The sequence below is a fragment of the Astatotilapia calliptera genome, chromosome 2, assembly GCF_900246225.1.
Source record: "Astatotilapia calliptera chromosome 2, fAstCal1.2, whole genome shotgun sequence".
NCBI classification, from domain to species: domain Eukaryota; kingdom Metazoa; phylum Chordata; class Actinopteri; order Cichliformes; family Cichlidae; genus Astatotilapia; species Astatotilapia calliptera.
The window spans coordinates 26,691,243-26,834,144 of NC_039303.1; the positions used below are offsets into that span (position 1 = coordinate 26,691,243).

Consider the following 142,902-nt stretch of genomic DNA (forward strand, 5'->3'; position numbering starts at 1 on the left):
ATAATCTCATATATACATACTCAAATAGAGGAGCGTGAACTGATAGCGGTGGTCCATCTGGTGGTAAGTCAGATAAGATGCCGGAAAGTGAGTTTGTCTTGGGAGCTGGTTTTCTAGCAGAACTTTTGCAGTAGTCATAGGGAAGCTGGGGACAATGAGTCTGAATAGTCCTTAATTCCTCCCTCCATTTCTGAGACTGCTGTACCTAGCTGCACTTAGCTGTTCACACCTGGATGCGCATGGCCACACACGCTCCACATCTCCTCATCCGTAATCCAGTCGTGTTTTCAGGTATTCATCGTTTATCAGCAGAGTCGGGATTGTCAGCTACTCAATAAGTCGCTGTGACTCACCTCAGAGCAGAGCAGCGTCCTCAGTCTCTCCTGTAATCCTCTAATTCCTCGCTGGGTTGCTCCCCCTTTAATGAATGTTATGTATATGGAATTTGTTACATGTAGTTATTTATTTATTTTTTTTGTATTTGTCAAACGACTACTTCTATGTAGCTCTTATCAGCCTGAATAGAAAAACAAATGGGGCAGACTTACACATGTGGCCCCACAGTTCACTGTGGAAGCAAAGACTTGCAGTGACGCTGGATTTGAGTAATAAGACCTAAATGAGAAAAGAGAGTAATTCAGGCTGAAGTCATAAAACATTGAAAACAGGGAAGGATTATGATAATATGTGCTAATTTTGTGTTCATTCTTGTTCTGAAGACTGTAGTTCTCCAGTGTCACTCAGGACTGGTATGTGCAGCAATATGTGTCTTTGTTTTTATCTCCCCACTACTCACCCACTTTTCGATCCTTTTACCCACCCATACCCCACTCTCCTCGAGCTGTCGTTCTTCACCCCTGGCCCCAGATTAGCATATTATAATAAACTTATATACATATATTCAATTTGTACATATTTAGAAATGTATATTAGGTTGAACTACTTAGGCACTCAGAATTTATATGTATGTCTGATATGCTGCCGCGGTGCAATTAATGCAAACTGAAATCAAGCACAGCAAACACTATAATCTGATATGATCACCGTAATTATACTCACAATCAGGGTTTCCACAGTGTCTATAACACATGTGGAATATTAAAGTCGTTCACATTAAAGCAGCACACATTTCTGTTATTTTGCATGAAAGGTCACTGAGCTTAATCAAAAAGTTGTTTGTCTTCCATTAGCTGCATCTGAAAAAGAACAGCATGCACAATATGAAAGAGGAAAAGAACATTTTCATTAGGACATAAGTACAGACTGGATAACATAATTCGTCCCCCAGCTCTAAAAAGACTGAAAAGGAGGTCTTAAAATGCTGCATTTTTCTTTTACTTAAAAAAAACACTGCTACAAGGCTTCACAGTCTAATTAAATCCATCCAGGATGGAGAATCTATCCATCAGCCCATCACTATTCTTCCACAATTCAGGGAACCTGAACCCGCCGAACCCATTTTACAATTGCTATTTAACCCACATGCATGTTTTGGGGAGGAAGTCTGGAGAGACCACAGCCTGAGCTGTTTTTTCCCCAGCCAGACCAAGATAGCCAAGAGGTTTCCTAATTGATCCTGTCAGTAGTATATGCTTATCTCAGATTAATCCATGCTGGTGTAAGTACATGCAACTGCCTCAGTGAAACTGCGAATGGCTCATTAAATCAGTTATGGTTCCTTTGATCACTCCTTGGTTATTTGGATAACAATTCTGGAGCTAACATGCATATAAGGACTGACCTGCAGGTATCTATGACCAAAACCTATCTAAGGAATCCCTCCAGGGACATCTTATTCGAATGTCCACCCCATTAGCTTTCGATGGAACATCTTGTGCGTACCATGGTGATTGTGGGTAACACAGATTTAGGGTTCAATTCTGGAGAAGGAGCCTAAGAAATGCCTACCACATCCAAGAAAGGCACCCACTCCTGACCTTGGGGAACAGTGGAGAAAAATACTGACACAGGACTTTTTCAAGGCCCTGTAATTAGAATTAAATGACTTTACAAAACTGTTTTCCATTGAACATGACTTTTAAATTGCATTACAAAATCACTTCCACTTAAAAGTTACTTGTTATGTTATCGCATTATCTAGGAAAAACTCATTGGAGTACTTTATCTACCAAAAGTGGGTATCCCTTAGTGATCCACTGTCCAGAGAGCATGTAGCATGCAGTGCATCTACTTCTGAACGTATAAACCTGACCTTAAATGAATCTGACATGTTATTAGAGCCCAAAACAAGTGGATTACATTAGCAAAAAATGCTACATATTTCTGTTTAATGTAATGTAAGAGCAGCAGTTTATCAAATGTTAAAACACAGTTTTGCTGATTGATACAGTGTGAAGGATTACTTGTGTTTGGTAGAGTTTAAATGTGCAATCTGGATGTTTAATAGTAAATTGGGTTTGATAAATGTGGCAAACTGATTAAAAATGCTGTTTCCATTCATATTGTTACATGTGTATCACATTTACTTACTAAATGTCTGAACACAGAAAATTGAAATTAAATAGATGTAGAAATTTGCAAACCTTTTACAGGAAGTTTTCAAATAACTATGCATTCATTAATTCCATAGGAAATGGGAAATGTGCTTCATTAATTGATCATCACCAAGTACCTGTATAAAGGCAGAGGTTTTGGCAGTTTGCTTGTCTGGAGCATTCAGGTGTGTCTTAACACTGTGCTGCAAACTTCCTAGGAGTGGACATCCCAGCAAATTCACCCCAAGGTCAGACTGTGCCAGCTTCACAGGCCTCAGTTAACACGTTAAATCTTAAAGCTTATGACAATAGAATTACAAAAAGAATGAACGAGTATGTCTGAAGGGGTGACAAGAGGGGAAAAAATGGCAGCTCTGCTTAGGTTTGCAAACTTGCTCTGAAACAAACCATAGAACTTCTGCCATATTGGCCTTTGGACGGACTGAAGTGGACATGTTGGACAATAATGCACAGTCCCACATCTGGCAAAACCTAACCACAGATTATCAGCACAAACGCCTCTTACCAGCTGTCAAGCGTATTTAGTGGAGGGGTGATGATTTGAGCTTGTTTTGCAGCCACAGGAACCTGAGCATCTTGCAGGCACTGAGTCAGCCATCAATTCCTCTGTGAGCCAGACTGTTCTGGAGTCAAATGTGAGGTGATCTAAAGAAGATTGGGACAAAATGTCTCTGATGTGAGAGACAAAGTTACACAGACAATAATTAGTTCAAGTTATTGCCGCTTAAGGTGGTTCCACATCCAATCCAATTTGAACAGAGGCGGTGGTTTAAGACACCAACTGTCTGCCATCTATAATCCAGTTTTGAGTTCCCTCCCCAGACGCCTTAACACCGACTCACATCCTGGGCCATCTGACCTCAGAAATTCGCATGATAAGGTGGGGCCAGGTTTCACAATGAGCTCACCCAAAACCCTGGATCATCAGGGGGTCCTTTTGTCCCTCTGTGGGGGGACACTCCCACTAGGTGTAAATCTGGGACTCCCCACCATTTGACCTTAGAACTGAAGAAGCTTCTTGGATGAGAGGTGAAATGTCTTCAAGCAACTTAAAGAAGTCCAGACGCCTTTCTTTGCAAGCTCCTTTGACTACGATGACCTGGATGACTGAGAAGCTTCACAGACACATCCAACCATAGGGTGTACTTTATTTTTCACAGATTTGCAGAGTCCTGTGAAAACCTTGTTTACATTACTGTATATCTATTGGAAAATGTTCATTCAGACTCATGAGACGACCGCATTACAGCTGCATACACATGTGGAAAAGTATGTTTACATATTACAGACCTTTCACAAGTTACACTTAGCCATGTGCTTGCAGTACTCATGCATATCACTTTTATTTCCTGTCCTAAATAGTAAATTGCACATAATATGCTCTGCTAGAGAGGGTTAAAGTAAGGGGTGATTTTGGTGAAAGATATTCCCTGCCTTCATACACCTTTTGAATATAAAGTGATTACAAGCTGGGGCCATCGAAGTGTGCCAAACTGACTTGAGTTTCACTCTGGAATTTAATAATTTAATATTGGAATTTAGTACATTTCAAGATAAAAGGAAAATCGCACAAACAAAATACTCCGCTGCTACACCGTGTGCCCAGAATGTTTAATAGCGATGGCATACTAATCGCAGCTTATTTAAAAAGCGCACCTGACTCACCCAGCAGGACAAGGCGTCAAACTGTCACGAGAACAGTATGTTCAGACAGTTTTTGTTAAAGCCGTTCATGAAAAGGCTGCTTCTGTTTGTTCCGTTAAAGCGTGTTCATGCAGCTGGAGATCTTATATAAGGGATTGGAAGTTTGCACTGGGGTATTATGAATGTTTGCTGCCTTTGCATGGTGGAAATATGAACTAGTGCCATGTTCAATGGAATTAACTTTCTTCAGAGGTCTGGTGGGAATTTAAGGGCAAACTCAGTTCCCCACTTCAGATATGGATGATGACTCATCATATAATACCAGTCTGTGAATAATACCCAGGATTTTGACATTTACATGTGATGAGGAGCCTTGAAAGAGCCTTTCTAACCACTGAGTCTCATGTGGTGTTTTGCCAAGTAGTGATAATAGCAAAAGAGCATATTACACATTGTTTACAGTGATCTTTTTAAAGTTTTTACCAAGCCAAGATGACATTTTGTTTCATTCATTTATCCAATGTCCTCTTACTTTAAATAAATTATTAAAATAAATTACTTTTGAGCTAAATCTAAAAAGTTATGCTATTAAATAGTGTTTTTGCAAAGAGAACTATTATCAGTTTAAATTAGTAACATCACTAGGTCCTCATACTTCTGTTTTCAGAACTTTAATTGCCTCCGTCCATCTCTCTCACCTAACAGTACTGCCATTCTTGTTCTGCTTTAGTTAAATCACACCCATCCTTCAGAAGCTCCATTCGGTTCTAGTTAAATATCGTGTTGATTTCAAGATTCTGCTCCTCACCTTTAAGGCAATCCACAACCTCGTTTCGCAGGTTACCTTGCTGAACTGCCCATTTATCCTCTCAGATATTCTTCTACCCACCACCTCACCACCCTACGGCTGCCGTGGGGTCTGGAGCTTTCAGCTGCACCACTTCCTGAAGAGCAGTCTAAGAGTGATCAGTTTCAAGTGAATATCAAATAGTGCCTGTTTTTTGTAATGGTGATCCCAAATGGGACTGGGAAAAGAATGAAGTAGAACAAGATTAACGACAAAAAATGTGTGATGTTCTGCATGTGGCATGACAAATAGACACAGAGAGGATGGTAATATAAAATAAATGACTTTGTTTTGCATTATCTAAATGAGAGTTAAGTGTATGCTGGCATATTCGAAATGTGCTTAATCTAAGGAAAGAATCATATTTTACTCCATTTCTGGTCCCTAAACGCTTGAAGTGTGACGATGATGTGTACCCAAAAGGGGGGAAAAAAAGTAAGTGAGCACTTTTTGAATCGTAAAAAAATATTTTTAAAAGCCTGGTGTTGTGCTCCTCCCCCTGTGACTCCGAGAAACCTTGACTCAAAGCGGTTCCTCTCAGCTGCACATCACTGACTCCCTCTGGACGCTCCCACCACTCTGCTGTCACCACATGCTCTATTTCCCCTCCAAATGTGAATACTCTCCATCCCTCTGTCTTCTATATAGTTTAGGGACAGGTGTGTGTGTGGCTGCGTGTGTGTGTGTGTAGAGTGTACTCTGTTTATGCAGTTGTCTTGCAGTTCTGTGCTTGTCTGCTTGAATGAATAGATGTGTGTACTCAGTTAAATAGACTCTCATAGAATTCCATTAGTATCTATTTCAGTGTACGGTTTTACTGTTTCTGACATCTTTCCAAGTACTTGATGGTGTGTGTGTGTGTGTGTGTGTGTGTACAAGACTGGAGCTCTCTTGAGGGAAGCAGAGAGAACAGTGGGACTGAATGTCGGACATTTTGGATGGCTTCCAATCCGATACAGTGCAATACCTTGCTTCTTCCTCCCTCAGGCTTGGTTGACATTTAATTTCTCTATCCTGGTGTCCAATGCATAAAAGAAAAGGTCCTGCTGCAATTACAGCCAAGGTCAGTGCAATGGAGTGCAATGCACTGTGATGTTAAGATGTCGAATGAGCGCTTTTATAGCATAATTGTCCTACTCAGCGCCGGTGCACACACAAATACCCACGATAGCACGCAACAGGGAGAGGAAATCTTCATTTTTTATTAAAACAAAGACGTTATTATCGTCCCACAGTATTACAGCGCTGAAATCATAAATGTAGGAGCATTTTTTGTCTGTGTCAGTCAGGATCTGTGCATATTTAATTTAATCCATTTATAGCTATTTTAGTCATCTGGCGTGGAAACCATGCGTGTCATGAAATCTGCCTCCTGCTAATGGTTTTAACATAATGGTTTGGTTTTACTCTGTCAGCCAGATAGATATGTGGGCTTCCATGTGCATTAATGACCTGTCAGTCAAGGAGAAGCAGGGCAAAAGCAACCGCAGACAAACAAATATGTCCTGAACACACGTAAAAACAAAAAAAACAAAAGGTATGCCGTCACCTAGAAACAGTCATACACGGATCTGTGCAGTCATTTGTCCGTCAGTTTCTGGCATGGTCATTATTGTGGTGACTCTCAGTGTGCACGTATTGCTTTAACCCTGCCAAAGCCTTACTTACTAGCCTAGCTTAACACCAAGCCAATTGAAGTGACACCTTGTTATCATTTTTTTTTTTACCCCCACTTACTGCAGCTCTCAATCCTGCCAACCTTTTTTTCTCTCCTTCTATCTCCTTCTCCTTCCACCTAATACCTCGGCTCTCATCTCATTTAGTTCCTTCCCGGAGGCTCATTAAACAGCTTACTCTGGACAAATGCCTGGCCAGTGGAAGTACTTGTACCTGTGTTGGTGTAGTTGCGGCAAGCTACCACCAAGGGGTGATATTGTGCCGTAAAGAATTTGCTTTTTCAACCCTACTTTACTTTCAAGTGTTCCTCCTGAGCCCCCCCCACCCAAAAGTAAAATCATGTAGCCCAAACATGTGTGACCATGTAAGTGAAGAGGCTATGCAGGAAGAGTGAAATTAAACTGTACATACGGGAGAAAAGACTTAGAAGGATGGAGCAGATGGTAGACAGATGGAGGAGGGCGGGCAAAAACGAGAGACGTCGCAAGAGAGGAGAAAGGGCAGGATCGAGGGTGAATCAATCAGCGTCTTCCTGTGAGGCGTGACAGAGTCGCAGGCAGCTAGATGGATGCCCGTAGGCGTGCTCAGTGACTGGCAGAGCAGCTGGCTGTTCACTCTTTTTTTTTTTTTTCGTTGGATTCACCTGGACGCTCCATTGACACACGGCGCTGACACAGCACCGGCACCCACAAACGCAATCGCGCATTCACCCTCGGCTTATCGCACGCACACACACAAACATGTTTAAAATTCACAGTAAGCCCTGCCATTGTAAAAGCTGTTTACAATGGGATTAATATGGAAATGGAAGTTAATGCATCTGTAGCTTTTTCAGAACAGTTAACTCTGGAGCGGAGCCCTTTCGGTGAAACCTGGGTGAATAGGCTCTGGTGGATGTGACTCAGTGGACTGAATGGTGAGACTGAGAGAGACAGGTTGGTGAAGAAGTTGAATGCTGAGCAGGTCCTGCCTGAGGGCCAAGAGCCAATATCCGTCACCGTGGCATTAATTATATTCTCTGTTCATTAGAGCACACCCTGGGGACTGCTGTTATTAGACGCAGCCCAATTAGGCCTGCAGTGAGCTAACGATGCCGGGCTGAGGCAGAGGGGCAGTGAAATGCATAAGGAAACCTAGAGGGCTCCATCATCTCATATTTTTTTTCTTTTTTGTGAGGAGGGTAGAGACCAGATGGAAAAGGATGATGTAAGAGGAAATGTAATCTTACAGGACATATCCTCAAAGAAAAAACTGCATTTGCTGAAGTCTCTTTGAGTATATGAAACAAAAAATAAAGGCTTGTGTGAAATGCAGATATAAAAGAAGGCCTGTGTCACAGGATCAAGAGAGAGATGCTTTAGAGAACCAATTTCCTATGATGGCATTCAGAGTTTTACCTGAAATAAACCTTGTGATAGGTATATGTGATGGAATATGAGTGTGTGACAAAGATCTGTAAAGCCTTAGTTTGTTGGGCCACCACATCCCAACAAACTAAATGTGGGATACAATGCTGGGAAGTAGTCAGATGTATTGTATTTGAATGTAACTTTTCCAACTCTTTTGCTAAGTAAACACAATAAGAATAAAAGTTTTTAAATATGGTCTCATGCGAGTCTTTATGCCGTCCTGTATTCTCTGTTATCTCACTGTTATTTCACCTGCTGTTGCATCTAGTAACAGTCTTTGGGTTTCAGCAGGGATGCATCCAAAAATTGGTATACCTATTATTTTGAGTTATACTTGACAATTTTAGCCAATTATGACACATACTGTGTGTTGCTTCGCATTATATTTTCCCCCTCAGCGAAGTTGAAAAGTGAGTCTAGCAAAAAAGACAAAAACTCTGTTTGTTAGAATATACTGGCTGCTTCATTTTCTTTGTGGTAGTTTCCATCATATTTACCTATTTACTTAAGCTTAAGACTTTCTGTTAATGTGTAACATTCACTAATGGCCATAACGCGAGACAGGCTAACCTTCATTTGACTGTAAAGTTTCCCTTACATGCATTGATTAAAAGCCAGACTTAGGAAAGTGCATGTCCTGCAGAGACGGGGACCGCAGGACAAGGCGTAAAAATGCTGTACAGCCATCATTTAAAGAGGGACATCTGGTCGCTCATACTTGTACATCATTTTACACAACGTGACATCCGTGGCTCATGTGGTAGAGTGGATTTCATGCTAGTCACGCTGTTGGGAGTTTGATCCCCGGGCCTCTGACACGCGTGTCCTTTAGTGAAATGCTTACACCCCAGGTTAGTCCTGATGGCAGGTGAGCACTTTTCATGTGATGAATGATAACCTTACTGTAAAGTGAATTAGACCTGAGATAAGGCTTAAAGGGGCTGTATGAGGGTGTAAGTGCAGATTTACTTCAGAGATTTCAAGACTTTTATTACTTAAAGAAAGCTGCTTGGGAGAAGTCACTGTCCCATGAATGACACTGCCTATTGCTCATTTTTACAACCCCAGAAGGAGACAGTGGAAGTGAAATGGAGCCTGTGCATTGAGGAGTAATATGTCAACTTTATGATTTGGTGAAGGGCTTCCAAATGTAAATGGGAATTAGGAGATGAGAGGAACTTCACAGTCAGCATTGCAGCCTATCAAGCTTTTTTGCTATATATTCCATACACTGCTAAAAAGTTGGTGAAGATATATTCTTCTCATGTCAGCTTAATTAATTGTAGTAATTCTCTGATTATATTTTTAACTGTTAGAGCTCATTTAACAGCTCCAGATATCTATTTTTATTGCAGCTTAACATTTATTTTTATAGCACTTTGACTGGGATTTAAGCTGAGAGTAATATCCAAGTGACACACCAATATTTTTGGCAAAAAACACTTTGAGACCACAAACCTCCACCAAGGTAGCTCACTCTCTGGGCAGTGTTTAAGTATATAAAAGAATATTATTGTACAAGTTTATTTTTGTGTTCAGAAAAACTATGACTTATTCAGGAATATTGTAGATGTGTTGAAATTGTCATATTGCTATCATTTAAACGATTTTAACATGTTACTGTAAAAAGTCCTAAAAGTCCTTTGGGGTCAACTTAAAAGAAAGTAAAAGCTGTCAAATGTAGATATGAAATATAGTGTGATATAAAAAATCTACATATACCTACATCATTTCCTGAATGTTGCCAAAACAAACAAAGGTAGTAAATTTTTGGCATTTTCAAAGAGAAAGGCAATTTGACCATGTAGGGTTAGGGTCAGAGGTTCAAATTAATGTGATATTTGGAATCCACATATTTTGTCCCCTATGTGCTGCCTATTTGCTGTCATTACTAACAATGGCAGTAAAAAGCATAATTTTAAATAGCTCTATAAAACATTATTATCAAGATCAGTCTATTAACCTTGAGAGGTCAGAGGTCAAATGTGACATGATATTTGAAATCTGTATACGATACCTTCTGTATGTTGACAACACACACCACACTTGTAAGCATCGTGTCTGTCTTATAAGACTTTTTGTCCATTTTTGGCCAATAAGTCATTACGCTGACCTTGAAGACTCTGGTGGAAATGAGCCAAATCTTAATGGACTGTTAACATGAACCCACCCTACAGCCCTACACAGTTTGATCACAATCCGATTCAAAACTTTTCAAGCTATTGAGTTTACAGACAGAAAGGCACAAAGGGCAAACACTACCAAAAACAGGTGAAAATATGGTTTCTTATCTGTTTGTTGATGTTATTTCCTTTGCCTGCTTGAAAGGTAGGGTACCTTCAATGATAAGATTCCAAGTCAGACATGAATATAAGCAATGCTTTAGCTATGGAGCTTATATTCATTGTTTTGTGTAGTTTCTGTAATATGCGATGACTGAATGACTAAAGAAATGTCAAATGTCAAAAATCTCAACAGAAATCAGCAACACACCAGTGCTTTACTTAAGAGCTTAGTTTTGACAGCATGCAAAGCATCACTTTGATGACACCCATCTCTGCTGACAAATTCAGCAACCCACCTTTGCTAATCTAACGTGAAGGCAGATAAAACACAACTGGAGCTGCTGAACTGCGCTCATCATGGCACAAACACAACTTGGCATGACAGAGCGCTGTGGTGTTTCTGCTAACGGTCTTAAGCTTCTACAAATATGGAAATTCCCCAGCACGCCCCCTTGAGATTCTGCAGTATTAATGAGGAAATGCAGACAACAGCAAACAGGTGTTTGTGTTGTGTATTTATCCAGAAGACTCTTGTTTACTCTGTGCTCAGCAACACTGTAAAAAAACTGCAAATTGGGGCAGTAGTTTTGTATTTATTTGTAGTCCCACTTTGTATTTATAATGAAAGACGTGAAACTAAAGATACTGAAAACAGTATAGATTTCATGACTAGATCTTGGGAGAAAAATGCAAATAAAAATCATTTCTAAACAACACAGTCAGTTGTAGTGCAACATTTGCACTTTTGGTACAAAACTGATGGTGTGAGTTCATCTCTATGTGATGTTAAAACACAGCAGTACTTGAATACCGTATTGATCTTCTGTTGGTGAGCACCCTCGCTTCCTGTTCAGTATTATTTTTGCCTTTCAGGTTATTTTTCCATCTCTGTAATAATGACTGTAAATGTGAGCGTGCACTCAGCTGCCCCAGTTCAGGCAGTGTGCTGTTATGTCTGGAGGAGAGGTGAATTAATGTGTCAGCACTTCTTTGATGCAGGGCCTGTTTCGCTACAGCGTGTCTTTGGTTGATTAAACACATCGACTGGCCTGTCAGCGGGCTGGAGGGATGGCCCGCTGCAGGATTCTATGGAATCACTTCTCCACCATCTCTGAGCCTTAGAGTTGGAGGCTAAAAGTCAAAAGCAGCGCTGGGTGTGAAGTGATGTCAGCACAGTATATTTGAAAACACAAAATCATGTCTTCATCTCCACTGTTTTACCTCCTCTCGCTGTTGTGTAGTATTACTGACAGGGAACTTTTATCTTTTAATCTCCAGCTATTCCCCGCTTCACATCCTGCAGCGTTCTTCAAGGTCCAAGACTAAAGAACTGCTCTTCCATGGTAATAACAGTGCCTATTTGAATACTAAATAGATGCTCATATTCTGTAATTGCTTCTAGCTGCTCTCTATTACTGAATTAATCCTTTCAGACGGCCTTTTTTCTCTCTCTTATACCCCTAACCGTCTCGTCTCTAACTGTCGCTCTATCTCTGTCTGACTCTTTGGGGAGCTGATGCCATGATATCGATGACTGCCCGCCTGTAGTGCAACCATAGGCTGATTATGCACTTTCCCCTTCAATCTAATCCAGCTAATGATCCAGGGATTTCATATTTATTAGGCAGCATCCTATTATTTATCATTTCCCAGCACCCCGCATATATAGTGCTATTGGATTTGAGCAAATGAGAAGAAGGCAAAGGCAGAACTAACTGTCTGGAACCTGGGAAGCATAATGCCACCATTTACTATAACGGGTCCAAAGCAGGTATTTGTCTCAGAGTATCATTATCTCATTCTCCGCCAGGTTACCTTCAAAAGTGTTAATGCGATGAGACCCATGGATATACACAAAATGGCTGCTTTTACAGTTTCTTCCACATGACTGACTGAAGGTTGTTATCGATTTAACACATCTCGGTTTATTGAACTGGTTCAGTCCAGCCGGGCCTTAAGGGGACAACCTACCGATTTAAGAAAGTCAAAGTTAATCATCACAGTCGAGGGTTGTTTGGGTTCTCACAGATATTTTAGTTTTGGAGACTACAATTTGTACAGGTTTTGAGAGGCAAGGGGAATTAACCCAATACATCAGACCACTCTAGGACTACACCTCCTTAAAAATGTAATTAATGTTTGTTGTGCAGCACAACAAACTAGGATTGTGTAGTTCGTGAGGCTTGTGTAGGAACCATAAGTAAGCATGTAGTCTAGTGACTTTCTAGACCCTGTCTGTACTCTTACTGCAGCATTTTGGGTCAACTGAAGACTCTTCAGCGAGCCTTTAGAGCAACCTGATAGTAATGAATTTCAATAGTTGAGCCGAGAACACGTGAACTAGATTTTCAACTTCATTCTGAGAGTGATGTTTGTAATTTTAGCAACATTGCGCAACTGAATGAAGGCGGGCCTAATATGTTTGTTTAATGTGCGTGCTACAGGGCATATAAGGTGGCTGTGGCTCAGGCAGTAGAGCAGTTCACCTACTAATTGGAACATTGGCGGTCCAGTCCCCATGTGCTCCAGTCTGCATACTAACCCCAAGTTGTTCAGATGTGTCAATGTTAGATAGAAAGCACTTACACAGGAAAAGCATATAAAAAAGAAAGTGCTGGTGTGAATGGGTAAGGAGGCAAGTTGTATAAAAGCCATGTTGTATAGAAAATATAAGAACCTCTCTGTTTACGAATCCTGATCATAAATGACTCCAAGATTGCTCACAGTGTCACTGGAGGCAGAGGTAACGCCAAAGTAAGTATCTGATTAGACACCATGTGTCTTTCTCTAGACCAGGGGTGTCATTACATGCTCCATTTTTAGGACTTTACCACACAGCGTTTCCTGGTGTGTGATGCAGTGATCTGCTGTTAACTCACTGGTACATTTCTCCTCCTGCATCTTTACTAGATCCTACATCCTGCACAACACCAGCGCTCCATCTGTTGTCCCAGGGCAGTTTCATGTCGGTTACACTTTGAAATACGTTTTCAAAAATGTCTTTTCCTGTCGTTGTCCCGTGCATCGATTTAATTTCCAATATTTCCTCTTCATGGATGAAGATGGTCAGCTGTGCAATGTCCATCATGTATGTACTTTCATCCACAGCAAGAGAGTATGTAATTTAAGAACACACAACTGTGTTCTTAAATCAGGCTCACATTTGCCAAAATCTGCATTTTGTCTGGACACAAGATGCCGTACACCTTCATCGTGCAGCTCTTCAGAGTGGTACCGGGCTGATTTGGCTGTCTCCTCTGCTACAATAAAACTTGCTTTCACAACGGTTTCACTTTGTGATTTTGCTCTGGTGAAAATCTTCTGTTGAAATGTCAGATTCTTCTTTAGCTCTTCTACTCTCTGTAGTTTCTGCTCTGCATTTCAGTTTTTCAGCTTATGTTTTGACTCGTAGTGCCGTCTTAAATTAAATTCTTTAATTACAGCCACATTAGCTCCACAATGTTTGTAAACATATATTCAGCCTCCTGCGCTGGAGCTGAAAGGCTCTGTTTTCAGAATCAGCTTTTCTCTTTGCCATTGTGAGGGGCTAGGTAACAGAAGTTTGACTTAATTGATGCAGGAATGTTCCCAGGTAGCCTAGCGTTCGGCAAGGAGGCTGCAGCGCTGCATTATCTGTAGTTTGTGTGTTATTAGCGCTTCATATCGCCGGGCCATGCATAACAATAATAATAAATCTATATAAAATGATCTCGCAGGCCGGATATAAATGTACGCCGGGCCGGATGTGGCCCGCGGGCCTTGACTTTGACACATGTGCTCTAGACACATGTTTAAAACAGAGTGCCTAAATACAACAACTTCTTGCTTTTAGAAGAACTTTCAACAATATTAAGCTAGCTGGCAGCTCATGGTGAGCTGGGGCTAGGATGAGCTGAAGGAGGCTTGTACAGCAGAAAGCCTGGCGGGCACTTTGAGTTCAGTTAGCGGGATAAGCAGGGTTGGTAGTTGAATGGTGCGTTGACATGGAGCTACTGGGGAACAGGAAAAAACAAGAATTCCTAGGGAAGTCAAAAAGCAAAATACAGAATGATTATGAAGTAAAATTAGCACTGAACAATCAGGGCTTTATTCACCTTTTTTAGTCTTATATAAAGTAATGTGTTTTTTCTTAATCTCTTTATCATCTACCAATCTGGATTTCAGTCCACCACATAAAGATGCAGATAATAAATTATTTCAACAAGAAAAAAACTCTTCTTCTTTTTTCCACAAGCTCAGCATTATGAGTTTTAGAAATACTTTCTTTCTTTCTTTCTTTCTTTTTTTTTTTTTCTTTTACATTTCACCTCAGACTTGTTCTAAGCCAGTAAGGGGAAATGACCTTTTTTCACTTTCTCCTCCAGTGCATATGTTATGCAGACTGTTGCTGCATTCTGATGTGCCTGTCAGAGCACGCACACACACACACATACACACAAAGAAGAAACACGCAGTGGATTGCAGATAGATCTGATATTGTGTTTGCTTTCTGTACTCTCCTTATGTTAATTGACCCCATTGATTCTGTCAGGCCGATCCAGAGCCTACAGACTCTCTGCCTCCCCGCCCCCTTCAGCACACATTTCACCTCAGTTCATTTTCCGTTAGCCAACACGCACGTACACACAGAGCTTTTCGCATAATCAAGGTGTGGCTTATAAATACATATTTCACAGGTCGTGGAATTTCTATTTGCTTCTCTCCGGCCCCGTAATGACCACATGCTGTTTTGAAATAACTATAATGAGAATTTCTGTTTTCTCAGCAAGTATGTGCTGCTCTGTATGCTCATTCATACAGCTAAGCAATTGTAATACAATAAGGGGCTGGCCAAGATGTATGAAATGTCATATACAGTCACCTCACAGTGCTGTGAGATTGGCTAAGCAGAAGCAACAGCAGTATAGAGTTATGAGAGTACTTACTGTCTTGGCTCGGTCACATTATGGTCCAGTTATAAGCACGTGAGTGACAGTGACTGATTGTCCCAGCCGGGCTTATTATCGCCTGGTGTTAGATTCAAACTGTCTGAGTCAGATCAGCTGTGTTCTTTGACACCCCCCCGCTCCCCGTACAAGTATTACAGGGGAAGTACAGAATTAAAGCTCAAATTTGCATGAGATCATGATTGGAGTGTTTTATCACCATACTTTCTAAATGGCAGAGTATAGCAGAACGCGGTGGAGTGAAATGGGCCAAATGTACCTCGTGGTGCAGCAATTCATCTTTACAAAAGTCTATTTCTGCTAGATTCCTTCCCCTGACATCCTTTCAGGTACAACGTTTTGCATGTTCCATATAATCCTTCTTTCTCTCGGTGAATTCGGCTCTGCAGCTCTACCCTGCGCCTAGATTAGGGTGCTGGGAGATGTGGAAAATGAAATCTTTTGGAAGCAGCCTGCTGTGATATTGCAAAGTTCTGCTGCCCTCACACCTACGCACACCCTTTCACCTTTACAATATTTATTGTAAGCACACACTCGACACTTTCTAGCGCTGATGGATGTTGTGACTGAGGGCTGCCTTTCTCTCCAATCACAAGTCGGCATGATAGGCAGCTCGACTTCGGCTCCCAAGCATTTCTAATTAAACGAAAAGAGATCCAGGCAGCATTTCTCTGTAATTCTCAGATCGTGCTGTGATTGTGATTCACAGTGTAAGCAACCGAGGAACTCCGCACTGCCCTATCATTTTGACACCTGTTATAATTCCTGCAGCTGATAAATAGGGGTCAAGGCTACCTGGAATTGGTCTAGACTAGATATGTAAAGTGCTCTGTCGTGCTGGAGGAGAAAAAGAAAAGAGAGGACAGAGAGAGGACAAATGAAAGGAAAGAAAAGAGCATGGTGGAAGCTGAAACCGAGGGCTAAACTGCACAGGGATATAACGATAGACCTGCCTGTGCTACAGACTTAAATGAACCAGATTAGATTTACTCGCCAACACTATAATCTAGACTGTGAACGCAGGGCTTTAATGTATTATGTCATGGCCAGCCAGAGAAGAGCCATGTTCAGCGATTGTCTCTAATGAGCTCACCCATGTTGAAGTGCAAAATAGGCTGACATTAATTCTTAATGGGGGCATTAAAAGCTTAGTTAATGGAGAATAGTGAGCATTTGTGATTAACTGGCCAAATTAATAGCAAGTGTCACATTTAAACTTTGCTGAACTCTGTGTGCCGGCCTTTCTGTAGCGAGCAGGGCTTTGCGAATTGCATCAGAGTGTATTCTGGATCTGCAGTAAGAAAATCCCCAAGAGAAAACAAACAACTCGAAGGCTTTGCAGGGAGAGAATGGTGTCATTCGGCTTTTTGCCATGAAAAGTGTAGAAAGAAAAAACAACCCATAAGCAATCATTCATAGTCCACCTCTCAATACTGTCCAATTTTCCTGCTCTGTGTGTGGCTCAACAGGAAGTCTGTCAGGTTGTGCTGAGGAGATTGACACCTTTATAGTTCATTCTCACAAACTTTGACTCAAACAGGTGAAAATAGAGCTTTTTTTCTGTTACCGTTGGTGTTTTAAAATTTTAAATTCAACCTTCATTGTTCTGCAAAGTAGAGAGCACAAAACACACAAGAGCCAATTTCTCTCTGTCAGCTGTTAGACTGACAGAGAGCGATGTCCTGCCCACCCGATTCAAACCTCAAGCTTTATCTTTAACAACAACACTTGATTTCTTTCGTCTCTGACCCTGCAGCCGTTTGTTATTTTTTCACGTCTGTAACTCTTCAAAGGCCTGTGCGGACTGTTTAACGCAAGGTGCATCAATCTGTGTGATCGATATCCGTTCAGAATGACGGCGCCGGTTTGTGTTTGCTGATGCAACCCTCTGCAGGAGATTGTTACCCTGGCATTAGAGAAGAGTTTTTGAAAATCATAACAGAGGAAAATTTGGCTGGAGCTTTTAAACGTCGACTTCTTTCCCATTTGCGAGGTTTTCTTTTCACGTCTGCGTAATAAACGGGGAAAAGCTAGCATGCGATGCATCTGATGCCTAATTAAAAAGCCATTTGTATTATGACCCTAAACTGTTTCAAATCGGCATGCTAACATGTCTTTTTCTTTGATGAATCCAAATGATTTATGCCATATCCCCGTCTGCCGTTGCTTCTTTCGGTTTTAATGGGAAGCACATTAATCAGTGGTAATGCTTTCTGTGTTGCAAATGAAATTGATGTGACATTGTGTCGCCCATATGAAGTAACTTTGTTAGATAAAACTGTTTTTTGTGGCTCTGTAAAGAATTCACTCTCAATATTTAAGAGCTACCTTATGGTTGCATCACAAAGCCAGTAGACCAAACTCATTAATCATTGTTTTGGTTCATTTAATGAGTGTGCATCAGTGTGAGTGAATGCAGTATTCCAGGTTGAACTGGAACTGGCTCATAGTTCAGTCAAATAATGAATACCACACTGATAATCTTAAATTGAATTCAAATTGAATTAATTAAAATAATATTACTGTGAAAAAAATATAAGGAGGGGGGAAAGTAGTGTTGTGAGTGCTTTGATAAGGTAAGTTAAGGAAAAATTTATACAGGATAATAAAGATAAAATAATACAACGCAAAGTGGAACCACATACTAAGCAGTGCTCATGCTTGGCAAGATGAGATAAGATATACTTTTTGTTTTCCAATGTTTGGACATTTCTTTAACAGCAAACAAGATATTAAACACAACCTTGACAGTTTGCTCAGTAATTAAAATGCTATATAACAAAACAAATATTTAAATAAGGTAAGAAAAATGCAGACAAGAGGGGAGCTCAATAAATTGGAAAAAATAGATAAAGAACAACACAAAGGAGCTTAGTAATTAAAAAATATGTAAATAAAATAATTTAGAAAATAGTGAGGAGGGAACTAAAGACGGAACCCTGCCATAGCAATCACAGAAGTGATGTCAGGTCTCTCTTCTCCCTGGACTCTCCGATACCGCTCCTCCCACCTCCAACACAAAACCAAGAAAAATAAATAAATAACAGGCAGCCTGGGGGACGTCGTCCCAACGTGTCATTCCCCCTTCTATTGAACTGTGACAACACCAAATTGCCACATTTAAGCAGAAGTTCTCCTGGACTTTTAGCCTTTCCACTCCCCAGAGTCATGCTGCTGAGACATACACATCAGAGCTCATTTATTTTGATAGCTGGAGACTAAATGAGTGATTAAACAGGTGAAGCAATTGTTATGGTTATAAAGTGGATATTTTAGAGAGACATATTGCTAAAGAGCCCAATTCGTTCCAGTCCATTTTTAGAGCCAGACTTTTTTCTACAGGTTATAAAGAATTCAGCCCACACATACATGCATATAGAGGCCGCCGCATAGCAGGAGAACTATCCACTCCTCGGTCGTCCTCACTCTATGGGACACTCTCTGTTCCTCTCTACGATCTCTTGTTAGACTAAAAATCAATCCCATCGTGGAGTAGCAGCCCATTTGTCCTTGGCTTTGATAGTGGCGTGGGTCAATAAATGGCACCGCACCGCTTCTCCCTCGTTTGGCCTCCCAGCGAAACCTCTGCTTGGCACAGCAATACTCTGACTGGAGTTCATGATAGATGGCACAGACATGTGAATGGAATCACTGGAGCAAATCAGAGCTACTGGGCACCACTGACATATTTTCTTGCTCTCCCCCTTTTATATCAGGGTAACACATCAAATGCTAAAAGGGCTGCTTATACTGTAAACCACCCAAAAGCTGTTTGCAGGGGCTTTTGTTACCCTCTAGGAATACACGGGTTGCTACACAAGAGAATAACCAGCTCCCAGTTTGGATTCTGGAGACTGACACTCTGTACTCTCAGGATTAGGCTTAAAACTTTCCTTTTTAATAAGAAGTTCCTGTTAAAGGGGAGTTTTTCCTTTCTGCTGTCTCCAAGGGCTTGCTTAGCAAGTAGTATGATTTTTGCCGTTTCCTTCAATAATTATAGGGTCTTTACCTCCAAATGTGTGTATATATGTATACATATGTGTTAGGGGTGCAACGATACTCGTATCGATATTGAACCGTTCGATACAGTGCTTTCGGTTCGGTACGCATATGTATCGAACAATACAAAATGTGTAATTTATTTTATCAACTTTCCTTCTGACGATGCTGTCTGTGTTGAGCGCTCAGTGAATCTGCGTTCGACTACTCCGCCTAGGCTGCACTGTCGAGCGCAGATCCACTGAGCGTTCAACACAAACAGCAGAAGGAAGAGCGCAGGGCAAGCTAGCGAGACAGAAGTTAAGCTCTCCTGGCAACATGGCAAATTGAACCTCCCCCACCCTCATTCAGATCTGGCGTTTGGAATTATTTTGGTTTTCATGTGAGGTATGACCCTGAAGGTAAGCGCGTCATGGACTAAAGTAAAACAGTATGTTGGATGTGCCACGCAATGCTCAATTACATGGGTGGGAACTAGTGTGTTAGCGCAGTTAGCTCGTTGACGTGTTGGCCGTCTAGCCCCACGCAGGGGTAGCTCGTTAACGGAGATTTGCCGTGTTGTGGCGTTAACGTCATTTCAACGAGATTAACGCTGACAGCACTAGTGGGAACACAACGAATATGACTGCACATTTACGCCGACATCATCCTAGTGCAAAGACAAGTGGAAGCAGACAAAAACAACAAGCATGCTTGCTACAAACTTTACCCGAGTCATTTAGACAGCCGTTAGCACATGATTCTCCTTATGGGGACCTGATATGTTTAATATTGTGGCGAGCTCAGACAAGGAGGAGACGGAGGTATCGTTTGGTCTCGCTTCCCGTGAGCTAGCCAGGGAGCACAGCCGTTTATTGACATCTGCAGAAGAACACTGCCGCTAGCTAACTGCTCAGCGCGGCAACCGCACAGCAACAACAACAACACCACACAGGGCGCCCTCTGACCCCGGAAGGACACACCGTCGCAGCGAGAAGGCGTCACCCGTCACTATGGCAACATAAACAAAACATAACTGTACAAACAGAACCCCGAACAGCCCTGACCCGCTACAATATGCTGCTGAGAATATAGCCCAGAAGAAGCGTATAGTATAGCTTTTATTTTGGAAAGAGCCATTTCTCTGTAATAAACTCTCCTTTCCAAAGATGAGTGATTCCTCAATCAGATACAGGTGTTACCGCGCCAGATCCGCGGCCCCGAACCGTAGTAAGGAAACCTCTGGCAGTTACTTGAAGGTTCCGTAACTGACTCGTAGGCCAAAAAGTGATTGTCTGCCAAAAACTGATTTCCAATGTTTCCGTGTATTTTTTTATGTGTAATATCTTTACGTATGTTCGTAAATAGACTTCGGTGAACAGGGTTTACAAAGGGGTTATATATAGAAAGACATTTTTAATGTTAATGAGATTGTTTTTAACTGCAAAAATAAAGGTTATATAAAAGTCACTGCCAAAAACTGATTGTGGCTTCTACCTTGTTACACGGATGTTGTTTGTGGCTCAAGATGACTATATGTAATCCATGAGGGGTGCATTTGACATCTGTTTCATATATTATAGCCCAACAAGTTACTTATAGCAGTTTAAATACAAGCAATCAATTTTTGGCAGACAATCACTTTTTGGCACAACACCGGCAACAGCTTACTATACAGGTCAACTCCGCTAGCAAAAAGATCGAAGGAGGCGTAGGAAACTGCTTCACCGAACTTTATTTCTTCTCTAAGGCACGAACACCGCGTACAGTGGGCTGAAACAGTTTACTCACAGCGAGCATCGCCGACACAACTCTGGCTGTCGAGGGAGTTATTATATTCCTTTTATTTATTTTCTTGTCGTCTCTTCTGTAGCTAACCGTTACTTTTTCCCCATCTCCGCTCTCTCTCTTCACACACACACCAGGCAGTCCCGCTACACACATCCCGAATACATTTCCCATCAGGCTTCATCCTTAAAGGGCCATGCCTGTAACACAGGGCTTGCAAATTTTTCCAGTCGGGCTACCAAAATCTATCGCGTGTCCGCTTGTTTATCTTCCACATAAACCTTTCACAATAAAGCTCAAGATCCTGTTGAGACTTTTCAAAATAAACGTAATCATGTAAAAGAGTATGCAGAGTACTTACGGATGAGAAGCAAAAAAGAGCTGCCAGGTGCTAAAAAATAAACCTTAGATTCAAACGTTAGAACAGGCTTTTCCCCGCAGCACGCCGTGTAATAAATACTCACAAAGAAAACGGCGGCCGTTACAACTTATGTCTAAAAATGTATAGTTTCATGCTTTGGTTAAAACACTCGACTCCAGATACACGACGCCCAGCTGGAAACACTTTACGCAAGTCGAGCTGCCCGCGATTCTCAGAATGTACAGAAAATGTAAAATTTTTGTGATTTATATCGTTATCAGGACGATAGATGTCTTATATCGGGATATGAGATTTTGGTCATATCACACAATTAAGTATTCCGGTCCATACTTAGGTTGAGTTACACGTGTAATGACTAAAACCAAAGTAACACTAAGACAAGTAGTTTAAAAGGTTTAGGAATGAAACAATAGTTTAGGTTCATGTCAGCATAGTCACTAAACGTAAAGTCAGCTAAACAGAATTACTTACTGCGACATATACAAAGACAGATGTTTGTAACAGTAAAATGTTGAACAATAACTTGTGATGTATGAAGTGTTATTTCCTGTTTCCTGGTTTTGGTATTTTTTTTTAAGTGCAACAATAAAAAATGCCACAGAAGTTATGGGGTATTCACCATGGAAACGGCTATCAGCGGTCTACAGCCACAACATTCGAGTGACAATGGCCAAAATAACTACTGGTGACGCAAAGTGGTTGGGTCCCGTGTTAAACTTTTTTCTGTTTTTTGAAATGAGTTGAAATGAGTACTAATGAGACCGGAAATTGACATTTGAAAAGGTATTAAAAACATTAAAGAGTTATCAGGCGCCCAGACCTTAACCATCAGCTATAAAGTCATGCTTTACAAGGAAATAACTTACCGTGTGGACAGGAAGGCAATCTGTGTACAAACGGGTCAGACACTATAGTCAGAATCCTCGAGCAAGCTGGCACAGATCTGGCATGTGTTGTATGTGTATATATATATCTCTATATCTAGCTCTAAACAAACACTGAGTGAGAATCCCACGAGCTGTGCAGTTATTCAAGCACAGACTCATCTAAATGTATCCAAATTATCTTAAAGAGTAGTTTACAGTTTTCATACTGAACCACGGTGTGTGTGTATGAAATGTTTGGGGGACCCATTCTAGCCAAAAAGTTGCTGCTGAGATTTATTGCCTTTGACCAAAATGTCACACAAACAGTCTGAAACTGCCTCTCTTTGAGCCACTACTGTTCTTGTGGTTACAAAATATTTATTGGTCACAAGGAAAAAGGAAGTTGGGAAGTAGTCATCAGTTAATGAGTTAACGGTAAAAGATCAGGAGATTTATTTGCATTGACCTTTGAATGCTTAAAATGCTAAAATACTATATTTGCAGTTTGGTATGTACGTAAAATGTTTCTCAGGAATTCATTTTTTTACCACGACTGGCCTCGAATCTCTCGGACACGATGGGAAACGGTGTGTAGCAAACTAGGTTGTCAAATTAATTTCCTTAGTGTTAATAAAAGACAGCTTAGCCTGACTAAGAGGAACATAATTAACAAAAATCCTTTAATTTACTTGATTGTCCCTTGGATGAACTTGTGATTTACTAATTAACCTGTTGCAGCCAATTTCCCTCAGTCCCAGTAATGAGCAGACTGGTGAATGCAATCAGCCTGACTCTGTCATTATGCGTTATGAATAAATGTATGCATTACCATTATTATCAATTACATGTCCTACAATACATAATCATGCATAAATTATGCATATCTATTCAGCTCCTCACCTATTAGCTCTTTTCTGAATTGCTTATTCAGAAACAGCTCAGCTAACGGGCACGCAGTCCCCAACACTGACCCACATGCACAGACTCACACAATCGACACTAACTGGAGTTTCCCAAATTCTCCAAATGATCTAAACCAAAAAGGCCAACTGAGAAAACATTTGAATAATGTGTGGTCACATGTGGGGGGTTACAATACTTTCAACAGCTAAAGTACGGTGGGACAGACCCTCCTCAGCAAAGAGCTGGAACAGCTTGTCACTTCCTATTCGTTGCATCATGTGGCTCATGGTCTCGGCTACTTCCTCTTTTCACTACGTATCAATACTAGACGACAGTATTTACTTTCCACCACACGCGCCGGGGAGGCTGTATGAAGAACAACTAGTTTGAGGACTTCATGACGATTTACATATTCGATTTATAATGGATGGAGATCTGCTGTCTTTGTCATCTTCCTCCTCGTTATCATCTTCAGCAGCAGAAGGAGAACCAACAGGAGGACAGAAAGATGCTTCACCTAAAAGTGACAGCAGCCTTCCTCAGAGCCAACAGGAACCCAAATCAGCTGAAGAAGAGTTATGGTGAGTGTGTAAGTGTGTGTGAGTGCGTGTGTGTGTATTTCTACGTATGAAATAGAAACAAAAACAGGAAAATATGCGGTAAATCATAATCAACAAATTTCCCACATGTGGGACTAATAAAGGTTATCTTATCTTATCTTATCAATCACAGCCTCAAATCCACTCATGGTAAGATTTATGTAGGCAGGATTGCATAGATGGCTACCTATAGTGTCCAAGGGGTGCTGAGTTTCTGTCCACCTAAAAAAAGTACATAGTTTCAGACCCCGAGGTATACAATAAATTTTAGAAATGCTTTAAAAAGACTCAAAGTCCCATTGTAGATAAAAACCTTTTAAGTGACATGTTTTTAAAGATATTTGTGTAGTTTTACGAGGAAGTTCCCCTCAGCGAGAGGAGGAATAAAGAGTAACTGCGGAGTTTCCCATGAGATCACCAAAAAAACGTAGGCTTCAGTTCACTGTTTCGCAAGACTTGGTTTAAATAGAAATACCACCAAAATGTCATTTCTTGCTTAATGTCAAGAAATCAAACTTTAAAAAAAGTATCATTTAAGTGTCTTTTATGTTTCTTACACTTATTTCATGGTACATATAAAACATATGCGTGTGACTAATATTCTTTCTTCTCAATGGGGGGTGGGTACACTTTATCACAGTATTTACCCATATGATGAGTCTTAAAATCAGCCTCGTCCGCCTCCTCCTGTGGGGCTTTAACTGTGGCCACCCCACGCACAAGTAGAGTGATATTTGTCAGGGTTACCAGCAAGAAGGAAAGATTTTTTTCTGTCTACCTCTTTATTATATGCCATGACAGTAAATTACCATATTGCCGCAGAAGGCAGTAGCATTTTGGTGTCCTTCCGAGATGGCATATGATTGAAAACTTAGTGAAACTGGGTCACGGAGTGTGTATCGACTGTCAAAGCTGGAAGAGAAAAAGCTCTGTATCAGGGAGACATGGAGCATAGTTGCTTCAGTGGGATGGCTGAATACACAGTGTTTGCTTGCCAAGACAGGGTTTTTGGCATGGGTGCATTTGTATTTAATGCCGCAGTGGCCACTAAAGTTAGGCTCTGTTTCATTTCATTGTGTTTCTTTACAGCTTCTGCCCTCATACTGCACCTCCCAAACTGCAGAGCAGAGGGTTCATTGTAGCTGATTTCCCTATTAGTGACCATAAACAGTCTGTGCTAAAGCCCTTTGTGCTCTCGTTGAGCCCAGAAATATGACAGATGGCACAGTGTAAAATTAGACAAGCAGTTTTAACCATGGATACACTTGCTTTTTGTATAATAACCGTTTCAAATCTCAGAACAGGCTTTGAGCATTTTAAACGTACCAAAGGAACTTTTGCAGAATTTCCTCAATGTTTTTTGAAAATATCACCTTTTCAGAGAACAAGGGAAAAGTCACTGTTCTGAGTGTTGTTAACAACATTTATTTTGTTATCCAGAGCTTTCAGCAGTTCTTAGAAAAGCATAGTTTTTAAATGAACTTTGGTTACTAAGAGAGGTTATACAGGGCACTGGTGTATTTGGAGGAACTTTTGAGGTTTGTTTTGTCGTTGCTAAGCTAAACTAAAATGTTGCTGGTGCCCAAAATTAGTAACACTGGACATAGAATGAAAATAATAAAAAAAAAAAAAACTTCCCTTAATACTGTTCCTATAATCACGAGAGGACACAGAATGTATAGTACCATTAGAGAAGCTGATTTACCTGACAGCAAAGTTATCTATTTAAATAAAGGTTAGTAGTAGGTCCAAGTAGGGTTTGAATCTGGTAGCTGGGGCCTTTTTACATGTACTTTGACTTCCTGGTAGCCAGGTTTGGGGGGATTCCCACTGTCCTATCTCTATCAGCCCTGACTACGCCCTCTCAACCTCTGACAGCTGAGATAGGCTTCAGCTAGAGGTGGGCAGATCGAACCAGATAATCATTTTTTGGAAATTAAAAGAAATATACCACAAACATAACACATGTTATTTATGGCCTATAGCAGATTTACAGCTTTAAACAAGAGAAGCCAACCCAAAGTGCTTTAGAGAAAGGTACATTTGCATTCCAGATCACCAAAATCTCCAGAAATCCCAGTTTCTGTCACCCAAATGCAGAACTAGGAAGACAAAAGTAAAGTAAAAATCACAGCTTTACTCAACACTTAAAAAACAACGACTAACTAAACTACTGTAGGGATGTACGCATGGATGTAAACTCATACATCATGAGGGAGAACACGGCAAAGAACAAAGGGAGACAGTACACAGGCAGGAGGCTACCAAAGTAAAACAGGAAACAGCACACTCGATCAAGACCGAGACACATGAATTTCACATAGTACTGGACCACAGATGAATAAACATGAAAGCAGAGGGAAATCAGACAAACACGGGGACATGACCAGGGAGATAAAGGATAACAAAACTCGGAGACAGACGAAAACAAGAGGCACTGATGACAAGGCAGAGACGAAACCAAGGAACAGACTAGACACGAGAAGAGAACTACACTGCTCTCTCCTGCATACGCCGTCTTCACAGGTATCAGTACTGTATCAGCAACACTGGCCCTGTATTTACTTGGTATCAGATTGATACCATGTGTGCAGTATTGCACAGCACTAGCTTCAGCAACCCTGAAATGGATAATGGAAGAAAATGGATGTATGGTTAGATTTATTTATTTTAACAGATTACATCACATTTATATATAAAAAGAGTCTTTGTAGCAATAGTAATAATAGTAATAGCTTCAAAAGTTAACCCATTGTGCCATTTTGCTCATGTTTAGACTTCCATGTTCCTATTTGTGGCTATTGCCTTGCTGCTTTCTGAAATTGTGTAACACAGATTTTCACATAGCAGGACACTGAACATAAGTGGATGAAAGCATGTGTTTGCGGAGGAGTTTAGCCTTGAGGGGAATGAGGTATGATCGCAAATTGTTATTCTTTGTAGTACTTAGCTCTGTGAGGTTGCGGCAGTATTTTTGTGTTAAGAAGCCCTGCGGCCTGCGTTCACTGTTTTGTGTGTTCCTCTGTGAGCAGATACCCCACCTCCCCACCCTCGGGCTTCTTCTCCCCCTTTTGACTGCTTAGCTGTTTCTTTTTAAGTAGAGCTCCTATCAGAGCTGGTAGAAAGGAAGCTAGTTTGACTAATTAGACCTTGCAAATATTTTTCGTTCCTGCGTGCAGTTCAATAGAAAAGTGCATTTTCCAGGGATCATCACCCACGTTGTTTCCATGGGCTATCAATGCGCAGATACATCGGATAGTAAACAAACTTTGATATGCCAGGAGAGACACTGAGAAGAACATCGCTCTGTGTGTGTGTGTGTGTGTGTGCCTGAGTATTTTGAGTACATAATGTGACTATGCATTTGTGTGTGTGTGTGTGTGTGTGTGTGTGTGTGTGTGTGTGTGTGTGTGTGTGTGTGTGTGTGTGTGTGTGTGTGTGCGTGGGTGTGCATAATTTCTCCTATTCGATTCCCTGTAAGTGCACTCTACGGGAGTGGGCGTTCAAAAGTACCTTGACTTTTTTTTTAAGTGTACATGTGCTGGCTTATTAATGGAAATCCTTTTCTGATGTTCTTGATCGTGATTTTATTTAAGGCAAACTCCATATCCTCCTCTGGTATGTATGCATGTGTAAACAGCATCTGTGTGTCGGTGTGCAGGGTGCAGGAGGAGAGTCCCGTGGCTGACAGGCTGCTGTCCACAGAGGAGCAGGTGACTCTGATCACAGAGAGTCTGACAGTCACCTCGACTGACCAGGAAAAGCTGCTGCTGCTCAACAAGAACACTGAGCTCCGCAGAGTCAACAAGGAGGTACAGCATCGCATTAAAACCGGCACATATTCTCCACTGGCCCGCATTTTATTGCTGATGTTGGCAATTACATTTAGTTCTCTCTGAAAACCAGAGGAGAACTGTGGGTGTTGTGTGAAAATTGCTGCAAAGCTGTGAAGAACCATCATTTGAGTTCAATTTTTCACTATTATACAACCAGGGCTTCCTGATTTTAATTAGTTGCTTCTTAATAAAAAAAAGGAAACCGAGGGGGGGGGGTAACTAATGCATTTAGAGTAAGAATGAAGTGCCCGGCTTCAGTTTGTGATGCCAGCATTGTTGTGACGACAGACAGAGTGACGGCAGTAAAGATTAAATGAACGAAGCTATTGATTACTGCAGTGGAGGCCTTGGCAGTAATGACTGTTGTGTGATGATGATGGTCATGATGATGTGTCACAGCTGATGAAGCTGAACGAGGACTGGGACCAGGTGTACCGCAGTGCCACGCTGCGTCTACAGCACAGGCTGGAGGCTTTGGAGCTGGAGAACAGCGCAATCAAACAGCTAAACAACAGACTGCTCCTCAAAGTTGAACATCAGCAGGTAAATGCAAGCGCTAACACACCACCACCGCACAACTTATTCCGGGCATTTGCTTATATACTGAGAAGTGGGTGTCGTAGACGAGGGGATTCCTAAACAGTTATCTTGCAGCTGTTTTAAATAGCCATCAATAATAGATGTGGTTTGCATGTGTGATATTTATTGCTATATTTGGGATTGCAGAGTGCAAAGGAGTACTATGAGCAAGCATTGATGCAGGAGCTAAAGAAGAACCAAGAGCTGCAAGAATATATCAGGCTGCTGGAGAGCAGGTTGCACCACCCAGGGAGAGACTTCACACCTGCCAAACCGGTATTGCTCCTGTCAGAGGGTCTCACCTGTACCTGATCGCATTGTGCATTTTCTTTTCTTTTTTTCAGTTGTATGATCACAGTGTTGCTCATCTCTTTGTCTTTTTTTTTTCCATCAAAGGGAAGCTTTACTACTGTGATGCGAGGTCCAGCTCTGGGCCCCGGAAGTCATCCTGACCTGTCTTGCGGCTCTGCGCAAAACCCTTCACCCTCCTTTTTCCCAGCTTCTACCAGCCCAGAGGCTGAGTATCAGCGAAAAGGCCAGGCCAGCAGTTCCCCACTGGGAGTGCTGGAAAACTCCAAGCAAGAAGTGCATGATTTAAAAGAGCAGCTGGAGGCACTGAGATGTCAGGTGGGCTGCTCTCTTCTGCACAGCTTCCAGAAATGTGTCTGTTTCTAATGAGAGGAGAGCAGAATTGATGTCGACTCACTGTTGCCAGGGAAAGATTTGCTTAATGCTGAAAGAGACTTCAATGAAGCGGTGAACGGCACCACCAAGTGGTGGCTCTATGCTGCGCAGACATTCATAATAATAAGCGTCCGCAGATTGCAAAATACGGCTTTAACGATGGCTCGCTGCCGTGTTTTTGTCTTGTGTCAGCAGACTGAGATATATGAGGCAGAATATCAGACAGAGCACAACGACCACAAGCACACGCTGCAGGAGAACCGAAGGCTGAGGAAGAAGAGAGAGGAGATGCGCCAACAGGTGGCACTACTGCAAGAACAGGTAGTGTTTTTGTCTATGCACAAGAGTACACACTCACACAGGCGAACACACCCACATTCATACTTAAATCCCTTAAGCAAAGATTATGAAACCTGCCTGCTGTCTGATCTTGATGCAAACCGTGCAAAATAAATGTGAACAAACAGAAAATTCATGCAGTGACTGGTTATTTCTTTTGGCTTATAGTGTCAAACTAGAGACTTTAATGCCATATTTTTATTTATGTAATATGTTTAAACATATTGTAGTAGGCATATATGATTAATCCACAGCTGCTCCAAATAAAACAATATACGGATTAAACCCCTTTCAGCTTCGACCTGAATGTCTTAAAGATGTGTTTGTCACTGGAATCTCGTGTGTTTTTCTCATCAGCTTAAGATATATGAGGATGACTTCAGACGGGAGCGGTCGGACAAACAGATGCTGCAGAGGCTGCTGTTACAGAAGACATCTGAAAACAAAAACCCTGTGCTCATCCACCGCTGTAATAATGAGCAGCAGCTGCTAGGGGGCGACAAGAGACCACAAAATGGAGAGAAAAGGAAACAGCACCACCCACTCTGCCCAAAGCACCCAAACAGGGACAAAGAGTCAGTGTGACACTTAGAGGGAAAGTGAGCCATGTTTACAGAAAATGAGTGCCTGGTAACATCAGACTCACTAAATGTGTCAGCAGCTCGCAAAGGATCTTGAGTACTAAGTCTCGTCTGGAAAAGCATCATTAGACAAAGTAAAACTCTTCATGTAATTTTTTAAGCACTTCAGCACAAACATTTGCCAGTGTGTACATAACTCTCACTGCTGCAAGTTTGAAGTTTCCTTATAGTGTAAAAAGAACAACCTTATGAAATATTCCCTTCACAGCCGAAGAGAAACTGAAACAAAAAGAACAGAAAGAGAAGTAGGAGACCAGAACTGAGCGAGAAGATGAGTGAACCAAAAACTGTAGTTTGAGCTAAACAAACACCTCACAGATCCTCAGCTGACAGCTTCACTGTTTGTGCACGAATGTGCTGGTTTGTGAAAGGAAGTAGCTACACACTGCTGTACATATGACATCATCACTTAGAACAAACATAACCAGACAAGTTTCAGAAGAAGGTTCTTTCTTTTATTTTTAAGGAATATTTTGAAACTATAATGACGTTGTTACTTAACATGACAGTTTTCAGCTGTGCTAACTCGATCACTTACCCACATAACTTAACTTATAACTTAATAATTTAGCAATGCGGGACTGATATTGATTGAAGATGTGCCTGTATAGATAGTTTAGTCAAAATCAGGCATGATTTATGAGTGTAGTTCATCACACTTGCATCGTTTCATGTTTCCGATAAAGTGTAAATATGCTTTTATTAGGATTAACATATTTAAGTTGCCTTTTGAATCTTTCACTTCATTGCAACACTTTTGTGTAACCCTTTTTTGTAAAAGGTCATTTAATATCTATAATGTTTAATTAAAGATACAGATAATTAATATCACTAACAATTATATTTTTATTAGTTTGTGTAATTAAAGATTGTTTAAATGGCATATATTGCATATACCATGGTGTTGGTGGTTTTGTAGTACATTCATGCTTTTACTGATCAATGATCATTCCTGACATCTCACAAACACAGACAAGGTGTTATGTTATGTTATTAACATAAGGTTTAGCGTCATACTAGTCATCATAATAATGCTTATATATGCATTACAAATTATTTATTCTCATATGGATTCATAAATGACAGTTGTGGCTTTATTAAGCTATCTGTGTAATGTTCATAGATACTAATTGGCTAATATACAAAGCAGTTATTAGCCAATTAGTAAACATTATAAAATAAAGCATGATTTGATGATCAATTTTAATACATGTATTCGCATTGATTCAGAATACCAACACAGCTGTGCCGTTTATGTGGTTCTTCAGTGGACGCATTGCACTGAACCATCAAACCTATTTGCAATTTCAGAAAGTTGTACAAGGAAGGTTGAGTGGGTTTTTTTCCTCAGAGATTAATATCTTTGCAGTCTGAAGGAAGCAGTTAGGGCTGCTGCACGTTTTTACTGCTAAGTGGTCTTTGTCGTCACTGAAACCAGAAAGAGTGACTGGAGGGGTTTTCCTAAACAAGATTTTCCACTGCATACTTCTAGGTTTTTGTAACAGACTGTGAAAGGTTGCCTGTCTTTGTATTAAAGGGTCGTTACGTTTATTTGGTCACTGATTAATTGATTTTCACAGATATATTTAAAAGGACAATTGCTTGTCAGCACCAAAGTGATAGAAGGAAGTCACTGTGGAAGCTGCTCTTTGTCACACTGAAACCGATCTGCATCCTCAAACTGATGGGTTGCTTCTACGCTGCTCATTTATCCCTGTTTTCCAGTTTATGAATAAAATATATTGTTATTAATTTTCCCACAAGACCTTGACTCTAGTTTGGTCTTTTTATCAGCTTTTATCATTGAAATATAATGACACAAGTTATGGTTATGGTTACAAGGTTATGCTTTTATTGCATTGGCACTGTGTTTGGGATTTTTTGCCATGGTGAATAATTAAGCCGTTCGCAACCAGGTGCTTTCCAGATGGTGTTTTACGGTGGATCAAAAGAGGTACTGACATCAGTGACATCAATCTGGACAAGAGCCCAAACACCAGTGGCTGAAATGCAGCCCCAAACCATGACGGAGCCTTCACCGTGTGTTACAGATTGCTGTAGAAACTCACTGTTTTACGTCTATCTTGACCTGCTGCCCACAGATGTGCTCAGAAGTTTACATATGGGCATAGCTGTCAGTCCAGTTCTTATATAATTCGGGATATCTTACCCTTTTCTCCCTCTTTCCCTTCATTATGAATAGCTTCTTGACAGCCACCCTTCACAGAGACCATTTCTGATGAGGCTTCAGTGAAGAGCAGATGGTTTAACTGAAGCACCAGATGTATTCTTGAAATCTTGTCTCAAGTCTTTCATGGATTTTTACCTATTGTTTAAGGACGGAAGAGGCTTGGTTCAAAACTTTTACACAGCACCACTGATATAATAGGAAAGGACAGAGAAAAATAAAACATCTTCACACCATCATTATGCACAATATGAAGTATGTCTTTTTCTCATCGGTTCCTCATTCTGTAAATTCCTGACAAGGAAAAGAACGTGTTGAACAAAAGGTTGTGATGAGCGAGGGCATTTAGTCAATGAATTCATGTTGCTTGAAAGGTTTTTGTTTCACAACATGTCACACCTTTAAGATACAATTTCTTTTTCCTGATGGTAAAATCGTTCACTGCTCTGGTATTCACTGACCTCAAAAGGATGGAATGTGACAATCATTGTGTGGCACAATTTCAAATCAAAGACGTTTTACGATGACACAGAGAGGAGGTCCTTGGAAGGTGGGTTGTACACTATATAAATCTGTGCAGCAGAAGCATTGGAGAGCATCCAGGATCCAGACTTGGAGAGACACCAACTGAAGACTGAACAGTGCACAGGTATGATGCTATTAACACATTTACTCCAGCAGTTATGGTTAATAATAACAGCTGTATTCCCTGTGGTATATTCTCCACATTTCACCAAGTTATACATTTCTTATTTTACTTGTTTTTTACTGTGGTTTTGCCACTCCAGAAAAATAAGTCAGTTTTGCATCTCTGTAGGGTGTTTTCTTAATTTGCTTTAGTCCACAGAACAAACATTGTTTATATGGTTTATTTTCACCCATCATGGCAAGTGGGCAGGACTTTTTTATTTTTATGTCGCTGAAAACACGAAGGAAAACAGGAACTGTTTTGCCTTACCAACTTTTCTATATCTTCTCTACCCCTTAAATACCACCTCAACAAACAGCTTCTACATTATAAATTCTGAAAAAGCCTTAGCCATCGTCTGTGAGACAAGTCCTGCAGAGATGACTGCATCCACAGAGAAACTGCGAGAGAGCTACAACCAGCAGGGCTTCCTCTCGGCACTGCCTGTGCTGAATGAGACAGAGCTGAGGGAAGCAAGAGATGCCTTTTCTAAGTTGGAGATGGAATTTGGTAAGTAGCACACAGCGATGAAGAGAGATGGGTAACAAGACAATGCTAGTGCAGAAAAGACAGTTGAGGAAAAAGTAGCAACAGATCATTAATGAGTTGAATTTATCTTCTAAAAGTACGAATATGCATAAAAGTAATTAAAACTAGTAGACTAAATTTTGCCCTGTTTTTTCTAAGGAAAGCTGTGTTATGTTTATACATATATCCAGGTACTGAGTACACGCAGTACAGCCTTCACAATGCTCACCTCCAGTATCCATGGGTGATGAACCTGACCAAGCACCCTCACATCCTGCAAGTGATCACAGCCGTCTTGGGCCCAGATGTGATCCTGCTGGATTCCCGCTTCATCTGCAAATACCCAGCATCGGTCAAACCAGCCAAGGAGGAAACAATTGCCCAAAGCAATGGGCACGCTGAAAAAGATGAACTTCCATACGTGGCCTGGCATCAGGACATGAGGTAAATTTTACTCAACAGACAAAGAAGCAAACACGTGTTTGTTTTGCTTTCCTATGCCTAACTCTAATTGTTTGTTCAGGTACTGGGGTATCACTGGCGGCCCTGTTCTTTCTGTGTGGCTTGCTTTGGATGACTCACTAAAAGAAAACGGTGCCCTGCGGGTTATCCCAGGTATTTCATCTGCTTTAGTGTTTTGTTTTTCTTTTATACAACTTGCTATAAAATGTGCTTTCTAAAATCAGCAGTCTTACTCACAGTGTTGAGCTTTGCCTCCTGTAGGCAGCCACTGCTCAGGCATGTTGCCCCATCGCCAAGCCCTCCGCCCTGGGAACATGCTGTCAGTGAACCAGGAGATCCCAGAGGAGCTGGTGCAGGTGGAGGAAGCTGTGTTATGCCCTCTGTTAGCTGGACAGATGTCTGTGAGTTCGGTTTTATTCTTAACTTAAAAGGCTGTAAATGAGGATAAAGACATTGTATGTTGAATGAATGACCTTTTGTTTCTTTAACATATAGATTCATGATGGACTCCTTGTGCATGCAAGTGATGCCAACACATCACAAAAGAGACGCTGTGGGTTTGTGATCCGTTACGTTCCCACCTGTGCTTACCCCACAGAGGTAAGGCCGACGTTTTTCCCTGTTTTGAAAGAATCAGAGTTTCCTCTTGTATTTTTCTGTTTTACTGTTTTACTTACTTATTTTACTTCTGTTTCTTAGGATCCTGATCGTCCAAGGAAGTTTCATGCAACAAAGTTGGTCAGCGGGACAGACGCATTCAATCATTTCTCCAACAAAAGCACATGAATATAAGTATTCATGTGACTACAGTCCAATTTGCAAGACCAGGAGTTAATATATGTTACAGAAATATAATGTGTTGTTAAAGCAAATGTTTAAGTTTTATAATCAAATCAAATTTCAGATTATTGATATATTTATCACATTTCTGTCATTTTTTGACATAACTTGCTGTGTTTAAATTCCTTTAACTCTATATCATGAATTAATTAAATAATTGAATGTGTAGAAACTGTTTTGTGCCATAAACTGGTTTGTAAAATTTGAAATAAATGACAAATTGCATACAAACAAAAGAGACTCACGGCGATTTTGCTTTCCAACTAAAATCTTTATATCATATTAATGACGAAAAATCTACAATATGCCAAAAGCCAATTCAGGATGTTTGCTTGGTGTAACAGATTTGTTATAAATTTAGACCGAGTTCAACAGTAAAAACTTTTCTTTCTTTTTTTTTTTACACAAAGCGCTGTTACATTCTTATTTAATGCACAAAGCAGAGTGAAGTCTACTTTGTGAAATTAAACTTATTGACTCTTAAATTTTTGCATTTTCCTGTTCAATTCTCATCATAAACAGAGATGCTCATACAGCTGTTATTATAAACAGTACTGTGCAAAATGCTTGAGCCAACCCTTGGTTCTGTATATTTTCCTAGCAAAATGGCTAATAGGTAATACAAATGGAATTATATTTTATATTCTAACAAGCTTGAAACTAAATATTTGGTGTGATCACCTTTATTCTTCAAAACAGCCTGAACTCTTGTAGGCAGATTTCTTGTAAATTCTTTAAGTAGTTTTCAGGAATAGCTATCTAGATTTCTTGAAGGACACTCAAAGCTCTTCTCTGAATGTCGGCTGCCTTTTTGTTCCATTCTCTGTCATTATAATCCCACACTGCTTGTTGAGGTCTGGACTCTGGGGAGGCCAATCCATGGCTGATGATAGTGTTGCATAGGGCTTTTCCGGGTACCCTTTTACAGCTGTGTATTTGGGATCATTTTCATACTGAAAAATGAATCAGTGTTTTGCAAGATCTCCAGCACTACTGGCTGAAATGCAACCCAAACCATGACAGAGCCTCCACCGTGTTTTACAGATGGCTGTAGACTCTCACTGTTGTACCTCTTTCATAACCTCCTCTGTACACATTACTGACAGCTTTATCCAAAACTTCAAATTTGGACTCATCACTGCACCTGTAGTGGTTGATGCTCAGTCCAGTTCTTGTGTAATCTGCAGAAGTGCAGTGTTGTTTGTGAGCAGGTACGGTATGTTTGAGTTTTAATTTGTTTCAAACATTATTTCACTACAGTAGTTCACATTATTAACTACAACTGTGCATAAAGTGGTCTATCTGACCATCTTCGTACAATACACCTCACTCCTCCCTGCATGAATCTTTCTTTTTTATTCGTTCCTGTGGGGTGGAACTCAGCTCTCTCTAAGTCTGACACTGTCTCTCTCTTCTTGGTGAATTCTGTTTTGTAGCGCTTTTCACAGAGTTAATGTCAGAGTTAGAGAAATATCTGACGCAGGTCCAGCGCAGGATTCATCCAGAATAGTTTTGTTACAAACCATACCACCGTGAAATCTGTGTAACAGTGTAACCGTTGACCTGACCAGTATTTACCGTCAGCTCCTGACCCTTCCTCGTATCGAAGTTAGACTGTAATTGTGTTGACTTCCCTGTTGAAGCTGTTTTACGAAGCTTCGGGCAGAGCTGGAAGTACCCGCGCAAGGATACCGATGGTTACACTACACCCTCTTGCAGTAAAGGGAGGGTATGTTGTGACACAATACAACACAATGACACAATAAACCAGGAAATCGAGTTATTTCTCTGACTCATCTGCACAACGTGATCACTACATTTTTCAATTTTTCAATTTTCAATTTCAATTTTTTCCCTAATGTGGTCCAAATTTATATATATATATATATATATATATATATATATATATATATAAAACACTACCTCTTAAGTTACAAAGTTTATTTGTATTGTGTTCAGAAAATGGGGACGGCAGAAGGAAGTTTTATTTTAAGCACCGGTTTGCTCGAACCACACAAAGGCAAATGTGTCCAACAGTCATAGGCATAAGAAACTGGAATTCTCTCACTGATCATCTTAAGTGTTGTATAAATGTTTCTCAATTTAAAATCTGCTATAAGAATAAAATGATAAACCAATATGAAGAAGTTGAAAAGAATAGAATTTAATTGTAGAAAAATGATCCTTTTAGTTTGATATTTAGTGGTATTGCTCATTGTTGAGTATATTGTTCTGTTTGCTTTGTTTTGTTTTGTAATGTGCAGAAAATTGTCATAGTGTAATTTTGGTTGCCTACTTGTATTATCACAGATAGGGGGCAGGTATCAATAAGAATTTATTCTTCTTCCTGCTCCTTTTCATGCATGGAAACAGTGTTACTTTAATTGAAAGGAAGGTTATGTATGGGAATGCATTACTGCTGTACCATGTGTGAAACAAACAAAAAAATATATATATATGAGGACATGTTTCCAATAAAAAGTGGGTAACGTGATGGGTGGATGGCTCGAAGCTGTGAGCGCAGTGCTAAAACCTTGACTCTGTCCTGTAACTCTTCACAAAGTGTTTAGAGTTGAGTCCCTTACTCAGTATTGATACTGTTTTACTACTGCCGAGCACAACTGAACAAAACTAAACATTTGCAGTTTTTCGAGTTGCATGTCCGCTCGGAAATCGGTGCACAATTACAACGTGTTTGTGCGTCTTTTCTCGATTGTCGTGGTTTCATTTCTACCAGAGCCACACACTAACACCATACTAACATTTCTAAAGCACTTAAATGAATGTGACTTTGTTAGTGTGTCCGAGTTTAATAAGTACCTGCAACCTCACCGAAAAAACGAACAATGCGCGCATTTACGCAGGTGGCACAGTAATCTTTATTAACACAGGGAGGGGTTGAGATCTAACAGCAAATAATAATTTGCTGCTCTTACAAAATGCAAGTCACTGTTAAACACAGATTTCAGGTATACAAGGTGAAATAATTTGTAATGAAGGATAAATTTGGATAAATTCTGCACTAGCCCTCAGTCTCACAGTCCCAAGAAGTTTCTAACAGACGACACGTTGACTCTTCTCCATCCTCCTCTCGTTCATCTGCCTGATAGAATCACGGGCTTACACTGTATTATTTTAGTTTACATCAATCTCATCCTTTCCCTCCCTCGCTCAGTGCTCGTTTCTGAGCCGCTAATTTGTGCCGTTCTTGGTAGGTAACTCGAAATGAACCGACTGCATCCTCGTTTATTCATTGGGGCACTGTTAGAGCACCCAAAGAACTTTTAATTCCCATGAGCCCATTTTTGCCAACGCATCATCTCGCTAATTTGCCACACAGCTTTCAGTGACAGACAAGACCCCGTGTCTCTCTGGTAAACTCAGAAAGCAGCTCATGCTGGGCGCAGACCGTTGGCTACTAAATGAGATCACCCTGAGAGATCACGATGACAGTGTAGACCGCTAACTTTGCCTTTATCAACATTCTTGCATGAAATATCCTCTTCTTAAAATGACAAGAACTGATGCTAATATTGTAAATATTGTAAGGAAGTGTTTAATTGTTTTCCTAAATGTTCCACACAAGTCGTTCTGAGATATTTTTGGAGAGCTGTCAGAATATTTGACACTGCAGTGACAACAACACACAGTTACCAGTTACAGGTAAAACCTCATTGCAGATGAAGAGAGTGTGTTGAGAAGATCAGAGGAGTGCTCTGAGCAGCTCACGAATGAAGTAAATGATAAAGAGAGGAGGACAAGTGGAAGACAGTGAATCAGGAAGTGCAGAGGACTGATAATGAGGAATTCTAGCAGCTATGAAGAGGATAAAGAGTGGAAAGGTGGCTGGTCCAGATGATACCTGTGGAGGTAATTGCGTTTTAACCAGACTGTTTTATGCAATCTTAGAGAATGAGAAGTCTTTATAGATCTAGAGAAAGCATACGATAGGATATCAAGAGAGGAACTGTGGTTCTGCATGAGGAAGTCAGGGCAGTTTAAATAACCATGTTGACACATGAAGTTTCCCCGGCAACCTGTCCAGGGTGCAAACTGTCTTTTGTCACATATCTGCTCACATGAGCTCCAGCTCTTGGAGATGCAAAGTATAATGAGAGATTAGGAAAATGGATTGAATGAACAATAAATGATAAAAGTCCAGTTAGTTTGCCAGACCCAGAAGCAAATAGACAAGTGTGTAAAGCAGTCTTACTCACTCTAGGAAAGATGGCAGGTGGCAGTCTACACACCCGCCAGCATTCAACCCATTACACCCCATTTCAGTTCCCCAGTGTTTCCCAGCGACAACAGTTGAACCGGATATTTGACAGGCAGTGAGACAATACTGTTCAAATGTTACTGGTGACAGAGGGCTCCTTTCCACTACCTAAGTCATCATTAAACAATGCAAGTATTTTGGTAGGTACACATATTTCTTACTCCATGTGTAGTCGTATGAAAAAGGTTGTATGGGGAACCTCGAGCAAACAAGCCAATTGAAACAACACAGAAAAAGTACATGAATAATTCCAACAAAATAACAAAAAAGGTTTAGCTGGCCACAAAAATAGTTACTAATCTGTTATTTTGCTTAAAGGTACGGACAGACTTTTGCCTACAAATGCAAATCTCCAATGTTTTCATCCAGTAAACCCCTTGGTGTAATAAACCAGACAGTTTCTAACACAATAGGTTTGAACATTATGGATTATTGTATTATGTGTATGTCACGACATTATTGAATGACGTATAAATAAGGAAAAACAACTGAATTGTGTTGTCTTTGTTAGATAATCTTTTATTGAAATTTTATTGCATTCAAAGTTTCACATCAGGTCAAAACAAAAGTAGGAAATAGGTAAGAGAGCTTGATAAGCTTGATAGAAAAAAGGAAAGAAGAAAGCACCTCATGGATCAATAATGTGATTAAACTCTTATTAAGCCAGTTTCAGCGTTTCTTTAACCATGACACCTATTCCATCATAGACTTTGTGAATGGGAGCGTTGCACATGAAGGCAGAGGTGGTCACCAGCTTGTTTTTGGCATCAACATGAACTTCTTCCACATCTTTGTTCACGTGTTTGCAGCCCAAATCCTTCAGGGCGCCTGCTGTCTGAGCATATGGCCACCTGATGACAGGAAGTAAAGGGACTGTCAGAGCGGCTGACTGATGTAGTTTTGCACCCACATTAACATCTGATAATAAAATACTTCACCCACTTGTCACACTCTTTGTCCTGCCCCACGGTGAGCTCGCAGCCCGGCAGGATTTTTGCAGCTAGGATGGGCGCGATGCAGCACATACCCAGCGGCTTTCCAGCTTTGTGGAAGGCCTTGATGACCTTCTCTACATTTGGCTGGATGGCACAGTCCTTATTCTTCACTGCCCAGTCACTCAGGTTCTTAGCCACACCGAAGCCCCCTATATGGGTACAAGAGAACATCACAAAAGTGCAACTAGCACAACAGAAAGAAACAGCTTGTGTGTTTTATTCTGTGGTGTCTCACCTGGGATGATGGCAGCATCAAATGCTGAGACATCTAGCTCTGCCAGATCAGTCACCTCACCCCTGGCGATACGGGCGCTTTCCTGCAGGATGTTTCTCTTCTCTTCTGTGGGTTTCCCCTCGCAGTGGTTTACAACATGCATCTGATCTGCATTTGGAGCAAACATCTGCACCTGCATACACATGAAATAAGAGGTTAGCCTCTGCAAGACTGAGGGATGTTGTAGGAGTTCAAATACTTCCAAATGTGACAGGGTTCAGATAAGCACACAGATGAATGTGTAACAAGCCTTTTCTCGTCCTTACTTTTGCTCCTGCACGACTCAGGTGGACAAGGACGGCAGAGGCCTCGTGGACCTCTGTGCCGTCATACACTCCACAACCTGACAGAATGACTGCAACACGCTTGGCCATGATTCCTATAAAAACACACACAAAACAATCTTCCTTTAACTGAACACCAGTCAGCATGGACTATGGACTATTTCTTTCCCAGTCTGATATAATAACCAGTTAGTTGGCTAATTACTGCTTCTGTGCCACCTGTTCTGCCTTAACATAAAATATTTACATGAGCAGGTGAGACATAAGTCCCAGGTGTGCTGCTGCTGCTGCCAGTAAACACTTGTGACACCAGTAAACTGGAGTTACAGAATCGGGTGTTTAATCTGATGAATAATGAAGTTGTATCAAAGGCTAGTTTCGTCTGTACACAGTTTTTCTTTTTTGCATGTCATGAATGAATGAATGAATTAATGCCTTTGTTGTCTGAAAAGAAAACTGAAAGCAAATGGCTGACAAAACGAAATCTATCACTTGGAATTATCCTTCATTCATCAATGTTTGTCTCTAAAACGTAACTTAGGCAGTACAAGCAAAGATTTTCTCACCTTGAACGGCTCTCGGTCGGCTAGTTCTTCAGCTGTGCGGAGTCGAGTTTTCCAATAGAGGTGTGATGACTGAACTCAGAAGCAGACTCTTTATAATCCCTCCCGCTGTCTCCTCCCCCAATAACTCTGTAACCCGACAGACTGACATCATCCGCGTTACCGACAACGAGGAAAACGCCGAGTCATTCCGCGTTGTTATAAAGTTGTAATAAAATGTTGAGCTATGAAAAGAAAACGTTAAGATAAGCCACGAAACTACCGCATTGACATTAAAGTTAACTTCTTTGGCCTAACTTTTGAAAAAAGTGGCATATTAAAGCCACCGGGAATGGAAGAAGTGTGTGAGTTGTGATAGGAATATCTGTCTTATCCTGATTTGGATTTTTTGCAGCGGGGGAATGGTTAATAATTATTAATTTATTAATAATATTCTTTTCGATGATTCAGGTTAACTTATGTATTTATCTGTGTATTTTACATGCGCAAACTTCCAAATAATGACATGTTTACATTTTTATGCAATGTAACCTAAGTGATTCATTTTAGACACACAACAGATGCCTGTTGGATATTCCATGGACGCTGCCCGTGTTATTTCCCGGTGAGACACGGTTCGTCCTCTCAAGTGTCTGCTGATGTTACGCCCACGTGTATAAAACAGCCTCATGTCGACAGAGGGAGACACTACAGCCATGGCTCTAAGCGGCTCTCTGCACATATCCGTCGGCATCCTGAGCATCGGCGGTGGTAAGCTTGTGATTTGCTTTCCGAAGTGTTACCAGCTTTGTGTTTGTTTTGTTTTTTTCATGTAGACTATCATGGCGAAATGCGCGCTCATATTAATCATAACTCATATTGTCACATTAACATGAGGTGAAAAGACATTTTAATAAAGTGATTTATTTAAACTGCTGTAAGTGACCTCGAACAGCCGCCTGTCGTGAACGATATCAAGACATTTTAAGCCAGAAAGAACGGCTGAAAAAGGAGTAGTGTTAGTATAGTGCAGAAGACAGAGTAGGTGGGTACAATAATTCAGTCACAAGGATACTTGCAAAGATGTTATGTCTTTATATTCTATGTAACCTCTTTGAGAATCTTGTTGAATACAGCCTATTTACCAAAGTAAGTAAAAATATTAGATGAAATAACAACTACACACACTTAGAAAAGCTGAAAATCACTTTTAGCATTATTTTTTAAACTATCCAGTCTGCTGTAAATAAATAAGAGTTCATAATGATAAAAAACGAATTCATTATTAATTATGATTTAATAATTAAAGAATAATATAAATAATAATAAAATAATATTTCATGACGATCCTTTTAAGGTTGTTAAGTTAACTTTAAAAAACAAACTAAAAATAGATGTGAAAAAAAAACACATTTTTACTTAACCAAAAATAAACAGATTTTTTTTTAAGCCAAAAAAAAAAAAATAATAAAGCGGTAAAGATGAGAAATAAAGATAAAGCCAGTGATTTTATCCTACAGGTTCACTCCTGCTTTTGGTGAATGGTTATGGCAGCACTCCCGAAAAAGACTTGGTCCCCCACACTGCACTGGGAATTCTGCTTCTCATCACTGCAGCGCTTCTGGCTTACTCAGGTTTGTTTAGGTTTGAGTTTTATTATTGCATGTTGTCATGTAGCTGTAAGTGTTTCTCCTGACCCTGCCCTGTTTTTTCTTAGGAATCCGTCACAGTCTGTCCCACGGCCGCCTGTTTTCCACCCTGTGTCTCACTGTTTCTGCTCTGTGGTGTGGCTCTGGTCTGGTGTATATCCTGGGAGGGCAGAGGGTCATACAGCCCACACAGCTGAGATTCGCTTTTGTTCCAGGCCTTGCAGCATTTATATTGGCCTTGCTCATCATAGGCATTGCTGCTGTTGTAGCAAAGAAAGCAGTTCTCTTTCTCATAGCTGTTGGTATCTCCTTAGCTTCCGCCCATCAGATCGCAGGTCTGACAGCGGTAGGTTTTGGCCTGTATGCCACAGCTGCTAACTACTTCCTTGTCTGTCTGGTGTGTCTTTACTTTGGTTCTGGACGTCTGCTGTCTGTGATCACTCACGGTAAAGTGGAACTTCCTGGAACAGGTGCGAAGAAGAAAGCTGAGCTGAAAGCAGAGCAGAACCAGGGGTGTAATGATGCCGTGTCAGTGAGTTTGGCGATGAATTTATTATCTGCGTCTGTATTAGCCTGTCCCCTGCTAGGTGTGGTCCCTGAGCTCTCTGTCGGTCATGTCCCCTGGCTGTGGACAGCTGGCGTGTTCCAGCTCGGCATGTGTATCCTCTTTTACAGAGGTATGGACATGCTTGCTGCCACTTTTTATGGCTTCACTTCCCTCTTTGCGTTTGCAGAGGGTTACAGTGCCCTGCTGTCATTTTATTCCATTCGGCCTTACTCACCTGTTCCCTTTCCTGTTGTCTTCTCAGTTCTTTTCTTCATACTGGCTCTGTTCAGTACTCAGAAGGACCTGCTGGAGGGCTTCTACCAGCTATTCTTTGTCGCCTATTCTATTGCTCTTGCAGCCCAGCCTCAAGGCTTTTTCCAAGCAGGCACTCAAGGTGTCCAGGCAGCTATATTTGTGGCTTCTGCTTGCATGCTTTTGATTACCACCTTTAACATGGCCTCTAGTACCAAGATTCCCACAGGGCAGAGCTGTTTCAAGGCTTTAGTTGGCAGGATGCAGAGCGTTACTCTCAGGGCACATGACAAAGAATTGCACACACCTTACCTGGGCTACTCTAAATATGCAGATGCAGAGGTGTTAGGCCACGCATCCAATGTGCTGGCTACTTTCGCAATCACAGCCACAGTAGGTAGCCAAAATCCTCTCTTTGTGCTGATTCTACCCTGGGTGGTCATGGCTGGCGGAGCACTGGAGCTGCTGTGCGGCGCAGTAGCCTTTGCTCGTGGTAAAACCTTTGAGAGCACAGTCTTTATTCTCTATGGGGTGATGTGGACGGTGTGGGGGCTGACACGATATGGCGGCCTGTATGGGGAGACCAGAGGTCTTAACATTGCTGTTGGGATCATTACCTTCCTTGTGTTCAACATTTTAGTGACAGCTGCAGCGTTGTTTATGAACGTCGCATGGTTTGTCTACGCATTTACCTTCCATCTCATACTCATCAGCTTCCTGCTGGACGCCATGGGCTCGCTGCCTTATGGCTATGACATAGGAGTCACAATCATCTTTGGCCTTGTCAGTTTTTATTTTTTCTTGGCACACATTTTCAACAGCACCTTCAAGTCTCCTCAGATCCCCTTAGGAAACCCTATTATCAAGCTGACTGGAGCAGGGGGAGGGGCAGCTGTCTGTCCACATTTACCAGCCCGTAAAGCCACATCTGTCCTACAGATTGCAGGTAAGACATAGAATACACTGATGCTGAGTTCTCAAATAAGCAGATGTTAGTATGCTGGACGTGGGTTTCATTTTACTATCACCCCCTCTTCTTTCTTCATGCAGAAATCATGAAAAATGGCGGCATATGTGGAATGCCTACTGACACCGTCTATGTGCTGGTGGCTGCTTGCAACAGACCTGATGCTGTAATCAAAGCTTACAAGTGAGTTTCCTATTTCATGTATTTCACTTGTCCCTAAGTGTATTTATAGCTGTCTAATTCCTGTTAAATCTCGCTATTTTGTTTGGCTTCAGGGTGAAGAAGCAGGCAGAGGACCGTCCCATGTCCATGTGGATCTCCTCTGTCAAGCAGCTGGAGCCGGTGCGACACCTGCTGAGCCCTCTGCTTCTGGACTTCATGGAGGCTGCGTGGCCATCTTCCATTAGCATGGTTATACCAAGAGGTGAGTGTAAGACTGTGCGTGAGTGTGTCTGTGTGCTGGTGGGATTTTTCTTATTATCATCATTTTTTGTTTCTTGCTTTCTCACACAGGCCCGTGGATGGAAATCTTTGGTTTGGGAGATGCTGCCAAACACATTGGGACTCCACAAAGCATTGCTATCAGAAACCCCGACTGTTCTGTAGCCACACATCTCATTGGTTTGGTAAGGGACATCAATATTGATCATTGCATGTCCAAAAATGAACCAAAATCAGTGAATATAAACTTCTAATACTTATTCCTATAGGTGGGGCCCATTGCAGTAACATCAGCCAACCCCACAGGTGAAGCTGATACAACTCACCACAATCAAGTGTATGCCAAACTGGGAAACAAGGTAATCATGATAATTTAGTTAATGAAGACTAAACAAGCTGCTGATTCCTAATTTTTTTCAGTTTTATTTTGTTTTTACTGAACTGGACGTGGTTTTGTTTCTTAGGTGGATGGAGTGTTATGTGATGGACCCTCCCCAGAGAACATTGCATCTACTGTGGTTGACTGCACCAAGATTGAAACTGGACAAATTGGTTTCTTTAGAGTCGGTCTCATTCCAAAATCAAAGGTAATATAAAGATGACACAGTCATTCTCTCTGTTGTAGTAATTTGGTGGTTGTTTACTTTGAAACCTGCTATTTCTGTCTGCTTTCAAGGTTCTTCAAATCTTTGAGGAGGTTCAGAGGCGGCACAGACAAGGGCAGACCAATCCTGCCTTTCAGTATGATATGGAGCTACCACTTACAGAAAGAGACATTTCAGAAGTGGGAAGCACCGAAGATTCGGGAAGAGAGTCTGAAAACTCAACACCCTGCCCGCCTTCACTTGAAGAAAATCCAGTCCTCGGGAATGGATCGTAGTTTCTATGCATTTGCTTAAAATATGCTGCCATTTCTAATAAACCTGATGTGTAAAGCTGTTATTAAATGAGGGAAATCACATTGTGGAACTAACTGGGTGATTTGTAATGTACTTATTAAAGTGTTATTTATTATGTTTCCCTTTTGTCTGAAAATTACAAAATTACAATAATGCACCTTTTAACTTTTCATGTTGAAATATAAAACTGCATTTGATTGATTCTAAATGCATATGTCCCTATTCATAAAATACTATATTGAAAAAAGTTGTGTTTTCTTTTATTCTTTGAAAAGTCATAATGTTCAAAATGACATGTAGGTTTTTGCTCATAATGAAAGTAGCTGATTGTGTCATGAGATTTCATCAATATTCTACTTTTAATGTGCATCATTAAAAATAACAAAAAGCATAACAATAAGTAATGAAATGAGTAACAAATATCTAATCTTACTATAATGGTGTATATGCCATGTATGCATGTCTGTATGTCCTTAACAGGGCTAATCTGAATACTGTGGATTTTTATATAAATTCCATGCATTTCACAATTCCCCTGCAAATGCAATGTTACGTTTGTTTGCATTTATTACATCTGCAACGTACATAACTTATAACTACATAACGTTTAACAGTCACCAAATGTTTTTTCCAAGGGAGAATTTAAGATAAGATAAAGATAAGATAAGATAAAACTTTATTAATACCTCGGGTGTGTTCCTCTGGGAAATTCGGTAAGTTGAAGCCATCAGAATTATTAGAGTTTTGAACTTCTAATCAGCTTGAATTTTTATTTCGTTTTAGCTTTTTGTTTTCAAGTTGGTTTACTATCAGTTTCCAGAGCAGTTTGCTTGTTTCAGTTTAGTTTTTATTGTTTGGAAATGTATAGTTATACTTTTGTTTTTATTCGTTTCAGTGCTAATTTTAGTCTTTAGCAGGGGACAGTTTTAAATAATTATAATAACCTTGAGAGTCACCAAACACAGAATCACATATATGGAACGCCACACAAGCCAAATTTTTTGTTTGTGATAATAAAATAAGCTTGATACATGTAAAGTTCATTTACATTGCAGTTTTGAAGACTAAAAGTCACAAAGTAAATTACAAAATAAAATAAAATACAACAAATAAAAATGGCATGAATGGATGAAACTAAACAGAAGCAAGCCTGCACAGGTAGCTCTTCTGTTTAAGCTTATCTTTAAAGGTATAAAGAGAGTCCTCAGATCTTAATTTGGTACAACTTGTAGTTAACCTGTAGTTAACTTGCACTTAATATGTCTAAAATCTACCAAACAAGCTTTGACTCAAGGCACAGCTTACTTGATTTGTATTTTAAATACAAATTGTGACTTTGCGATTGTGCCTAAAGTTATTCTGCAGCTTCTTTGTTTTAGCATCCAAATGTATACAGATAAATATATATAATCAGCAAACATCTGGCAAGTTAGAGTAGGTGGACGGATTTCAGACATTCAAAAAAAAAGAGGATCCAACCATTTGTGAAATTGTTTTCTGTCTGTAAAAGCTGATTTTATCCAGTCAATTAAATGAAGTGAAAACATCAACGTGTTAACTGTTCCAAGTATACCACTGTTTTTACTCCTTAATTAAAAGCTGGACACAATATTAGAAATATTTAAATATTTTAAAAAGGTATTAAGGGTGCATAGTCACCAGGTTATCAGTCAGGAGACAGCAGACTGTGTTCTGCATGAGAAATGTTTGTCTGTTCGCAAACTTGATCAAGTCAAGGCATCAAAATCTACCTGGTTACATTTAGGCACTAAAAACTACAAAGATTTTGTAGTTTTGGTTCAAATATTTCCCTTCCCAATACTAATGTTTCACATTAACTTCATGATTTATATATTCAATGCCAAGCAGTCTTTCATAAGCATAACGTGGTGACAGTAGCTGAAAAACATCACTGACACAAAAGAATGCATTGCATGAAAGAAACAAAACAATACTCATTGTCAACCTGGGAATGGAAAAAATGTCATGATGCATCTAATATAGTCTTATGAGAAGAAGCGTGAAGAAACGAAACCGTTTTTTGTTTAGAGGTAAACACAGCTCACTCCTGTTTCTAAGCAAATTCTAAATAAAATCTCTTTTTAAAATACTTTTAGAATAGTGCAATGCAATTCAAGTGATACTTGTGTATTAATAAGCAACTCTTTATACATACTTTGTCACCATGTAAACAGCCTATTACCTGATACTGGAACCAGGAAATATACAGGTCACTTTTTCTGAGCATCAACAGGCACTCTGGATTTATTTGATGATGGACGGCTTTTTAAACACAGTGAGTGGATGGCCCTAAAGTCTCAAAAAAAAAAAACCTCAGTGCTATGATGCAGCAGTAATATTGTGACACTAAAAGACACTCATCATATAAAACTGCATTAAGAGTGCATAGATTATCAATCACGAGACAGCAGGTTGTGCCCTGCTGGTGAAATTTGTGGAAGGAGGAAGTATTGTGTTTTTGGTTAAATATGTCAGAAACATCCCCACAGCATGGTGCTGCCACCATCACTGTCGAGGTGGTATTGGCCAGGTGATGAGTGGTGCCAGGTTTCATCCAGACATGACGCTTGCCTTTTGGGCCAAAGAGTTCAGTCTTTGTTTCTCATGGTGCCCTTTGACAAAGTCTACGTGGGTTGTCATGTGCTTTTTACTGAGGAGTGGCTTCATCTGGCCACTTTACCATACAGGCCTGAGTGTTCCAGAAATGGTTGTCCTTCTGGAAGGTTCCCCTTTGTCCACAGAGCAGTGCAGGAGCTGTCAGAGTGACCACTGGGTTCTTGCTTACCTCCCTGACTTAGACCCTTCTACCCTGATTCCTCAGATTGGTATTTCTGTACCTTTCTCTAGGTCGGTGCCTCAATACAATCCTTACAATCCTGTCTCGGAGGTCTATAGACAATTCCTCGGATGTCATGGCTTTGTTTGTGCTTTGACATACACTGTCAGCTATGAGAACTTACATAGACAGGTGTGTGCCTTTTCAAATCATGTTGTATCCACTGAATTTAGCACAAATGGACTCCAGTCCCCCGTAGAAATCTAATAGACGATCAGTGGAAACAGGGTGAACCTGAGCTCAGTTTTGAAGCTATATAAACATAAAATATTGTTTTATAATAATAAAACAATATTTTATGACGATCCTTTTAAGGTTAAGTTAACTTTAAAAAACAAACTAAAAAAATAGATGTGAAAAAAAAACATTTTACTTAACCAAAAATAAACAGATTTTTTTTTAAGTAAAAAAATAAATAAATAAAGCGGTAAAGATGAGAAATAAAGATAAAGCCAGTGATTTTATCCTACAGGTTCACTCCTGCTTTTGGTGAATGGTTATGGCAGCACTCCCGAAAAAGACTTGGTCCCCCACACTGCACTGGGAATTCTGCTTCTCATCACTGCAGCGCTTCTGGCTTACTCAGGTTTGTTTAGGTTTGAGTTTTATTATTGCATGTTGTCATGTAGCTGTAAGTGTTTCTCCTGACCCTGTCCTGTTTTTTCTTAGGAATCCATCACAGTCTGTCCCACGGCCGCCTGTTTTCCACCCTGTGTCTCACTGTTTCTGCTCTGTGGTGTGGCTCTGGTCTGGTGTATATCCTGGGAGGGCAGAGGGTCATACAGCCCACACAGCTGAGATTCGCTTTTGTCCCAGGCCTTGCAGCATTTATATTGGCCTTGCTCATCATAGGCATTGCTGCTGTTGTAGCAAAGAAAGCAGTTCTCTTTCTCATAGCTGTTGGTATCTCCTTAGCTTCCGCCCATCAGATCGCAGGTCTGACAGCGGTAGGTTTTGGCCTGTATGCCACAGCTGCTAACTACTTCCTTGTCTGTCTGGTGTGTCTTTACTTTGGTTCTGGACGTCTGCTGTCTGTGATCACTCACGGTAAAGTGGAACTTCCTGGAACAGGTGCGAAGAAGAAAGCTGAGCTGAAAGCAGAGCAGAACCAGGGGTGTAATGATGCCGTGTCAGTGAGTTTGGCGATGAATTTATTATCTGCGTCTGTATTAGCCTGCCCCCTGCTAGGTGTGGTCCCTGAGCTCTCTGTCGGTCATGTCCCCTGGCTGTGGACAGCTGGCGTGTTCCAGCTCGGCATGTGTATCCTCTTTTACAGAGGTATGGACATGCTACTTTCAGAATAGTGCAATGCAATTCAAGTGTACTTGTGTATTACTAAGCAACTCTTTATACATACTTTATACATACAGGCCTGAGTGTTCCAGAAATGGTTGTCCTTCTGGAAGGTTCTCCTTTGTCCCTCCCTGACTTAGACCCTTCTACCCTGATTGCTTAGATTGGTATTTCTGTACCTTTCTCTAGATCGGTGCCTCAATACAATCCTGTCTTGGACATCTACAGACAATTCCTTGGACGTCATGGCTTGGTTTGTGCTTTGACATACACTGTCAGCTATGAGAACTTACATAGACAGGTGTGTGCCTTTTCAAATCATGTCGTATCCACTGAATTTAGCACAAATGGACTCCAGTCCCCGTAGAAACATCTGATAGACGATCAGTGGAAACAGGGTGAACCTGAGCTCAGTTTTGAAGCTCAGGTGCTTCAAAACACGGCTGTTTCCTGAATGTTTCTAAGCAATTTAGATAGTCAGAATTGTTTTAAATACTTCCTTAATTGTGAATAATTAACTAGCACACTAACTCAAGTGATTCTCAGTGATCTAATATTTATGTGAACTTTGTGACTGAATAATCAACGAGTTACCAAAAAAGAACCAGGAAACGTACAGGTGTCAGCGGGCTTTTCCCTCACTACACTTTCCTCCTAGTTTGAGCAGCAACACTCCCCCTGGACTCATTTTATGATGGGAAATTTTGTAGCTCAGAGTGAGCACAAGCTCCCACCCAAAGTCTTAGAAAACTCGAGCTCCAACAGGTGGATGAGGAGCATAGCTTTTCACCCATTTTCAGATCTTACCAGAGATGTACGATCAGTTCAAGTCTGGCCTCCGGCTTGGACACTCAAAGTCTTTTACTTTGTTAAAAAAAAAAAGATGAAGTGATGGCCTTATTTAGTCACTGAAAACTGCTTTGTTAGGTTTAGGAAGTTTTGTGTTTTGTGTTAAATATGTCGTTTTGCAACATAAATCTAATGATTTAAATTTAATGCAGTGACTTTATAGTGTTTCTGTATCTGGTGACTAACATCACTGACACAAAAGAAACCAAAGAAACATATTGCATGTACGAGAGGAAATAGTAGCCTTTGAGGAGTCTTCTGAGAATGGGTAAAATGTTAAGCTGATTGTCAGGGCTGATGTGGAAAGACAGGACTCGTATGCAGGGCTCCTTTGAAGAAGACAGTGGATTTATTTACAGTGAAGCAAAGGTAACAACAACAACAGCAGTTCAATATATACAGACGTGGACTAAATTGTTGGTACCCTTCAGTCAGTGAAAGAAAAACTCACAATGGTCACAGAAATAACTTTAATTTGACAAAAGTAATAATAAACAAAAAATTCCAATCTTAACCAATGAAAGTTTGACATTGCTTTCCAACCATGCTTCAACTGAATTATTTAAAAAGTAAATGCATGAAACAGGCCTGGACAAAAATGATGGTACCCCTAGAAAAGAATGGAAAATAATGTGATCAAAGGGACATGTTAATCCAAGGTGTGTCCACTAATCAGCATCACAGGTGTCTGCAATGTTGTAATCAGTCAGTGGGCCTATAGGACTCCAGGTAGTCACTGTGTTGTTTGGTGACATGGTGTGTACCACACTCAACATGGACCAGAGGAAGCAAATGAAAGAGTTGTCTCAGGAGATTAGAAAGAAAATCATAGACAAGCATGTTAAAAGTAAAGGCTATAAGACCATCTCCAAGCAGCTAGATGTTCCTGTGACTACAGTTGCACATGTCATTCAGACATTTAAGATCCATGGGACTGTAGCCAACCTCCCTGGATGTGGCTGCAGGAGGAAAATTGACAACAGATCAAAGAGACGGATATTCCGAATGGTAACAAAAGAGCCCAGAAAGAAATCCAAGCTGAACTTCATGCTCATGGAACATCAGTGTCAGATCGCACCATCCGTCGTTGTTTCAGCCACAGTGGCCTACATGGGAGACGACAAAGGACACTATTGTTGAAAACAAATCATAAAAAAGCCAGACTGGAATATGCCAAACTACATGTTGACAAGCCACAAAGCTTCTGGGAGAATGTCCTGTGGACAGATGAGACAAAAATTGAACTTTTTGCCAAGGCACATCAGCTCTATGTTCACCGACGGAAAAATGAAGCGTATCAAGAAAAGAACACTGTCTTAACTGTGAAAATGGGGGAAGCTCGGTTATGTTCTAGGGCTGCTTTGCTGCATCTGGAACAGGGTGTCTTGAATCTGTGCAGGGTACAATGAAATCTCAAGACTATCAAGGGATTCTAGAGAGAAATGTGCTGGCCAGTGTCAGAAAGCTTGGTCTCAGTTGCAGGTCATGGGTCTTACAAAAGGACAATGACGCAAAACACACAGTGAAAAAAAACACCGAAGGATGGCTAAGAGGGAAACATTGGACTATTTTAAAGTGGCCTTCTATGAGCCCTGACCTCAATCCTATTGAGCATTTTTGGAAGGAGCTGAAACATGCAGTCTGGAAAAGGCGCCCCTCAAACCGGAAACAACTGGGCCAGTTTGCTTATGAGGAGTGGGCCAAAATACTTGCTGAGCGGAGCAGAAGTCTCACTGGCAGTTACAGGAATCGGGGGGTTTTTTTGGGGGGTTTTTTTTGGGTTTTTTTAATGCATTTGAAAGAATGTCAAGCAATCTCTTGTAGAGTTTTGATGTAAAATAATAATAATAATAATAATACTAAGTCTAATCAGTTTTTCAATAAGGCTGTAACATGATAAAATGTAGAATAAGGGAAGTGTTGCCAATGATTTCTGGATGCTCTGCAATAACCTTTGATGCCCTTGGAATGAGGAAAATGTTAAGCTAAGGTTTGGTGGGAAAGTCAGCAGTTTCGCTATTATGATTAGCAATGCATTTGTTATGTCATGTAGATAAAAATATAAATTATGTAACTATGTAACTAACTTGTTTTGTTTAGAGGCAATCTGATGTTTTAATACTTCCTGACTTGTGCAATAAGTCAAGTGATACTCTTCCATGAATAAGCAACCGTGCATACTTTGTCACACTCAGTATGGCAAGCTGAGAGCAGTAGCTGTTGTAAACCATTATTTCCATATCCTCATGAGTAACACCACTGATGTAAAATGGTGTTACAGCCTTCATCCATAATGCATTACATTCATTTTTTTACACACAATACCCCATAATGACAAAATGAAAAAAAAAAAACAGTTTGCTTGAAATTCTTCCAAGTTTATTATTTATTATTATAAAATAAAAACATTTATACAAAAACATGTAGTGAAAACATTTACTCAATATTTTGAGGGGAACCTTTGGCAGCAATTGCATTTTTTTTTCTGAGTTTGATGCTACAAGCCTGGCACACATATTTTTGGGCAGTTTCTCCTATTCTTCTTTGAAGAACCTCTCGAGCTTCAACAGGTGGATGGCGAACGTCCATTTCCTCCCCATTTTCAGATCTCTCCAGAGATGTTCAATCAGGTTCAAGACGGGGTTCTGGCTGGGACACTCAAAGATATTCACAGTGGTCCTGAAGCCACTCCTTTGTTATCTTGGCTGATTGTTTAGGGGCATCGTCCTTTAGGAAGATAAACCTTTTCACCAGTCTGAGGTCCAGCGCTTTCTGGTGCAGGTTATCAACAAGGATGTCTCTGTATGTTGCAGTATTTGTCTTTCCCTCGACCCTGACAGGTCTACCAGGTCCTTCTGCTAAACAACATCTCCACAGCATGATGGTGCCACCACCATGCTTCACTGTAGGGATGTATTGGCCAGGTGATGAGTGGTGCCTGGTTTCAGCCATGACACTTGCCTTTCGGGCCAAAGAGTTCATATTCCTTGGACTTTCTTGGGCTTTATTCTTTGACATGTACTGTCAACTATGAGACCTAACATAGACATGTGTGCCTTTTCAAATCATGTCGTATCCAATGAATTTACCACAGCTGGACTCCAATCCCCTGTAGAAACATCTGATAGATGTTCAGTAGAAACAGGCTGCACCTGAGCTTGGTTCTGAGTGTCATAAGTGTCCTTTTTTTTTTTTTTAATGCATTTTAAAAAATGTCAAGCAATCTTTCGTAGAATTTTGATGTAAAAAATGAATAATATTATGACTAATCGTGTTTTCGAATAAGGCTGTAACATGATAAAATGTAGAATAAGGGAAGTGTTGCCAATGATTTCTGGATGCTCTGCAATAACCTTTGATGCCCTTGGAATGAGGAAAATGTTAAGCTAAGGTTTGGTGGGAAAGTCAGCAGTTTCGCTATTATGATTAGCAATGCATTTGTTATGTCATGTAGATAAAAACATAAATTATGTAACTAAGAAAGTGCTCGAAGAAGCACAAAGAAAAAACATGACGAAATGAAACCAGCTGTTGTAGTTGTTTAGAGGAAAACACGGCTGTTTCCTGAATGCTTCTCAGCAATTTAGATCAAATCAGAATTGTTTTAAATACTTCGTTACTTGCAAATAATTACCTAGCACAATAACTCAAGTGATACTCGGTGATACTCTCTATAAGAACTTTGTGACTGTATAATCAACCAGTTACCTAATTTGGGATAAGGAACCAGGAAACGTACAGTACTTTCCTCCTTGTTTGAGCAGCAACACTCCCTCTTGACTCGTTTTATGATGGGAAATTTGTAGTGCAGAGTGAGAGCAAGCTCCCACCCAAAGTCTCAGATACCTCTAGGTGTGGACACAGCAGTAATCGTGTCAAACTATTTATATGTGCATGTGCAAACATTCGTAATATTCTGCTCAATATGTATCTTTGTTTCACCGCCTTACCAGCTTTTCTGTTTTTTAAGCTGTATTCTAATAGGGGGTCTGAAACGAAGACCATCCAAAACAGCATTTAAAAATATATATTTTGTTGTAATTTCCTGTAATGTTATCTAATGAAACTGTGGAAAAGAGAAACTGTGCATCCAAAATGTGTACTGTAACATGTTCCACAGTTTGTCATGTAACAGCCTTATTCCAAATTGGATTAAAATCATTTTTCACCTAAAACTACAAACAATCCTGTGCAATGCAATGCAATGCAATATAATAATGTATAGGTTATGGGAAAGAATTTGACACAAAAAAACTCATTCTCGTTCACGATTATGTAGTATTGTTTGTAGAATGAATTTGATGTCACATTTTTAACAAAAACACAGAAAGCAGAAAAAGTAAGCTTTTTAATGTAACTGCTCCTTCCTGGTAAGAAATCGTTTATAATCATTTAATACAACAGTTTCTTTTGTTCATTGTGTGTCTGCATTCCTTTTCTGTGTTTGAGATAATGATGGAGGAGATGACTCCTTATGAACACTCCTTACAGCAAGCATGACAAGTGTTTCCTCGAAGATACAGAGATGAGATGAGGTTAACTCTTTGACGTGAATAAAAACAAGACTTTACATTTCTTTCTAAGGAAGGGACACTTGAGGATATTTTCTTATCATATTTTGTGGTTAGTTTTGACTTGCTGTCAAACTCGTATCGGGATAATATTTCTTCTTGGTGTGGTGCAATGTTTTCGATTAACAGTTTTGGATAAAACTGATATGGTTTTGCTGATAATTGTTGTATATGACACGCTCTCTTATGTAACCACACTATACTGACCATTGCATGATTATTTGTAATTGCACTGTAAAAAAGCCAGTGATGTGTCTTTTTTCACAAGTCATCTGATTGTTACTTTGTCTTCATAAAAGTTGAAACTCATCAGATAAGGCAACATTTTCCAATCTTCTGTCATCCTTTTTTAAGTCTGTGTGAACTGTAACCTCAGTTTCCTGTGCAAAGCTGCCAGAAGTGGTGACCAGATAAGCCTCTGTACAACATTTGCCACAGGCTTTGCAGATCGCAGTGTATTTTGGGAAATACCTTTTTGACTCTTTCAATAAAATTACTCCCTAAATGAGGAAAAATATAGTGTGAGGCGACACGGATACATGTATCATAACATGGCTAAAAAAATAGTCACATATGGCTCAAAAATAATGATCTATGAATCTCTCCCTACAATAAAAAATTATGAGACAAAACAGCAGCTGAAGTAACAGCACCATAAAAGAGAATACTGGAATGTATAAAGACTATGAGGCCATAAAGCCAAACCTCAGCTTCCTGTTATGCTTCTAACATTTAGTCAGTAAGAAAATTGGAAAAGTTGCTTCCAAATCTAATTTATTTCACCTTAACCTGCTAAATGTAAATATGGTAGTCTGCACAGTTCATATATATATATATATATATATATATATATATATAAAATTTTCTGTTGCCTTCCTATCAGCTCAAAGCAGTTTGGCCATTCTCCTTTAATCTCCGCTATTAACGAGGCTTTTTCATGCAGAGAACTTTCGCCTCTGGATATTTTTCTTTTTCAGACTGCTCCCTGTTAGCGTTAAAGGTGTCTGTGTAGGAAAATGCCACTAAATCAGCACTTTCTGAAATACTCAGACCAGCCTATCAGGCGATCGTGGCTCAAGAGTTGGCAATTCGTCTTGTGATGGCCTACTGGTGATGGCCAGAGGGGCCGATGGCGCAATATGGCAGCCTCGCTTCTGTCAGTCTGCCCCAGGGAAGCTGTGGCTACAACTGTAGCTTGCCTTCACCAGTACGTGAGAGTGAATGAATTGTAAAGCGCTTTGAAGGTCTCGAAAAGCGCTATATAAATGCAATCCATTATTATTATTATTATTATAACTGTACTGGTGTACCTAATGAACTGGCTGGTGAGTATATGCTGACAACAGGAAATCCGGTGATGTTCTTTACTGTCACTGATATCCCTGTGGCCCAAGGACTTTGAGAAGATGTATAACAAACACAATTGACAACAAGTGAAGTGCTGTGAATACTGTTCAGATGCACTGCAGGCCATGGCGATGTGACAGCTGTGAAAGAATTTCACAGTAACTGTTCCTGGTAAGTTCCTGGTAACAAATTTACTCATTTAGTACAACAGTGTCTTTGTTCTTTGTGAGTCTGCATTCTTTTTCTAAACAAAAAGATGCTTTGCTCAATGAATGTTTGAGATAATGATAGAGGAGATGACATGAGTATGTACACTCCTTCCTTGACAAGTGTTTCCTCGTAGATACAAAGATGAGACACAGTATCCGAAAGATTCTTTGACGTGAATAAAAACAACACTTTACTTCAACAAAAACAAGGGTCTAAATTTCCTTTAGAGGAAGACTGTGGGACTGCACAATGCACCTTTGTGTTCTTTTAAAGAGCACAAAGCCAAATATTACATAAATAACTTTTTGATTAAATTAAGAAATTACATGACGTTTACTGATAATACGTAAAAGCTATTTTCAGTCACCTACATTTAAATTGTTATTCAGCCTTCATTAAGCAACAGGTGAGGAAAATGTAAGTAACGGAGGCTCTTCAACTATACCCGCAAGGAAGTTCGCACAATACAGTGAACAAAAGAAGAATTGTGTTTTAAAACGAGGTGTGGTATGCAATCTTCAGCACGCGCATACCTTCAAGGGAATTTCTGAAAGATGAGCTTCCACAAAAGACAAGAAAAGTGTACAATGACTGCATGCATGAAGGCATCGCTTACATAACGTGCATCCGAAAATGACTCGATGCCTTTGTTCTCAGCTTAAACTCTAGTGAACCTACAGTAAAAGTATAACACACTTCATTAATAAAATAGTGAAGAAAAAAATTTTAAGAAAAAAATAGATTTAAAATGCTTTGCTTTGGATTGCTTGGATTTGTGGTGTTAATCACATTTTCTTTGGCGTATTTCGACTTTTAAAACAATCTTTCTTTTATTTTCTTTGCATCTTTAACAAAGATATTGACCCTTTATTTGGACAGTGTTGCGTTTCCAACCTGTCATTAAGGTTGGTTTAATGAATTTGTCTTTTCTGGCCTTACATTGTATACAATTATATTATTATAATATATAATATATAATTTTATACATAATTATATTATATTATGTTTGTGTGGATAGTATACCTTTTTTTTTTTACAGACAAAAAATACATATATCAATCACCTGGATCACCTGTTGAAAAAGAAAAAAGAGAAAACAAGCAGGAAAAAAAGAGCAATATAATAAACAACATCATCGCGATGATCTATGTGAATATAACAGTAAATACTAAATATTAAACATTATTGTGCAGCACAGGATCAACAGCGCACAGCGTGCTTTGAGGTAGGAGCCAAAAAGAGTGTAGTTTGTGTCTGTGAGCACCCGTGTGTACACCTGTGAGCATGAACGCGCTTGTACAGTATTTAAAAGGTTCCTTCACATAACGATCTGCTAGAGGGTGTGGGGGGGGGCATAGCCCCATCCTACAGGGCATGAAGCAGGTATGGAGGAGATCCAGGCTCCAGACATCCAGAGACCCTCAGAGCACAAGAGACCAAGGAAGACCAACGGAGGGGCAGCCGCGCCACTATACCGAAAAGAGCTGAGGAGAGCCCCAGAATGAGGGGTCACTCAGCAGCCGCGGAGCAGAAGCCAGGAGGGCCTGAGATGTCCCTAGAGAGGTGGCGTCTGATACCTGACATGACATATAGACACAGAAAAACAGGCACACACAGATACAAACATCCATTCCCACCCTCATGCTCTCATATGCAATTACTCAACACTCACCCAACGTGGAGACAGACATAAACAGACACTGTACACAGAATCACACTCCCCAAGCGTACTCTATACCCCAGGTCTAGGTACCCTTGCCCCTGGAAGGGGAAACTGCACCCAGACCCAGGTAGTGTTACGCTCTTCCCTGGGGTGGAAAGAAGCAGACCGCCCCGACGCCACAGCAGCAGGGAGGCCCCACATTCCAGACCCCAGTCGGACTGTTTCAATTTTAAACATGTTTGTGTTTGTACTACTGTGTCATGAACTAGCCTTCATTTATTTTTATTTTTTCTGAAAAATAAGCAGCAGGTGCAGCAATTTATTGAAAAATAAATGGAAATGTAGTATGTAAGCCAAAAATAGAATTTGTAAAATTCTAACAAGCTTGAAAGTCAACATTTGCTTTGAACATCTTTATTGTTCAGCAAAGCCTGAACTCACTCAGGCAGGCTCTCTTGTTTCTTGCTATCTTCATGTTGTCTTCAGGAATAGTTCTCTGGGCTTCTTGAAGGACATTCAAAGCTCTTCTCTGGATGTTGGCAGTCTTTTTGTCCCTTCTCTGTCAAGATGATCCCACACTTCTTCAATAATACTGGGGTCTGGGCACTGGGGAGGCCAGTCTATGACTAATAGTTATGTGGTCTGTGTTCTGTTCAGGTATGTTTTTACTGCAGTGTGTTGTGGATCACTGACAAAGATCTCCAACTGACAACCATCATGATACGGCCTCCATTGTGTTTAACAGGTGACTTTAGACATTCAATGTTGTAGCTCTCTCCTCTTTCCATATTCTCCTCCTTCCCTTTTTAAAAAATTATTTCCTGAAAGACAATCTTCCAATAAGACTGCATGATGACGTATGATTCACAGGTCAGTGTTAAGTGGCTTAACGAATAAAAGAAAATATTCCTCTGTATATGGTCAAGTACAAAAGCCTCCTAACCTCTAACCTCGGAAAAACCAGACAATGTACAAAGACAAACTTTGAAAGACCTTCAAAAGAAAAATATTGCTCAAGAGCAGTTTAAAAAATGACAATAAATTTTCTCTCTTTGGAAGCAAAATATAAAGAGATAAGAAAATGAGGCTTTTGCACACACTACCATAGCTGCACAATTCATGTTTTTGATCAAGAGAAAGCAAAAAGTGACAGCTTGCTTGAAGCAATGAACATAATAATGTATATTCTATAGACAAGTGCCCAAATGTTTTACACAAGCTGTCTTGACATGTTTTTGGAAAACTGTCAGCTTGTTGAACGCTTGAACGGTTTCTTTTCAGCCTCCTTTCAAATGACACCATTGTACCATTACTGATGAGGCTTCAGTCAACGTTAGATAGATCCACTGCAGGGCCAGATCTATATCTCAGGTCCTGTGTCAGGTCATTGCTGGATTTTCTTTCTTATTTTTTAAGGATGTAACTTTCAGATGTTACTCATCTGTTGTAGTTTTCTACTAATAGCTCTTTAGAAATCACTTTATTGACACATAAGATACAATTTCCTGCCTTCTAGGCTATGTTATCATTAGCATTTTTCATAGCATTTAACTGAAAAAAAAGAGGGCAAATGATATGTTTTTCCAACTAATTTCCAACTGCTACTCTAGCAACAAACTGCCCAAAGTAGAATGGATTCTTTGGAAAGTTGTCTGTTATGTGTAGAGGCAACACTGGTTCATCCAGTTAGATGACTTTTTAAATGCTGGAGTGATTCATTCACAGACAAAAAGTAATTCCTTTGAACATAGTCAGGTACAAGAGCTGAACTGAAAATGAGTGAAAAGGCAGCTAATGTCCAAAGAAAAACATTGGAAGACCTTCAGACAGCCTGGAGAACTAAAAACTGGTCACTTAGAACCGCTTTAAAAACTGTGGCCGGAAAGCCTTGCTCATTGGAAGCAAAATAGAAGGAAATGAAGGGTGGCTCAAGACTTTTGCAAAGTGTTCATTTATATTCATGACTATTTCTGTATCGAGAAGTAAAACTTGGTGCATATCGGTTCAGTCTCTGCTTCAGTAAAGGATCTTTCTAAAAATCTGTTTGTTTTCTCTTAATGCTGAATAATAAAAACAGGTCAAAATGCTTTAAATATATATATAATAATATGTGACTATGGAATATTAACAACAGCATGAAGACAACATCAGTTTATGTATTTATTTATTTCAGCATAATTAATTAAACATAAAGAACTTAAATACATATACATACCCAAGAAAAGAATATAGTTTAAATACATATATACAGGTTTAAAATTATTAGGCAAACAACAATTTTACATATATGTGTGTTACTATAACTGTAGTTATCATAAAAATAATTTTTATAGAGGCACATCCGAGACATGTTGTCTTCATGAAGCTGTAGTATCACAGCAGATTCTTCATCCACATACAATTTCAAGATAAAGTTCCTACTACAGCTAATAGATGGTACAGATGGAGTTTTTATTGTAACATATACCCATACATCCACAATTACAACTACATAAAAAAAGCTTGAATAAGAGCATTGAGAGTATTGAAAAGAAAGAGACAGAATGACAGATAAAGCTGCTGATCCTGAAGGCAACCATTCAAGCATGTGCTCCCTTAAAGAAAAGAATCGTAACAATCACAACATTGTGCTTTTTATTTGCTCAAAGATCTGGCAAACTTTAACTGCAGGGACACAGCCTTCTCTCACAATGGTGATGGTGCCTGCAGAAAGAGTGAGATAAGTTAGATGGTGCTTCATAAAACACCCAAATTTGAATTTTATGTGACTTCTTTTGTGTTCACCTTCATCAATCTTCAAGCAGTTAACCACAGTGGAAGCAACAACTTCATTAGAGTCTCCATCACAGAGAACTCCTTGGATCTTGTGTCCGAGTCGACTGTGCCAGAAAAGGGAGGGTAAATGAGCGGTCAGCAATCATCTATTACTAATACTCCACATCGTAAAATAAATAATTTGTCACTTTTCTACAGAAACATTTGCTGTAAGGGGGTTACACATACTGTCACAGGTTAGATCAGTCTACTACTTTGTAAGCTGTTTGCAAGCTCTTACTCAATGACCATGCTGTGGTGGGTGCTGTCTGCCTCTCCACTTGGATTGGCTGAGGTGATAGCAAGCGGTCCAGTAATATTACACAAGTGGCCGGTAACTGTGTGGTCAGGGACACGAATCATGATGCTGTCCCGAGTCCCAACACGGTCATAAGCTGGTCCCACTCCTACACAGACAGATTGAGCTGAGGTGAGTGCTGATAAATGACACAGATTCCAGTAACACCATATTTACGCTGCACTACAAAGTTTACCGAGTTGGAACAGCCAGTCTCCTTTCTTGACAATGCAGCTGATGCCTCCGGGATACACATTCCTCATAAACTCCCAGAGCAGAGGACTGAAAGGAGGCTTGGCTGCCACCAGCTGTTCCACGCTAGAAATGCAAACACATATGGGCTTCTCGGCTGGTCTGTCCTGGAACAGGTTATAGATTGCAGATTAATAAGCTTTATACATCACAGACACGTGAATATTGAATTAATTTGCCAATCTTTTAATGACTCTTACTTTAATATTGTATATTTTTTCAATGGCCTGAGGATTTTTGCAGGATGCAGCTAAGGCGTACACGGTGTCTGTCGGAATGCCGCATACTCCTCCTTCCTCCAGAATTCCAGCGATCTTCAAGAGACCGCTGGTTAGTCGTGAGCTGGCTATCGGACATGGCAGCTCTGGCGATGTTTCCTGCTTCTTTACCTCCTAAGACAGGACACAGTGGAAAGGGCATGTTTAAAAAAACTGACTTTGAGAAGGAGCACAAAGTCAGTTTCATCTCTGCTTACCTTTAGTAAGGGAGGACCCATAGGTATGAGTCTCTCTGAGAAGATGCCGCTCACCAGTGTTGCCAGAATGCCATATACACAAATTATTGCCACCAGTGCAAGCATAGCAACTGTAAAAAAGAAAAAAGAAAAGCCAGTTTTAGAAATAATCAGCTTGAGAGTCTCTATAACATTTTATATCATTTTTAATCAAAAGTGAATCCTATGTTTAAAAATGAGGCTTTATCAATACTTACTTTCCAGCCTATATGGCAGTCGCTGGAGGGTGGAGAGCAGGAAACAGACAAGAGCAACTTCCATCACAGTCGTCAGAAGCAGCAAAACCAGGTTCTTATAGGCAGCTAACACACACAGACACGTAAAAAAATCCTTCTTGAAACAAATAATCCAATCAACAAATCTTCTATTGAGACTAACAGGGAATTTTAATCTTACCAATCAACATGAGGAAACCATTAATGACCAGGAGGGCAATGGCTCCTGCTGTGAAAGCATAAGCTGCCCCTGTGGAGAGCTGAAGCAGGGTACCTAGAAAAAAAAAAAACTTGGGTTAAGAATCTTTTCTAAATCAGAAAGAGAAATGTCCACACTAGTGTTTGTACTGGCATACCTGCGAATCGAAACCAGGTCCATGTCGCCCATACTCCCACATAGATGGACGAGATGACTGACCCAAACCGACCACCACCTGTGACTTGCAACCTGCTGACGTAAGCCTGGATGATCGCTCCAGAGATCAGGACCCAAGGGATGGTCAGATGAAGGAACGTGGGATTCATACTGGACAACTTAGAATGAATAGCTGACAGAGCTGCGACCCCATTTAAAAAGTAAAACAGAACATCGGAGGTCTGGTCAGTGTGGGGCACCATCTCGCTGCCTACTTGTTGGGACTTGCCCCACTTCAAAGCCTTCTTCATATTTGCAGTGGAGACAGGCTGCTTCCCTACAGGGATTAGTAACTTTTCTGCTATACTGTTGACGAGACGTGCAAAGGTGCCATAGATGGAGACTGCGGTAAACAGAGCACAAGCTACACCAAAGAAGATGTAGTAACCCTCAAGTGGAATCTGGGGTACTGTTGAAACTGTGACTAGGACAAAAAGCATGTTGTGAATCAGTTCTAGGATGTCCATATTCAGACTTCCCACACACAGAATCAAGCCTGCCACCACAAAGAACCAGTTTCCCACCATTACTTCTCTAGCAGAGCCTACTTCGCTCTTATTTCCGATCAGAGTAGACGCCACAAACTCACTCCAAGCCTTAATCAGCCAATATGTGGCATGAAATCCAAACTTTGTAGTGTGGTAGCAGTCTTGGCGCAGATGGGCATAGTAGCTAGAGAACAATTGGGCGAATGAGATGATTGAGACCCAGGCAGCTCCTAAACCAAATGACTTCATGTACCCGAAGCTGTAGAAAGCAAAGATGAAAGGAGCTACAGAGTCACAGAAGAAACCCAACGCCATGGGTTCAGCATATTTGGTGTTTTTCTTCTTCTCTTGGCCAATGCTCTGGGCACTTGCTGAGTTTCCGATTCCTAAGAGAAGAACATTAAAGAGGGGGGTCCCAAAGCCTTTGAGGGCTAGACGTTGGGTCAAACCTTTGAGGAGCAGTACAGCTGAACCGTAGATGGCAAAGATCAAAATGAGCAACTCCAGGACCCCGGATACTATGAGAGCCCAGGAGCTTGCTACTATACCCACTGCTTCAAAGATTAAAGTGGCAGTGATGGCCCCAAAAACAAAAGGCATGATGTAGTTGACTGTGGCAGAGCAAAATGCCAGGAGAAAGGACAGTAAAATGTAGGGGATCAGACCCGCAATGGCTGACTCTTTTATGGACAGGAAGAAATAGCCACCTGGTATCTCTGCGGAGCCATTCAGAGATATGTTGGTCATGAGGTCAGTGGACAGAGATAAATTGCTTGTCTGATTTGTTGTTTGATTGTCAGAGACACCAGAGTAGATTCGGGTCGCCCCATAACTAGCCCAAAGAGCAGCATAGCCAATAAAGGCAGTGCCACTCAGGTGATCGTATTTTCTAAAGGAAAGTAGCCCGGCAATAAGTTGGCATATACCTCCAATCAGGATGAGATGAACACCTGTTAAATAAAATAAAAAATGACTTAGCTAACTCTTCCTTTTTTCTTTTTTACATTATTATAGCTGATTGTCAAAAATATGTACCTGCAAGTATGTTCTCCACCCCATATGCTTCTTTGCCAGTGTGGGCTGTATTGAAATTCTGCAGAAGTACAAGGAATGCACTGATCCCATTGGCTAGCATGCCCAGTACTCCTGGTTCCCCATAGAAACTGGCAGGAAACCCTTCTAGTGTTGCCATGATATTTTTGCTGTCAATCTACAGATGTGCAACGAAGCAAATGAGGCAAACAATGCAAATCATTCAAAATACATTTCAGAATCTGTCTTAATCTTCTTTTTATCTGGCTAATGTAATGTAGTGTTAAAACAACTTAAACATTGTGGAAAAACACATAAATGAATAAAAATTCTAAATAATTATTAATAGTGAGTCATTTTCACATTTATAATTTATAAAAATAGAAAGAAAAGTAAATTATAATGATTAGAAATATTCCAAAAATACACTACAAAGCATACTGAATCACACAACTTCACTTACATCTTGTTAATTAACTATAGTTAGGCTAAAACAATATGTAACTCACTAAACATTTAAGGCTGAGGGACTGTCATTACAAGCTCTCCTAAAGGCAGCAGAGACACACAGAGAACTCGTATTTAACTTTCCTGCTCCAGGAACTGGAAAATTGTCACTGAGCACTAACGGGGAATTTTATTCATATCTAATGAAAAACATTTACTGAATATTTAACAGAAAACATGGATCTGTTAGATCAATTAGATAGTGTGATTTTGCTCATATTTAACTTTAAATGGTTACATATTCTTAACCAAGTAAAGCTATTTAGCTCATGTAAAAACGTCATCTTAATCAGTACAGCTTTTTAAGTTGTAGCTGGGTTACATGCTCCTCTAAATAATAAAGTAATAAAGAAAGTGAAAATAAAGTCATACCTGGCAGAGAATCTTAGAAAGATGAACAGGCAAACTCTTCTGAAGCAGGAATGACAGTTTGACATAAATAAGGCTTTGCTACATGTAGGAGGAGTTGCTGTAATTTCCCCTGTCCCAAAGCCCTTAGATGTGACATCACCTTTGCACTGTGACAGTAAAGTAAACCTTTCCTCCTCCTCCTGCTGTGACGATGGTGACGTTGAAGACGTTGCCCACAGTGGAAATTCCTTTTTTTAATGATAAGTCTTTGTTATGGATATGCCCTTCCCTGTTCCTTTGAGTCAGGTATAAGATTAGACTATATAAGGCAGGTATCGTCTCACACTTAGAAGCATCAGCATCCCTGACAAAGTGCTGCTGGTAAAACTGCTGCATTGAGAAGAAAGAGAAAGAAGGACAGTCAACTTGACAGAAACACCAGACTGGAACCATGATTTCAACTGTAAAGGTAAAAGTTAAAAGTTATTTTTGTATTACTATTTTTAGTAGAAAACATTATAGTCATAAGTCCAATCAACTTAATTTAATTAAGTTAAGTCTTAATTTAAAATTGTCTGGCAGACTTAATTCAGTCTAGTAAATAAGAAAAACATAAATCCTAATGTCATATTTTTGCAGTGAGTAGTTGTTTCTCTGAGTAGACAGCAGAGTGATACTTAAATGAGCTCTTGGTAAATTTTCAGCAGGTTAGTCATGCTGTCTTACACCTGTTACAGCAGCATCGTGTCAGCACAACAGCTCAAAAAAAAAGTCACACGGGCTGAGTTCTACTCATTGCAGTAATGCCGATGTCCACTGAGACTTTAACAAAGCCAGAGTAGAAAATAACTGTCTCTAGAGCGTGTAATAGATCTGAGATGTTTTAAAAAGAAAGTACAATGCGTGTTAATTTCAGCATGGGTTTTGCTAATAATATTCTGCGCTCTTTGTCCTGTAGAAAGCCATTAGACCTGTGTGGGCTGCCAGAGCAATTCATAAATCTGCAGTGGAAGGTAAAACCTTTGTTGTGTTTCATTCTGTCAGTTCACCAGGAAACATATTTCTCTGTTTCACATTTTCCTTTTGCTTAGTCCAGACCGTGTTTTTTTTTTTCCCCCATTGCATTCTTCTTTCATTCATTCATTCCTCTCTGCAGTCTTGAAGCAGCCAGCGCCCGAGGACACAGTCACAGCCAGTTTTGGGAAGTTTATCAGTGAAATTAAGCCCCAGCATCTATCCCCTGTAGTGCTGCACCGCAGTAAAAGAATGGTGCTGGACAGCATTGGAGTTGGGCTGATCGGAAGCACAACAGATGTGTTTGAACTGGCCCTCCAGCACTGCCAGGTGAGTTGGGGAAAGGGATTAAAAATAAAGGTTTCTTATTAATGTTTCCTCCCATATAAGGCAGTGAGACAGGTGAAAGCAGAAGCCTCACCTTTTATTTTATTATTTTTTATTTTCTTTCTGATGATTTTTTTAGTTTAGGTGTTTGTCATATAACTTACAAAGAAACCTGTTGAGGTCCCATCGTTATTTAAAGCTTTTAAACGTTTAGTTTGTGTGTGTTTGTGTGTGTGACTGTGTACACTGAGAGTGTCAAATGTTGCATTGTGCTTACCTGTCTCCGTCGCTTCCCCTCAGAACATGTACGCTCCTGGTGACAGCAGCTCTGTGTATGGACACAGGGGCATCAGACTCTCCCCGATACTGGCAGCTTTTGTCAACGGAGTGGCGGTGAGTATGAATAAGTGGAACAGATGTGTCAGCATGCACCAGACAATTTCACGTGCACAGAAACCCGTACCACTCCTAAAAAGTTGCCTGTGTGTGAGCTCAGTTTTTGGTCCAATCCTGGACGGTTAACAAAAGCAGGACTTGGTGGAAAATCCCAAAAATTTCCATCATTACATCAGGACATCTGCAAACATTGCTTTTTAAAGATGCCATCAGGGTGCCAAGCTCATTTCTATAGCCTGTGTTAGTCTCAGACAGTAAAAGATTGTAAAGTGAGAGGATTTTCTAATGAAAAACCGCCTGTGACTGAGTTTAGCCAGGAAGAGTATGCGCACTAAAAATAATAATTTGGGTGTAGAGAGCTAAATTACATCATTTAAGCACAAACACGATGCTTGGTACTGGGTCATATCTCTAACAGCAAGCACCTGTTTTTGCCATCAGCTCAGGAAATGTATCAGTAGCCATCTAATTAATTTTAACATTAAACTAATGCTGTGCTGGGCTTTGATGTCCTATCATTTGATCATTAAAATCTTTTTGGTTCAGACTCACTCCATGGACTTTGATGATACGTGGCACCCTGCCACTCACCCCTCCGGAGCTGTCCTTCCTGCTGTGTTAGCTCTCAGTGACATGATGCCAGCTAACAATAAGCCCAGTGGCCTGGACTTCTTACTGGCTTTCAATGTTGGCATTGAGATTCAAGGCCGACTACTGAGGTTCTCTAATGAGGCCCACAATATCCCCAAGAGGTGAGTGCTTTAGAGCTCTATAGCTACATTACAGTATGCTACCCTTAACTGATTGCATCATTGATATTAGGTTAGTTTCTCATTGACGATTCTGCATAAATGACTCTGGCTCTGCTGATCTCTACCCTGCAATTTCCAAGCAGGCTGAGGAGGTGTAATGCACGCTCTATGAATTGTGTCAACAAGCTCTAAAAGGCGTCTTTTCATGCTCATGCGGGGACAGCTGAGACTCTGTGTGTAGTTTTAGCACTGCTTAGCCATGTGGAGCAGAATATGACAGAGGACTCTTTTTGCCATGTGCTTACACCCTCAAATGTGTCACCACATTATGTGCTTGTTGATGACTAAAATCACTAAAAACCTCTTACCACTCATGAAATGAGCTGAGTTACACAAGTGAGAGGCTGTTTGGAAAAACAAGCTTTCACACAGGAGCTCTATTATGACTATTACGATATGTAGCACCCATTTAAAATTTAAAAACATCTAACCAACGTTTCTGTTTCTTTCTGATGAATTTCCCAACAGGTTCCACCCTCCTAGTGTGGTAGGCACCATGGGAAGTGCTGCTGCGTGTGCACGCCTCTTATCTCTGGACCCCATCCAGAGCAGTCATGCATTGGCTATAGCTGCTTCTCTAGCAGGAGCCCCAATGGCTAATGCTGCCACTCAGTCCAAACCCCTCCACATTGGCAATGCCTCCCGTTTGGGCCTAGAAGCAGCTCTGCTGGCCTCCAGAGGCTTAGAGGCAAGTCCTTTGGTCCTAGATGCTGTTGCAGGGGTAGCCGGCTTCAGTGCTTTTTATGAAGATTATGTACCACAGCCTTTACAATCGCCCGGTAATGACAGCCATATGTTCCTGCTGGAGGAACAGGACATAGGCTTCAAACGCTTCCCTGCTCATCTGGGGATGCACTGGGTGGCAGATGCTGCAGCCTCAGTCCATAAGATTCTCGTTGGAGTTGGCCCTGGCACTGTCTCCCCAGCTCAGGTGGAGGACATCCTGCTCAGAGTCCCCAAATCGAAGTACATAAACAGACCTTTTCCAGAGTCTGAGCACGAGGCACGCCACTCCTTCCAGTTCAATGCTTGCACTGCTCTCCTGGATGGAGAAGTGACTGTGCAGTCCTTCACCCCCGCTGCCATGAACCGCCCTGACCTGCACGCTCTGCTGAGCCGTGTTCGCCTGGAGCATCCCAATGACAACCCCGCTAATTTCAACCACATGTACGGTGAAGTCCAGCTAACCCTGGTTGGGGGCGACACTGTGAAGGGACGCTGCAACACCTTCTACGGTCACTGGCGCAATCCACTGTCCAACGACAGCCTGAGGAAGAAGTTCAGGAGCAACGCAGAGGTGGTGCTTCCCTCAGAGAAGGTCGAGCGGCTGATTGAAGTGGTGGAGGACCTGGACCAGCTCAGGGACTGCAGGAACCTTCTCTCACAACTGCAATAGACTTTGGTTTTGTTGGAGTTACACAGTAGCCTAACAGCAACACAAATATTCTTGCACATAAAAATATTCAAATCAAAATATGAAAAAATCTACATGTTGAGCCATCTGACAATTTTAATATTGTAATATAGACATATATTGTTATTATCTCGGTTCATGAAAAAAATCAGTATTTTGAGATAAGAAGTTGCATTACAAAGGGAACATTAGGTGGATTCTATATATTGAATGCTTTCCAGTATTGCTGCTGTATATACAATGCATTAAGAGTTGTGCTTTTCCAAACAATGGATTCCTAAACGGGGTAAAAGATTGTTGCTTTTAATCTATATGTCTGCTTCTATTGTCATTCAAAGAAGACAATTTCAGTATTTCTATTTGTGTGTTTTCATCTAAATAAATAAAATTACAAAAAACGCAAAAAGGCATTGTCTGACATGTTCTGTGTTACATATTCCAGAGGTGCTTAAAGAGTCAGCTAGCTAATGATGCAATAAAGTAGAGCCTTGCTGGTTTGTCAATAAATGAATCACACCCATTAGATAGTTCAAATACATGTTGTAGTATCTGATTTGATTATAAGAAGAAATATGCACATATACTTCAAATGAAACCATCAGAACATCTACAGAGTGAAAGAAAAAGTTGATAGCTGGTTTTGTCTTTCAAGTGTGTTTATTTGGAGTGCAAACATAAAGATATGATAAAATGCAAAATGGTGCTGGGAAATGTAGGCTGGTTTCCTCGTTCCTGCTCCTTGAGCTTATGTGTGTGATGTGTCCACTTCAGTCTTACACAATGAACTGGAATAGACAAATGTGTCTGTGTTTGGCTTGTTAATGAATAACATTTGGTGCAATTTCAGTGGTTTCCCCGATCTCATAAACCTTTGTCTCTTATTCAACCTCTTATTCATTTATTCATCCATTCTCTTTCACTTATCCAGTTCAGGGTTGTGTTGGGGGGGGGGGGGGAGGGGTCCCACCTATCTATCATAGGGCAAGAAGGGATACCTGTACAGGTTGTCAGTTCATTAAGTGTCTTATTTCACATGGAAACATTTAACTATATAACTGTGTAAAACTGGAAAACTATGGTGTATTATCTGATCATAAAAGGTATGTCTTTAATAAGTATTTGATAAAGACACAGTTTTTGTCATTTTCCCTCTGTACCCCAGTCCAATGGATTTGAAAGGAACCAATCCAGGTATGACATAAATGTAACTTTTAACCTTAATACACAATCTTTAAGAAACATATTTGATGAACCATTTAAAAATTACAATAATTCCAAAAAAATGTCCCTCTATCATCAAGGGCTCAAAAGTAATAATTTAAGGAACTGAAGTAATAAATAGTGTTATGGGCAGATGTGGTCTGCTGTATAGCAGAAAGAAGAGCATTTTGATTTCAGTTATAATAATAACATTAAAACACAATGTCTGTTCTGTTTTTCGGTTCAATAGGGTCTTATATCGCTGATAAACAGTTTCATGACAGACAACTGTGTTTTATTTATGTAAATTTTTCTTTAACTGTGGGTACGCAACAGAATTTTTAACATTTTTGCTTTATAAGATGAAGGCTGGATAATGCTCTTCTATTTTGTTCCCTTTAGTAGCTATTTTTTCCCTTTAGTAGCTATTTATGTGAGGTCTAAACATGTGTCCAAAAATGTGCTGATGCAAGCAAATAATTGCCAACAAAAAGAACTATTAGTGAGGTGGGAAAGACTTTGAGATTGGCAGATAAAGACTTACATTCCTAACTGCTGTGTTGGCCTTTCACAACTGAAAAAAAAAAAAAAGTTGAGAGTTTGCTAACACTCGTTGGAGCTGATATTGTGAACTGCTGGATACGTTTGTTTTATAGTAACACAGAAGCATAGCAACAACACAAATATTCTTGCACATAAATATATTTAAATCAAAATATGAAAGAAAAATCTACATTTTGCATATTGCAGAGCTCAAATATAGCAAAATACATTTTGACCCATGTCACTATTTTTAATATTTGTAATATAGATGTATGTTAATATTATCTTGATTCATGAAGAAATCAATATTTTGAGATAATAAGTTTCATTACAAAGGGAACATAAGTGGGTTCTATCTAACGAATGCTTTCCTGTATTGCTGCTGTATATAGAATGTATTAAGAGTTAACAATGCTTTGTGGTTTTCCAAACAATGGATTCCTAAACAGCCTAAAAGGTTGTTGCTTTTAATCTTTAAATCTTTAAATCTGTTTCTATTGTCATTCAAATTCAGTATTTCTGTTTGTGTGTTTTCATCTAAATAAAATTACAAAAAATGCAAAAAGGCATTGTCTGACATGTTCTGGTGTTACATATCCCAGAGGTGCTTAAAGAGTCAGCTAGCTAATGATGCAATAAAGTAGAGCCTTGCTGGTTTGTCAATAAATGAATCACACCCATTAGATAGTTCAAATACATGTTGTAGTATCTGATTATTTGATTATAAGAAGAAATATGCACATATACTTCAACTGAAACCATCAGAACATCTACAGAGTGAAAGAAAAAGTTGAAAGCTGGTTTTGTCTTTCAAGTGTGTTTATTTGGAGTGCAAACATAAAGATATGATAAAATGCAAAATGGTGCTGGGAAATGCTGTGCTGGTTTCCTCATTCCTGCTCCTTGAGCTTATGTGTGTTTAATGACGCGTCCACTTCAGTCTCACACAATGAACTGGAATAAACTTGAGTTTGGGTCGTAAATGAATAATTCACAAATTAAAACAAATCAAATTGAGATTAATGAAGAAGAAAAGAAAAGGCACTTTTAAGTTAATCTTTAAACTTAGCTAACAGTACCAACTTATTACCTTTGGTGCAATTTCAGTGGTTTCCCCTATTTCATAAACCTTTGTCTGGTATTCAACCTCTTATGCATTAATATTCATATTCATCCATGTTCTTTCACCTATTCAGTTTGGGATTGCAGGGTTACAGGGGTGAGGGGATTGCATCCTTGCATAGAGCAAGAAGGGGTACTTACACCTGAACAGGTTGTCGGTTCAATAGGGTCTTATATCACATGGAAACATTTAATTATATAACTGTGTAAAACTGAAAAACGATGGTGTATTATCTGATCATAAAAGGCAAGGACACAGTTTTCCCTCTGTACCCCAGTGCAATGGATTTGAAAGGAACCAATCCAGGTATGACATAAATGTAAACTTTGAACCTTAATACACAATATTTAAGAAACATATTTGATGAACCATTTAAAAATTATAATAATTCCAAAAAATGTCCCTCTATCATCAAGGGCTCAAAAGCAATAATTTAAGGAACTGAAGTAATAAATAGTGTTATGGGCAGATGTGGTCTGCTGTATAGCAGAAAGAAGAGCATTTTGATTTCAGTTATAATAATAACATTAAAACACAATGTCTGTTCTGTTTTTCGGTTCAATAGGGTCTTATATCGCTGATAAACAGTTTCATAACAGACAACTGTGTTTTATTTATGTAAATTTTTCTTTAACTGTGGGTACGCAACAGAATTTTTAACATTTTTGCTTTATAAGATGAAGGCTGGATAATGCTCTTCTATTTTTTTTCCTTTAGTAGCTATTAATGTGAGGATTAAACATGTGTCCAAAAATGTGCTGGTGCAAGCAAATAATTGCCAACAAAAAGAACTATTAGTGAGGTGGGAAAGACTTTGAGATTGGCAGATAAAGACTTACATTCCTAACTGCTGTGTTGGCCTTTCACAACTGAAAAAAAAAAAAAAGTTGAGAGTTTGCTAACACTCGTTGGAGCTGATATTGTGAACTGCTGGATACGTTTGTTTTATAGTAACACAGAAGCATAGCAACAACACAAATATTCTTGCACATAAATATATTTAAATCAAAATATGAAAGAAAAATCTACATTTTGCATATTGCAGAGCTCAAATATAGCAAAATACATTTTGAGCCATGTCACTATTTTTAATATTTGTAATATAGATGTATGTTAATATTATCTTGATTCATGAAGAAATCAATATTTTGAGATAATAAGTTTCATTACAAAGGGAACATAAGTGGGTTCTATCTAACGAATGCTTTCCTGTATTGCTGCTGTATATACAATGTATTAAGAGTTAACAATGCTTTGTGCATTTCCGATCAATGGATTCCTAAACAGCCTAAAAGGTTGTTGCTTTTAATCTATATATCTGTTTCTATTGTTATTCAAAGAAGACAATTTCAGTATTTCTGTTTGTGTGTTTTCGTCTAAATAAAATTACAAAAAACGCAAAAAAGCATTGTCTGACATGTTCTGGTGTTACATATCCCAGAGGTGCTTAAAGAGTCCGCCAGCTAGTAATGCAATAAAGTAGAGCCTAACTGGTTTGTCAATAAATTAATCGCACCCATTAGATAATTTAAAAGCCAAATGCATGTTTTAGTATCTGATTTGATTATAAAAACAAATATGCTTGTGTACTTTAACTAACACTATCGGTTGAAGTACAGGTCATAAAATGTGCTGATGCAAACAAATAATTGCCAAAAAAAAAAAAAAAGAACTATTAGTGAGATAGGAAAGACTTTTGGATTAACTGATATAGACTTTGTTACATTCTTAACTGCTGTGCTGGCCTTTCGCAACTGAAAAAAAAAAGTTTGTTGATGCATCATTCTTATATAACTACAATCCAGTCTAGCTGGTGAAGTGGATAAAAGACAGACAAAGTTAAAAAACTACACACAAATATTAATAGAGAATTTGTGTGTTTGAGGGGGTTATCATATGGAATAAATATCATAAAAAGATGTTATAAAACACGAAATAGTGCTGGGAAATATAGTTTTTTTTCCTCATACCTGGTCCTTGCGCTTATAAAGACAATATTACTGACATGAGCAATAACAATAATAAGGAAATGATAGAAGGAAGGAGCCCTGCGACAGACTGGCAACCTGTCCAGGGTGTACCCCACCTCTCGCACTATGACAGCTGGGATAGGCTCCATTGTATCACACATCATTCATTATAATTCCATATACACTACACTGTTTCATCATGAAAAGGATTACAGCTAAAAATATCATCTACGATGAGGAAAACCCTTAATATGATGCAACATGAATTCTTTTGTATTGAGACACACTGATCAACAAGTCCGAGAACTCAAACACAATAAGCACGAATACCACAGGTTTAGCTATTATACTTTTTACACCCACATCAAAACAGACAATATAACGGTGATGCAACATCAACCCTCCCCACGCTCATCGATACTGCTTCTGTTGTCAGGTAGCAGAGGGGGTGTTTACAAGTGGGTTATCTGTGTCATCAGTGGGCCTTTTCCTTGACAACAAAACAAAAAAACTAGAACAATGAGCATTCATGCTAAAGGTTTAAAAATCAGTGGAAGACAATAAAAGCAAACGTCACTAGTCAAGAAGATTTTCAGGAACAAGGTGAATTACTATAACTAAAGGCAAACTTCCCTGTAAAACTGAAATGTAACACAGCCCTTGTATATTTACTACTCCATGAACTCTAAGCGTGAATTACTGGTGTGCAGTTTTGGGTTGCAGCAACTGTAGTGTCATCTGTAGTGTCTTGTTACAAACATGAAAAGAAATCACACGTTTAAATGCTTTGAATGGGGGAAAAAATGAGAATATAAAAGATGATAATAGCTGTGGCACCACTACCAGAACTGAATTTGTATTTATTTGTTAATAAAGTTTTTTTTTTTTAACTTATAACGTCCTTGTGATTGTTCTTCACTAAATCATAGAAACGTGTAAAAAAAAAATAATAATAATAATCTAAACAAAAGCTAAAGAGGCAAAGTGCATGATGTACTTTGTGCCTCTGCCAAAACTCTTGGCCATAACTGTAGCTCATATGCCATGTTTAAATGGGACATTGTGTATGTCTGAAGCAACAATAAAGAATATAACATATTCTTTATTGTTATATAACATATGTGAGCCAAAAAATGGTCTCACTGTGGGGTTGAAAAGCTAGAGAAAGGGCTTACCTGTTCATGAAAGGGCTTCAATATTATGTTATATACAGTTCACATATACAGCAGTAATTTTAGCAATTCAATATAAGCTGCCAGAAGAGCTCCAAAACATCAGCACAAACACGGCACTCCGGGAGCTTCATGGCGTGGATTTCCGTGGCCAAGCAGCTGCAGATGCAACGTGAAAGTGCCACAGTACTTTAGTTCATACAGCGCTTTTTTAGGTAGGGTTTTTCAAATGTTTTGGCCATTTCAGTGTTTTGGTTCTTCGATAAATCAACACTGACTACATAATGTCGACATCAGACCTTTTTGTAATTTTTCTCCAACAAAATAATCTGATTAGATGCCTTATGTTAGTGTGCCGTAACTATCGATTTACTGCGATCTCACAGCCTCTACCACAGCACACTTATAAAATGGTTTTAGTACTACTCTTGCATGTAAATAACTTAAATCCCAGGATTTTATTTTTCACTCTTAAACTAATGTGCAGCTAAACACTGCATTGCTGAGTAATGCAACTGTAGTGCTGCATTAATAAATGGCTTAAGAACTCATAGTGACAAAAACAACACAAGAAATGGTAACAGAAGGAGCAGATATTTTTCTTGTTTCCAAACATTTTATTAAAAAAAAAAAAAAAAGAAAGAAAAAGCAGAAATCCAACAGAGCCTTTGGTGCACTTTATAACCTTTTATTTTCCTCTGCAAAGCAATGTCACAGACAGAGTTATATAAAAACCGTCACAAGCGCCCATTTAAAACTTGTGGATAAACATCCTCTGGTAGTATTCTTCACTTTTTCTACTAAACTGTGCCTGCACTGCCTTGTCCAAACACAACTAAAACAGAAACTTAAGCAGAGCTGAACACCCACACCCTGTCCTAATGACTCATAACAGACTCTAAAATAACAGCTTAAACTAAATACAATTATAGTAAAAGCAATAATTTTGCGTTGTATACCAGACTAGAATGAGTTTGGTGGGCTGGTGAGTTGTTTGACATGTCAGTAACCAAGGCCAAAGAAGTATCAAGAAGAGTCCTTTGCTGTTGACTGGTTATAGTTTGACACTTCAATAAGATTTTGGTCAGGATCTCTAAAGTACAGTGAGATGATGGTCCCCACAGCCCCCGTCCTCTCCACGGGACCCTCTTCAATCTTGACTCCACAAGCCTGCAAGAGGAGAAAAGGACACAGACCATTTTAACAAGCCCTGATTTTTTTTCCTAACTTCCTTTCCTCAAAATGGTTACATAATGTGACCTGTAAAATCAAAACCACTTAAGGAATTGTGTGAACTACCTTAAGATGAGCAGCTACTTCAGCTAGAGGGGTTTTGGTTATGAGGCACAAGTCTGCAGAGCCGGAGATTGGATGCTTAGCTTTTGGTTCAAACTCCTGCCCCCGCTGGTGAAGGTTAAACTTCTGCTGCCCAAAGCTCAGAGCCTTGCGGTTTCCCTTGAAAATGCAGATAAGATGTGAGTGGGTGTACAGAAGACTCCAGGCTCAAGACTCACAATCAAAGCATGCCACCTAGTGGACATTTTTATTAAAAACCATGGCAGTTCACTTTTTCTACTGCAATGCAATTATTTTGTCATTATAATAAACAAGCGTATTTAATAGAAACATGCCCAACAGCATTAATAATAAAAGCAATGGGTTTTTACTGTGCATACCTTAAAAGTGACCACCTCCATGCCAAGAACTGAGCTGTAAAAACTGATGGTATCTGGCACACTTTTCACTGTAAGCACCAAATGATCCAGATGGCTCACTTCAACGGGACAGCTTCTTTTGTATTTGACAGTTCCTAGTGTTTGAAAGCTGGTAACCTACAAGAGAAAAGAGAACAAACTTTGATTTAGGAGTTGACTTTGTCGCCATGATTAGAAGTGGCTGTAGTTGAGCTGAGTGCGAACAGCGACGCTCCGTGGTGAGTATGTGCTTCAGCCCGTAGACGTGTGAGAGGTGAAAGGAAGCACTGGTTTTAAAAATATCGATTTAGCTCTCGTAGCTTGTTAGCCCATATCCTTAGCTCGTCAATATAAACTCGAGCCACTTACACCATTAACCAACTTCACAATTCGGTTCCGTCGCTTCCCTAAAAACGGAAGTCTAAACTGTTTTTACGTCTAAACATCTGCAGCCTGCCAAAGTTTACGGGACAATAGTGGTGATAGGTGAGCACTGTTAGCCCTTTAGCCAGATAATAACGCATTTTACCTTCAGACAGCTCTTCTGAAACTGCCATAAACGACCTCCAGCTGCCCGGAGCGCCATCCTGCCGTAATGTGACAGCGGTAGGCTACTTCCTCGTTTTTTCCACTCGTGTCCTGTGAAACATTTACCACAGCACAATGTCCGTACGTTTATATGCTTGTCGAAACATGCAGTTTATACAGAGTGCATGGGCATAAACAAGGACCATTGTTTTTTGTCTGTCGGCTGGGATTCTGAGGGGTAATAACAACACTAATCGTTTGACAGGTACACCTGTGCAGGTACGGCTGCCCTGCCGTAAAGTGTAATCATGCGTTTAATGTAAATAATAGTCTGAGTTTTGTTATTGAGGTCATATTGATGTACTGCTTTCCTCTATTTAAATAAGGACAGTGCTCAGGGTAAACTACTAAGTACACTAAGCCCATCATTTAATGCACACATTACAATGCTCACACTATTCCACCTTTGTAACATATGCAGTATTGAATTTCAAACAAAGGGGTCAGTTTTTTGGTTTGTGATATAGAGCCTGCTGACAGGCAGGCTCATGATCCATCTACTTGTTCTGATCACAGGGTAGTTTAAGGATCTGCTCAGAGGCCCGTTAATAAATGACTGGCAAAGTACAAATAAAGTGCACTTTCTGGCCATTTCATTATGTACACCTGTTCAAGTGCTTGTTAATGCAAATATCTAATCAGGCAATCACATGGCAGCTTTGCAGTGCAGTTAGGCGTATGGATATGGTCAAGATCACATGCTGAAGTTCAAGCCAAGCATCATAATCAGGAAGAAAGGTGTATAAGTGACTTGGAAAGTTGCATTGCTCTTTGTACCAGATGGGCTGATCTGAGTGTTTCTGATAATGGTCTGAAAAAGAGAAAATGTCCAGTGAGTCACAGTTTTCTGGGTGAAAAATACATAGTTAATGTCAGAGGTCAGAGGAGAATGGCTAGGCTGCTTTAGACTGATAAAGCCAATAGGAAGAGGATGAGGAAACTGAGGCTATAAGTCACACAACCTCACCAAAATTGGACAATAGATTTCAAAAATGTTGCCTGGTCTGATAAGTCTCGATTTCTCCTACGATAGTCAAATAGTAGGATGAGAATATGGCATAAATGCCATCAAAGCATGAATCAACAGTTTAACTGCCTCACATCAACAGTTCAGGCTGCTGCTGGTGCTGTAATAGTGTGGGCAATATTTTCTTAACACACTTAGAACCCCTAAGTGCCAACTGAACGTTGTTTCACTTGACCGTGTCCGTCCCTTTATGACCATGATGTACCAATCTTCAGAGGACTGCTTCCAACAGGGTAAGTACCGTGTCACAAAGCTCAGATCATCATAAACTGTTCGCTTTACTCAGATGGCATCCGCAGTCACTAGATCATAATCCAACCGAGCATTTTTTTGGATGAGGTGGAATGGGAGATTTGCATCATGGATGTGCAGCAGCTGAGTCTCACTGTCATGTCAATGACGATGCCAAAATCTCTTGAGAGATGTTTCTAGCACCTTATTGAATCTGTGCCATGAAGATGTAAGGCAGTTCTGGAGTCAAATTGGGGTGGGGGTCCATCAAGGTGTAACTAGTGAAGTGGCCAGTGACTACAGCTGTGGACGTGTTCATTTGATCAGACAGCCCAGTAAGTGTAGAGAATGCATACTGGCAAAGCATTTCATAGCATAACAACTTGTTTAATTCAGCGGTTAGTTTTCATTTAACACCCAGTTAACATACTGCACTGGATGGATCACAGAACAAGGCCAAAACTAAAGCATGGCCTATGAGGGAACATACATTGTTTACATGTTAATGGTATTCAACATCATCTTGCATTCAAACCTTTATGCTCCACACAGGGAAGTAATAGTTGTGGCTAAGACATCAAACAATAAAATAAGAAATGTGACAGGATGGCTTTAAGTGTTGCTTTTTTTTTTCTCCTTTAGCCAGTGTCCCTGTTCATCAACAGTGCTATTAAAACCTACAGAACTTCTAAATAAAATAAATTCAACACATAATGGGTAATAAGTCTTCATTTCCTTACTTTTACAATTGCATGTATTGCACACAGATATGGAGCATTTGCTCGTGAGGCAGGAGGGCACAGTGGTCAAGAAACTTGACTTTCCTATGAAGCAAAACCCAATGAACAATAATGGAGACTTTCCCACCCCAGACTTGGTATATATCAAACCTTTGGGGTAATAACTTAAGCTGCAACTTAAACATGAAGGTGGACTGACAGGTAAAGAGATCTGTTGTGGCTTGAGCTGAGGAAGCAAGTCTGGATTGCCATTTTATTCAATCTGTGATTATTTCACTCTGCCAAGACCACAATTTATTTCATATTTAATTAATCCAATTGTTAGTAGAAAAAAAAAAGAATCGAGAAGAACAATAACACACAAAAGGATCACAACTGTGACATCATTTAGTATTAAAAGTAAATGTCCTTTTGCATCTGTGTCATGCCTGCTAATATTTTAGAGGTGGGGAACTCACAACTTGATACTGACAAAGCCTCCATTACCCATAATGAAAAAGCTTTCATTTTCTCATACGATTACATCTGGCATTACAATAATCAAGAAAGTAACAATACAATATTAATCCAAAACAGACTTTAACTTTTGGAGAAAAAAAAAAAAAAACAAAAAAACAAAAAAAACAAAAAAACAAAAACCTAAAAAGTTCAACATTCTGGGTTTTTTTTCCCTCTGCGAGTTTATGGTATATCCCGCTCAAAACCAAACAAAGAAGAAAAAAAAAAGTGTTTTATTTAGGGTGAACAAGAATGGAGAGCACAAGTCACACTGTAAATTGCAAAACACTTTGTCCTCCATCCTTTGGACATCACAATCTGTAAATAATTCTGCTGTATACATTGTTAGCACCTAAACATTTAAAATCAAATTCAGAGAGTAATTGCAGACCATCATGACCCAGATCTTCAAATGAGTTCATTTACAATCCGAAACCAATTCAGTGATACAATGTATGATTCAAAATTATTTTACAAGCTTATTTACAGCTAATACTTTGAACTGGTGTAACTAGCAACTGTACCTATACCCAGCTAATGTTATACAAGGGGCCATTCGGGAGTTGAGAGAACAGATTTGAAGTGCCTGAACTACCTGCAAGTGTGCAGCATTTATAATCAGAGGATTTATTTTTATGAGATATCAGTCTACTTGTGCGCATGGCTTGATGCAACGCAACACTGCACAGCCACTACGGGTTGATAGACAGCATGCATCGCTTGTGCCCCACTTTGGACTGCAATAATAATAAATGTCTAACTAAAAACTAAATATTCTCCATCGTCACTGTAAGGAGCACCCCAAATAAAACCTGTTGTCTGCAATACGATCAAACTCACAAATAGTATGAAGGAAATACATTTCAACAGCAGAAACACGTTTTCTCACAGCCTCTTACAGACTTGGGAGATATTGGATTACTTCGGCTGAGACAAAAGGCCTTCAGTCTGTCAAAGCGTTACACCACACTCTCTCTGTTGGCTGACACTAGGACAGCCCTGCGGCAAATGGGGCATGTGGAGTTTTCGGAGAGCCAGCGGTCTATGCAGTGCACATGGTACTCGTGAGAGCAGGGAAGCTTACGTAGCTTGTTCCCTTCTGCATACTCTGTTATGCACACACTGCAAGTCTTCAAGGCATCACTCTCTCCAAAGTTGCGCATGGAGAGGTTGTCAATCTGTTCTTTGGTCAGCCCCTGGGGCTGGTCTTCATCATCATCATTTAGTAGGAAGAAGTGAGCAAGTCGCAGGAAGGGCAGGGAGCTGGGCTCCTCCAGGCCGATAGGTGGTCTTGGTCGAGCCCTGCCACCAGTGGGAGGCGGACCAGTGGCAAGGCCTTCATCCATATCAGTTTCAACCGTCCTTCCTCTGCCTCCAGCAGCAACCGGTTGCTCGTCAACATCAGCAGCAGGAGCATCGGCAGGTGTAGCATCTGGATTATGGAGGGCTTCTATTTCTGCAGGAGCACTGGCTCCACGGTTTGAATCTGAAGAGTCAGAGTCAGAGTCCATGAGGTAGCCAAGCTCACCAAACCCAGTCATGATCTGCCGTATCATAGACTGGAGAGCCATTGAAGTTGCCTCTCCCAAACCTGCATCGGAGATTCTTCGGATGGGGATGCGAATAGTGCTGACGTAGGTCCTCACACCAGCACGCTCAGAGCGCGAGAAAGTCCTACGAAATCCACCACGTTCACTCTCATACATAAATGTGTTGTTTGAGTTCTGGGAGCGCGAGCGAGTACGACTGGCAATGCTGTCTCTTTGCCGATATTCACCTGGACGCACACGGCGCACCTGAAGGTCAAGCATAATAGTAGGGGGGCGACGCCCTGCTGCGCCCCCTTCGCCCCCAGAGGCTTCTACCTCCTGAGAGGCAACATTGTGGGCCTCTGGAATGGATTCTGCAACTGCCCTAGACTGCTGAGCATCTCCATCAGTGTGGCTTGGTCTTGAAAGAACATGCTGTCGAGTCCGTGAGCTACCCTCCACTTGAGGTACAGGGGGAGCACTGCTGGAAGAACTGGCACTTTGAGAGATGTAAGAATGCCGTGGATTAGGAAGTCCATCAAGTTGATCCAAGTTGAGAGGGGAGCGGCTCCTGGCTAAACGGGCCCGAGTCCTGCGTGGTTCTGGACTTCGGCTGCGGGGTCTCCTTTGCCCTCTGCGTGGAGAAGGACAGAGTGGTGGCTGCACTGGCAGGGGAGAAGGTGAGGTGGGAGATTCACTTACAAGCTCTTGTGAAACAACCTCTTCTAGTTCAGGCTCTGGTTCCACTATGACCGCCAACTCATCTACAACTGGTTCTTCTACCACTTCTGTCTCCATGGGAACTGGTGGTTCAGCATTTGCCACCATTTCTTGACCCTCTGGAGCTTGTTCTGGAGACTGTTCTGGCAATTCTTCTGGAGGTTGCTCTGACCTATCTTCTGGCGATTGCTCTGACGATTCTTCTGGCGATTGCGATTCTTCTGGAGGTTGCTCTGATGATTCTTCTGGAGGTTGCTCTGATGATTCTTCTGGAGGTTGCTCTGATGATTCCTGCTCTCCCTCAATAGCTGCCTGTTGCTCAGCCAGATTGCGGTTCACACTGATTTCTAGACTGAAGCGAAAATCGCCACTGTTCGGGTTGGTCTGGCTCACAGCCCGCCATGACTGATTCCCACGATGACCGGTTCTAGTTGTGTTGCCTGTGCGCCTCACAGTGTTCAGCCAGTCAAGCAGACTATCACCACTGGCAGGATCCTCTGAGCTTTCCGGTTGTTCTGAAAATGAGCAGAATTAGCAAGTGAGAAATCATATTCTGACATAAAAGCAGTCAAAGAATGAGGAAAAAACAAAACAATATATAGAGAAATATCAAACGTACCAACTGGATCTTCTACACTTTCAGTACCAGCGGTGTTATTCTGTTGCTCAGGACCATCTTTGATTTGCTGTAGTCTATTGAATAACTCATCTTGTGTTACCTCGCCTGGAAGAAACATCACAAAATAACATTCTGTTATTAACAAAGAAAAAATAAATAAATCATCAGCAGTCCATCTACTCTTTAAGGGTTAAGTTCGCTTCCTCTTCTCAAGCAGCTGGTAGAAAGTGCCAACTTAACTCCCTACAATAAAAACAAATATTGGATTTAATGCAAGGAAAGAGGGGAAGCTGACAGAAGAACAAGCTACATAGAACTACATATCTTTCAGCTAGCAACCTAAAATAAATACATTAAAAATATATTATTAATAATAATCAGTACATATATTTTGATTGTTCATTTTTCCTTTGATCACAGCAACAGGACAATTGACTATGTGCACGTTAGCATATGCTACTTCCGGTGCGGAAACTCCTGTGGGGAGCTTTGTTTCCGGTGTCCTATTCGCACCTTGTTTACCGGCCAAAACAAGTTAAGCAAATGAACAAATCAAGCGGCCAGCAGCAACCATCCTTCCGGTTGTTGCTGGAGGCAGAGGAAGGACGGTTGAAACTGATATGGATGAAGGCCTTGCCACTGGTCCGCCTCCCACTGGTGGCAGGGCTCGACCAAGACCACCTATCGGCCTGGAGGAGCCCAGCTCCCTGCCCTTCCTGCGACTTGCTCACTTCTTCCTACTAAATGATGATGATGAAGACCAGCCCCAGGGGCTGACCAAAGAAGAGACTCACATTTCTATAGATGTCTTGGGCATTTACCCAATATATCTGTAAATGATGTTCATCGACTTGTCGATATTTTTTCCCTGCGCCTCAGAGCAAAAGAGAAAAGGGATTCAAATGTTATATTTCTCAGCTGTCCCTCGTTTATCGCGGGTGTTATGTTCTAAAAATAACCAGCGATGGGTGAAATCAAGCAGCAAGTTTTATTTTTTGACGGTGCAAAACGTTTCGTGGACATCCAGTACTGCACTTCAGAGTCACACTGCTAGCGATCGATGCAGCGATTCTGTACTGTACAGGAGAGACGTCACGGAGGAGATCGTCTGCAGCGATCAGGACGCAGGACGCAATGCGACGTAAAAAAATAAGCATGCAAACTTCCATCCATCCATTCGCTTCCGCTTATCCTTTTCAGGGTCGCGGGGGGCTGGAGCCTATCCCACCTGTCATAGGGTGAGAGGCGGGGTACACCCTGGACAGGTCGCCAGTCTGTCGCAGGGCCAACACACAGGGACAGACAACCATTCGCACTCTCATTCACTCGCACATTCACACCTAGTGGCAATTTGGATTATCCAATTAACCTATCCCCACAAGCTGCATGTCTTTGGACGGTGGGAGGAAGCCGGAGTACCAGAGGGAACCCACGCCATGACTGCAAACTTGCACTAAAAAATCCACGAAACAGCAAGGTGAAAGGTGAACCGCGTTACATCGAGGGAGCACTGTAATTTTGAAGGTAAGTTACAACATACCCTTCGTAAATACTAATGTATAGAAACCCTTACCAGCAATCATTCATTTTTTGTGTGGCTTTTTTTCAGTTTGTTAACATGCTGTCTAGGTGTGTACTTGACTAGCTGATATCAACATAACGGGGAAACATCTGGTTTGACTATTCTTCACCTGTAGTTTGAATGCTGAATATTTGCCTGTTTAAATCATAAGACCAGTCACTATACAGAGATGTGCTTCTGAATGTGGACGATGTGTCTTCTGATTTTGTAATGCAGTTCTGCTTGTGTTGAGTGGTGTAAACAACTGATCATCGAAACTCCTTACACGTCAAAGTTGATCATTAGATTTTTTATGACACAACAGTGGTGAGTGTTCCCACCTTCTGCTCTTTGTAATTTAACGCGATCTTTCCGTTTTTGAGTTTTGGACATGATTTTGGAGAATATTTTCGCAGTAGCGATTGACCGCAAAGTAAAGCAACCGGAAATGTACAACCCCACATCCGGTCTCAAACCAGGAAGTTAGCATTTTCTCGTGCACAGGGTCAACCTCTAGACTTACCAGGGCACGACACTCTCCAGTCATAGCCCTCTCCTTGTAGGGTGCTCCACTACACGCTCCAAACTTACTTTCCCACTCCCACTCTCCTGGGACAGAAATGGATTGGATGTCTTCAATAGTCCATAGGAGGTGAAATTTCAAGGATAGCGGCAAATCCAAAACTAGCCATAGGTACTTAAGCTTAACATTTACTTTAACTTCTACTGACAAGCAGGAGCTATGTAAAGATGGGAGGACAGAGATTAGACCAACAGGTCATAAATTTTTATATCAATAAAACTGGCAGAAGACAGCTAAAATAAGATGAACCAAAAGAGGGGCTTTCGAAAAGGACCATCTTTTTCTCTCATGACAAAGTAGGAGAAAATTACTCAGTGACAGGACAACTGAAAATAGAAACTACATATGATATGTATGATGCGGAAAACCATATTGACATCAGCATATAGTTTAGTGCAGGAAATTCCATTACATCAGATTTTATTTTCAAACCATAATTTGGGGCATCAGACTATTTCACATAGTTTGGTAAAGGCAATAAAATATAACTAGAAAGTTGTACACTTTAAACTGTGTGGTTGATGAATAGCGTTTTATAAGAAATGCCTGTTGACAGTTCGTGTTTTAGTTAACTAATGCTGGGCTTACACTGTGCGATTTTTGGCCGATTTTTGAGTCGTGCGACCGTTTTGGCGATCGGCCCGATTTTGGCCTTCATCGTGCGTCGTGCATCGTGTAGTATACGTGGGGTAACGAGAAGCAATTAACCCCTCACGACCAGCTCCTGATCATTAATCGCTTGGTCGTGAGGATTTCAAACAGGTTTGAAATCCTCGCGACCGTCGTGAAGGTGTCAAAGCAGCTTCTCACACTGCACACGCGCAAACACAAATGTCAGCGAAAAAGACTGCGCAGCACGGCAGTGCAGCGTGTGATCTGGACACAAGCGATGGAGACACAACTTGTAGAACTATGGCAAGCTCATCCGAGCCTTTTCGATGTGGCCTCACAAAATTATCACAACCACAACCGTGAAAATAGTTGGATCTACATTGCTGCTCAATCACAGCTGCCTGATCAGTGTTTTTCATTAGGAATTTAGCAAAGTTGATGGTGGTGGTGTGCGTGTCTGTGTGAGTGAAAGAGAGAGGGAGAGCGAGCGACAGAATTTCTGTTATAACCTTCGTTTTTATGAACGCACAGTTTGAGCACTCAGGTCGCATCAGAGCATCGGGCCGTATAGTGTGAGCCCCTGCATCGTGACCTACGAACTTCTAACCCCTGCGAGTCAATCGTGCAGTTTGAGCAGAAGCTGAATAATGCGACTAAAAAATAAAAAAAAAAAAAAAAAAAATAGCATTAGGAGGTAAAGCTACTATTAAAAAACCCCCCCAAAAAAAAACCCCAAAACAAAACACATTCCAACTACAATTACTACAAAAGATTGTTCAAAGATAAACTAACTCTACTTTCCACAAACGGCCAAGAGATTTATCCACCAAGAAATCTGGGTTTGAAAACAAAAAACAAAAAGAAAGCCTGTATGTGAAAAATACTGCACTGTGAGTGTGATCTTCAATGCTTACTGCTCAATCAAGGTGCCTTGTGTGTGAAATTATTTAACTTTCTTCATATCAATAGCATATTCCTACCTTCCTCCCAGTTAAACAGCTGAAAACTTTTAAAGAGAGGTGCGAGTTCAGCAGAGAACATAGAAAGGGAGCGCAGAAAAGAAAAAGTACTCTTTACTTGTGTAAATCATTAATACTTTAATTGGGAGGTTTTAACAAGACTAAAGAATAGACAGGTTAAAGATTTACTACCTGGAGTGCCCAAAAGGTTGTTGTCTCTCATGAGACGGTAGTCTTCATCACTGAGATTGTTGACGAACTGGTAAAAGGCCTCCTCCCTGTCCAGGCGGTCCAGCTGCCTCCTGCGCTGTGACTCTGGCAGTTCACTGCCATTCTGTTCCACGCTGTCAGACCCCTCCATTGGTTCAGAAGGGAGGGCGGACTAGAGATGATCCAATATTCAGCAGGATCCAGTTGCTTCAGAAAAAAGTAAACAAAGGATTAGGTGCTGATCTAAAAGACATGAGCATGCCCTCCTGCAACTGGGATTCATTACCAACCACTCATGAAATGTATTATTTGATACATCAAGTATTTTCACAAAGTATAGCAGTTATTGTAGTGATGACAGTTAAGAAGAGAGGCAACTGGGCATCAAAATTAGGCATAACCAGGCACCACGCAGCATCAAATAAGAATAACGACACATTAGCAAATGTTAGCACCGGTAACGTCTTCAAAGCATAACATTGAGCCACACTTGTAAGTTGAGCCCATATCGAAACGCAAAATACGATTTCCTCGAAAATGTCACATGTATTTTAAAGTCGTATAAATAACTCAAATAATATAATGATCTATGTGGCTGTAAGTCGTACGATGAAGCCATATGTTGCTCAAAGTCAAAGTCGAGATAAAAACAAAATGGCATCATCTAGCTTAGCTTACGCTGGCTAGCGACCAATTAGCATGCTACATAGGTGCTAACGCCGGCTACTTCCATCATTTTCAGCCATAAAAGAGGTCCCATCGTGTGTCTAATGACCTGTAAATCAAACAACAAGAAACTCACTGTGTAGTGACTGCAACATCATCCAAACAAGATCATTCAATGACAAAGCAATCCCGGTTATGCTGCGCTAACACTAGTTAGCTTCCACGTCAACTAGCCGAGTTAGAAGCGTTACAAACGTCTTACTCAACATTAGCTTTTAACTTTGTGCTAGTGCTCGCTTTTACATCAGCCCCATGTGAATATATGAGGCAAAACAAAGCTGAAGCTGGAATCGTCTTTTGAACTTGATATTATTCTTGTTTACCGTTACTGGACATTGACTATAAACATCACGGTTTCATTAAAAATGCATTGAACTACCATTAGTATCACCGCAAGCTAACAACGTCAACCAGTGACGTTAATAGCCATAACCTAACCAAAGCGATCCAGCTAAAATTAGCTAGCTAAAGAGAGTAAAGTTAATTAGAACGGATACACCATCTGTCACCAAACCACTAATAATTACCTGCTTGGCGATGTTAACGGCAGCGTTATCGTACAACCCAGCTGCCCTTTTAATATTCGCCCAGAAACGATACACTGTTTAGCTAAGTGCGACTGCCAGATTCCATTTTCTTTCTTGTAGGAAGCCTAAAATGATTTTCCGGAAACGGACGAAACAATTGGGTTTTACCCCGAGTAATTCCTTACAGGCACTGGCAAATGTCTCGCGTTTAGGCGTAGCGATGGAGGTCGGGTGAGACAGGCGCAGCGTTCCTGAGAGACTAAAATCAGGGCGATAAATATTTTTGGATAAAAAAAAAAGACGAACAAGGATGTTTGTTGACAAGGGGGCTCCGCTGGCGAGCTGTAGCGTCGCTGTGCGGTGGCTAATGCAAAATACTAGGTAGAGTTTTGAATTTTTAAATGGCCAGCATAATACAACTGTTTTTTAGGAAAGTTAGAAATTAATACATTAAAACAATGAAGAAAAAAATCTCAGTGTTTTTGCATAAATTCTCAAATGAGATTTAGCTGTTTGGCGGACAAAAGAAATATCTTATTTGAGAATTTACGAAACATTAGTTTCATACAGTATAGTTCGTATTGTTTACATCTTTTACAATTATACGCCCTGTGAATGTTGTACATAAAAACAAGATAGAATGCATTTAATATAATAATAATGTGGGGACTGAATGATGCAAGTTTATAGTTCAAAATTTCAACTGCTGTAACCAAAGACATAAATGCATAAAGTCTTTTGGGATAAATAAAGTATTTTTCATCTCATAGTCTCATCAGCTGAAAGATTTGCTCTACCTACCTTTTGCCAGGAAACTGTCATTTTATCAAACCAGTTAGTTATTATCTTGTAGGGTGACTTCATTATGCCATTACGTTGATGTGGCCTACCATTTAAGACACCACAAAACTACAGTGTCTATAGTTTGATTCTTTGCTTTAAGTAATAGCCATGTCTTCATTTGTTGTGTCTTTGAAGATGTGTTTTGTAATAAATGAAATAAAGCTTTTGTAGAACCACTTCAAATGGCTTCCAACTACAAACAAAAAATGGGTCTAAAAGACAGTCAAAGCATTTAAAGTCCTGAAACAACCCAAGTGAGGAAGTGAGGAAGAAACACCAGAGACTTATATCAGTCCCTGTATATATTTTTAAGGCCAGGAGGGAGCATTATTGCTACAGCATACCAGAAGAAACCCAGTGATGATTGTTTGGTAGTAGTGCTTACAGGTAATTTGTAAACCAGCGTGGGGAAAAATTGCTCACAAACTAACAAGACACAAATTTGTGAAAATTACCTGGAAATACCATCAAGAAAACCCACTGGGCAGCTATTGAAAGCCTCTGAAATGGCTTCAGCTTCATTGTTCTAACACAGAGAATGGATTACCCAGTAGAAGTACTGTGTCATTTTTAATGAACTCCGCACATCAGATTAGCCCGTAAAGCTTTCTACTAAAAGAACTCCCTTTGTTTTACAGCAAATCTGCCAAAATGTATAACAATGTGTTGCGTAATTATTTTGGTTTTTTTGGTTCCCATGATTACACTCAATAAACCTGAACTATGAAAACATGTCAATCCCTTTAAAATGTTGCTTTATAGCTCTATAATTTTCTTTTTTTAAAGATAAAAACAGTTGTCCTAATGACAAAGCTGGCTTATGGCTGTCTATGCAGCATAAGCACATACTGACAAAACAACAAGCATCTCATTTAATAACCACAGGTGTACCTGATCCATTGCATTAGACATTCCATCTTATAATTTGCTCGCTCCCTTATCTGCTACGGGTGACTAAAGAACAAAAACAATGCTAATACCAGCTGACAATTTTGGAGGCATACATCACAGGATCTGTTTATGGTCTCAGACTGTATCTCCAGCTCCAATTAAGCATGCCAGAATGAGTTGCAGTGTGGACCACAGCAGCCCAGCTCAGAGTTATGGATGAGCAGTCACTCTAGCAATGCCTGACCCTGAGTGCTAATTAGATATGACATTAAAATAACATGAGCCAAAGCCAGACTTGTGCAGAAATTAAAACGACTTTCGTCTAAGAATCGTCCAATATAACAACCAGGGAAAGACTAATTGGAATTATTAAGGTTGTTTTTACATTTACACGTTTTGTGGCACGGACAAACTGAATGGAATTGATCAGATTTATCCACATCACTGTTATTTTAGTAGTATCACAGGGAAAGGTGGAATATTTACTTTGAAGAAATGCTACGTGGCCTTTACTCTTGACATCTTCATGTAGTGTCTGCAATATTAGTTTTATTTTCCACAATACTCCACATCATAACCTTTACTAATTGTGTTTTGAATGGAGTGAAGCTCTTTGCAGATATGCTGGTAGAGTGAATATTTGTAAATGTACTCCAGCGTGATAGTAGTTCCTGGTTAAAGCAATGGATGGGTACTATATTCAAATCAGCTTTAAATAAGCTACTAGAGTGAAGCTAAGCTAGAAAAGCCAGGAGAGAAGCTATTAGAGATTTGTAAATTTACTCCAATGTGATGTAGTTCCTTTTGAAAGCAATGGGTGAGTAGTAAAAAAACAAACAAAACAAAAGACAGCCCAACTCTCAAAAAAATACCGTTTTAAGTTATACATTTAAATTTTATTTAAATTAAATTAAAAGCTAGTAGAGTGAAGATAATCTAAAGATGCTGTTAGAAGCTAACAGCAGAATCGAGATTTGTACAACTACTACTTTATTACTCTAATGTGATGTAGTTCCTGGTTAAAGCGATGGGTGGGTGGTAAAAAAACACACACACAACCCAACTGTCTTTAGAAAGCAGCATTCAAAATCTTAATTTCAATTAAAATAAGATTTAAATAACCTACTGGAGTGAAGAGTAGCTAGCGAAGCTAGTAAAACCTAGCAGATAAGCTAGAGAAGCTAACAGCGAATTGCAAATTTACTCCAATATAATGTAGCTCATTTTTAAAAGCAATAAGTGGGTGGTAAAAAACACAACCCAACTCTCTTCAGAAAGCAGCATTCAAAATCTTATTTTAATTTGTATATTTACTCCATAAACATTATTACAAAACTCAGCAAGTTACCAATATTACATTATCACCATACAGGCTTGATCACAAATATTTAAAACCTTTGCAACAGTTACAACAAAACAAAAAAAACAAAATAATACTCAAATAATTTACATGAAAATCTATAAAACAGCAAATTGTTCACAAATTATATTTTTTTCCAAGTTTTCATTTTTTTTCTTTGCTTATTTGTGTTTTGCACAGTAACACAACACTCTCACAACAAGATCATGGTCTTATTACAAAACTCCCAACAAAATGTAAATATTTCTAGTTTTCTGTTGATACTTTCATATTTTGGTTTTTAAAACCAGAAACTTGTCATTGTATATCCTTTCCACTGCCCATAGAGGCGCATAAAAGGTTACTCACACACACGAATACTTCACAGCACTTTCTAAGAAAAATATACACTTACAAAATATGTTACAAATTGGCACACAAAAAATATACAAGATTTTGTAGTGTCAAGAGTTCATTAAGATTCCTTCTGGTAACAACTCTAGACAGTATATATAAAGCTCGGTAATCTTTTAATGAAAAGAGCAAAAGTAATTCCAATCAGTGTCAAAGAATCATGAAGTGAATACATCAAACATAACATTATAATATACATTCATAAAGAGGGTTAGGAACCTAATCTATTTTGCATTTCTTTTTTTTTTTCATTAACACTGGTGAAATGAAACATACCGAAAAATGAAAATAAAGAAATCGAAACTGAACGGTAAAGAAAAGAAAACAATTGTCAGCTTTCTTAGCACCATTAACATGAGGCAGCTCAACAGTGGCACATTTTAAAAACAAACCGAAAAAAAAGAAAGAAAGAAAATTTATGAACTCAGAGAAGTACATTCAATTTGACAATAGGCAGAAATGAGAGAAGGCAGACTAAATGGGCTTGCAGCCCATGTGGAGCTTCCCATCAGCAGCTTGTCTTGGTCCTAACCCTGATACACTATAGAAAAGAAACAAAGGATCATGGCAGAGAGGAGAGAGAGAAAAAAAAGAGACACAGAAAGATTGATTACGATTCTTGCCGTATGCAAGCAATCAATTAATATAACCTGTGTGTCAGAACAGCCATATCCACTGTGACAAGGCCTGTTTTAAAATCAATCAATCAGTCAATCAGTTTGTCCGTACATCTCCATGCAGTCTCATGTAATTACTGCTAAAAATGATAACATTGTTTAAAAGACAGTGAAACTAATTTCACATATTTCTACACAATATACTAAGTGTTTGATTGGATCTGCATTTCTCCTGAAATTCGTTTAGTGTATAAAATCAAAGCGATTTTATTACTGATTAAGCGTGATTGTATGGTTCATTTTTAAGTGGCTTTCTAGATGTTTATTTCAGAGCTGTGAGGTAGTGAATGAGCCCAAAGTAATTAAAAGCAATGGCCTGTGAATACGCTGGATCAGATAGACGCAATGTATATAATATATATTTCTTTTCAATTTGTGCCTGTATTTAGCCTTAAATTTCTGGTCACAATATTTTCTGCCAGAATTCTGACCCATGAATCAGGACAGTCAATGATGTAAAATGAAGTAGAATGAAAAGAAAGAAACATTATGGACATTATGGGAAATATGAGCTAAATAATCAGACTGAAATACGGCAGCGCCATGAAATAAATTACATGAGAATGTTAAGAAAAGTTACTGTTTAAATTACCATTTTTTTTTCAGGTAAGATAGAAGTAAAAATTCCACATGGAGTGAATGCAAAGACATGCTTTCCTTCATTTACAAGATTACTGTTTCTATTTGTACTGAAAACTGCTTTCACGTTCACATTGACTGCAATAATGTCCATTCGCGACTGATGTGCGCATCAGAATCTCTACTGCCTTAAATTTCCAGTACAAACAGCTTTTCAGTGAGGCACAGCCCCAAATGACAAATCATCTTCTTGCTTACCCTCAGACATCTGCGCTACACTCTTCTTGGTCCAGAGAAAGCTCATTTGAACAGCTCTCTCTCTCTTTTTTTTTCATCTCCTTCCTCTACAGTAGCCTTCAGAGCAGATCTCCCCTTTGCCTCTCTTTTGTTGCTTCTCAGTGCCAGGCGATGTTGAGGTAAATTGAATTTGGCAAACAAAGTGGGGGGAAACGAGGAGAATTCAGAGTCTTTCTGATTTGGTTTAGTGAGTGGTGGTGTACCACTGCCAGCTGTTGGTGCCTTTCATCAGAGAAGAGAGAGAAAAGTCTCAAATAAAGAATTCCTGTAGTTGCAAGTCTCTGTAAGGAGTCTCCAACCCGAGCAGCCAATATCCCAATGGATAGAAAAGAGGAACAGCCAATATTCACACATATATAAGAGGTCATTTACACAGCATTGTTACTTTTGGCACAATGATTTTAAGATTATAATTATCTTTTTTTCTTTTTTTTTCTTTTTTCTTTTTTGCAAATATTGCATGTCCCTGTACAACAACATTGACAAAAATACTCTGAGGGTGGAGCTTTTATGAATTTGCAAGGCGTAAAAATGTTAATTTAGATAACCAGTTCCTCTAAACTCCAGAAGAAGAAAACAAAAACTTGACAAAAGGAAAGGGGTAGCCATTCCAACTTTGAGGGGGGGGAAAAGACAATGTCTGATATGTCATCAATACAAAATGGTCCCATCTCGTGTTTAAGATGTCTCGGGCTTAAATTGGGCTCATTTATTGAAGGTTTCCCTCTTGAAATGAGCCAGGCAGTGTATGACGGACAGCAACAACAGGACATCCATATTCTGCATACAAAAACAGATGAGGAGGAGGGGTGCGTAGATGTCACTCAATGCATTTATGTATATAGCTACATCTTTAGGGAAAAGGGAAATAAATATGTAATTCAGGGAAGCTAGTTCTGCTGAGAAAATACAAAAACAAAGTTCCTCAAAAAGGCGACAGAACTTTTTTCAAGGCTTATTTCTCTTTTTCAGACAAAAATCAAACAAAAAAGGAAAGAAAAAAAAACAACTATAAGAAGAACAAACAAAGCAGAAACAACAAAAGCAAGAAAAATGCAGCCATGGTCGTTTCAAATCTCAATCAAGCTTGACACAATCACTCAATAGGTAGTTTGCAAAGTACAAGAAGTTTCTCATGCAGATATTAATTTCCTCTTCAGGGGGTTAAAAGGAAGTGGGAGTAGTCAGGGGGGAAACGTAGAACTCATGCAGCTCTGGCATAGCGTCAGTGTAGGTATGTTTGGGAGGGAGGGCTGAGCAGGTAGTGGGGGAAAGTGAGAGGGGGAGGGGAGGGGGTACAACAGCAGCTGATAACAAAATATTACCTCAGTTTCTCAAAAGAGGTCATCAGTGCTATGTCCTTATTTGGGTCTCTCTCAGCTCGCTTCCCCTTCAGTGTCTCAATCCGAGGGAACTTTGCACTCGTCTTGTGGCGGTACAGCTTTTTGTGAGCAGGCCCGGGGTTAATAAAGTTGGGTTTATCAAACATGTTACAGCCTAGAGCAAGTTGAGGGAATAAAGAATGAGAGGGGTTGAATTTGGCCTGGTTTTTGCCTCCTTTCCCCCCTGCCTTTCTGCCTCTCCCAGCCCCTGTGAGCACAGCTCCTTTTTTCTTCAGGTCAGCCTCAGTACCTGCCAAGATTTTGAGGGTCTTTAGGTTGAGACTGTTGGCCTCAGAGGGCATGCAGGCCTCCGACATGGGGTTCCACAGTGGCTCAATGGAGGCCATCATGAACCTTTGGACCTCAGCCATGCCAGAGACAATGTTGGACAGAATATTGGAGGGCTCCTCAAATTCTCTCTGGTCATCCCCCACCAGGCTGTTACTCTCCGACCATCCGGTGCCAGGCCAGTCCCCAGTGCTGCTACTGTCAGTCAGGCCTGTGCCACCTGCCTGGTTCTTTGCTGCTTTACCCTCTAACATGGCCTTTATCTTTTTGGTGGAGCGAGAGTTCTGTTTGGGAGTCTTGACCTTCTCTGACTTGGGGGCTCTCGGAGCCCGGACCTTTTTCGGGCACTGTCCTCCTGCTGTTTGTTTGCAGCTGCCTTTCCTTTTTGACTTTATGCTTTTCGCTCCATTCTGTTCATCAAATTCTGTAGCTGCCATCTCTTTTTTATCTAAACCTAAGACATCTTGATTGTTGAAGTTGTGTAGCGGAAACTGGTTGTCCTCCACCGGGTATGCGCTTGCCGTGCGCTCCTGTTGCTGTATGACATCACAGTTCCACTTTACCTCCCTATTGCAGTCCATGCTTATATCATTCACATCCTGGTATTCTCCAACATTTCCTGCCATCTTCATCTCACGCCCAACAACCTGAGGGGACAGATTTGGGGTCTCAGGAGGGGAAAGCTCTGAGAGTGATGAGTGCCTAAACTTGTCAGGGGTGAAGTTAGAGATATCCAGCAGGTCTGAGGACTCCCTGAGTGGGGTAAGGGCATCCACACTCTGCTGAATCACCACTTTAGGACTGCAATGAGCTAAGAAGCTGTCTCGGCCCTCCTCCTCACCCTCTCGCTCACAAGACTTGAGGCTGAGTGAGCTGTAATTGCTGGAGGAGGCTGACAGAGAGCCCACTGAGTCATAGCTGATGAGCCTGCCATTGTCTGTGCACAGGGACCCTCGCTGGTATTGCACCTGGCCCTCCACGCAGGCAGACTGACACACTTGCAGATCTGCCCCGGGCTGCAGCCCAGACTCACTCAGGTAGCTCTTCTCATAAAGCAGCCTGTCAGCCTCAGGGCTCAGCTGGCTGTAGTTAGACACTGGCAGACTGTCATTCAGGGGAACAGCAGCTGGGAAGTTGTTGGGTAAGATGGGAGTCTCGGGCGTCTCAGACCCAAAGCTCTGGCTGTGACTTGCACAGAGCTGTGGGTGCCACATCTGGGGGAAGCTGGGGCAGTTCTGAGGAGACTGCTGGAGCTCGGACTCAGAGGGAGGCGAGAGGACGCAGCTCTGAGCGAGCTGCAGAGAAGAAAACTGTTTCTCCTCCAGGGACAGCCCAAGAGAATACTGCTGCCTAGAGGACTGCTGGGGGAAATAAGAGATAGCTGCTCCACCTGAGGAGTCTGTGGCATCTAACAGGGTCTGCAGGTAGCCCCCCGGGATGACAGGGACACCCGTCTCCACCTCCTCTGAGGAGGAGGCAGCTTTGTCAGGAGAGCAGGTGGATGAAACAAAGGGGAATTTCTCCTCAGCGGCTTGAGCGGTGGCGGTATTGTCAGAGAAATGTGGTTTGACTGTAGTTGAGCTAATGCCTGCCTCATCTAACCCAGCAGTGGGGTCCTCAATCTGTGCCGCAGTGACACAGGCATCCGTTTCATTCGTCACACTCCTCCCCTCCTCTCCTTCTGCCTCTTTTATTTTCTTGCTCCTCAGCCTGGCTTCGCTTTTGAATTTCCTTATCCTGACTGTTTTATTTCCTCCCAATCTCCTCCCCTCCCTCTCCTCCCTCTCCTGGGAGCGGCTCTTGGCTGTGACTGTGTGTGTGATGGAGTTTGTGTCTAATGTGACTGGGAGGCCTGTGGCTGCTATTATTCCTCCTACCGTGGGGGTGGCCTCTTCTTTAGTGACACCTCCCTGGCCCCGATCAGAGAGAGGGAAGGACTGTGCTGTTGCTGATTGCTCCACAGTGTGAATCCTCTGAACTTTAAGCCGGTTTGCAATCTTGTATTTCCTTTTGGGATGACTAGAATTAAAAGGGCGATGGTGGCGTCCGTTTAGATGAAAACCGCGTTGTTGTTTATCTCTGGCAGCCAGCTTAAGCTGTTCCTGTCTCTCTCTTTGCTTCTCCTGCCAGAAATGCTTCAGAGGAGCCAGTGTCTCATATTTGCTTACTGTGTCGGCATTTAAGCTCACAGTCGCATCCACAGGGTCCAGCTTGCCCAGTTTCACTGACATGAGTCTCTCCCCTTTAAACCTGTTGATGATGATGTACTTGATGACCACAGGTGGCTCTTTGCGGCAGGATTTCCGGCGTTTTTTGGGGCACCAGTCTACATCCTCCTCTTCTTTCTGACCAGCAGGGGCTTTCTCCTTTTTCTCCGCATTTTTCTCACTCTCAAGCGAGTCGACATCATATAAGTAATCATCGCTGTATCGAACCTTTCTTTTGGAACGCAAGCCATAGTTGAGAGGGTTCGAGGGACTGAGGAATCTCTTTGAGTGGCTCTTTTTAAACTTTCCCTCCTGCAGGGTGTCTGAGGACGAGCCAGTGCAGGAGCTGTCATCACTGAACTCCCCTGACTCCTCTGTGGAATTGAAGTCCATTAGGTAGCTGACTTTGGGAGTGGACATAGGCGAGCCGTGGGAACCATCAAGTGGACTCCTAGCACTGCAGTCCCCGGCTTTTCCTTCCTGTGCTCCCTCCAGGATCAGTTCATCAGTTTTGGGCTGAAGATCCTCCGCGGTTCTCCTCAAGACTGCTGCTCCTTCCTCTTTCTTGGCACAGTTGGCCAGGACACTGGGGAAGAAGTTGAACTGCGTCTCTTCCTGCAGAACATTTGTTTTTTCCCTCATGTTGTCCTGGAAAGACTCATAACGAATCTTGAGCGAACAGACATCACTGCTTAATGTTGAATCGTCATCTTCATCGTCAAACAGATTGTCGACATCTTCCTCTGAGAAGAGGTTGACCGACAGTTCATTCTTAGAACAAAGGTCCAGCAGTTCCATCTTACTCTCACTGATAAAAGACTCAAAGTAGCCCCAGTCCTGGCTGGCGTTAGCCAGGAGAACTTCTTCTCCACTAACCTTGTCTAGTAACAGTCCTTCATACAAATTCTTAGCTGTTGCATCATCTTCGGGGTCATCGCAGTCCCCTGTTGTTTTGTTTGCATCCCCTCTCTTGCCCTCACCTGGGGCTTTTGGCAGAGGAAAGCTAAGTAGCTGGTCAGAGAGGAGCTGTTCTCCATAGTGACTCACTGCCTCCCCCGCGTGGCTCAGGCACTGAATGCTGATGTTGTTGATGTCAGAGAAGTCCTCTCGGCTCACATCCCCTATCCTTACACTTAGACCAGTCTCCGTGTCAGGGTTGGCGGTGGGGTCGTGGGGTGTGTTCTGGATGGCGTTAGGGTCAGTGGCATCACGTGTTTCAATGAAGCAGCCGAGGCAAGTTCGGTTAGGCTGAAGAAGACACTCCTCCGTCAGGCCAGACGCAGTGCCAGGCTCCATCATTGTCGCTGATAGAGGGAGGGCAACGGGTAATGGAAGGGACGTTTTCTGGTTGTCTCCTGTTGGCGCCCAGGAGCTTACAGCTGGGCTAGAGAGTGATGAGGGAGCGGGCGTGTGGTGAAGATGGGGAACCACAGTTGGAGGGTCATTGGAGGAAGGGGCTACTGTTAGGCCCAGAGTGGGCTCAGTCCCAAGGGGCAAGGGGAGGGCTGGCGATGTAGGAGTGGTCCTCTGATGCGCTGGGCAGGCCTGTTGTGAAGTCTCTGCGGCAGGTGGAGGCGAGGACGGAGGGAGAGCAGCATCGACGAGCCCGCACAGACTCAGATTGCTACTCTGCTCACATAGCCCTGCAGGGGGAAAAAAAGAAAAAAGATTTCAGCTCTTTGAAATGTAAGTGTGAAGTTAAATTACATTGTTTTTGTTCTTTTAGTTACTCCGACGTTCTTCTAAGCTGCTCAGACGCAATTAGTGTCAATTAACCCCCTAGAGCTCAAAATGTCATTTCATGATGCCAGCCTTAAACATTAATAATTCAGTTTTGGTTCCAGATTCAATAAAAGGTATTAGCAATGTCAAGTTGGACAATTCCTTACTCATTACTTGCTTGATGTTCACATGTGAAAGCTGAGACTCGGCGAGTAGCAACACAGCCATAAAGAAATCCCACCAAACTCTGAGAGCACTTAAAACAAAAAGAAGATCAAAGATGAAATGGAGTCACCTTTATGTAATGTTAGCATGCTGGCAAAAGTGAAAGATATACAGAGCTGCAAGAATTTTAATTGGCTTATTTGACAGAACAAAACGAGCAATTGTATCACATGCTTGCAGGTGATAATGCAAAGAGCCTGTTGTCGTTCCTGCCCGAGCAGTATATACGAGATCAAATTAATGCAGCCACCTTGCTTTATGTCCCCCACCCTGCAGTGTTTCTGTGCAGACGCAGATCTACTAGCTTTTAAGTAACAAGATACCATTAAATTACACAGACCGACCGAAACAATGACTCAAATAAAAGTAGATTTTGGTGATTTTCCACAGGTCACTTGTGACAATGTCTTAATCAGTTGAAGACATCCATCTGATGAGTAACAATCAAAACTCGCAGGAGTGGCTCGCAGCAGCAGGCAGATCGCTGTGTTTGCTCTGCATAATTAGATGACAGCAGCGGAGGCAGGTATGTACACATGGGACACGACAGGCCCATATGTTGGAGACTGTATAACCAATACCATCCACACCTGCCTCCCTCTATAATCCCAAGCTGCTGCCTTCCAGATATTCTTTAAAACGATGCCAGGGAGAGAAAAAAATAAATAAAATTGAAAACCCTAGCACAGCAATTAATGTGTTCACAGAGGTTAACTAGCAACAACCCCCATTTTAGAATGGATGCGCCTAATCATTATTGAGGTAGTGATAAATGCTTGAGGGGAAGACTGCTTAGCAAACCGTATTCAGCGTTGCTGTATTGGCGGTGAGTAAATCTTTGAATATGGATATGATTTGAGAGTGATTTAATGAGGTAATGAAATTTCTGAGAGCTGGTCTCTATGGGTCTGCGGCCTGCAGACACACCGGAGCAGCCACAGTGCTTACTAAAAGCATGCGACTACGGTACTGTCACTCTTAATGAAGAAAGCCTCTAGAGAAATATCCATCCTCTCTTTCCCTCTCATCGTCAGAGAACTGTTATAGCAGCAACTCGTCAGAGGCTGCAGAAGCATCACAGCGAGGCGTTCGCCATCAGGTCCTCTCAGTCTGTGAGCCAAAATGACCTCAGAGCTAAAGCATGGGACTGACACATGTTCTCTGCGGAGAGTCATGACAGATACCCTTTTTCTATATTTAAGATAGAATACTAGCAAATTTACACGGTCGCTTACTATAAAGAGGAGGACTACAAAAGGAAACGCTTTCCATTCGTGAGCACACTTCATCGTGAATTACATGTAAACAGAGCAGATTTCCAGCACGCAGAGACAAGACAAATATAAAGCAGAGATTAGTTATCGCTCGCCCTACAAAGGTGCAAAGCCACCGAAATGAGGAAGTTACAGGAAAAGGGAAAGAGGTTATTAACTTCCTTCATCCCTCTGTGCTCACGTGTAACTTAAGCTGCCACCAAATATCGCCGAAAGATTGGTCAAAATTGCCGTGAAACATTAAACTCATATTGAGAAATGTGTTTCCTCGGGGTTTATAATGGATTAACAATCTATCCTGTCCAATGTGTGTGTGTGTGTGTTGTATGTGCTGAGCGGGGCAGAAAGTGTGTGTGTGTGTGTGTGTGTGTGTGTATGAGAGGGAGAGTGATAGAGTGTGAGTATTGGCTTGGGGGTATAGTGTTATCGAGAGGCCATCTGTCTCCAGCTGGACCATTAGCTCTTCAGCTGTTCAGAATGTGCCACAGATCAGTCAGTCAGACAGGTATACAAACACACACACACACACACACACACACACACACACACACACACACACACACACACACACTGGGTCTTACAGCGATGACTGTAGCTGACAAATCGAGTTTGACATTTGGGGTCAAAGGCGGGATCGGCAGCTTCCTATTCACTGATATGGTACAACATAATGTTACTACAATATCTGAGCTGGCAAATGTAAACAAGATACACATCCAAAATAGTCGCTGCTGCCAGAATCCAATATTTAGCTTACAGAAAGAGTAGCAAAAAAGAAAAAACAAGCTTTATACACTCTGAGATCCTGCAAGCACGGCTGTACTTTTCTAATGGTGTTATCGGGAGAGAAGCTCTTCGAATAGAAACCGAGGCTGGATGTGACATGGCTCATGCAATCTGGCGTGGACATTCACCACTGAGCATATGGAAGGACCCCGGCTGCTGGCAGGTGGTGGTGATCTTCTGATTCCCAACACTGCCAAGCCCAGCCATGCTAGACAGCCCGATCACTGCCAAACTAGACCAGACCAGACCAGACCAGTTAGCACTCGGAGCTCTCCGAGACACATCTCTTTTTCTAGCCATAACATTCGGGGCTTCGTCCACCTGAGGTAGGCCCAGGCTGCTTTGTGCCAGGCAGCTCTGCACGGTAACAAGCCCATGCCGAGGGACACGGTCATGGACATGAGGGGAGAGACTAGTTGGCGCCTGTGTGCCTATCTATTAGTGTGTCAGATGCCACACGTGCGCATACACGTGTATGCCTTTTTTCTCTTTAATTACATTCCAATTAGAGCTACATTATAAAGCAAAGAAAGCAGAAAAGCCTAAGAATAACAGAAACACCTGTCACTGACATTAAATTAAATTAAATTCATGCATTTTCTCCAAAGGAATGGCCAAAGGAACACATTTTTCAGATATCACAATATGACACACAATGCAAATGAAAACAGCTGACATGGCCTTTTCCCCTTTTGCCATGGCTTTTAGAAAGCATTCCTTTTTCCATCCCCCTTTTCATCCCTTCTTCCACCCTTTTTTCCTTCCAACTTCCTGCTTCTTATCCCCATTACATGGAGGCTTTTACAATCGTAAAATGCAGAGCTAGCCATTCTGCAGCTCAGCCACCCGGGGCGTTCAGTCATCCAGCTGGTAGGCCAGCCACAGAAGCCGCTTGCTCCATCTCCACTATATGACATTTTGTGAATGGTAGTGGGGGTTGTGGTGGGGTGTGTGTGTGTGTGGGGGGGGGGGGGGGGGGGGGATCAATCCGGCCAGTACAGGATGTTCGTAATAAGTGGTGAGTAACTGCGGCATGATTCATGGCCATCCTCCTCAAAGAACTACCCTATTCCTGCTCAATGGAGCTGCTTTTACTCTCTCCTGTATTTTTTTTAATGCTCTCATTCCACCTCTCCTCGTCTCTCTTGCTCTCTTTTCCTCTTGCTGCCTCTCAAGGAGCAGGCAAGTGCTGGGGATAATCTGTCTCAGTTCCAACTGAGGCTGACCAGAGCTGAAACACCGAGATAAACCTCATCGAAGGATCAGTGGTGCTTGGTAGAAACTATGGGGAGAAGTAGGTGGTGGGTGAATGACTGAATATGCACAGCAGCAGTAGGGCTTATTGTCCAGTAAAAAGGAAGAGATTGCACTGCTATCTGATTTCTTTTGAGTTAGATTTGGTTTTAAAAACCATTTATTCAGCTAAAAGAAAAGTGACCCCATATTGTAATGGCTTACACATTTGCCTAGCACTGAAAGCTCTCCAGTTTGATCCAGGAAAGAGACGCAGATCCCTTTGGGTTCCATCAGAAAAGGCATCTGGTGCAAAACAAAAATAAAAATTCTGCCAAATCAAACATGTGGAGCTAGCAACTGTGGAGACCCCTTGTGAATAAGGCAGCAGCAAAAGTAGCTCATATACCTTTCAGAAGAAAACATTTGTAAACCCTTTGGAGATACCAGGATTTCTAAATTGATATGTGGTTGCAAAAAGTAAAAAAAACAAAATCGAACTGGACTAATTCATAAATAATTGTGTGCGTTTTTCATAGTGGACAGGGAACAAGTGAATTTAGCAAATTGTATAACTTTCCGAAGGTGTTTTGCTGTCTCTCTTCTGGTGCCCTTGGTATGATATTTGCAAGGAAAGCTACAAAAGTCCTAAAATTCCTTGACTTGGACACAGTTATGCCCATCTTCATAACATTCCTCCTAAAGTCCTCTTAAAGTCCTGTGAAAGTTGGTTCTTTCTTCATGAGGGCAGAATTTGGCACTAACCAGATGTTTGTCTTTATTTGGAGACAGGCTCAATTCCATCTCGCACTCCAACGTCAAATTGCAGACGTTCTTTGGAGTCAGGTGTTCCTTAATCACAACATCTGACTCTCATCTGACTATCCCCCATAAGGGCGAGTTTGTATTATTGAAATTCCCTTACTTCCAAAAATGCATGTTTTTGTGTGTTACTGATTAATCCTTTCCCCATTAGACAACGTCTAATGATGACTTTTGACACTTCAGTTTATATCAATAAAGATGTGGTTTGAAGACCGTTTTTTCAAGGGTAGCTGCATAGGCAGGGACCACCTTCACTAACTTCTTAGGAACCAACAAGTCATTGCGTTATATAGGCAGGCCTGAAATATGACAGAAACCACTCAGGTCAGACAGGAACTTCAAGGGTTACTCCTCGTAGGCTTTCAAGGGGTAAAGAGTTAAGTGAAACTATGTAGAGTAAATGAAGTTCAGACGACAATGCGCAGTGTAGAAATCGTAGCAGTTTCAAAGCATTTGCAACCTTTTTTCCTGCAAATATATAATTACTAATCAAGGTTTCGGTTTCTGAGATTTTGCAGAGAAAAAAAAACAGAAGCCCAAAACTGAAATATAACAAGAAAATAAAATAACAATACAGTTATTATTAAAACAATGATGCAGACCTTTTGTTTTCACGATGCTAATAAATGTGTGTGAGAGAATTAATGGCTCCACCCACTTTTATATTTGCAGCTTTTTATGAGAAAAGATAGATTTATATTTCTGCGTTGTGGAAGCATAAGCAGAGAGGATTAACAACAGCTTAAAAAGCTTCAATTAATAATTCTTTTCCACTTTTCGTTAAAAAAAAACACACAGGATGTGTTTCACGCTCCCCATATCTTGTAAAAGAGCTTAAAACTGAGGGTGAAAAGCTAATTCAAGGAACGCTAATTCTGTGCTATGTGCTAATACTAATTGTCTTTTCAAAGTTTTAAATGTGTTGTGAGAGAAACTGTTGTTAATAAGCTTTCGTTTATTTTAATGAGTGCTTAAATATTCTTGGGCAAATTTAAAAAAAAACCTCTCTTCTGCAACCAAGTTTCTCTAAATGTTTAAAGCTGAGAAATAAAGAGCAAAATTAGCATTCATGTGAGTTACTTAAAAAAAACACAAAAAACATTGTGTTAACGAGCTATACCTGAATAGTTACCTGTGCTCTCCACTGCATTTGGATTCTCAGGTTCTGAAGTCTTCACAATCAATGTGAGACTGCTGTCTGTTAACACATCCATCAATACGGCTCAACGCTGCACCACCCACGCATCATTTTGACTGTCCCACCTGTTGAAAGACAAAGAGAAATAGAAAGAGACGTGAGTAAGAAGGCAATCGGTAAAAAAGGGCGACCGCCATGCGTCTGAGGCAGAAAGGCATCAACGGCAGTGCATTAGATTTCATTACAACAAAAGACCGACGCTAAGCACAGACAAACAAAGTTGTGGCGGTTCAAGAAAAAGCTCCAAACGCGATAGAGGCATCAAACAGGCCCTTGGGGCATCAAACAATCACTCATTTCTTCTCCGTATCACAGATTCGTGTCTAAGATTAATTTAAACTTTGCCAACCACGAAAGTACACAAAGAATCGCAGCTTGGATCGCTATGGCAACTGTATGCCATACGATCCTATTTTAAGCTTCATTTAACATTTATAGCAGAGTTGTTAACCTATGCCAACCTTACATAGGCGGCTCTGAGCATATTTGTTTATTGTAATTAGCTGACTCTCTCTCTCTCGTGCGCCTCAGCAGCACGAAATCTGAAGGAGCTCAAAGAGGAGAGATTAAAGAGATGTGACTGAGGCGGTGACAGCAAACTGTGAACACTGACAATACTTTTTATTGTAGCAAGTGATGGTGAAAAGTGGGGGTGGGGGATGATTGAGAGTACACGCGTGCGAGGGCCGGGTACGGCGTAATACAAAATAACATGTTAAAGGGTAGAGGAGAGAAGAGAGGTTGAAGTTTGTCGGCCTTTTAAAAATAGACACAGTAAGAGGGGCAACAAAAAGAAAGCATATTAATCTGCTGTGATTGTGAAAGAATAATGGCGATAAGAGAGACTCTGGGCTGGTAAATGATGAACATTTGATGTTGTGGCCTCCTGCCTGCTTATATTGTTTTCTTTTTTCCTCTCCTGCAGTCCTCCTCTAGAGGAGTGGTGCTGCAGGATGACAAATGAGCCCAGGGAGGGGATCTAATAACACGATCTCCTTGTGGTGTGAAAAGGGTGGCTGCGAGATTAAGACAGACGGCAGACAATAAGACAAAGGTAGTGTGTGGCTGACTACAACCAACTGCCACCTCTTTCATCCTATTTCTTCTAAATGTCATTAGCTGTTCACTGACCTGAGCGAGAGCGCTACCTGAAGGGAACCCCTGCTTCAGCTTACAGACCAGCTCAGTGGGTAATTACCTCATGAGCCATCACATCTACTCATGTGTGCAGCAGGTACAGGGACCCTGTAGGTAGACTCAGTTAGATCCTGTTCTTCTCTTCAAAGAGAAGCACTGTTATACCCAAAGCCTGGGCTTAAGTGTACATTTACAGAGCTACGAAATGGTTTTGAGGCCATCTCCTATCAATTCGCCTCACCGAGGAGCTGAAATTTGACATCCGGCAATAAACGTGTTGCCTGCAACAATGCGCGAGTTGGAAGCGGATATCGCCACCAAACGGGATGACGCGGTTGAGCTGGGCTCAGCTTTATCGGCCATCACCAATGCAACGATCCCGAGGTGAATAGCGAAGCCACAACAGCAACCTATTAAATATAGGCTGTGGCCACCGAGCAATGTGTCTCCAGCATGGCTGTGACACAACACACAGCTGGGATGCTGGTCAAGCCACAGAGGTGCTGCTAGAGTTCAGCACTGAGAGCTGCTTGTGTGTGTGTGTCTGTGTTTATGCTCGGTTGCATGTGTGTTAGATAAAGCCCCAAGGCTGAGGATCAGCATCAACATCCACTGGCAGAGGCTGCACATACAATCACATGGAGAGAGGGAGAGAGGAGCAGAGAGAAAATGAAAGCCAGGCATTTAACAACACTCCCAACACCCCTTCTGCCAGCCAGCGCCAGTGCTTCAAATGTGTTTATTTTCCACATTATTCATGATTCTTCTGTATGTGCCCCCACCACCACACGCGCACTCCACCCTTTACCATCTCCACCACTCTGTCAAGACCTGACGAGAGGCCATTTCAATAATGAAGATGGACTAACTGCAATAGAGAGTGCACATAAATTGGAGCTACAGCCAACAAGCATGTCCAATTTGCCAAGCGGTTAAGCCTGATGTCTGGGTGCAGCTTTAAGAGAGCGCCACGGCTGCCGTCAACAGGTTTGTGCCGACCTGATTCATCCATCCACATCATTAATACTTCACAGAGGGCACCACCATTTAACTCTGCTGCGGGAAACCACTCTTTAAACACCACACATTAGGGCACATAATCACTGTGCACTCATTTCTGTAGCATTCAGCAGGTGTAGGAAAATAGCTAGCACTTCTGACCCCCCTCCATTGTTCTTGCATGTGGGCTGGGGTCCTTTGCACGATGAGAAACTGAAATAGAGACAAAGAGCAGCGAGCGGAAAAAGCCAAACAGAATGATTAGAATTTGATTTATCCTTTTAAACCCTCCTCCACACGCGCCATGTGTTAATGTGTAAGCTGGATAACAAGATAAGAACATGTTTACTTGCTCTATATGGAACTTATCAGCGCCACAATCTAATTCCTGCAAGCCTCTTCCCGGGTCTCCGTTTCACCGCATTTCTCCTCGATCCAATTGCATTTCTCGTCAATGAAGCGGCAACGAGGGGGATAGATGGAGTGGGATTGTGTATAATTGCCAAAAACTACGAGGCAAGGTCCCACAGCAGTAGTATATGTAGGTACAAAGGGGCCATTGTGCCAACAGAGGGATGGAGTCAGGGGCTAAGGAATAGATCCCCAACAGAGGAGCTCTCAAAGAGGGCATAGTGCCACAGGGAACACTGATCCAAACAGACAGCGCTGAAATGGCGACTCCTGTTTTCAGCGCAGGTATACGGTTTCAGAGCAGGTTCACTGGTTGCAGACAGGCTGAGTAACCTGCCTCACACGCAACTCATGGTAATACTCCCGAGCTCGTGAGCTTGCAGCACTACGTGGTAGGACTACAGAGAAGCACAAATCCAATACACACACACAATTGTACACACATCATGAATTTTAAAAATATCACATACTGTATTCACAGACCCACACAGTAAAAGCAGTTTGGACTCGTCTTTCAGGTTTTCTAAATTTGGGAAGAAAACCTTAGTGCTTAGAGCCACACCGTGAATGACACTGAGAATTTAAGTAGCTTTTTAACACACGTGGACCTGCCCTGCTATTGTGAACAGGAAGACGAAGAAGTAGGTACTCCCTTCCAACCCTTCCTTCCATTTCTGTCTCACAAACGCGAGCTTTGTTCTGTCAAATGGTCAGCGGGCCTCCTCGCAGCTCATATGTCAGAGCTCTCCTCTTTCGAGGGCCAAGCAAACCTCAGAAAACTCTTTTTCATCGAACCATTTGCATCAACTCGTGTTGCCACGTCTTCTGATAAATGCTCCAAATGAACACATTGCAAAGACTGCTGCAGATGACCGCCTGCTGAATGCCAACATGTTAAACGAGTGAGCCATCGGTGTTTGCAATTATAGCTGGTCGATATGGCGGCACAGTATTAATCTTTCTTTTAATGCCGTGCTGTAACAAAGGCCATTATGCAAACCCTCATACAATTAGACCAGGAAATACAAGACTGACATCGAATACGGTGAACACATTAGCAGTGTTGCTAATTTGCACCTGCAGTAACAGTGTTCAGCAGCATTTATGTTTTTGACAGCAACAACTGCTGCATCGCTAGCACCATATGCTTCCCGTGTTGTCCCGCTGTTTGTGTTTCAGCTGCCTCTTCAACACAAAGCTCACACCGGCTAACTCGTGTCATGAGCGTGCTCTGCAGGTTAGGCCGGTGCTGCTGTTGCTGCTGCTGAGGAGAAATCTCAATGATTTTGTCTCTGACACATGGAGAGGGAGGGAAAAAAAGATTCCTTATCTGCAAATCTTAATTCAATGGTGTTTCCTACACGCGCCTCTGCTACTGTGCACCTTCCTTGTCAGCTGTTTGCTGCTGTATTTGATCCAACATCCTCACCTAAAACCCCCCTGACACGGCCACGGTGATGGCAGAGATACAGCCTGCGTTTGAGATAATCACTGTCAATCACGGGCTGCTGGAGAGCCCAGGAAGCATCTGATAGGTAAAGATTCACTATGAATCAGGATTATAGAGTTGGATCTTTATCAGTGCAGCACAACCTGCAGAGACAGATCTGGACAATTGTAGCTACTGTTACCCCCTCAGGCCTCTGCATACTCCAAAATGAAGGTGCAGGCCCAGGAGTGTATGGCAGGAAAACGCTCAAGCCATTAATGCTATCTTCCTATTAAAATGACTGCAAGCCTGCTGAAATATAGTATGAGTGACACTGATGATGGGATTTAATCCAAGCCTCCATGGCCTTAGCGTGCACCGTCACCGTTTTAAATATCTTTGATTACGGTTAATGTTTACTTATTTAGTTATTAAGGTAATAAGGGCTCAGACTTCCAAACCTGTGCTTTTAGTCTTTCTTTAGCTAACCCTGGATAAAATGCTTTCCGTGTCTTCAGGAATAGCTAAGTAAGATCTCTGGTCTCTTGTTGGAAAAGCTGCCGAAATATAATTCAATGCAGCATAATACCGCTTTAATTTCTGTTAAAGTCGCAGCTCGATAAATTGTTTAAGTAAGCGTTCATTCACTTCTAGCCGCTGTGGACACAATACAGAAGCATTAAGGCCTTATTGTTTTACTGTTGTTACTATTGCATTTCATTTCAAGTTGTTTGCTGCTCTGTTTTCGCAAATGCCGTAATAATCACACGCAGTAACTACTCCATTAAATGACTTGAGCGAATTGTGCCTGTTATTGCAACATTAATCCCCTATGTCAGGTTTCAGGGTGTTTTTTTAAAAAAATATTAAACAGATAGAAACATAATTTCTTTTATATCATCGCGTGTTCTCGAGGATTTATTTAAAATAATTGCAGATTTAATACAAGCTTCTGACAATGGGATCATTTATATGTGCGGAAATGATCGATATACAGGAAATTGCTGCAGATTAAAGGAGGTGTTCTACCCTGGACGCAGCAAAGTGATTTTTCCTATTTAAAATGATTATGGAAACGTATGCACTTTGTAACAGGCGGAGATTGCAGATAAGTGGACTATTAAATGACTTAGATACGCAGCATTTAACAATAAAAAAAAAAACACATTTAGTTTGTTTTCCTATAAAGTGCAGAAACAGGAATGGACTGAGGCTACTTTTCAAATGCAAAATATGACAGATTGCATAGAACTGCTACGCTGTAAAAAAATACAACTTGAAGACTTGACAGAGTTATACAACTTGTTAACAAACTGCAAATGTTTAAACGGAGCAGCAAAGCTGAAAAAGTTCTCTGCGAGCTGTCGATGATTTCCAGGTTTGAGCATTTTGATGCTGAAAGCATTTCACCTCTATTAGCACGCTTTACTCTGCAGTACCCACAGAGCAGGGATGTCAAGCTCAGTTTACATCATGCCCCACATGGAGCTCACTTTCATCTTAAGTGGACCAGACCAGTGAAACCCATCCTTTCTGTCAGTGTAAAGGAGTTTAACTGTTTACACGTTCAACATTTAATCCCTAAAATATCTCAATATGAGAAAAAGAAGCCCATTTTCAACATTACATCTCAGTTTTCCTACATAATATAGAAATTCTGCAACATTAAAGAAAGAAATCTGGCAGCATGAGTCTTTGACTGTAAAAGTCTGTAAAATTATATTACGGTAGATTTTCAGGTAGCACATTGACTAGATTGTCCTGTAATTATAAGGCAGGAATTTTTTTGTTCATTCACAGAACATACTCTTTTTTTAAAAACATTTTTGCTGCCTCCCTCCTCCTGCTCCACCACAACCACCCACACATGCAGGGCCTTGGAGTAGGGGTATGTCACCAGGATGCAGAGGAGACTACCCCCCCCCCCCCTCTGTCCCCTTCTGGCTGCCTCTGCCTCAATTTTATCCCACAACTTAGACATTCACATTACTCACACCCTCATTACACATACATATAGGATCTTGGGGGTGGGCACGATACACGGAGTCCAAGTTACCATCAGGGTGTACACCTCACCCCTGGCGTCGTTGCCCACCTCTCAATTTTAAATACATGTAGACATTGAGGGCTAGCAGGAGGGACCATGCGCTTACCTGCTGCTCTCTGGCAGGTAGCTCCATGCCCTCCTGGGTTTTAATTGCACCTTAGAACACACATGCATCAACACTACAATGAGTGGGTGGAGGGAGGTTTGGAGTCTTCTCTCACCCCCATTCTCTGCGGCCTACTGGAGCGGGGGGGCTAGGAGGAGTGGGCCGTCCGACTGCGGTCTGGAGTGTGGGGCCTCCCTGCTGCTGCGGAGTCGGGGCGGTCTGCCTCTCCCCACCGCAGGGAAAAGGGTAACACCACCTGGGTCTGGGTGCAGTTCCCCCCTCCAGGGGCGGGGGCACCTAGACCCGGTTCGTAGAGTACGCTTGGGGAGTGTGATCGTGTATACAGCGTCCCTTTATGTCTGTCTCCACGTCGGTTGAGTGTGAAGTACATATGAGAGCATGAGGGTGGGAATGGATGTTTGTGTCTGTGTGTGCCTGTATGTCTGTGTCTATATGTCAGGTTGGGTATCAGACGCCACCTCTCTGGGGACATCTCGGGCCCTCCAAGGTTTGGAGGCCTATCTCCACCCACCACCACTTCCCCTGCCAGTGGCGGACTCCCTCAGGTATCGGTGCGTTGGTGGTTCTTTGTATCTGGGGGTGGGCGTCCGGGCACACACCGGCTCACTCCTTGGCGGCCGCTTATTGGGGCTCGCTCGGGCCACTTTGGAGGTGGGGTGCCCCCGGCCTCTCGACCTGGGGCTCGGTCACTCAGGCACAGCTGGCTGCCGGCGGAGCTCACGGGCACGTCACTGCAACTCCCCCTGGCTTCTGCTCCGCGGCTGCTGAATGAGCTCTCATCTGGGACTCTCCTCAGCTCTTACTGGGACAGTGGCGCGGCTGCCCCTCTGTGGGTCTTCCTTGGTCTCTTGTGTTCTGGGGGCCTCTGGATGTCTGGAGTTTTGATCTCCTCCATACCTGCTTGATACCATAGAGGACAGGGCTGTGGCTCCCCACACTCTCTAGCAGATCATTACATGGAGAAACCTTTGGAATGCAAGCATGCTGATCCACACAGGTATGCACACAGGTGTACACACGGGTATTCACAGATGCGGACTACAGCTTTCTTGGCTGCTGCCTCAAAGCACACTGTGCGCTGTCTATCTTGCGTGCTGCACAATATCGTTTATTATTTAGTAACTATTGATATCTATGACTAGCTAGTTTATTGTGATGGTGCTTTTTTTTTATTATTATTATGTTGCTCTTTGTTGTTTGCTGTCTCCCCTGTTTTTTTTGTTTTTCTTTCTCTCCATACAGGTGACCCAGGAGTTTTTTTTTTTTGGTTTTTTTTGGGTTTTTTTCTCTCTTCCCCCCCTTCTCACCGTCTCTTCTCCCCTTTGGTTTTCTTTCTTCCTCTCCCCCTCTTTCTTTCATTCTTTCCCCCTGTCCTATTAAAAAAAAAAAAAAAAAAAAAAAAGGATGACAAAGGATGAACTGAAGCTCCGCCATCACGTGATGTCACATGCTGCTGTTTCTGATGTCACTTCCAATAAAAAAATAAAAAAAAAACAAAAAAAACAACAACATTTTTGCACCCATTGTAAAAAAAAATAAAACAAGACTTCTACTGTCATTTCATTGTTTATCTATTACTTAATATGAAATACCATGGGTGAGGGTTTTATCAGGAGGAAAGCTGCAAAACTTACAGTTTAAAGTCCATCCTTTATAACCTTGTCTGCATTTTCCAAAGCCTTCCAGTGGACCGGATTGGAGTCTGTGTGAGGCCCATTCTGGTCCCCGGGGCTTATGTTTGACACCCCTGGCATTTTCCTTATTCCTGAAAGAAAATACTGTTGACTTTTCAGCACTGAAAGGTGTTCTCGTCTGATGACATGACCACCTGCCGTGTGGTCGACTGGTTACAGGCATGGCAGGCTGCTTGCTTTCAAAAACAAAACTCAAACTCTAAGAGCATGCTGCCAGATAAATGGAGCGTGTCTAGACGTAAAGCCATCTCCTTATAAGCTATCCTGCCCTTGATGGCGCCGACCCGCTTTGTTCAAAAGCATTAACAAAAAATGCACTGAGAAAAATATTTATATATGCATGTGTAATCATCATTTTCACTCATAGCTGTAATTTCTTTTTTCTGAGTAACTGTAACAGATTGTAATTACCTCTCCTTTGTAGTTTAATTACGCGACACAGTTAACTACCTACCACATGGTACATTAATTTTGCATGGTTTGATATTTCTCTTTTATTTTCTATACATCCCAAGCTCTCCAACACTGGGGTGAAGAAGACAGTAAGAGATAAGGAAAGGAGAAAAATAAGTAGAGGGAAGGTCAAGAGTGAGGAGGGAGATAGCCTATTACAATAAATCCCTACGTGCCTCCAGAGACTGCAGCAGCATGTGTTTACAATGCTGTTTCATTCATACATGGACCGCTGATCAGTCAAAACAAGGTTACTGCTTATCAAAAAAGAAGAAATATGGGATGGGGCAGCGCCCGGTGAATGGTAGAGAGAAGAATGGCAATAAGGCAGGCAGTAGGCGAGGTGTTAAAAGTTGATTAGGTTGTTAAAGGTCATATAGTCAGGCCTCATCAGCTGTCCCAATGGAGCACAAGAAGCAGCTCAGGGCCTCAGCACTGCTGCTAATGAGACAGAGCGATGGCATCCTCACTAACATATGGATATATCCTGCTTCCATGTACAGCAGTCTCCTTATGGTATATAAGCGCATAGCAGTGCTGAGTTAATGTGATGACATTAACAAAAAAAAAATGTCGACCAGCCTGAGGCTGTTATAACAAGCCCAGTACAGAGCGCAGAGGAAGGCTGTGTGAGGCGTGTAATGTTAAATTATTTGATCACTGAAACTAGAAATGTATGGTATGTTTGAACATGCTTATACACACAAAGCGTGCACAAACACACGCACACACACACACACACACACACACACACACACACACACACACACACACACACACATGGTAAACTATAAGCTTCCACATTACAGATTCATTTGCTCATTTGAGCAAATCTGCGTTTGGTCCACCCACCGCTCTTGAAGGGTCAGTCTTATGAAACAATTGCGTATTTAATGAGGCTCTGCATACAAGCAACCCTGTGCACGAGCTCAAACACACACATACACATTCCCATACACACTCATTATGTACGCAGTGCTCCCACTCAGTACAGTTAAAAAGATGCTGATGTATGAGTAACTGCTGATAAATACAGAAGATGCTTCCACCCCCCAGAAACACGGAGCCAAAACTAACAATCATGACCATCACTTCGATCTCCTGACTGACACACACAAACCCGAGCGCTCTCACGCTTGCACAGAGAGCATGCATCAAATAATCTTTGCTGCAACAGCAACGGAGATGCAATTATCTTATTTCCAACAGCTGCATTTATTAGAGCTACGCTTCATTTGCTTTGCTGAATCTAAATCAGGTTCTGCAGACTCTGGGCTGTTACTTCAGCGCTGACGCAATGACATAATGTCCTGCAGGTTTACATTCCTGCAAAGGCCCTCTGTCAATGCCTGTTTCTGCCACAACGCTTCCTGTCAGGCACGCTGTGGGCTGAGTGATCGATATTTTTTATTACCACCACTTTATTCAACCTTTCACACATGCGCGCTGGAATAATGGACATTTATGCAGTTTTCATGGTCACTACCTACTCTTTCTTTGCATTCGAGCAAATGTGTGCCGTGCTAACAGATCTGTGTGTGTGTGTGTCTGTGTGCTCCTTGCTATGAACAAACACGCACTAGTCTTTGTCTATGGCTATGTATTGCCTACAGGTGTGTATATGTCTGTGTGTGTGTACTAACATTTATACTGTGCACATAAGTGTGCACGTCTCCTCATGTAAGAACTTAGAGTCCCTCATAATGAGAAGCCCTTAAAGGTGAGGCTGGATCACAAGGAAAGGGCATCAGAGGAAGTGATGATGGTCGCTATGGTGCTGGCCTCCGTGTCAGGCAATCACAGCTTGGGGGGGGGGGCAAAAGCACCTGTAGCAACACAGAAATATACTGTACCATTTTAATTCAGGCTCTGCAAGAACAGACCTGCCTACAGCAGAGATGGTGGAAAAAAGCAAAAATCACACTCAATATCAGTGTTGGCTACAACTGCCAAGAATGGCTAATCAATAGAGCAGTGCACCTATGGGAGACATGTTCCATTAAGTCTGTGGGTCAATGTGTTTGCCAGCAGATAGCACTGGTTTATTTTCCCTGATGCTTGTCCCCATCCCCATACCCCACATGCTTGATTAGCTGCCCTGCTTGGCTCCATTGATGTGTATCAGTGATCACCTCCGGAGTCCTATCAGTCAGTGACTCTCGAGAAGGCAGAGGGTGAACACATGCGACCTGTGACCTCTGCCCTCTGCCCCCCTGACCCCGAATGACCCTCATTTAATTAGTTGCGTGTCTACCCAACACCTGCTCCACTTCCAAAACCACTCTTTTATCTAAAATACAAAATCACAGACACAAATACTGTTGATGATTTATGATGCAGGGGAGGATTGAATATTGAGCAAGCTAGCTAAGAGACAAAAGACTGCAGCCAAATTTCAGCTATCCAACACACATTATTGGGCGTTTTGAAGAAAATGTGGGTTTATTTTTGCATAACTGACCATCGCTCTTTTTCTTTTTTATCTTCATCGTTAAAAGCAAGGTGTTTTGTCAACGCGTGCTGAGAACAGAATATGCACCCATCACAGGAGCTAATAATTAATGAAATGACCTCTGAAGGCTGCACCCAAAGCAAGCCCCTCTCATCCCTGCCACACACACACACAAATACACATGCACGCTACTAGAATGGAAAGGCTGCTGGAACCTGCCAATTATTCTCTACTTTACTGGACCCTTGCTACATCAGAGGTGTGATTGGAATAACAACCATCCACCGAACCACGCAATTCTCCATTCCCTGTAGGGCAGCACTGAACCAGCAGGGGAAGAAGGAAGGGAGTGTGAAGGGATTGTCGCAATGATGAGGAAGAGGGTGCATACAAGACAGAGGAAGAGGAGTTGTTGGGGGGGGGTTAAAAGAAAACGCTAAGGATTACATGAGGAAAGGGGGAGAGGGGAAGAAGTCAAAGCTGGGGCTCCCTGGCAACATGCAGAGGCAGAGGCTGTGTGAGAATGAGTGCTGTCTTGAGTGACACTCACACTCATATCCCCCCCTCTGGGGAAATAACCCCCTTAATCCAACATGCTCTTTCAGATAGACAAGATCCCCCTTCTTCTCCCAGCAAGGATATGAAACGCTCCCCCTTGTGATTCAAATACCAGGGATGAGGGCTGGAAATCGAATCGACAACAGTGTGACGTGGCACAGCTAGAGAGAGACATCAATGTCCCTGTCTCCTCCTCTCCAGCAGCTGACTCACTGCCACAGAGTCATTGGTTACTATCTGAGGAAGTGGCCTGCCATTGGCTAGCTGTTGGGAGGTGGCATAACATTGGTAGTAAGAGGCACTATATTAGATAATAGGCTGATTTTTACTACAAATACTTGCTGAAAGAATGCCAGATGCAAACATTTAAGCTTTTATTGTGCTACCATGTGCATTTTTTTTGTCTAAAATAACTGGCCTTAATAAGCAGCTTGTCTCTGATGATTATGAAAAAATCACCTTCTATAGCCTTTTCAACTGTTGTTAATGCCCGGACCCTCTTTGTAAAATCCTTTCTCATAAGCACACACAATGTTACAAACATTCAGAAACACAGTTAATTAACAGTACGCAGCGCTAGATGGACCAAGGAATCAATAAAGTCAAGGCGGACCCAGTCGCAGCAGGACCCGCCAACCACACAGCCTTTTCAGTGTGAACCGAGGGAGGTCTTTTTCTCTCCATACTGGTAAATCACTCCACAGCCAGGCTGCTTGGTACACAGAGCGAACTGCAGAGCTAGGCCGACACAGTGTGATATTATATTAGCATTACAAAGGCTTTCCCACCATCTGTGACACACTGTGGAAGAAGAAAAAAAATCACTTTTCTGTTTCCAAGCCCCGACTGCTGATGTTTCCATAGGTTCTGCAGGGAGGGCTGATGGGACTGTGGCTGGGAATGACAAAGGAAACATGCGTTTATTACAGCCTCTCTGACACGCGTGATTCACTTTCAGCACACACAGCACACGCAACAATTTCAAAGCCTCGCAGTTTTTTTTCCTGAGCCTTTAACTTTTAGATCAGGGTTAACAAATGTGGTTATTCACAGCCGTTACAAACCTACTAATACCACCACACTCCACCGGTATGTCTAGTCTGATTCAAAGAGATGGCTGGGTTTATGATAATTTCCAGCATAGCGTCTGATAAAATAAAATAAAAAAAATCCATAAAGTGCTATGTTCTCCTCAGTGAGAGCAGATAGAGTTCTGCGCTTCACTCAGCGGCCTAGGGGAATGAATAGACTTGGCTCGTCCACACAGCTCTCCTTGCTTTCCACTGTAGCCTGTTGTCACTAGCCCCTGGTCGTACGCCAGTCGCCTACTTGGCAGGGAGAGGTGCTGTACAAAGCAACTGGCAGGTCTGGTAAATAATGCTGATGGAGTGTGATAGAGAGAAAAGCATCTCCTTTATTCCACACAGTTACTCTATCTGTTTTAGCAGAGCAAGGGAGAGAGAAAGGGGTGGGGGAGGTGGGGGGACAAATGCTGTCTTTTTTCCCCCTGCAATCTATTCGACTGGAGAATCAGGCAAAAAAAGGAAAAAACAAACTACCTAGCTCATCGTTGTGTTATCTTTCATTATGTTTTCCAGCTTAAGAAAAAACCAATACCCCTCAGCCAATGGCTTCCCAGAATACATAGCACTACAGAGCAGACAATCAGCCAACAGCTGGGATTTACAGTTGAAACTTCACGCATACAATTACACAGATGAAGGAGGGGCAAGTGGACAATAGCGGCGCGACATTGAGGGGAAACACTCATCCAGGCAATCATGCAAAGTTCTCTACTTAGTCAGTGAAACAGGAAAATGGAGAGCGAGAGAGATACATGATTATCACCCACTGCATGACTGACTTAGTTCAAGCTTCAGTATCACATAAGCATGATCCTGTGTGACTGCTCCGTTTCCCTCAACAAAGCCGAATTAGGCAAGCACGACTACAAAATAAAAGTTCAGTCACCGTGTCAAAGTGCAGTGCATCTGCGTGTCTGTACAGATATGTATATATGGCTGCATATACCAGACTTATCCGATCGCTCATTATCCCCACTGACTACATTTGCAACCTTCTGTGCCTCTTTAAAGGCATGAAGAGGATGAGCAGCTTACCAGGGAACTTCACTGAATAAGGGTACTCCTTGCGTAGCTTACCTGCACACATTTCATTGCTTTAGGAAAAAGAAGCATGCACACTTATCAGTGGATTGATAAGAGAGCAAATCCTGCATATGACAGCTCATGATCCCGTCTACAAGCTCCGCATCCACCGTAACCCACATATATGAGTGAATGCGCTCATGTGGATCCCTGTCATCTGATGTGGATATTAACTGGGAGCATTACTGCACATAAAGAGAATATATGGCCCAGTGGCAATAAATAAAGACGCTGTCATCCCCGTGGGAGTGCAAAGGGTCAATGAGGGTTCCAGCCCGGTGTAATATTCCTGTCACTGAGCCTCATTCTGCAAACACCTGTAGATGCATCCAGCATCCTCCTTTTCACTAAGTGTAATTCGCATTAGCATATGGCCCAGAATACACAGTGTGGCAAGGCAGTCAGGAAGACAGCCCGGTGAGAGCGAAGGTAGCAAGGTTAGCTCTCTTGTCAAAACCAATATCCACCTCTTGAAGACTAGACTGGGGAGCAGCAGCCAAAATCATCTGCATAAAGGAGAGGCACTAAAATCACCTCTCATAAAATACGACAGGGGAGCCAGCTCACACTGGTTAAAGCATGATGAAAGGAATGGAATCCAGCACAGCTCCCTGTCTGTGGATAATCAAAAAACCCTGGCACTAAAAGCATGGCATTCAAATTCAATTGTGAAAGCTGCAACTGTCTGAGGAAAGAAAAAGACATGAGGGAAAAATACACTCTTGTTGTTTTGAACTCTGTGGGAGCTTAAAAGATGTGTTTTATAATGCCTCCCATTAGGAAAAAAAAATAGTTAAGGGTAGACTTAGTGTATGCTGGAGTAAAGACGTGCAATTGCGTCAGATGGTGGCTGATTGTTAATGCAATGAAAGCAATAAAGATTTATTAAAGTGCCGCCAGGACCATGATATGATGTCTTCAAGCCCGAGCATGACAGTCACATCTAATCCCCAAGGAAACAGCGGTACATATTAACCGGCAGACGATGACAATATATCACACGGATTGTCAATGCGCAAGATAGCCTTGTTTCAACAAGCTGATCACTTTGTGCAGCATTGCATTGTCACAGAAAAGGACTGAAGTGCTGAGAAAAGAGCCGTTCTCGCGCACCTACAGTGTACGTTTACATGGATTGCGATGCAGCGGTGCACCAAAAACAGCCGAGGCAATGGAGAGAGAGCGTACCGATGCCTTATTACAGTTTGTGAAGTGGAGCCGGGAGCATGGAGGGAGTGAGGAATGTCTCAGTGACAGAGGCAAAGGCTGATGAAAGCCCCGCACAGAGCAATTGAAAGCGCAGACACATGACACAGCTCATAACTGCTCACCATCCAGGACAGGATCGTATTCATGTAGCCCTCTCCTTCATGTATATTTAAACACTCGCAGCTCCAGCTCAATTTCAGCTAAAAAAAACTTTTTTTTTCTAGCACGTACTTTACATTTAAATAATATATTTATCAGCATTACATATAAGCTGCTGACGGCCCTTAAAACACACCAAAAGTCTTTATGTCATTTTAAAAATCAGTAGAAAAATCGAGCAGGCTGTAGTGGCCCAGACACATTAAGACTGTGATCTCACACGTGGCGTATCTTCAAGGCCCTTGGTGTTTTTTGTGTGTATGGGTGTCAGTGTGAGAAAGCGTGTGGGTGTGTTTGCTTGACTATATCTTTGTGTAAGAGGAAAAGGGAATGACGCGATGATGTGAGCGACTGAGTAAGAAGGAGACTGAGAGAGAGAGAATATGGACAGAAGGAATGAGTGTGAATGAGAAGGAATAAAGGGAAAAAAATGGCGGTAGAGGTGGTGGTGGGGGTCTGCGCGAGCCCAGGGGGTAGGTAAGATTACAGATGTACACACAATGTTCTAGAGCGCAGGCCAAGGGCTGAATAACAGAGTGTTGCTGTTTCTCCAGAGCTGCTTGCTGCAGCTCGCTCTGTGCCTTGTTCTGCTCAATGCCCAGGGCAGCCATTCAGAGACGCTCCCCGAGTAGCAGCACGGATAGACTTTCATATCCCAAATAACGACAGAACAGCACTGTTGTTGATGAGCCTTTTGAAAAACACCCAAAGCACAGAAATTCAAGAAAGCACACATCCCCCCCAGTACCTAGCCCTTCAAAGAGCATCTCTAGCTTCTATTATTTATGCAAATTTTTTTTGCTTTTATAATTTGCAATGATCTCAATGTTAAAATGCAGGGCAGTAGGTAAGCCTCCTTCCATTATCATTACATCCAGATTAAGGTGTTACTACAATTATATCAACTGCCACCTAAACATCCAGGCTCATGTTAGTCAAATTAAGGTGGAAATAATCTGATTACCCTGGCTTACCTGCCAATTACTGTGACATGTATAGAGCTTAGCCTAACTTCTGTCTATGCTCTGATTCTCCACACAATAATGAAAAAAAAGCATCTTTCTACACATAATTCACCAAAAACAATAAACAACAACTCATCCTGATTCCTTCGGCTAGCCTTTGCACTAATAATTCTGATTATTAAAAATAATTAAAGTCACATCAGTCATATTTACTGAGCAACACCGGTGTAAACGCAGTCTGTCTTTCATTGTAGGCATTTTGAATATAGCAAGAAGTGAAGAAAAAAAACCCCAAAAAACAAAGGCAGAACCGTTGTTGTCAAATGTTGTGTTTGTCAATTTGAGGAAAATGCACTATGTGGTAATAAAAGGTAAGACGTGAACGCTGTTTTTCTCCATAGCAGCGACATCAAAATATGTCCTGTGAATTTTGCACTTGTACAAACAAATGTTATACTTGTCTTTGGTAATTTGCCTCTTTTGTACCTTCTATTCTCGCTTCACTTTGTATGACAAAACCGTCACGTCACAAATTCACATCTACTCTAGTGAGGCGCAGGCTCAAAGCCAAACAGCACATAAGAGGAACTAATTACCCTGTTGCAATTATTTACTTATAAAAAAAAAATCAACACTTCAGAAAACTGTTACCTGCCATTTATACTGAGTAGGACATGTGTTATTGTTTCAGGACTTTTGCTAGATCGACTTATATATATGTATGTATATATGAACTGGAGAACTGTGCATTAATCTGCATGTGTTTCTGCCCGCTCTGTCTTACTAAAGTTAGCACAAGGCTATCAAAGCTATTTGGCATTCACTGGTATAACTTGTGCACATGCTAACCTATCCTACTCGCATATACACTTACATGTTAAGCTTTTACTCTTTAACCTCTTGCATGCTTAATTTTAATTAGACGAAGGCAGACTCTCGGGAGGTTTGCGGTTACTGCAGTATTCAGGTGGGAGCAGAATTAACAAAAACATAAATCTATGCATTTTATTTCTGCAGACCAGAGCAATAAGCCATTCCTCAGATTCACCCAGCAAAAAAATCTCAGGGCATTTTTTTTTTTCTTCAAACCAATGATGCGTCTCTCTTTTTTTTTTGGATACCAAAATAATATTTTTCTAACAGGAGAATGAGATTGTTATAGGGGGTAGCAGAAATGCAATCATGTAAATTGCTATAGTAAAACAGGCGATTGCTTTCACACAGGATGTGGATGTTGAGAGCTGTGTTGTCATTATGTAATTGTGCCCAAGTGCTGCTGCTTTGTATTGTTACAATGTATATTTTTACATGCAGCCCAGGAAGAATAGTTGTTGTGATCCAAAACCTAATGGGAGTCTAAACACACAGTATTTTGATTGGACAAAACTGAACACTGACTGCCAAACACTCTTTTCAACTACACACAGAAACTTGCGCAGGAATCCCTCTCTTTGAAAAACTGCTTAGTGTACATGCTCGCAAACAAAGAGGAATGATTGTTGAGTGTATATTTAGACTCAACAACCCCAACACGGACGGTCGTGACGGGAGCTGATCTGACGTTGCACCCCACCCTCTTAAGATGAAGCGCAGCTGACCTAATGGTCACTCTATCGTTTATTTCCACTGCTCCCATGGCTACCTGAGGCTTGCACTTGTTTCTAAGCAATTTCATGAAAACACGTTGTTGGGTGGAAAAGCTGGTGTAGTATTTGAAAGCCACATTTCTGCACATGTCATAATCATTGGGATGTATGAATAATAAGGAAGGAATATTTTCCGCATCCTCTTTCTAAGTCCAAGTGATCTGACAAAGGAACCTCGCAACCTACAGCGACCTGTGGGTCCGCCCCCGGTCATGAATATTTAAGACAACCCTAATAATATCACACAGACCGTTAACTTTTTCTCAGTTCAGTTTTTAAGAGTCAGAAATTTTGACTCTAACTATCTTGGGTCAAACAATTAATGCTAATGTAGGATCTGAATTCATCTCCAACCACATAAAGCAGCAGTAAAGGCATTTAATACTATGCTTCTTATTATGCTGGTAAGTTGCTATCTGTTGTTTTCTATTCTACTCTATCATTGAAGTAACTTCTAAAAAATCAGCTTTACATACTTTGAGCAACATTCACTCATTTCTTTTAGTGTTTTCTTCCCCTGGTCAAGAGGATCCACTGATTTGGGATAAAACCTCTTTGCCAAAAGGCCAAATGGCTCCACATCCACAACATTGTTCCCAAATCAGGATTAACAGTGTTGTGAAAGGATGAACACGGGCTTCAAGCACATAATTATAATAATACAAGCTTATCATATGATTAAAGAACTGTGTAATTCTAGATGTAAAGCCCCCTCAACCGAACGTTTGCTCTTCTTTTTTCACAAGATTTTAGATCACAGGTAGCAAACAAGCAAAAATGCAGGAGCACTGTCACTGCTGCATACAGTACTGTGCAAAACTCTTGAGCCATCTATTATTTCTGTATTTTTTGCTAGGATCAGATTTATTTAACCGCGCAAACATATGTAGTATATAAGGGAAAATCATTCGTATAATTTTAACAAGCTCGAAAGTCAGTATTTGGTATCACCACCTTATTCTTGATTACAGATCTGGGGAGGCCAATCCACAACTGATGGTCGTCCATTCTATGTTTTTCTGTCCAGGTGTGCTTTTAAAAAAATTTTCATGGTGAAAAATGAAGCTGTTGCCAAACAGATGCTTTTTAGGTGTTATTACAAAATCTGACCTTACATTTCTGCGTTCATAATTTCATCAATTTAACAAGATCGCCAGCACCACTGATATGTTGCGTCAAACCATGACAGATCATCCACCAAGTTCTCAACACTCTCCCCTGACCTCCTCTCTACATATCTATAGAACCAAACATTTCAAATCTGGATTCATCACGCCATAAAACCCGTTGACGCCGATGTTCAGTCCAGTTCATTTACCTTTGATAGTTCTGACATTCATCTGTTTTAGAAGGTTTTAGGCCTGACACTGTAGTTTCCTCAATTTCTTTAGGGACACACTGCACACCATGCTGAGATGTGCAGTTTGTTTTGCAAATAGCTGTTTGGGGATCATATTGTTGGTGCAAAAATACTGTTATCTTTGACATTTTTCATAAATTTGAGAAAAAATGGGAAATATTATGTGTTTTAACAACAAGTTGTTAGTAACAAAGTGCCTAAAGACACAGATTAAAAATGGTTCCTCGCTACGTTTTCTGTAATGTGTAAATAAAACACTCCTTTTTACCAGTTAGATGCATTTTTTTTAAAATGCTGAAATTATTTATTCAAACAAACAAAAATGATTTGTCTGAAAATGGTCTGGTATAAGGAGTGAACTGAAAAAAGACAGTGAAAAAGTAGCCACTGCCCAAACTACTGCTCAAAAAACTACCAAAAAAGTCTTGATTTGGTTGACATGTAAAGGAAACAGGGATGGCTCAAGACTTTTGCACGGTAGTGTATGTAGCTTACTACAATAACTTTTAATGAACTATTCCGTTTTAATGACACGCAGTTTGATAATTACTGAATGGACACTGTGATTATCAAGTGTATTTTTTGCATTGAATATATATGCAAATTATGACCAATGTGGACAGCAGTAGTTAAATGCCGATGTATATCTGAGGGGATACTGTCATACATTCACTTTACCCAAAACACTAGAAGTCATAGCTTACATTAACAGCACTGGCAGTTTACTTCATCAAGCCCAAGGTCAGTGAAGCTGACTGCCTCCATGTACATTTCAAATTTTCATTTTCTTAAAAAAATATTGAATAAAAAAAATTAACACCTTTTGTGTGATTTTTTTCTCTCTCTCTTTCTTTTTTTACAGGAGCTAACAAATGAGGGTCACATTGTGAAAAACCAATTACAAAATCTACTGCAGTCAAAGTCAAAATGAGTTTCTCTTGCAGCTGCACCACCCTGAACACGCCCGATTTCAGAAGCTACGCAGGTTTGGTCCCGGTTAATTCTTGGATGGGAGACTGCCTGAGAATGCAGCTACTGTAAGCTTTGTTAAACAGTCCATATCTTACATTATAAAGCGCCTCGAGGTGAGTGTTGTTGTGATTTGGTGCTATATAAATAGAATAGAAACTGAGCTGCTGCTTACCATTCTCCTATTGTACGTATTCACGTTTTTTTATGGTCAACCAAAAGTCCCAAACATATTCCAGATTACTGTTATTAACAAACATACTCAAATGTTAGCAACTGACATAAAAGAACATGTGGTGTTATTTTTTTCAAGTAAAATCTTTGCATTAACTTAAAGTACATATAAATGCAAATATCAAAATAATCATGGCAAGTGTCCAGTTTTATTCTTTAACAAATACCCTACCTTGTTTTAATTGCTGGATATGCAAAACTGTGCAACATGTTACCTTACAGGTGACACATCCAAAATGTTATAAAGCAAATTAAGTAGCTGATTAGAGACGTGAAGATCAGCATTTCCTTAAAAAGTGCATTTTGTGGTTCATAATCAAGGCCACAGTACTGTTATGTCACTGAAACAATGCACCAACTTCACCACAGTGCCTCTCTGACCTTGTTAGATGCTGTTTTTTCCCTTTACAATAACAGCCTAGCATTGGGCTTTTGTCCGATTCCACGCCGTGGTGGCCTTGCCTCTATCCAGCTTCTCCTGTGTGAATGACAGCTGATAAAAGCCCTGAGCTTTTGCTGGCGTCACCGCCACTATGTAATTCCACTGCAGGGGAGTGTGCTTTTAGCTATGAAGCCCACTGTCACAAGAGCACTAAAGACACAGGCACAAACCCTTGCCAAATTGCCCTCAAGCTCCAGAGATATTTCATCTGACATTTTATTGACAGAGACAATTGTCACTAACCATGTGATATTTATTGTATTGCATCAGTAGCCCTGCATCTACCACCGCCACCACCAGCACACAGATAAGGCTGGCAGCTGCATCAAATACAGCCACCCTAATTACGAGGGTCCGCATTAAAATTTCATAACAAAAAACAAGATGACAATAAAGCCTCTCAAGTCAATAATGCGCCAAGGCAGCACAATACAAAATTATTCTCAACAACCACCGAACCTCAAGTAAAATACTGAATAGAGCTTAGTTATGCTTGCAAATGTGCGTGTGTCTGTGCGCGTGTTTGTGCACATGAATGCCAGTGGATGTGTGCGTGTGTTAGCGAGAGAGAGCAAGAGAGAGAGAGAGACCTTGAGTGCAATGGGAGGAGTAGATGCTGCAGCATTCAGGGAGGGAAAGCAAAGCTAACTGTGAGTCAGACTCTCTCTTTCTCTCTCTTCGGCCCTTACCTCCCTCCTTCCACTTCCACTCTCCCCTTCTCCTCCCTTTCTCAGCACTTAAGCAGCTGCCTCCACTTATGCAGGGCACATTTCAGATGACAGGAGGGAGGGAGGGGAGAACAAGGGGTGGCAGGGAATGATGGTTGGGGGGGGGGGGTAGCAGGAGCAGCACTGGGGGGAGGGAAACAAAAGGTTGCACGATGATTGCACAACGATTCAAAAGCTGCTGAAGGGGGACATTCCAAGCTTAGGTGAGGATGCTTCCCCTCCTCCTCCTCCTCCTCCTCTCCTGCTCTAAAACACCCATGCTGCTATACATCAAAGAGGAGAAGGTTAACCGCTAGACATAGTAACCTCTGTAATAGAACTGTTTTCTAATGACCATCAAAGACTGTTTACTACCTCTGCGCCTGTGATTAATGGCTGTATGCACGGACAACGTCCCATTTCACACGCTCGCTCCCTGCGCTTGAACATGGTAAAGGTAATGTGGAGAAAATGACAAACAGAATGATGATGGAGGATCCTTCTTAATGCTCCTCGAGGATCCTTTAGGATGTGGCCCGATCGCCCAAACTTCTAAAAACATCAAACCACAAGACGAAAAGCTTCAACGACCCTGTTGTGATAACACCATTACTGTGTTTTTACAGCTTAATGAATGATGATGATGCAGCAGTGAGAGCCAAACACCTACGGGCTGTTTTACATTGTTTTCTATTGATGATTCATTTGTACGGTAGTATTTTTTGTGTGTTAGATTTCAAAGTTAACATTCTGTTGGGTTTTCATGATTACCATTTAACCCCTTAAAGCCTATAGTGCATCATATTTGATACATAGAGCTCTTTGTGAGTTTTTGAGATTTCTGCATCATCAGGGTGATTTTACTCTAAATAAATCACACAATACATTTTTAAGCAATTTTTTTTAAATGCCAGATGTAGCAAAAAAGCTAAAAATTAAAAGTCACATATTAACTTAAAATGTCATTAATTTTTTAAAACAAATTTGTCACATGGTTCAGTAAATTGGTTCAGTAAAATAGACATTTCTGGCAATTATTTCATGGTTCAGGCTTTAAAGGGTTAACCAAATATCTACCTGAAGCTACTACCTGATGGGACAACGACACTAGGCGTGCCACTGTCACCTTTCATGACTTAAGAGGATAAACACTTTTTTCTTCTGGCTTTTAAATTATGGCTCTCGCATCTTATTTTAAAGATCATATAATACCGTATCAATCGCAGACTGTGAGGTCACCTGTGGTGCCTAGAGTATTTAAAAGTAGAATGGGAGGCAGAGCCTTCAGCTTTTAGACCCCTCTGCTGTGGTACCAGCTCCCAGTTTGGATTCAGGAGACAGACACTCTCTCTACTTAAATCCTCTGTTAGTTCCACTGCAGTAGGTGTAGTCTACTGGGAGACTTCCCATGATGCACTGAGTGTTTCTTGTTCATTCACCTTTTTTACTCTTTATGTGCTTACACAGTCAACCATTAGTTATTATTAATCTCAGGCTCTTTTCCACAGTGTGTTTTTCGCCCTGTATTCCTCACCTCAACCCCCCCAACCATTCGTGGTGGCAGATGGCCCCCCTCCCTTAACCTGGTTCAGCTGGAGGTTTCTTCCTGTTAAAAGAGAGTTTTTCCTTCCCAATGTCGCCAAGTGCTTGCTCAAAGGGGGACACTTAATAGCTGGGCTTTTCCCTGTATTATTGTAGTCTTGTCCTTACAATATAAAGCACCTTGGTGCAACTGCTGTTGTGACTTGTGATTTCTATATAAATAAAACTGAACTGAATAAAATTGAACATTTTGAATTGCACAATACGAAGCAAATGACAAAGTTTGTTGTTCTTTCATGCCCGCAAAGCAAATACATCTAACACCTGTCAGTCGGACAAGAGCACATCAGTCTGAATCTTGAAAACCACTGAAAAGGAAGTTCTAAAGCCAGTTTCTGATTACTGTTTGGATTAAGAACAGAAGAAAAGAATTAGTAAGCTTTAGCCAAGTACTATGACTACTTTTTGTACTAAAGTCCAAAGTTTTTTTGCTGATCCATCTTTTAAAACCAAGTCCTTTGTACGCTCACTGCAGCCACTGGAGGGTGTCGGCTCTTCCACTGAACAACAAGCAGCAACCTAAAAAAATGAAGCCAAGGCCGACCTGCCACTTCAGGCTGTCTCTGAAAGTGAGTTACTCCATCTTAAAATACCAGTCATTACACCTTGGTACAAAAACTTTAAGACAGTTTAGCCCCTTCAGGACCCTTCACGAGGATTTTTACTCCCTCATTTAACGTGCCAAAGTTATACATTATTTAGACTGTGGCTGCTTTGGTTGACAAGTGGGTGCCGACTAGGCCGCTAAACAAATCATGCAGCTTGACCTCTTGACCGTGTTTGTGCTAATGGCATCTTTTAGAACATTTTTAATGCCGTTACTTAATTAATTACATGGCTTGCTGTGTGGTTAATTGTAACAGCCAGTCAAATGATTTCTCTGCTACTTAGCATTAATACCAGTTACCTGTAAAGTCGGTGGATGGGGCTTGCTATCCAAACTTAGCAGTACTAGAGAATAATGTAGCTCTCCACACACTTTCACAAATATCTTCAATTCTGGCCTCAACAACTCAAGCTGGCAGTTATGCTAAAATCAAGGCTTCAAAACCGGTCTTCACAAACAGAGGCTATATCGATTTTTTAAAGCTGCTGTTTGCACATATGTTACATAAACAACTGCAATTTAGCCTTTTTATTTCAGCTTCTACATCTGACCATAAAATCTCTTTCACCTACTGCAAAATAATTAAGTCTCCACATGAACAGCTGATATGTATATGGAGTGAGCTGTGTGTGAAAAGAAAACAAAGACATTTAAAATAATAAGAAGAATCAGTGCCAAATGTCTTTACTGCTGTAGTGTAGTGAGCCGGTATCTGCATTGAGAGCAACATATTAATCTACTGACTTTTTTGGTTTATAAGCACTCATATTTTTGTCTACAGTGGAGATTTAAACCCCATCAAGTGTGCCCTGCAGCTTTCTTGATAACAGTTTTAATATGTTTTAACTGTTTGTAAGTGTAATTTTAATAATCTAGTCTTTAACAGCGCTAAACACAATGAATATGACTGCATTTCAAACCTGGACTATGTTTTTATTGTTACCAGTGCGCTAACAGCACATCACTAGACAGTTATGTCTAATTATTGGTGACAAAGGGATGGTAAAGTTGTGTCACTGTAAGGTCTGTTCCCCTGCAGACTGTGCTGATGGCTGAGAATTAAAGATGACTAATGCTGTGACTCTAACAGCTACCAGAAAGGAAGCTAAGTCACTCCCCTCAGTGTTGAGGGGGCAGGAGGCTGAAGGACTCTGTGCCGCTGCTACAAAAACAACACATCTCCCTCTTCTCTGTGGCCTGACGTAAGCTGCACCAATCATGCCAATTCTTTTTTTTTCTGATTAGTATTCATACTAGGATTTACTGTTTCACAACATTAAAAAACACACCTTATCTGTCGGTTATATTGGTTTGGCTAAAACCATTAATCATTTCAGCGCTTTCACTCACTGTCTAGACTGCAAATTCAGTTTTTGAATATTTCATTGTCATATTTTGCTCATTTAGTATTTTAACCTCATTTAGAGATGAAAAAAGTATTATTTTTTAGGTATTTCTGCAATATCAGGAAAACTGTAAACTGCACTGCTAGCATCTTACTAATCATATATATTTAATTGCGTTATTATCTTAACATGTTTTTTGCTGAAAAAGTAATTTCTGAAACATCACAGAAAGACTTTAAACAAGCAGTTTATTTATGTTAGGGTGTTTTAAATAGAGCTGAACAAACAGGTATTAGTTAGTTATCAGCTTGGCTTAGCTTAGCATAAAAGCTAAAAGCTAAAGAAAACAGCTAACCTGGCTCTGTTGAAAGTATCACTGACATGTCTTCAAAGAGACATGATAGCAATTCATATCACTCACTAAGTTATAATTGTAGGTTGGCAGTCAGTTTCTTCAAACCTGCATTATTAATTACTATAAATCTAAACTGTGTAACATAAGGGGTCCCTGACAACGCTTTAATCACAAGAATTATCACCACACCTTCTAAGCCTTTGTGTTTTAGCATATGCTTTTGCCACAGCTGCTGTCATTAAACCTTGTAGGCATAGTTTTTGAAGATAAAAAGCTCCATTAAAACCACATATGTCTCAGTACCTGCCCAGCACCAAACAGCAGACAAAGTTAGCACCTATCAAAAGAACAAAGTCAAGCATCTAGCATGTTAAGGACCCAGATGGTGGAGACAAAACCAGACAAATCTGAAATAAGAGTGAATATTCAACCACCAGCATATCTTGCCAGAAACCCAACTCCAAAAGAACAATCACACTGCTCCTTGTTTGCAGGATGTGAGAGAAGGTTATTTTTTTTAACAATAGCAACTTCTTAAGCTCATAGCTTTCGGTTATGTGACTGGCGCGGAGAGCTGGAGGGCAGCTTGCCAGCCAAACACTGGATAGAACTGTAGCACATGCCTGTCAACTTTTCTTCTTCTTCCTTTTTTTTAAAAAGCCATAAATATTTAGATCTCCTTTTAAGTGAACAAAAAATAAAAATTTGTGAAGAAACTGCCAGTTTTGAGCACTTGGGATTCCAATACTGCATCCAAGCACAGTATTCCAATCACTATGCCCTGCCAGACCCCATCTTTCCCAAACGTTGATGTAGCTTGTGGAGAATCCCTTTCTTTATGATGCTACCAGGATGAGAATGTACAAAACTGCAGAGAAATTAGAAGTGCAGGGCGAAAAAAGTCTTCATCTTTAAAGTAACGGTAGCGCTAATTAGCCGACACTGGCTAGCTTAAAAAAGTTTATTTTATCAATTCAAATGGCCCAAAACTGACAACCTAAGTAGGTGTGGAGATGGAAACATTCATAGGATGTTGTCTCTCTTCTTTTACGGCAGGATTACAAGGACGTTTACATGCTGTAGTAATTTAGTTATAAATGTGAACGAACTGAGTGGCTGTCTCCTAATGGTACCCTCAGTTTCCTTTTCTCAGCTGACTGGCTGGTGTGGTCTTCTGCTGCTGTAGCTCATCTACTTCAAGATATGTGTTGTGCATTCAGAGATGCTCTTCTGCATACCTTGGCTGTAACAAGTGCTCATTGAAGTTACTGTTACCTTCCTATCAGGTTAATGCATTCAACACCTTCTCCTCTGACCTCTGGCAGCAAAAAGGCATTGTTGCCCAGAGAACTGCTGCTCACTGGATAATTCCTCCCTATTCGATTTGAACTTGCGATATCTACATTATCAAGCAATTGAACAATATGGCAAGTTGAGGTAAGTGTAAGTGTATGTATACTAAGATATATATTAAGTTTCAGTAAGAAAAAAAGGTTTAGCCACGGTCCAGCCTGCAAACAATGCAAACATTACACTACTATAAAATCCAGGGTACTATAATAGCACGCTATCTGATAGTCCTAACTGATAGAGTTATTTGAGTGTGTCATACACAGAGATCCAAGGGAAAGAGCAGACCGACAATTATAATGACAAAATCTGTGGTCTTCTACCAGCATTAATCTGCTTTGAATGCCCAGATACACATCTTTATGCCTTAAACGAAAAGTCCAGGAGATTTTTAGCACCTACCAGAGAGCCAGAAAGCAATAAGGTCAGGAGGGTCATTAAATCGTAGGGCTCTACTTAAACCCACTACTTTACTTAATTTGAAATTATTTCAAATCTTATTAATGTATATATTTTTTTTTCTTTAATGATTAAGTGGTGGATTTTCAAGTTACTGCGAGAATCTTGAATACAAAAGGGTCACTAATTCCCTCACTTCGCTAATGCCAGCATATTTTTTAAAAGCTACAAAATTTCTATTCCGTCCTCTACATGCTGGTGTTCGGTTAGCTTATTGTTTTTTTACTTCCAGGAAAGAGTACTGCAGAAAAAAACAACACATCTACGATACTAGAAAGATACAAGTTTGCTTGTGAAAGCAGAAAATCAGTTACTGGATTAAAAAGCCTGAATAATGAAGAGGAAATACACATTGAGGAGCCTGAAGTAAGCCTTCAGCAGACATCCACTGCATCTCTGGCCTCGTAACTCCTTATTTTCAACACAATAAATGTCCTGCTTATATGTCCAGTCTCCTGAGCCAAGACAAAAGCAGCTCATTGATAACAGCTCAATAAGTGGGTATGGGGCTCTCCTAAGGGCTTTGAGGAATTTGCAGTCAATATGTGATGATAATGGATTGCACATGGCCTTTTTTAAAACTGTGGTGATATTGCAGTAGCTTGAATTTAGATGCAAACTTTTACAACTCTGCTGAAACCACCAAAAATGCAACTGTAGCACAAATATATATATATATTTATGTGTTTGTGTTTTTTTTTAAATATACCAACCATAATCCTGATATAAAAGAAAAATCTGTTTTGTCTGTATAACAGAGTTATTATTGTTCTCAGTAAATTAATCTTTTACGAGTATTTTGTTTTTTAAAATGAGAGGCTAAAATGAAGACGGTTCCATCCACATCACAAAAATCCGTTCCATTACTCTCACAGTAAAGACTTCCCTTTGTTCTCGGAGCCACAAATTATTTCCCCGTTGCTTCAGAAAGCGACTCCTTTACTTGGCTTCAAAACCAAAGGACAGGGGCAGGAGGGGTGGGAGGAGGGGGGTAGCAGAGGACAGAAGGAGAAGAAAGGAGATACACAGAGAAAAAGAGAGCGAATGAGGCAATGGGAAAGGGAGGGCAGCGGGAAAGGAGCCAGGGAGACAAGGCAGGAAAATGCAGAGAAGGGTGTCAGTCATGTGTTTGTATGTGTTTGGGGCTAATAATGAGAAGGGCACGGGACAGAACAACAACACCGCTCCGTCTACTAACTCAAATCTCGATATTCACCATCTCTGGCTGCTAATACGCCTCCTTTCTTTGATATTTGTTTTCCCTTTTAAAGTCATTGATGTTATTAGTTTTCGAAACCCGGCTTAGAGGCTTATTGATAGGCCGCGCAGATGGAAATATTAATGGCCTCGGAATCGCTGATGAGAAAGAACAATAATTCTTGTCTGCTGCCCGTAAAGCTGCGGCACGTCTACAGCGCAAACCACGCCAAGAGGGAGTTTCTGTGTTTTTCCCGTATCGAGACGCTCTCTGCGCTGCAGTTTTGGCCACTGTGTGTTTTCAGTGTTCGTCCCCAATAATAAATAAAAACCCAGCTTTCTTGCGAAACACTTAATCGGGCAGTATGGAATCAGCGAGAGCAGTAAAAGGAGCATACTGTCACGGCTTTAATGTGTCTCTCTCTTTGTTCGGTGAGGGGGGGGGGGGGGGGGGTAGCCTCTCTGATGTGCCACAGCTGAAATTGGCAGGCTATCAGTCACAACCCTGTAACACAATGTACAGCATTTCTAAACAATATAAAGAGAAATGACAGCCAAGAAGGCAGAGAGACAGACTGAGAGAGGAGGAGAGGGATGGAGACAGTGCAAAACAGAGAGTGAGAGTGAGAGAAAAGCCATTTTTAGAAACCTGATGTGTAAGTCTAAATGTTTTCTTTACAACTGGGTCAGAACAGCACATTATTCTAGACTCACTGAACAAGCATTTGTCGTTTGATGCGCTCAGATCCAGCTCTAGGTGCCGCAGGTTAAATCTCACGTCAGAATAGCAGAAACTCCACGGCTGTGGGCTTCAAATGTTACCAGACTGCGCCTGAATTAAAGCAAAAGTTGGCAAAATGTTTGGTGGGAAGGGAGGTGGGGGGGCAAATGAGAACTGGTGTTAATCAGGCCTATTGATTAGAGCCTGTGTGAGTCTGGGAGGAGCTGGGAGAGGGTGGCTGTGTGCATATGCACAGGGGTATTACCAGCACTTATTCTTTAAGCCTGTGGGACAAAGCAGCCTCTGAGCGAGGTGATTAAAAGGCCCAAGCTATTGAGCTCCTCCAATCAATACCCTCCTATGCTATTGGACAGAGTGGGAGGCCGCTTCCTAAGAAACATAGAAACACACGCACACACATGCTAACACGCTTTCACCTTCACAACCCCGTATTTTTCTTCTGTTTGCCCCAAATCTTAAACCAGCTTCATTAAGTGTTGGGGCGAAGGAGGACAAATCCCCATTGGCCTCCTGTAAGGCTTTCTTGACCATACCACATTGGAAAGGGACTTGCCATTTTCATCATGTGCAATGGCCAATTAAACAAATCTAATACAGAGTAGAAAACGGGGTGTGGGATAAAAGTGGGAGCTTTTCATTTAAATGGATAAGGTTAATGAGTTATTTGTATGGTTGACGTATCCTGATGGTTTAAAAGGTTAGGCGCATCTACACAGCTGCCCTTTGGAGTGATCTCCTCCGTTTCACGCTCCCTCAAGCAGTGGTAATGAGAGGTCACTGTGCACCATGAGGGCCCTGGGAGCTAGCAGCCCAGCCAGACAACACATAGCCACCGACATATTACTATTTCCTCCAAAATAAACAGGCCTCGAAGAGAGGAACAGGTCATTTCAGCCCTTTCTCTTAACCTGCCTCTCCCTCTCTCTCGCTCTCTCTTTCTCTTTCAATATCCTGACAAGTGGTCTGCTCTCAGCTCGCCGTGACCAGAGAACACTCCTCTCTCTTGTTTTTTCGGAACATCCACTTTCATATTTTCAATAACTGCAGAATCCTATTTTTTGTTTCCTAATGGAGCCCCTCTCCTTTTTCCCCCCATCTCTAAATTCCATTTCACAGAACTGGCCTGCCTTCTTTACGTTCGCTGCCATAACAAGATCAGCAAGGCTTTTGGTTTTATTTTGGTTTTTTGGGGGCTTTTTTCGAGTCTCATCAACACCTCGGGTAATCCGGTCAAAAATATCTGCACTGCTGACACATAATCAGTTATGCTAAACATAACTCAATCACAGCGTGATTATTAAAGAGCACACAGCAAACACTTACAGCATCACTCCCACCAGCCTTAATGGCCTCGCTGCAGCCCTGGCCGCGGCGGCTGCTGAGAATCACGAGAAAAGGCCTGGCTTTGCTTAATTCAGAGCTATTGATTTGGTAATTATTTCATAAGCCGCTATGTCCAAATACTCACAGGCACCGAAAAGCCCATATCACAGGCGACCAGGCAGCCTGGGGTGTGTTGCTGTCAGGTTTGCCAGTGTGAGCGGACAGAGGCGGTGGGTTCTGCTTAAGACAGAGTATTGGACAAACACAAACAAACGAGGCAGCGGCCACTGTGACTCAGTGCTCTAATGAACCAGCGTATTGACTTGCTGGCTTTCTCTTTCTCTCTGCCTGCATGTCTTTCTCTTCCTCGCACACACTCTGCCTCGCTCGCGCTCTCTCCCTCTGTCTGCTATGTTTGTATGGATCCCAGCTGCCACTCGGAATACCAATTACTGTAGGTCCAAGATGGGGGGAAGAGTGAATGAGAGAGAGAAAGAGGGACTGTATGAAAAGGAGAGAAAGAGAGGGAGAGAAAAATGAAGTAAGGAAAGAAAGAGGAGAAGCCATGCAGAGGGAAAATAGCGCGCACGCTGGCAGGTGATGCAGGACGCTCGTCCCCCCCTCCCTCCACTTGGTCACCAGGAGAAACACCCTGGTGTTGTAGCTGATGGCGAGGAGAAAAAAAAGGGAGGGGGGTCCTCATTCCCGATGCAGTGGCACCTCACGAGGAGGGAAAATCAAAAAGCATCTTCATGTGAGACACTTACATCCCTGATGCTCCCTGACACTCCTGCAGCTGACACACAAGGAAGGGAAATCAAAGGGGACCTTTCTGTGGTCTACCACAAATAGGTGCAGCTCCTGCACACGGAGGAAGGGAGGGGTGTCACATTCCCCCCGCGAATTCCTGGGACAAAGCTAGGGTGCTGCATCTCCCATTACCAGATATTTGTGTTAGATAAAGGGATTTAGACCAAGGGGAGCTGTTGGGTCCAGTGACACTCCTTCCCGCGCTCCCTTTTCTCGTCTCTTTTCCAACTGCCGCAACAATTCTCATGACAACCATAATGAGCATGCTCACATTCAGCACGATACCACTAATTTGAGAAATTTCCAGCACAAAGACATAATTAGACAAACTAATTAGACGAAGACTTCGCTGCACAGAGATCCTCCACAGTTCAACTCATCCGCCTACCTGCCGATGACTAAAATAGGAAGCAGCCGTCAAGCCCATCCATGCTCATTCCCCTCAGTTAGTGCAGTGAGATGTTTGTGAGATGGCGCACAAGGGAAAATAACATGATCTCTCCCAAGGGCTGCAGACGCTCCTCAGCAGCAGCAGCAGCAGCACAGCAATACCTTTGTTGTGGCTTTAGTGTCAAATAGGACTAACAGGTCTTACCCAGCCACAGATTGTCTTCCTATTTATATCTGAGGCAGCAACACTGTCTATATGCTGTGAAAGAAGCTGCGCAGTCCTACACCTATATGCCACTGTGCAAGACATATTAATAAATCACAGTGAGCCACTCACATGTGCCACGAACGCTTAAAAATACACAGCGCTCCGCTTGAGGTGTTCATAGTGAGCTATAGGTGAAGTGGTGGGTTTTCTAATGAAGAATATGACAAGAGTACTTAGAGAGAGTTGGAGAGGCGAGGGAGGTAGAAAGGTAATTGATTTTAAAAGTGATGGGAAAACCCACAGGTCTCAGGAGGGAGCAGAAAACCATCTCAACGGATCCAGAAGCCCCAGCTGCCTCCAAGAATAATGGAATTAATTCTTAGTCTCACTTAAATACATTTTATAATGGGAACTTAAATTAACATTTGGTAAGGCCCCCAGAGATGGAGTCAAAGTGTAAATTGTTACCATTTTTTTTTTTTTTTTTTGCTTTTCTCTCAACAATGGAGCCCTTGTCCTCTGAATACGCTTTCCTTGTAGGCACTCGGTAAATAACTGTGCTCGCCCGTTATCGTTTTGTGCAGCACGCGATGAAAAAAAGACACAACTAATTTTATTACTACATGACCGATTCATGCATATACAACAGAAAAACAAACAAACTTCCGTGCCCACATAGAAGTCAGGGGCCAAGACTAAGCATGTGCACATGTGCGCATGCGTGCATGTGCACATTCATATTTTGAATGCTTGGCACACTGTCACTGCATTCACCGTGGAGTCTGAATAGTGGTGGGTTGATTTGTAAGAGCACAAGAGAGAAAAACAGACGGTGTGTTATACTGTTTGTTACTCCTAATCTTCAGTCGGGTCATTAAGTCCAGGTAGACTCACGGTACACTGGTATTAAGAGTCAGCACAGAGGGCTTCTGAAAGAACGGGCAGCCCCTAAAAAGCAATATTTATATATCTACACACACACATATACAGCTCTGTGCCTCTATAACTACAGAGGACATTATATTGACTACAGTTCAGTTGCTGGAGACTTACTTTAACCTTACAAACCCCCTATCCTTAAAACAGCTCTTCACCTTAAAGTACTGGACCTGCCTTGTCCCCATAAGGAAGACAAGTCCCCATTATATGACGGTGTAAACAGATCTAGGTCCCCACAACATGAGTAATAACCACCCACTCATACACACACGAACGCTGAGCACGTAGCACATACAGTACAGCATGCACAATGCACACGAAGAACCCGCATCTCCAGAGGCCTCATCACTCGAGCCAAAACACCGCAGCAGCATACATCTTTGATAGCGGCTTTTAAACCTATTAGATCATATGGCTATAAAGTATGCATACAGACTGTACACCGGCTCTCCCGTGACAAAGAGTTTCTCTCAGTGGACTTACCCGCATAAATAAACCATAAGCAAATCCCAAATATTGCACACAAAAGGCAAAAAGGAAAAAACGTGCACTCATGCAAGTGCATATACACACTCACGCCTCAAAGGGAGATCTCAGAGGAGCAGGTAATACACAAAGTTATTTGAATATAAAAGGGAGATACCTGGTCTTGTGATGTTCCCGAAGTATTTAGCCGAAAGTGACAGAAACAGAACGACGACAGGAGCAACAAAAATGTGTTTTCACTGGAAGTAATAACAGCGATGAGGGCCAAGCATGTCCTTGACATCACTGGTAGCATCTTATTAAATGTAATTTTTCCACTTCACTTCCCCACTAGTGACTACACTTACATCTGTAGCCCCCCCCCCCCCTCAAAAAACTGTATTCTTGTATCACACAATAATGACTGTTCCTTCCACTGAGTTGTAAAAAACAAAGCAATCCTCATAAATTTTGAGTTTAATTTTGCCTTAAACAAGCCACAACCGCCGATTTTTTTTGTCGTTATTTACCGACTCCCCCCTTTTGTGCCACTAACGCACCAATTTACCCTTAAATTATTAAAAGAAAAGCAGCAGATCTGCTCAATTAAGACGACTATCTCGAAGCAGGATTTTTCTTTCTTTTCTTTTAATAATTTCTGCTTAAAAATGTCTTAAACAGATCTCAAATTAGTTGCAGATTATTTTCCTAACAATCAAGAAAATGATTGACTCACTAATTACTTGAGCCCAAGTCCAAAGCCACCAAACAGCAACTTTAATTAAATTACACGCTCTACAATGAGCTAAAGAACAATTTTAATCAGTGTATATGATATAAAAAGAAAAGACAGAGTAAACAGCACAGGCATTCGGTGCCCGCCTTCTGGCTGGTTCTGGTGCTTGTTGCGATGGACAAATTTCAGTGATTATTCATACAAAAGCACAACCAATCATAATGAAAGTACAAAATGCAAAGAGATGCATAAACGGAACAAATAAATGCGGCACTTTATTCAAAATCGCAGCTAAATACCTGCATTGGAAAACCTGGATATTATTCATTGAAATGCAGCAATGCTGAATTTGAACCAATATTACAAAGAATCTCTGAGGCTTTGTGTGACTAAATGATGAATTAGCCCTTTTATCAGAAGCGGCTACACTGAGGTGCATATTTGACTCCTCGTGGAGAGCATTTTACTGGCTCAACTGTGATATATGCGGGTCGTATTCTGTCAGTGTTGCTGAGTGATGACTTGGGGAAATGGGTTAGAAGAGCACCGAGAGATAGTGAGTTGAAAAATGTCTATTTGCGCATGACAGAGCTTCGGTACGTCACCCAGTGCTGCTGTCAGGGGTGAGCCCAGAATAAATGTGAAGCTGACATCCTGGCCCTTCAAGTATCTTTACGCTACAATTAGCTGCTTGTTTATGACAGCAGAGACTGGGTCACTGTCATGATGGAAAATATACAGTAAGTGTGAGTGTGCGAGAGACAAAAGGAGTCCCGAAGCAGAAGAAAACCCAGAACCAGGAGACTGAGAAATCTTACTGGGCCTTGCTAGAGCTAAAGCACACACACACTGATAAACAGGCGAGTATACACACAGCTGTTCATCCTAGAAGTCAAAGTACACACTTCATACACTCTCCTGCGATGCATCTGAAATGAGAAGTCCTAATTATTATTTCCATTGTGTCCCACTCCTGTGACAAGGACCACTAGCTGTGAATGATTATAATTATTACCCGTAGTAGAATAGCAGTCATGCTGTTGTATCATCAGCAACATCATCCAACAGATCAGGGTCAGATCCAACTTGAAATTCATGTATGCAACGCAATTCACATCCTCTGTGTTAAGATATTCAAAAACATTTCTCATTTGACTTCTGCTCAGAAGCAGTATGCATGGATTATGTTTTGCCTCTGGCGCGCTATGGTAAATGAAAAGTAAAGCGCCATCCGTCAGCTGACTCCATCTGACAGAAAGACCGTTGCATCTGCTCCACAGACCTTTTTTTTTTCTTCTCGCTTCTTCCCATCATGCTCGCCTGCATCAACCACAACTTATGATTAAAAATAGCCATTTGATTCAATTACCTCTAATGTTTGATTAGGGCACAAATGCCGCAGTCTCCACAAACAGCAGCACAATTAAACTGAAGTGAATTGCAGCAGATCTCTGAGCGAACGCTGGCCACGCCATAAATTTTAAATACTCGACTTGGGGAGCGAAAAGAAGAGAAAGAAAAAAAAGAAGATTTACAGCAAAATATGGCCTGTCTCTTATTTGTACATAAATTCACAACATCGTTTAGAGTAGCAAACAAGTCTGTCTTGAATGGCTGGTAATTATGTACAGCAGCAAATAAAGCGTGGTTTTCTTTTCTGAGGCGCTGGTGGCTTGTTAAGTGGTGAACAGACAAAACAGCATTTAGAAAATGAAAGGTGGAGGGAAACATCCAGGGCACAGCGAGCTTCTCTCCCATTAGAAACAACACTGTCTGTCTCGCGACCGTTTGTTTGTTCCAACTGGCTGTACTGGAAAGACGTGCCCCGAACCCCCACCACCAACACTAACTACGTCTTTCTTGTTGTTTCTGTCCCCTCTCCCTCCGTCTGTCCATCCAGCCCTTCCTCTAATCTTCCCACCATGTCCGTCCCCCATCTCCTAGGCAGCTCCTCTGTTTTGTTTTGGGTTGTTTTTTTGTTTGTTTTTTGCATCCTACCTAATGTTTTGGTCCCTTTTTTTCACTTTATCAGTCCTTCTTTTTTCAACCCGCCCACATCCACTCATTTTCAACCACCAAATCAAAAATAAGGCTAGCAAATGTGGCCTATTATCCAGTATTCGGGACACTGACAGTACGTGTCCATGAATGTAGAGCTCCAAATGGCTCAAACATGAGGAATCTAGTTAGAAAAAAAAAATGTTCGAATTAGACCAGGGGCACTGCAGACAAGAGGAATCTATTACTGTTATTATATAACAAAAAACTGAGCTGTTATTGCCACTGTGTGCACCATTACAAAGGAAACAATGCATAGGAGCACATTGTGTGAAACCAATTAAAATCCAACCCTGTCATATACCTTCCTCTCTTTCCAGTCACGTTGTGAATATGCCATTTTTACACCATTCATAACGGCGCACCTGTGTCCACTGCGTTAGATCTCCGCCTCTTTCAGTATCCTTCTCAAATTTTCCAGCATCGCATCTCACTATCTGTTTCAAGAATCCCACGAGCTGAAAATACAAGGGGGCCCGGGAGAGTGTGTGAGAGCAGAACAGGGGAAATTTCACATTATCTGTCTATCTGCAATATAAGAGTGTGATGTGGAAGCAGGAAATGAGCTATGAACGTCAAGCCTGCATGCTCATGGTCCCAGTGGCCACCAGCCTACATATTGAGATCAAGTAGGCAATGTGGAAAGTGGTTTAATAGACCCCAGTTTAATTGGACTTTTATTTGTTAATGGCTGAAATCCTGATGCATTACTTTAATTATCTTGGCAGAACTAATTCATGAACACGTAGGAAAAGAAAAAAATGTGGCCGGACTTAGCATTTAAATGGCATCCAAACGCTCCCTCCCTCCCTCCCTCGCTCTCTCTCTTTCTTTTTAAAGCTCCTATCCTCAAAGTACTCTGCTTTTGCTTTCCATGGGATTCTCTCTGATACGACTTGTAAGGCATGTGATGGTTTAAACCCTCAGTGTGCTTTAACCAGCCAGCTGTCATGAATGAGTCCACAGAAAGAGGAGAGGAGAGCACTGAGGCCATTTTTCTCATCTTTTTTAAAAGCGCTGGGGCCCACCCAGATCCTATACGTGAGCATGGCCGTGTTTGCTCTGCCCTCCGAGTGCAGAGTAGGTTTGGCTGCTGCCATGGAAGGGAAAGAGGAGGGGAGGGGTGGGCTCACTTCTACACTTACTAAGCCCACTCACACATGAACTGCTCCGTCAATGCTGAAGAGCAGCCAATGAAAAGGTGAGTTCCTTAATGTCTTTCTGATTGCGTCGTTTCTAGTTCATTACATGACGGCACTGTAATAGTTTTCGCCTCACACTGACACTTGAGTTCTTTAAAACGGGGCGTTCTTTAAAGCAGTTTAGCACAGTTTGACTTTCAGCTACAGGGGAAAATGTTTCCCTCTCTCAGCCAGTGCATGTGTACAGTATTTGTGCATTTCATGGTGTGTTTGTGTGCGTGCTGCAGATTGCATTGGAGTATGTTTACGTCTGTGCGCACGCAAGTAGTATGCGAAAACAAATGTGCGTGTCTTCCCTGGAACAGCTCCTGTCTGGGTGGGGGGGGGGGAGCGGAGCTGGCGGTGAAAGAGCTCAGCAGCGCCTCAGTCCCTCAGGACAGACTGCAGCTCTCTCCTCGCGGCCATGAAAAGCAATCAGAGCTCAGCTTTCTCTCCTGGACTTACCTCTGCCTTTAATTACAGAACTCAGCAGCAGCAGCACAGAGAAAGACTGCCTCCGCTGGGCCACAGCCAGCCCGTCACAACCCCAGCACAGGGCTGCGGTCGAGACAGCAGGCCTCAGCATACAGTGGCCTGACATAAGCACAGTGTGCTTAAACATGCAGTCGGCCCCGGTGAGCTCAGCGTGCTTCTGCACAGACCGAGACTCGGCTAAGGTGCTTCTATACTGAAAACCACAGCGCTCCAAGCATAAAACACAGCAGGGCTCCATACGAGCTAGGAATGGCCTTTCTGTATGCCTAATGAGATGTTCTCACCTGTGCTCTAGCAGGATAATGCAACATAAGCGACTGGGGAATTACGGAAAAATGATCAATAACACAAATAAATGTTTGCTGCTCGGTACACACATGCACACACTGTCAACCAGAAGCAAGACCCTGAGATATGAAGAATGCGAGCACTTGTAGGGAAAAGGATTACTGATGAGGAGCCATTCATTGTGTGTAATTGAGATTCTTTCCCATTCAAGAGACATGAGAGTAGAGGCCCAACATGTGCCTTTAGGCTGAGCAGAGGAGAAGCCACGGTGCACACATGGACAGGGGAAGATAAGAGACTATGTACACAAGCTGCTGGTTTTATTGCTGCAACATAACGCTCGGATAGCATTTTAAACACATTTTCAGAAAACCTGCCAGTGCCGTCCTCGCTGCCGTGGAACCATGCCACGGTGCTGAAATGTGTCATTGGGCTCAATTTCTCACCCAATTTCAACCGAACGGAAAATGGCACTTTGGTGACAGCAATGAGGCTGACCAGAAGGAGATGTGAGTGGCAAATGCCGTAAAAGACGAATCTCCACGGCGCACTCGGTGGCACGCCGCCGAACTAAGGCACGGCTGTTATGATAGCTATCATCATTTCCGTATCTATGATCCTCAAACAAGGCCCTCTCCCCCTCCACACGTCACATAGCCTCGGGTCCAATGGCGCACTGTGCCGTCACACGTGATAATGACACCCACATCAACGTGTCAACTCAATTTGGCCCTCTTATAGGCTCTCTTTGACTCAATCAATGCATGGCCTTCCATCTGG

The 142,902-nt window shown here is 41.3% G+C and overlaps 8 protein-coding genes and 1 long non-coding RNA gene across 15 annotated transcripts; 4 read left to right on the forward strand and 5 right to left on the reverse strand.

The window, feature by feature from the left end:
- Nucleotides 1-353: 353 nt before the first annotated feature.
- Nucleotides 354-21,123, reverse strand: LOC113035416 (uncharacterized). The gene is made up of 4 exons (XR_003274343.1): nt 21,094-21,123; nt 3,022-3,187; nt 549-615; nt 354-418 (listed from the first exon to the last, which is right to left on the reverse strand). It is a non-coding gene; the product is annotated as an uncharacterized LOC113035416 (long non-coding RNA).
- Nucleotides 21,124-22,864: 1,741 nt separating this feature from the next.
- LOC113035403 (uncharacterized) lies at nt 22,865-31,470 on the forward strand. Of its 2 annotated transcripts, none has more exons than XM_026190949.1 (7): nt 22,865-23,822; nt 27,502-27,652; nt 28,076-28,219; nt 28,403-28,531; nt 28,652-28,882; nt 29,135-29,260; nt 29,636-31,470. In XM_026190949.1, the coding sequence occupies exons 1-7, from the start codon at nt 23,665-23,667 to the stop codon at nt 29,861-29,863; spliced, it is 1,167 nt and encodes a 388-aa protein (XP_026046734.1). In that variant the 5' UTR covers nt 22,865-23,664; the 3' UTR covers nt 29,864-31,470. The 2 variants fall into 2 exon arrangements, with proteins under 2 accessions (XP_026046734.1, XP_026046741.1); XM_026190956.1 differs by lacking the exon at nt 22,865-23,822 and adding an exon at nt 26,561-26,754.
- Nucleotides 31,471-32,711: 1,241 nt separating this feature from the next.
- LOC113029285 (probable alpha-ketoglutarate-dependent hypophosphite dioxygenase) lies at nt 32,712-34,626 on the forward strand. The gene is made up of 7 exons (XM_026180084.1): nt 32,712-32,756; nt 33,115-33,305; nt 33,515-33,767; nt 33,847-33,938; nt 34,047-34,186; nt 34,281-34,385; nt 34,485-34,626. The coding sequence occupies exons 2-7, from the start codon at nt 33,176-33,178 to the stop codon at nt 34,569-34,571; spliced, it is 807 nt and encodes a 268-aa protein (XP_026035869.1). The 5' UTR covers nt 32,712-32,756; nt 33,115-33,175; the 3' UTR covers nt 34,572-34,626.
- A 4,776-nt stretch (nt 34,627-39,402) lies between these two features.
- LOC113029292 (glutamine amidotransferase-like class 1 domain-containing protein 3A, mitochondrial) lies at nt 39,403-41,098 on the reverse strand. Its single transcript, XM_026180095.1, has 5 exons — nt 41,024-41,098; nt 40,440-40,552; nt 40,135-40,306; nt 39,847-40,048; nt 39,403-39,755 (listed from the first exon to the last, which is right to left on the reverse strand). The coding sequence occupies exons 2-5, from the start codon at nt 40,545-40,547 to the stop codon at nt 39,563-39,565; spliced, it is 675 nt and encodes a 224-aa protein (XP_026035880.1). The 5' UTR covers nt 40,548-40,552; nt 41,024-41,098; the 3' UTR covers nt 39,403-39,562.
- A 483-nt stretch (nt 41,099-41,581) lies between these two features.
- Nucleotides 41,582-45,969, forward strand: LOC113029298 (uncharacterized). The gene is made up of 9 exons (XM_026180106.1): nt 41,582-41,770; nt 42,520-42,633; nt 42,717-44,393; nt 44,498-44,597; nt 44,690-44,838; nt 44,928-45,040; nt 45,125-45,214; nt 45,320-45,442; nt 45,532-45,969. Exons 1-9 carry the CDS (start codon nt 41,689-41,691, stop codon nt 45,733-45,735), a joined length of 2,652 nt encoding a protein of 883 aa, XP_026035891.1. The 5' UTR covers nt 41,582-41,688; the 3' UTR covers nt 45,736-45,969.
- Nucleotides 45,970-65,850: 19,881 nt separating this feature from the next.
- On the forward strand, nt 65,851-69,502 carry irg1l (immunoresponsive gene 1, like). The gene is made up of 6 exons (XM_026180119.1): nt 65,851-65,899; nt 66,389-66,443; nt 66,587-66,774; nt 67,072-67,164; nt 67,714-67,919; nt 68,448-69,502. Exons 1-6 carry the CDS (start codon nt 65,882-65,884, stop codon nt 69,373-69,375), a joined length of 1,488 nt encoding a protein of 495 aa, XP_026035904.1. The 5' UTR covers nt 65,851-65,881; the 3' UTR covers nt 69,376-69,502.
- Nucleotides 69,503-76,068: 6,566 nt separating this feature from the next.
- glod5 (glyoxalase domain containing 5) lies at nt 76,069-78,643 on the reverse strand. Its single transcript, XM_026190992.1, has 4 exons — nt 77,625-78,643; nt 77,078-77,233; nt 76,701-76,856; nt 76,069-76,571 (listed from the first exon to the last, which is right to left on the reverse strand). The coding sequence occupies exons 1-4, from the start codon at nt 77,679-77,681 to the stop codon at nt 76,428-76,430; spliced, it is 513 nt and encodes a 170-aa protein (XP_026046777.1). The 5' UTR covers nt 77,682-78,643; the 3' UTR covers nt 76,069-76,427.
- A 1,753-nt stretch (nt 78,644-80,396) lies between these two features.
- On the reverse strand, nt 80,397-88,434 carry rlim (ring finger protein, LIM domain interacting). Of its 2 annotated transcripts, none has more exons than XM_026190974.1 (4): nt 88,226-88,434; nt 86,955-87,179; nt 83,048-83,152; nt 80,397-82,943 (listed from the first exon to the last, which is right to left on the reverse strand). In XM_026190974.1, the coding sequence occupies exons 2-4, from the start codon at nt 87,121-87,123 to the stop codon at nt 81,139-81,141; spliced, it is 2,079 nt and encodes a 692-aa protein (XP_026046759.1). In that variant the 5' UTR covers nt 87,124-87,179; nt 88,226-88,434; the 3' UTR covers nt 80,397-81,138. The 2 variants fall into 2 exon arrangements, with proteins under 2 accessions (XP_026046759.1, XP_026046767.1); XM_026190982.1 differs by lacking the exon at nt 88,226-88,434 and adding an exon at nt 87,775-88,124.
- Nucleotides 88,435-91,447: 3,013 nt separating this feature from the next.
- nexmifb (neurite extension and migration factor b) lies at nt 91,448-104,648 on the reverse strand. Of its 5 annotated transcripts, XR_003274345.1 has the most exons (4): nt 104,328-104,647; nt 94,591-98,785; nt 93,227-94,045; nt 91,448-92,253 (listed from the first exon to the last, which is right to left on the reverse strand). XR_003274345.1 is itself a non-coding variant. In XM_026191020.1 (3 exons), exons 1-3 carry the CDS (start codon nt 104,419-104,421, stop codon nt 93,805-93,807), a joined length of 4,518 nt encoding a protein of 1,505 aa, XP_026046805.1. In that variant the 5' UTR covers nt 104,422-104,647; the 3' UTR covers nt 91,448-93,804. The 5 variants fall into 5 exon arrangements, 4 of the variants coding, with proteins under 4 accessions (XP_026046805.1, XP_026046791.1, XP_026046811.1 ...); XM_026191020.1 differs by having other exon boundaries at nt 91,448-94,045; nt 104,340-104,647; XM_026191006.1 differs by having other exon boundaries at nt 91,448-94,045.
- Nucleotides 104,649-142,902: the final 38,254 nt, after the last annotated feature.

Excerpts from the sequence above, each read along its gene's own strand:
- LOC113035403 (XM_026190949.1), top strand. The coding sequence starts at position 23,665 with ATGGATGGAGATCTGCTGTCTTTGTCATCTTCCTCCTCGTTATCATCT. Across the intron at positions 23,823-27,501 it reads TCAGCTGAAGAAGAGTTATG|GGTGCAGGAGGAGAGTCCCG; the intron begins GTGAGTGTGTAA and ends GTCGGTGTGCAG. Across the intron at positions 29,261-29,635 it reads TGGCACTACTGCAAGAACAG|CTTAAGATATATGAGGATGA; the intron begins GTAGTGTTTTTG and ends TTTTCTCATCAG.
- LOC113029285 (XM_026180084.1), top strand. The coding sequence starts at position 33,176 with ATGACTGCATCCACAGAGAAACTGCGAGAGAGCTACAACCAGCAGGGC. Across the intron at positions 33,939-34,046 it reads TGCCCTGCGGGTTATCCCAG|GCAGCCACTGCTCAGGCATG; the intron begins GTATTTCATCTG and ends TGCCTCCTGTAG. Across the intron at positions 34,187-34,280 it reads TGTTAGCTGGACAGATGTCT|ATTCATGATGGACTCCTTGT; the intron begins GTGAGTTCGGTT and ends TTTAACATATAG.
- LOC113029292 (XM_026180095.1), bottom strand. The coding sequence starts at position 40,547 with ATGGCCAAGCGTGTTGCAGTCATTCTGTCAGGTTGTGGAGTGTATGAC. Across the intron at positions 40,307-40,439 it reads TGAGTCGTGCAGGAGCAAAA|GTGCAGATGTTTGCTCCAAA; the intron begins GTAAGGACGAGA and ends ATGTGTATGCAG. Across the intron at positions 40,049-40,134 it reads TGATGCTGCCATCATCCCAG|GGGGCTTCGGTGTGGCTAAG; the intron begins GTGAGACACCAC and ends GTACCCATATAG.
- LOC113029298 (XM_026180106.1), top strand. The coding sequence starts at position 41,689 with ATGTCGACAGAGGGAGACACTACAGCCATGGCTCTAAGCGGCTCTCTG. Across the intron at positions 41,771-42,519 it reads CATCCTGAGCATCGGCGGTG|GTTCACTCCTGCTTTTGGTG; the intron begins GTAAGCTTGTGA and ends TTTATCCTACAG. Across the intron at positions 42,634-42,716 it reads AGCGCTTCTGGCTTACTCAG|GAATCCGTCACAGTCTGTCC; the intron begins GTTTGTTTAGGT and ends GTTTTTTCTTAG.
- irg1l (XM_026180119.1), top strand. Across the intron at positions 66,444-66,586 it reads TCATAAATCTGCAGTGGAAG|TCTTGAAGCAGCCAGCGCCC; the intron begins GTAAAACCTTTG and ends TCCTCTCTGCAG. Across the intron at positions 67,920-68,447 it reads GCCCACAATATCCCCAAGAG|GTTCCACCCTCCTAGTGTGG; the intron begins GTGAGTGCTTTA and ends ATTTCCCAACAG.
- glod5 (XM_026190992.1), bottom strand. The coding sequence starts at position 77,681 with ATGGCGCTCCGGGCAGCTGGAGGTCGTTTATGGCAGTTTCAGAAGAGC. Across the intron at positions 76,857-77,077 it reads TGGAGGTGGTCACTTTTAAG|GGAAACCGCAAGGCTCTGAG; the intron begins GTATGCACAGTA and ends TGCATTTTCAAG. Across the intron at positions 76,572-76,700 it reads AAGTAGCTGCTCATCTTAAG|GCTTGTGGAGTCAAGATTGA; the intron begins GTAGTTCACACA and ends CTCCTCTTGCAG.
- rlim (XM_026190974.1), bottom strand. The coding sequence starts at position 87,123 with ATGGAGGGGTCTGACAGCGTGGAACAGAATGGCAGTGAACTGCCAGAG. Across the intron at positions 83,153-86,954 it reads CAACCTTTTGGGCACTCCAG|GCGAGGTAACACAAGATGAG; the intron begins GTAGTAAATCTT and ends TGTTTCTTCCAG. Across the intron at positions 82,944-83,047 it reads AAGTGTAGAAGATCCAGTTG|AACAACCGGAAAGCTCAGAG; the intron begins GTACGTTTGATA and ends GCTCATTTTCAG.
- nexmifb (XM_026191006.1), bottom strand. The coding sequence starts at position 104,421 with ATGGATGTGTTAACAGACAGCAGTCTCACATTGATTGTGAAGACTTCA. Across the intron at positions 98,786-104,327 it reads GAGCACAGGTAACTATTCAG|GGCTATGTGAGCAGAGTAGC; the intron begins GTATAGCTCGTT and ends TTCCCCCTGCAG. Across the intron at positions 94,046-94,590 it reads ACCTCTTTTGAGAAACTGAG|AATATGGATGTCCTGTTGTT; the intron begins GTAATATTTTGT and ends TTTTGTATGCAG.